The sequence below is a fragment of the Vigna umbellata genome, chromosome 11 (genome assembly GCF_029865625.1).
Source record: "Vigna umbellata cultivar VRB3 chromosome 11, Vumbellata_1.0, whole genome shotgun sequence".
Taxonomy (NCBI): Eukaryota; Viridiplantae; Streptophyta; class Magnoliopsida; order Fabales; family Fabaceae; genus Vigna; species Vigna umbellata.
In genome coordinates this window covers 24,231,714-24,338,384 of record NC_142175.1, presented here as the reverse complement: position 1 = coordinate 24,338,384, position 106,671 = coordinate 24,231,714, and the positions used below count along the sequence as shown (strand labels likewise).

General features: G+C 38.8%; 6 protein-coding genes, 6 long non-coding RNA genes and 2 pseudogenes across 20 annotated transcripts; 9 read left to right on the top strand and 5 right to left on the bottom strand.

Moving 5' to 3' along the window:
- Positions 1-1,371: 1,371 nt before the first annotated feature.
- On the top strand, positions 1,372-7,007 carry LOC148191261 (ribosome biogenesis protein BOP1 homolog; annotated as a pseudogene). Its single transcript, XR_015782998.1, has 14 exons — positions 1,372-1,680; positions 1,774-1,908; positions 2,008-2,091; positions 2,192-2,346; positions 2,812-2,929; positions 3,045-3,146; positions 3,244-3,393; positions 3,497-3,605; positions 3,680-3,782; positions 3,896-4,046; positions 4,129-4,261; positions 4,377-4,483; positions 4,728-4,798; positions 4,894-7,007. The product of XR_015782998.1 is annotated as a ribosome biogenesis protein BOP1 homolog (transcript).
- Positions 7,008-7,286: 279 nt separating this feature from the next.
- On the bottom strand, positions 7,287-10,983 carry LOC148191260 (uncharacterized). The gene is made up of 2 exons (XR_015782999.1): positions 10,565-10,983; positions 7,287-8,256 (listed from the first exon to the last, which is right to left on the bottom strand). It is a non-coding gene; the product is annotated as an uncharacterized LOC148191260 (long non-coding RNA).
- A 6-nt stretch (positions 10,984-10,989) lies between these two features.
- Positions 10,990-22,818, top strand: LOC148191258 (uncharacterized). Of its 3 annotated transcripts, none has more exons than XR_015783001.1 (5): positions 10,990-11,899; positions 19,765-20,009; positions 20,103-20,238; positions 20,338-20,421; positions 20,522-20,827. It is a non-coding gene; the product is annotated as an uncharacterized LOC148191258 (long non-coding RNA). The 3 variants fall into 3 exon arrangements; XR_015783002.1 differs by lacking the exon at positions 10,990-11,899 and adding an exon at positions 22,461-22,818 and having other exon boundaries at positions 19,691-20,009; positions 20,522-20,664; XR_015783000.1 differs by lacking the exon at positions 10,990-11,899 and having other exon boundaries at positions 19,691-20,009.
- Positions 13,436-16,143, bottom strand: LOC148191259 (multiple organellar RNA editing factor 1, mitochondrial-like). Its single transcript, XM_088102183.1, has 4 exons — positions 15,665-16,143; positions 15,272-15,369; positions 15,121-15,186; positions 13,436-14,960 (listed from the first exon to the last, which is right to left on the bottom strand). Exons 1-4 carry the CDS (start codon positions 16,027-16,029, stop codon positions 14,650-14,652), a joined length of 840 nt encoding a protein of 279 aa, XP_087958309.1. The 5' UTR covers positions 16,030-16,143; the 3' UTR covers positions 13,436-14,649.
- Positions 22,819-25,274: 2,456 nt separating the features above from the next.
- On the top strand, positions 25,275-31,873 carry LOC148191257 (ribosome biogenesis protein BOP1 homolog). Of its 3 annotated transcripts, XR_015782953.1 has the most exons (19): positions 25,276-25,531; positions 25,625-25,759; positions 25,859-25,942; positions 26,043-26,197; positions 26,962-27,079; positions 27,195-27,296; positions 27,394-27,550; positions 27,654-27,762; positions 27,837-27,939; positions 28,053-28,203; positions 28,286-28,418; positions 28,534-28,640; positions 28,886-28,956; positions 29,052-29,112; positions 29,646-29,873; positions 29,980-30,064; positions 30,512-30,690; positions 31,270-31,491; positions 31,575-31,873. XR_015782953.1 is itself a non-coding variant. In XM_088101908.1 (18 exons), exons 1-18 carry the CDS (start codon positions 25,418-25,420, stop codon positions 31,353-31,355), a joined length of 2,148 nt encoding a protein of 715 aa, XP_087958034.1. In that variant the 5' UTR covers positions 25,275-25,417; the 3' UTR covers positions 31,356-31,873. The 3 variants fall into 3 exon arrangements, 2 of the variants coding, with proteins under 2 accessions (XP_087958034.1, XP_087958033.1); XM_088101908.1 differs by having other exon boundaries at positions 25,275-25,531; positions 26,962-27,049; positions 31,270-31,873; XM_088101907.1 differs by having other exon boundaries at positions 31,270-31,873.
- Positions 31,874-34,171: 2,298 nt separating this feature from the next.
- Positions 34,172-36,477, top strand: LOC148191256 (uncharacterized). Its single transcript, XR_015782907.1, has 3 exons — positions 34,172-34,241; positions 34,347-34,438; positions 36,220-36,477. It is a non-coding gene; the product is annotated as an uncharacterized LOC148191256 (long non-coding RNA).
- Positions 36,478-38,763: 2,286 nt separating this feature from the next.
- On the bottom strand, positions 38,764-41,436 carry LOC148191255 (uncharacterized). Its single transcript, XM_088102614.1, has 7 exons — positions 40,983-41,436; positions 40,590-40,687; positions 40,439-40,504; positions 39,871-40,278; positions 39,550-39,832; positions 39,199-39,511; positions 38,764-38,969 (listed from the first exon to the last, which is right to left on the bottom strand). The coding sequence occupies exons 1-7, from the start codon at positions 41,345-41,347 to the stop codon at positions 38,958-38,960; spliced, it is 1,545 nt and encodes a 514-aa protein (XP_087958740.1). The 5' UTR covers positions 41,348-41,436; the 3' UTR covers positions 38,764-38,957.
- Positions 41,437-52,873: 11,437 nt separating this feature from the next.
- LOC148191254 (uncharacterized) lies at positions 52,874-55,523 on the bottom strand. Its single transcript, XR_015782818.1, has 3 exons — positions 54,821-55,523; positions 54,614-54,696; positions 52,874-52,907 (listed from the first exon to the last, which is right to left on the bottom strand). It is a non-coding gene; the product is annotated as an uncharacterized LOC148191254 (long non-coding RNA).
- Positions 55,524-55,765: 242 nt separating this feature from the next.
- LOC148191253 (uncharacterized) lies at positions 55,766-58,303 on the top strand. Its single transcript, XR_015783129.1, has 3 exons — positions 55,766-56,032; positions 56,136-56,229; positions 57,994-58,303. It is a non-coding gene; the product is annotated as an uncharacterized LOC148191253 (long non-coding RNA).
- A 970-nt stretch (positions 58,304-59,273) lies between these two features.
- LOC148191252 (uncharacterized) lies at positions 59,274-64,696 on the top strand. The gene is made up of 3 exons (XR_015783053.1): positions 59,274-62,425; positions 62,529-62,622; positions 64,387-64,696. It is a non-coding gene; the product is annotated as an uncharacterized LOC148191252 (long non-coding RNA).
- A 2,320-nt stretch (positions 64,697-67,016) lies between these two features.
- On the top strand, positions 67,017-72,440 carry LOC148191251 (uncharacterized). The gene is made up of 6 exons (XM_088101350.1): positions 67,017-67,039; positions 68,114-68,509; positions 68,615-69,659; positions 70,236-70,609; positions 70,796-71,933; positions 72,120-72,440. The coding sequence occupies exons 1-6, from the start codon at positions 67,017-67,019 to the stop codon at positions 72,438-72,440; spliced, it is 3,297 nt and encodes a 1,098-aa protein (XP_087957476.1).
- A 4,487-nt stretch (positions 72,441-76,927) lies between these two features.
- Positions 76,928-78,497, bottom strand: LOC148191250 (transcription initiation factor TFIID subunit 7-like). Its single transcript, XM_088101349.1, has 5 exons — positions 78,357-78,497; positions 78,164-78,227; positions 77,413-77,666; positions 77,187-77,306; positions 76,928-77,074 (listed from the first exon to the last, which is right to left on the bottom strand). The coding sequence occupies exons 3-5, from the start codon at positions 77,662-77,664 to the stop codon at positions 76,928-76,930; spliced, it is 519 nt and encodes a 172-aa protein (XP_087957475.1). The 5' UTR covers positions 77,665-77,666; positions 78,164-78,227; positions 78,357-78,497.
- Positions 78,498-78,708: 211 nt separating this feature from the next.
- Positions 78,709-81,672, top strand: LOC148191249 (sucrose transport protein SUC4 pseudogene; annotated as a pseudogene). Of its 3 annotated transcripts, none has more exons than XR_015782916.1 (2): positions 78,709-80,024; positions 80,776-81,672. The product of XR_015782916.1 is annotated as a sucrose transport protein SUC4 pseudogene, transcript variant X3 (transcript). The 3 variants fall into 3 exon arrangements; XR_015782915.1 differs by lacking the exon at positions 78,709-80,024 and adding an exon at positions 80,031-80,444; XR_015782914.1 differs by lacking the exon at positions 78,709-80,024 and having other exon boundaries at positions 80,031-81,672.
- Positions 81,673-86,039: 4,367 nt separating this feature from the next.
- On the top strand, positions 86,040-91,463 carry LOC148191248 (uncharacterized). The gene is made up of 6 exons (XM_088101348.1): positions 86,040-86,062; positions 87,137-87,532; positions 87,638-88,682; positions 89,259-89,632; positions 89,819-90,788; positions 91,143-91,463. The coding sequence occupies exons 1-6, from the start codon at positions 86,040-86,042 to the stop codon at positions 91,461-91,463; spliced, it is 3,129 nt and encodes a 1,042-aa protein (XP_087957474.1).
- Positions 91,464-106,671: the final 15,208 nt, after the last annotated feature.

The following is a 106,671-nucleotide window of genomic DNA, read 5'->3' as shown; positions in this document are numbered from 1 at the left end:
GTTTCATCATATTCATCTAACTATTGGATAAAAAGCACAGTGTATTTTTTTATGTTTACTATAATTTGTTTAATCAATACATTAACAAACAAACAATATATATGGTTAGACTTATTTAATTAAAATATTTACACACTTATACAAAATTATTTATATATATATATATATATATATATATGATTTATGTTAATTTTTTGTATTATACAACATTATTTTAATTTTTACATAATAAAAATATGAGAAATATTCAACAATAAAAATATTTATATAATAATTAAATATAAAAATGATAAATACAACTTTTTTATTGACATTGTTTTTGCAAAAAAAAATTATTACATGACAGTTCTCTATATGATAGTATAAATAATTTATATTCCCAATATATCTATAATGTTTTTTTTAAATACTATTTTTAAGACATAAAACTAAAATATATTTTTTTCTAAACTTAATTTTATTATGGATAAAGTAATTAAAAACCATAAAAGGTTAAAATTAAAAATGAAATCTTAGTATTAAAAATAATTAATACTTTAAATTAAGTTGATCATTAATAATTTATTAAATAAAAAAATTATAAAAATGAAATAATAAAATAAAAAACGAAATAAATAAATAAATACGAGATAACTAAGTCTGTCTTTGTTTTTCTTATTTCTATCTCAATATATATATGAAAATAAATTAATAATTGTAGTTACATTATTAAAAAAGGTAACCACTTTTTACTATTTAGATATATATTTTTTATTTTAAATTGTAATTAGAAGTTTAACAAAAATATTAAACACGTATGTCTTTTATAGATTAGAAATACATGTGTACGTGTCTATTTTTTATAATAAAAGAATTATTATTATAATAATGATTCAAATACAAATATTATTGAATTATAAATATTTTTGATAAAAAAGAGTGAGTTGTTTTTTTGTTTTTTTGTGGTGTAAATAATTTTTTTATCACGAGTATTTATTTAATTTAAAAATCAATTACTTCAAAAATAAAAGTAAACAGAATTGCATAAAAAAAAGGAAGTAAAAGGCACCCTTCATCAATGTTAAAAATTATCTACTGTTTTATTTAAAACATAATTAAAGGTAAGATAAGAATATAAGATAAAACTATTTATATATTTCATTATAAATTTAAAACATAATTTAAAAATAAAATAAGAATATTAAATATATACATTAAAAATGTAAAAAAAAAGGAAAAAAATGAAGAATTATATAATTTCATAAAACTTAACGTTATTAAGATGTTAACATTAAACCTTACAACAAATAATTAAAACTAAATCAACAAAATTATGTAATTTAAGATTTATATATATATTTTTACATTTTAAAGTGCAGATATATAATTTGATTTGCTTAAAAAAAATCATACTATGATTCCTATATTGCTTAGGGTACAATTTTATTTTCTAAAGGCAGAGTTTTATGAAGATTGGGCCTAACAAAAAAGCAAAGGCGTAGGAAATCAAATTGCGGCTGACTGAGTAAGGACTCGTAAAACCCTTTCCCTCCTCAAACAAAACCCTAACGTGCCCTAACTTTGAAAATGAAGGGGAAGAAGAAGACGATGCCGAAAAACGACGTCCACGAAGAAGAAGCTCCATTGCCTTCTGATAAGGTTCCTTTGCCATCAGTATCCGATTCTGACTGTGACTACGAGGTGCTATTCTCAAGGAATTCTGACTTCATATAACTTTTTGTAACTGTGACTATATACTAATGCTAGAAGTGTACTTGTGTATTCTGTTTGTAGGACTCTTCTGCAGATGATGACGAATCTTCTGTCTCCCTGGATTCGCAAGCTGAATCAGAGTTCGAAGAAGGTTCCCCTGAGAATGGTAGGTCCGACGATTTAGAAGCTGAAGGAACTGAATCTTCTGTAGACGAGGTAAACTGCCTTCTGTTCTTAATAACATGGCATCTTTAGCGAGAAGGCCGCGTTGTTGCTTTTGTTACCATAAGTAACGAGTTGAAGAAATCGTTGCAGGACATTGTCAATGGTGAAGGCAGTGGAAATGAGAGCTCTGACCTCCATCAGCCAGGAGCTGAGAGTGACTCCTCCGAGGATGAGGTGATCACTGTCATTGTCTTCTGAAACAGGCTCACGTATTGGATTTTGCCTCATTCTAAGAAGTTGTGTTATGCTTACGCCATTTGTGTTCCTTTTATAGGTGGCTCCTCGAAACACTATCGGAGATGTACCTTTGAAGTGGTATGAGGATGAACCTCATATTGGATACGACATAAAGGGCAAGAAGATCAAGAAAAAGGAAAAGCAAGACAAGTTAGATTCATTTCTTGCAAACGTTGACGATTCTAAGAGTTGGTTAGTTTCATTCCTCCTGTGCTACTTATTTCCTTCATTTCAATTTCCATTATTGTATTCTTTTCTTCTCATAATGCTTGTAAACACCAACACTCAACTTTACATCCATCTACTCAGTACACACAGAGAGTATGTTCCTCGATGTATATAATATTTTCTTTGAGACGTTACATTTGGTATCCTTTCTATTATGTTGAGGCCTAAATTTTGAATTAGCATTGTTATTTTTTAAACCCTATGCCCCTAAGCAGAACAGATTACAATACATTAAAGAAGGTAAATTGGGTAATTTTCAATAAATAAACAGTGAAGAACTATTATAAGAAGCTGGGGAAAATAGTCAATCATTTTCTCTTGTTATAAGTATAGCACATACATCTGTGGGGGAATATTATTTTATAGTTTGTTAATGTTACTGTCCTTCTAGAAACATATTTAATCTGTCTACATTCTTAAACATTGAAGGCGGAAAATCTATGATGAGTACAATGATGAGGTAGTTGAGCTGACAAAAGATGAAATCAAACTTGTCCGTAGACTGCTCAAGAACCAGGCACCACATTCTGACTTTGATCCTTATCCGGTATGTGTTTAGTTTCCATCTTATTTTAATTTTTAGGGATTTTGAGTACAATTTTAAATATAATTAGTGTGCACAGTTTTCTTCCTAAATTTCATCTCTCCTATGTAATATTCAGGATTATGTTGACTGGTATAAATGGGAAGATGCCAAGCATCCATTGTCTAATGCTCCTGAACCAAAAAGAAGGTTTATTCCTTCAAAGTGGGAAGCTAAAAAGGTAACCATTCCTTTGTTTACTAATGTGGAGATGTTCAGGAGGACATTGGAAACAAATTGATTTTTCTTATCACTTTTAAACTTCCGTGATTCTACAGGTTGTACAATATGTTAGAGCAAGGGAACAATTACTTTTGACAAACCAAAAGAGGAAGATGGTCCATATCTCTTGTGGGGAGATGATTTTGGTTCGACAGAAAAATCAAATCATTTGGCTTACATTCCTGCCCCTAAGCAGAAATTACCTGGTATTAACCTTTTGGAGAGCCAAAATCTACTAATAGATAATATTTGTTTTTGCTTCTGATTTTGGTGTACCTTGGTGATTGATAACATAATTTCATTTTGTAGGCCATGATGAATCTTATAATCCTCCTTTAGAGTACATTCCAACTCAAGAGGAGATAAATTCTTATCAATTGATGTTTGAGGAAGACCGTCCTAAGTTTATTCCAAAAAGGTACTTTGTTTCAGGGCAAACGTTTTTACTCCCTTCTTTATGTAGTGTCGGGCTAATAAATGTTACTTGGTCAGGTTTACGTCTATGAGGAGCATCCCTTCATATGAGAATGCTATGAAGGAATCCTTTGAACGTTGTTTGGATCTGTACTTGTGCCCTCGAGTTCAGAAAAAGCGCGTGAGTGAAATATCTGTCAGAGAACTAGTTTACTGATTTGATTTTTGGTGCGAATGTGTGTATACTATAATTGGTATAATTTGTTCACTTTTTCTTTTCTTTCCGTGTTCTAGCTTAATATTGATCCTGAATCTTTAAAGCCAAAGCTTCCGAGTCGAAAGGAGCTTAAGCCTTATCCCATAACATGCTATATTGAGTATAAAGGCCATGAAGATGCTGTTACATCAATTTCCATTGAAGCTTCAGGGCAATGGATGGCTTCAGGTATGAATATTGATGACATATATTGCTGTTTCAATTTAGGAAGGATGGAGATGGGTCTCTAACTTTTCTGCTATCTGCTCAGGTTCAAGTGATGGAACTGTCCGTGTCTGGGAGGTTGAAACTGGCAGATGTCTTAGGCGGTTGGAAGTTGGTGAAGCTGTCAGCTGTATTTCCTGGAATCCTCTGCCTGATATGCATATTCTAGCTGTTTCTGCGTAAGTCTGATTTTATTGGCTATTAAGAGTCATATACCTTTTGTTCTATAAAATTCTTAATGTTTATCTATGGTTTGATTGTGAAAATAAATCAATGGTAAATCTTTGGTTTTAGGGGACAAGATGTACTTCTACTGAACACTGGTTTGGGGGATGAAGAATTGCAGAACCAGATTAAGGAGCTTCTCTGGATTGACTCTTCAACAGCATCAGATGACTCTGGTCAGTGCTTTTGTCACTTTGGTTTTGATCTAAACATTCAATAGAAGGCTCCAAGAGATCCAAACTCTCAAGTTGGCCTATGAACCCCAACTGAGCTTTTTATTGGAAGGGGGATCGGCTTAAAGTTTAAACCTAACTGGTCACTTGGGTGAATGTTGATTTGTTATTTATATCAATGCTTATGAGATTTTATGTCCCAGAATCGTGGTTTTGTTTTTTTTTCTAATCATGTCCGAGTTTGCAGGTGATAAAGCACCTAGTGTAAGCTGGCTTAAAGATGACAAACATATGGGTTTAAGGTTAAGGCACTTCAAGGTGTTTTCACATTTGTTTCCATTTCCATCTTGGTTCACTTGTTGATTGAATTTCTGTAGTTGTTCAATTAAACATTTGTAGATTTGTTTTTGCAGACAGTTACTGATGGACAAACGCCGAGAAGAGATCGATTGAAGATGCGCGAACACGAACCGAACCTCCTCGAAGCTTCTCCGACGATGAACGATGCAGCGGAATGATGAAAACGAAGCTCTAAAATAGCTGACTCGAAGGATATGGAAAATGAACAATTTGAAACCCTAGAAAAGAGGGGAAACTGGATTTGGACCGATTAAACGGTAGAAATCGAAAATCAATCGGTGGAAAACAGTTTAAACAGTAGAACAATGGTTTTGATCGTTTGAATTTGAAGGAAAGTGGAAAATGAGGAGGAAACTCTAGGTTTGAGGAAGATGATCGGTGGAAAAGATGAACTGATGAGAAGGAATGAAGATCTGAGACTATAATGGTAAATCAGTGAGAAATATAACCTGATTTTGACGGTGGAGACGTGAGAAAAAGCTTGAGCGAAGGAGTATTCTTCTGCAGATCTGTGTGGGAAAGTAAGCACTGACGCGTGCTCAAGGAGCCGAATATGTGGCGACTGATCTGTGGTGCAGCGTGGAAGAGAGAGAAATATGGAGCACCATGGAAATGGAAAATGAAAAATAGAAAGGGTGCTTGGAAGGTGGCTAGAGAAAGTCTTTGGACTCTCTAGCCTGACTTTCAAGAGAGAATAGTTTCTATTTCAGAAATCCTAATTCTCATTAATCTCAAAAGTCCTTTTACAAGAGAGGAGTTGGGTATTTATAATAACCCATACTCCTTAAGAGCTAAGCTAGGAAAGGTAAAAATACAAAAGAAAGACTAAGTCAAGTAGGATTCCATCATGCCCTCCCTCTTAAGAAAAGATTTGTCCTCAAATCTGGCAATCGCCTTATGAATAAGCTCCACACAATCTTTGGGAGCATGACCATCTTGCAGTGGCCTTATTCTTTTAGATCTAGTTTTCTTCCTCCTGGATCAAACAGGAATCTGCAATACACATCAAATATATCTTCGGTTAATATCAATCCAAGAAAGAATTTTTCTTTAAAAACAAGAGAATGAGAACTTCTAATACTTTGATTAGTAATCTTTGAAAATTTTAGAAGTCCAAATTCAATTTTATCTTGAGTTAATTGTTTTCTTAAAGATAAAAATAACACAAGATTTGAATTGTCATATTCTGAAAATGTTTTCATGACAATTGGTTTGAAAGAAAAGTCAAAAATTGAAAAGTAATCAATTATTGGAAAAGAAGTAAAGATTTGGAAACCTTCCCTTTTAGGTTCCACCGTCTTTGAAAGAATAGGATTTGTCATCAGTAACAATTTCTCCTTTTCTTTCTTCTCTTTTTCTTGCCTTTCTTTCTTTTCTTCTTCTTTTCTCTCTTCTCTTCTTAATTCCTCTCTTCTTCTCTCTTCTCTTTTCTCTATTTCTTCTCTCTCTCTCTCTTCTCTTCTTCTTTCCTTTCTTCCTTTTCTTTTCTCTCAATCTCTCTTTCTCTTTTCTTATCCTTGATCTCCTTTAGTCTTGCCCAAAATTCTAATTCTCTACGAAGAAACCCATGATCCTTTAAACTCTCAAGAAATAGTTTTCCATCATCAATGCAATCCCTAATTAATTCTAGGTTTCTTTTAATGCTTGAAGGCACAAACTTTCTTCTCATGTAAACTTTTAAATCATGCCGATCACGTATGGAAGACTTCCTACCTTTCCTAACATGATATTGTCTTTCATCCCACCACTCACTTGCATTTTCTTCTAACTTAGAGAGATATATGCTAAGGACATAATATTCACTCTCTTCATAAAACCAAGGATTTATTTTATCAATTTCTTTTTCCCAAGCTAGGTATGTTAATGCACCTATGTCTTTACCAAATGATGGAAGATTCCTAGCTTGTTTAAACATTTCATCAGCTTTATCTAACCTAGAAGACCTATATGAACCATAAGAAGACATCTTTGTTTTTAAAAGTTTTCTTAATCTAAAGGGTTCAAAACTTTCACTTAGACAAGTTCCAGGTAAGAGAGGTGAGCTAAAGAGCTGCTTAAGTACCAAGTCTTGCCTTGCCAGAAATGTCTTAGGCTATTAACTAATTACCCCTTAAATTAAAATCACCTTTAGAAACAAAGTACACAACTCAAACAATTAAGCACAAATAAAAGACTAGACTCTCGGACTCTAATGTGAAAAGGCTTAGAGTTTAATCCCTTTTAGCCTAATCATCCCTAAACGTGAACATAAAAATCAAAGAAACAAAAACACTAAAGAAACCAGCGGACTCTAATGACCCCTACGAGAAACACAAATCAAATCAATATTAAAGTCTACTCCTATGGTGAAGCTTGTAGCTTTGGCTAACAAGACACATTCACCTGTCTAGCTATGTTAAAGAAAATCAAAATAGTCAAGAAAAGAGTTTGAAAGAGCACCAAGGACTCTTCCAAAGACTTGGACTTTATAAAAGGCCCTTTTACACACAAAACTGAAACTAAAAGAAAGCTAGCCTATCAGCCTATTACACATCAAATGGGACAAAAAATTACAAAACATGTACACTGCCACGGTCAGGTACTGGTTCAGCTACAGTCCACCTTTGATGCCAAGTCCTTGTGCCAAAAAGATGTACACTCCTCCTGTTGCTGGTTCGGCCAGCTTTGTCCCCTTTTCTAGCTTCTGGTTTATCCTATAATCACAAATGCACAAAACTGTTGTGAGTATACACTTAGTTAAAACAAATTGCAAAAGAGGATATAGGGCAGTAAGAACTTCCCTTTCTCTTGGCTGTACAAGCTTTCCACTGAGATTTTGTTGTTGCTCAAATAATGGTGTCAACTTATAGGATTCAGTGCACAATTTACAGTCTGCTACAGTACAATCAGTATGGCTTTTCCCAAACTACACAGAAAATTCACAACTAGTTCAGCAGAGAACACAATGCAAATCAATGTCAAATATGTAATTCCAACTAAACTACCAAACAGATCAGCTCTGCACACTAAAATTTCACACCAAATTTCAGCAAGGCACAAATGGAAATGGATATTAAACCAGATGCAAATAGGTGTAAATCAAAGCTGATTAAACAACCATCCAGACTAATCAAAACCTGACCAATCCAATGCAATGCAGAATCAATTCCAATTCAGAGTCAGATTCAGATTGGCTAATCCTAGTGTACAAAAATTACCATACCAGATCAACTTCCAAATAATGCTAAGCAATACAGGCTATAACAGGAACAGTTCAACCACAACAGAAGTAATTTAAGATGAAAGAAACTCCCTTCAGTTTAACACTCCCACGTGAATTGCTTCTGCTTCTGGTTGCTTAAGCTAAACTCTGTTGAGGTGCTATCAGTGAAGGTTCTGGTCTGCACTCCCAAATCCCACTCAATGCTGCAGTTTATCTATACACCAAGATCCCAGAGAAACAAAAGAATTAGTATTTATAACAGCACAGTTCATATTGGATTATTATCAACACAGAAAACAAATCCCATCCCTAATTTAACTTTCTCCCTGCATTGGTGTTTTTGAACCCTTAAAGGATTATTGCAGCTTCCAAACAACAATTACAACATCCAATTTATGAGCCAGAATTGAATCAAAGAAATAGTTTGCCTACGTTAAATCTGCTAAGCCAACAATAATACTAGACCAGCACTATCACTTAATGTATGAATGTCCAAACTTGCTAAACCAAATTCAATTTTCAGGAACAGTTAAACCATATGATATCCAAGCAGAATATTCAATCCAATATGGTTAACTATTTCTAATCAGGCACCAATATAGCACGAAACTACACAACAGAATAAAAAAAAACTCCCTATTCAACTTGGTGTAGTTTATGAAGGTAGCAAAGCTCCTTTTTCTCCACTGTAGGTATTCTTGTGTTAGACTTCCCACATGTGCAAACTGCTTTTGAACAGTGTTAATCAGAACAAAATCTGCACAACTAAATGGTCAGCACATTGCAAGTTCAGAAGTTATTTCAGCACTTAAACAAGAACACACTCTCAACAAGAAATTTGGCTCTTAGATGCAGCCACACAAAACTCACAAAAATCAGTCTCTCTTAAAGCTTAAAGCACTCAAAATGGAAAGGTTTGGAAGGGAAATTCTCCCTTGGCAGTACACAACTGGAGAGTATTCCAGACCACCACCACCTAAAATGCTACCAAGCACACAAACCTTCTTTCAAATTCCAGAAACCAGAGTGTAACAAGCTTCTCAATCAAGAATGGCTAGGCTAAGGTCAAAATCAGAAACCAGAACAGAACAGCCACAAATAAGGACAACACAGCAGAGAAACTGACTCAAGATCAGATTATGAAAGCAAACAAAAGCTCAATTACAGAACAGCAGATCAGAGTTTACACGTGCACTGAGACAAAACCAGAGTTATCAACCAAGACAAGCAAGAAACAAAGCTTTTGATCAAAGTAAGCACAACAAATAGAACCTATGGAATAGAACTAGAACAGATTTTAAAAACAATAAAAAGGACTTAAGTTGAACCAGTTATGACTAAAGAAAGTTATATCTGATTTGATTTTGGCAGAAATAGTTTACTGAAACCAATTCTCTTTGCTATTTTTTTTTTCAATTTGATAGCCAAATCTGAGTTGGATAACACTTTAGCACTTGCTATTTTTAGTCACAATTCACAACAGATCACCTAATCAGTTTTGCAACTTAATCAGACTTTTGCCAAAGGAAAGTGAACATGGTTCTACTCAAAAAAAAATCTAAAGGAAAAACAAGAGGTTAATCACTCTCAGCCACAATTATAATTTCAATATCACTGGTTTAGGCTTCCTTGAGTGACCAAAAATTTATTCTCAATTGCAGAATTGATAACAAAGTGAAAACAGTGAATGCACATTATGGATCACAAACTCAGAAGTTCAAACTAAGTTCAATCACTGTTGTAAACAGTTTTAATGCAATTCTGCAGATTCATATACCTCAATAGATGCCAATGAAACGAAGACAATACTGGAAAAAATATTTGAATCAGAACTTGGCAAAGAATTTAAAACCAAGTATGAATGACTCACAGACTCTTCAAAGAAAAACCAGTTCGGTGTAGCTGGCCAAATCACAAATCTGTTGATTAATCAATGTGCAACCGAGCTAGGCTGAGCCTTTCATTGCTCACTTGGTATGCACTTGTTATTGATTAGGCAGAAACCAAGCAAAAGCTATCATTAAACAGATTCAAAAACATGAGATTCATTATCTCTACCACTGAAATCTGCCACCAAGCTCATTTATCTAATTGTCATAGCTTATATATGGTGAACAGAACTTACTCAGTGCAGGCAACTCAAATGAATCACAAAACACAAACATCAGCTAGTTAAACTCGAATTTAATTGACAACTAAAACAATGTAACATGACATAGACAAAACAGAAATGGATTTAGAAATTAAAAGACTCAAACAAAGAAGATTCACCGAATTAAAATGAACTAAGACTCAAAGTAATGACTCCAGGCACAGAACAAATCAGAACACTCAAGACAATGAAGGCAAATAATGAACACCTCAGAAATGAAAAGAAACAACACAAAATACTCAGAGTCAAAATCAAACAGATACATAACTAGAAACAAAAACAGAGACGCGAATCAAACGCAAGAACTGAAGAATCGAAACAACTCAATAATGGAAGAAAACTCAGAACAGAGACGAACCGAGATACTTACCTCTGAAGCGTGCTCGAACCTGAGCTCTGATACCACTTGATGGACAAACGCCGAGAAGAGATCGATTGAAGATGCGCGAACACGAACCGGACCTCCTCGAAGCTTCTCCGACGATGAACGATGCAGCGGAATGATGAAAACGAAGCTCTAAAATAGCTGACTCGAAGGATATGGAAAATGAACACAATGAAACCCTAGAAAAGAGGGGAAACTGGATTTGGACCGATTAAACGGTAGAAATCGAAAATCAATCGGTGGAAAACAGTTTAAACAGTAGAACAATGGTTTTGATCGTTTGAATTTGAAGGAAAGTGGAAAATGAGGAGGAAACTCTAGGTTTGGGGAAGATGATCGGTGGAAAAGATGAACTGATGAGAAGGAATGAAGATCTGAGACTATAATGGTAAATCAGTGAGAAATATAACCTGATTTTGACGGTGGAGACGTGAGAAAAGGCTTGAGCGAAGGAGTATTCTTCTGATGATGCACATCTGTGTGGGAAAGTAAGCACTGACGCGTGCTCAAGGAGCCGAATATGTGGCGACTGATATGTGGTGCAGCGTGGAAGAGAGAGAAATATGGAGCACCATGGAAATGGAAAATGAAAAATAGAAAGGGTGCTTGGAAGGTGGCTAGAGGAAGTCTTTGGACTCTCTAGCCTGACTTGCAAGAGAGAATAGTTTCTATTTCAGAAATCCTAATTCTCATTAATCTCAAAAGTCCTTTTACAAGAGAGGAGTTGGATATTTATAATAACCCATGCTCCTTAAGAGTTAAGCTAGGAAAGGTAAAAATACAAAAGAAAGACTAAGTCAAGTAAGATTCCATCAGTTACTGCTGTAGAATGGCACCGGAAAGGTGACTACTTTTCAACAGTGATGCCAACAGATATCCTTTTCAACACCGGAAAAGTGTCACCCCTGACATCTGAAGTACCATGCCTAGGCACAGGATCTCTTCTTTCTCCTTGTCCCGGTCGTCCAATGTTCTGCTGTGGCATATAACTCCTTTCCCCTTGTCCTCCTGGAGGTCCAAAGCCCTGCTGCTGAGCATATTGTGGATAATTCTGCGGTGCTTGATCAAAGGTCAGTTGGGGGTATAATTTTCCGATGCCAGATCATAGTTCTGTTGGGGTGGATAATTTTGCAACCCCTGACTATAGTTCTGTTGGGGTTGAAGCTACAGGGAGCATGTGGTTCGTGTCCAAGCTCTGTTACAACAATGAAATTGGGCATTGAGCGTCGATTGATGGAGAAGATCCCTGAAATAGTGGCGGTTGGACCTATAGCTGATGAAGAAACTGGTCTTGAACTAAATGAAGAAAACATAGAGAAGGTTAGTTCTGTGTTCATCATTTACTGTTCATCATGTACTATTCATTAATACATAATCATTTTCACCATTCATAAGAAAACCACCAAGACCGAACGTTCTGTCATCAAAGACCGAGGACGAACGCTGTAAATGAGACACAAAAGACGCTCGTTCGTATCAGAGTACGAACGACAGAGAAACAGTTACATTCCGGAATGGTCGAGTAAGGTACTGTTAATTGGACGGACGCTACTTTGCAGGAGAAGAGTACGAGCGCACAAAATAATACCGAGCGTCATTCAGGACGAACGCTCAGCATAAGACCGAGCCTCATTTGAGCGAGCGTTCAGAATAAGGCCGAACACCATTTAGAGCGAACGCTCGGTATGAGACCGAGTCTCATTTAGGACGAACGCTCAGTTCAAAACAGAGCACCATTAGGACGAGCGTTCAGTATAAGCCGAACACCCTTTTGGACGAGCGTTGGTGTGAGACCGAACGCTCCAGATTTGGCGATGTTTCGCCTTCCATCAATGGGGACATGCCACGTGTTTTCCCGCCTAAAATCAAAATGCAAAAGCCCACTAGATCCAGCCCAATCCCGGGAACGGCACAGCCCAACGCCAGCCACACTCAAAACACTACGTCCACTACGTGGACTAGGGCTTGGGGGGCTTATGTACCAGGTAGCGCCGGGTAGGGCCGGACGCCGTACGGAAGGACGCCCAGGTAGATGCCAGGTAGTGGACGTGGGGCGGGCGCCGTACGGAAGGACGCCCACTGGGTGGAACCTCTGTCTGTGAGAAGAACTTTGAAGAACTCACATGGAGTTCTATCACTACAAGGTAACCCCGCACTCTCTACACTCATAGTGTTCTTCAAGAAAATGGCGAGAGACGCGTCTGATTTGTACCAGAGAGTGCCGGGCGGGGCGCCCAGGTAGATGGACGTCCGCCCGTATCCATGCACATACCACGCAGGGGACTAAACAAACGACCGTCCGCCATTCCCGATGTTAGACGCTTGGGAGATTATCTCTTAGGCAAATGTGAAGGATCGAATAGGGTAAGGAGGGCGCCCATATCACGTGGGCAGACGCCCGTATCTCATGGACCGACCCAGTCGCTAATCACTATGGTGTGGGTAAATCGATCTGGTTTGGGGGTAAGTAGAAATTAGAAGCTATTGGGCTATTTTGGGCCGTGATTAACCTTTCACTAATCCCAAGCTCATAGCGAAAACTATAAATACAGGTCCATGGTGAGTGGTAGACAGGTTACATTGAATGCACATTTATTGCTGTCCTTAAGAGGAGCCATAGCTCTGAAACTGACTTTGGCATCGGAGAGTCTTTTGCAGGTCTCCGCCCCCAGGATTGAAAGGAGAGCCAAGACTTGGAGGGAGTATCAGCCACCGAGACAAGAGCGCAGAGGAATTGGGAGGTCTGGAATAGCACAGCCCTACACATCCGAAACAGAAACTGACCAATTTGCCACATGAAACAGCAAATTCACAATTATTTTTTGTTCCATTCGTCACAACGAGAACGGAAAGAGGAGTAAGAGAGCAAAGCACCACGTGAAATTCACAGTTCAACCATGTTCAAAAAAACAAGGTAGCCAATACTAACTTACATACCACATTCAACTTTGTCACAACAGTGCATGAACTAAATTAATCGATACACACCCACAGCTCAATGAATCAATATTCCACCAAAGGGAAAGGACATGCAAATCAACTTAGAATGTGATTAGTACTTTAATACAAGCCGCCCACATGCCTCAGACTACTCTCAATATCTTCCCTGCAGAAAAGAAAAAAGAAAAATACAAAAACAAGTCACCTTTAGTATTGATCGAGACAAAGTTGATAATTTTTCCAACAGAAAAGAATACGTAAGATCTAGCCTCAATGAATACAGTTTCCCGCAAGAAAATTTTTTGAACTAAATATTAGCATCAATTTTTATCTCTATTCTGACTAATTTGACCAATAAACAAAAACTTGAATATACTCAATTTTGGGTCAGTAGAATACATGTCCGGTAAAATTGTCTGGGCCAGAAGGTGGATGTTGAGACCCTGTCCGTTCTTTGGCAAGATGAGTTTCCTGCTTAGCCTGTTCAAATTCCTCCATGTATGTTGGCTTGAAATTCATCGTATATGACGGTACAAAAGTGTCACCCCTGACATCTGAAGTACCATGCCTAGGCACAGGATCTCTTCTTTCTCCTTGTCCCGATCGTCCAATGTTCTGCTATGGCATATAACTCCTTTCCCCTTGTCCTCCTGGAGGTCCAAAGCCCTCCTGCTGAGCATATTGTGGATAATTCTGCGGTGCTTGATCAAAGGTCAGTTGGGGGTATAATTTTGCGATGCCAAATCATAGTTCTGTTGGGGTGGATAATTTTGCAACCCCTGACTATAGTTCTGTTGGGATGGAAAATCAGGTGATGACTGACCATAGTTCTGTTGTGGGGGTAAATTGGGTGATGCTTGGCCATGATTTTGTTAGGGAGGATAGTTTTGTGATGTCTGGCCATATTTCTGTTGTGGTGGATAATTCTGAGATGCTTGGTCATAACTTTGTTGGGGAGGATAGTTCTGTGATGTCTGACCATATTTCTGTTCTGGTGAATAATTCTGAGATGCTTGGCCATAATTCTGTTAGGGTGGATAACTTTGTGATGTTGGGCCAAAGTTCTGTTGGGATGGATAGTTTTGTGATGCTTGGCCAAAGTTCTGTTGGGGTGGATAGTTTTGTGATGCTTAGCCAAAGTTCTGTTGGGGTGGATAGTTTTGTGATGCTTGGCCATAGTTCTGTCGAGGCGGATACTGCTGTGGTGATGCTTGACCATAGTTCTGTGGGGGTGGATAATTTTGTGGAGGCGCATAGTTTCTTCCATCCCTTGGCATGGACTCCTGAGCACCGTAAGAGGGATTCCCTTGGGAGCTTGTCACTGGATTCTCTTGTCGGTTGTACTGACCAGGACTCCTATTCCGGTCTCGTCTTCCCTGATTTCTCCCATACTGTACTGGTGGAGGTCGGGGGATAATGGTTCCATTAATGTACTGATCTCCTATTTATCAACCACGAAAACATGCGTTGCAATCAAAAAGGGTAGCAAACTATTGAAGTCACATGATACAACTAATACTGAAATTGAACAAGAAATGAAGACATCCAATCAACTTCTTAAGCATGGAGAGATCTTCTGAAAAGAAAAAAAAGAATCATACCCCCGTACTGCTTGTTCACTGGATCAATATAGGAATCGGGTAGCACAAAGATGACTCCAGGAAGACCTGTTCAGATGCAACAAATCAAACATAAAATTCTATCTTCTCGACAGTAAGATGGAATTCGAGAGTGGGAAACGGGAACAAATACCTTCAAATTTTTTAGACTCTTCTTCGGTCATGACTGCCTGAAAGCCTGTGTAAGTTGTTGTGCTGCACGCATATATCTTCTGCTTCGCTTCTTCCACACTAAAAAAACACATATTTAAGTAAAGACCACTACGAACAGATCCACACAGTATCCAACACGCTCTCAACTAAAAATGAATTAAAAACCACAGCATGTCATGGGGCTTCTAATTTTTAATCAACGAACTTCACTCATGATTTCGTGGTTATCAATAAATTTAGGTTAATAATAGAGTGTGTTACTGGCCCTCCTCGATATTTTTTCACAATATAACCTGTTTCAGGACTATGAGGACGAGGACAATAATCAAAACATTGTGATAGGAAGAGTGGTACAAGACATGACGGGAGAAACCTGATGTTGAGGCCTTTGGCACAAGTTTCCTCGTAAACACGAACCATTTCTTCGGGAGGGGGTTTGTTGTCCCTGGGGAAGTCCATGACGAAGAGCCAGTGGTTGTAGTCGCAGCCCTCGAAGAGAATGGTATCGGGACCTATCTCTTCGGGGATGTTGCTCTGCGAGGATCTAACAGAGAGGAGAGAAGTTGAAGATGATCTGAAAGAACGGGACTGAACCACCCCCTTCAGAGAGTGGCAATTCCATGAAACGGCGCACCTGATAGGGGCGGAAAACGATGGCGCATGCGTGGCGGAAACGGACTGGGTGACGCCGGATAGTGCTCTGAGGGTTCGGCGGAGGCGAATTAACGACGACGCCATGAGAGATGGTAGGGTTTTGGAAGATTAGGGTTTTAGGAATCTCTTTCTTGAAATCTTTGAGACTGAACCTCCTTCAATGGGTTAGGAAGGGATATGTAAGTCACTTGATAGTGTCACGCAATGCACCTGCTTTGATTAAGTATGGCTTTTGCACCAAAGTAGGCAAATATGCCTTCTTTATTACCAAAATAGGCAAAATTTGACCGAAAGTGAAGTCGTGGGGGGCCAAAACGACTTCAAAAGAAGAAGTCGTGCCCCCCTGCACGACTTCACACTGTTCATAGGTACATTGTTGAAGTCGTGCATCCCAAAAACGACTTCTGGATCCTGTAATCGATTACATTGATTTTGTAATCCATTACAGAGTGTTGAAACTTTCTGAAAAAATCGCGCGCCCTGCGCCCCTTTGTTGCGTCCGAGCGCGGACGATCTGTATGTGGACGAGCGTTCACTGAAAATGGACGAGCGTCCACTTCTCCTGCCGAGCGTCCACTTAGCGCATCTCGACGAGCGTCCTCTTAGCTAGATGGACGAACGTCCTCTTAGCTTTCTGGACGAGCGTTCTCTCTGCCTGGCTGGACGAGCGTCCTCTTCTGCCTGGGTGGACGAGCGTCCTCTTCTGCCTGGACGAGCGTCCGCTTCTGCCTTGCACCAAAACAACCTGGTAATCGATTACACATGTTTTGTAATCGATTACCAGTGCTTTTGGTGGCATACAAATTTGAAGTCGTGTAGGGTGGTCATGATTTCAACATTCTGTAATCGATTACCATTACATTGTAATCGATTACAAAGTCTTGAAGTCGTTTTTGGGGTGCACGACTTCAACACTGTTGCTATGAACAGTGTGAAGTCGTGCAGGAGGGGCACGACTTCTTCATTTGAAGTCGTTTGAGCCCCCCACGACTTCCCCATTTTCGTAAATTTGGTTGAATTTGCCCATTTTGGTAATATTATAGGCAAATATGCCTAGTTTGGTGCAAAACCCGATTAAGTATTCTATATAGAATTAAATAAAATAATATTTTTCTTTGATTAATTAATTAAAACTTTAAGCAACGTACGTATGAAATATATAATCCAGGTTTTGTTACTTCTTTAGTAATTTTAATTCAGCCCATTTATTTTTAATTGTTTTTATACAAATTTATATTAATTTAAAACTATTTGATATTTTATATATATATATATATATATATATATATATATATATATATATATATTATAGTTGGGTTGACAAAATTTTCTTTTATAAATATACTTGAAGGGACTAAATACATTAAAGTTAAAAAAAAGGATTATTTTATTATATAGAATTAAATAAAATAATATTTTTCTTTGATTAATTAATTAAAACTTTAAGCAATAACGTACGTATGAAATATATAATCCAGGTTTTGTTACTTCTTTAGTAATTTTAATTCAGCCCATTTATTTTTAATTGTTTTTATACAAATTTATATTAATTTAAAACTATTTGATATTATATATATATATATATATATATGTGTGTATTATAGTTGGGTTGACAAAATTTTCTTTTATAAATATACTTGAAGGGACTAAATACATTAAAGTTAAAAAAAAGGATTATTTTATTTATATATTAATTTTTTAAAAATAAAAGATAATTGGGCGAAGGCCGCCTAAAGCTTAAAAAAACTCCATACATATATAAATTAATATACTAATATAAATAATATAAAATAACGTAACTAAATTAATATTATACAATATTATAAGTTTAACCTTAGATCAAATATATTTACAAACTTTTATTTTGAGCGATGATAACAAACCATAAACACTTATGAAATAACTTTTATAAATTACACAAATGAAATGAAAAACAAAAGGAAATAGTTAATGAACTGAATAAATTAATATACTTATTCAGACAAAAAATAATATATTTTAAATATTATTATGATAGGCTCTCCAAACTATTTTAAATACTTGAATTCTTAATATTTAATATTGATAATAAATGTTGTTAAAATATTATTTAATATAATAATAAACTTGCTTATGGATGATTTATAATTTTAAATCCTTGTTTTATTTTAATTTGTAAGTTTTTATATTGTTTGTCTATGTAATATATTTGTTTAATTTGTGTGTCAAAATATTTTTTTAATATATATGATTAAAGTTGTCCTAAATGTGTAAAAGACTTATTTATATAAAATGTATTGCTAAACTTACTTTGTTCGTTTAATCAATTATGTTTTCAAATTTATATAATAATTTTGTTATAATAGTTTAACGAATGCATGAAATGAGTTTTTTAATGTGTTTCATCATATTCATCTAACTATTGGATAAAAAGCACAGTGTATTTTTTTATGTTTACTATAATTTGTTTAATCAATACATTAACAAACAAACAATATATATGGTTAGACTTATTTAATTAAAATATTTACACACTTATACAAAATTATTTGTATATATATATATATATATATATATATATATGATTTATGTTAATTTTTTGTATTATACAACATTATTTTAATTTTTACATAATAAAAATATGAGAAATATTCAACAATAAAAATATTTATATAATAATTAAATATAAAAATGATAAATACAACTTTTTTATTGACATTGTTTTTGCAAAAAAAAATTATTACATGACAGTTCTCTATATGATAGTATAAATAATTTATATTCCCAATATATCTATAATGTTTTTTTTAAATACTATTTTTAAGACATAAAACTAAAATATATTTTTTTCTAAATTTAATTTTATTATGGATAAAGTAATTAAAAACCATAAAAGGTTAAAATTAAAAATGAAATCTTAGTATTAAAAATAATTAATACTTTAAATTAAGTTGATCATTAATAATTTATTAAATAAAAAATAATTATAAAAATGAAATAATAAAATAAAAAACGAAATAAATAAATAAATACGAGATAACTAAGTCTGTCTTTGTTTTTCTTATTTCTATCTCAATATATATATGAAAATAAATTAATAATTGTAGTTACATTATTAAAAAAGGTAACCACTTTTTACTATTTAGATATATATTTTTTATTTTAAATTGTAATTAGAAGTTTAACAAAAATATTAAACATGTATGTCTTTTATAGATTAGAAATACATGTGTACGTGTCTATTTTTTATAATAAAAGAATTATTATTATAATAATGATTCAAATACAAATATTATTGAATTATAAATATTTTTGATAAAAAAGAGTGAGTTGTTTTTTGTTTTTTTGTGGTGTAAATAATTTTTTTATCACGAGTATTTATTTAATTTAAAAATCAATTACTTCAAAAATAAAAGTAAACAGAATTACATAAAAAAAAGGAAGTAAAAGGCACCCTTCATCAATGTTAAAAATTATCTACTGTTTTATTTAAAACATAATTAAAGGTAAAATAAGAATATAAGATAAAACTATTTATATATTTCATTATAAATTTAAAACATAATTTAAAAATAAAATAAGAATATTAAATATATACATTAAAAATGTAAAAAAAAAGGAAAAAATGAAGAATTATATAATTTCATAAAACTTAACGTTATTAAGATGTTAACATTAAACCTTACAACAAATAATTAAAACTAAATCAACAAAATTATGTAATTTAAGATTTATATATATTTTTTTACATTTTAAAGTGCAGATATATAATTTGATTTGCTTAAAAAAAATCATACTATGATTCCTATATTGCTTAGGGTACAATTTTATTTTCTAAAGGCAGAGTTTTATGAAGATTGGGCCTAACAAAAAAGCAAAGGCGTGGGAAATCAAATTGCGGCTGACTGAGTAACGACTCGTAAAACCCTTTCCCTCCTCAAACAAAACCCTAACGCGCCCTAACTTTGAAAATGAAGGGGAAGAAGAAGACGATGCCGAAAAACGACGTCCACGAAGAAGAAGCTCCATTGCCTTCTGATAAGGTTCCTTCGCCATCAGTATCCGATTCTGACTCTGACTACGAGGTGCTATTCTCAAGGAATTATGACTTCATATAACTTTTTGTAACTGTGACTATATACTAATGCTAGAAGTGTACTTGTGTATTCTGTTTGTAGGACTCTTCTGCAGATGATGACGAATCTTCTGTCTCCCCTGGATTCGCAAGCTGAATCAGAGTTCGAAGAAGGTTCCCCTGAGAATGGTAGGTCCGGCGATTTAGAAGCCGAAGGAACTGAATCTTCTGTAGACGAGGTAAACTGCCTTCTATTCTTAATAACATGGCATCTTTAGCGAGAAGGCCGCGTTGTTGCTTTTGTTACCATAAGTAACGAGTTGAAGAAATCGTTGCAGGACATTATCAATGGTGAAGGCAGTGGAAATGAGAGCTCTGACCTCCATTAGCCAGGAGCTGAGAGTGACTCCTCCGAGGATGAGGTGATCACTGTCATTGTCTTCTGAAACAGGCTCACGTATTGGATTTTGCCTCATTCTAAGAAGCTGTGTTATGCTTACGCCATTTGTGTTCCTTTTATAGGTGGCTCCTCGAAACACTATCGGAGATGTACCTTTGAAGTGGAATCATATTGGATACGACATAAAGGGCAAGAAGATCAAGAAAAAGGAAAAGCAAGACAAGTTAGATTCATTTTTTGCAAACGTTGACGATTCTAAGAGTTGGTTAGTTTCATTCCTCCTGTGCTACTTATTTCCTTCATTTCAATTTCCATTATTGTATTCTTTTCTTCTCATAATGCTTATAAACACCAACACTCAACTTTACATCCAAGTACACACAGAGAGTATGTTCCTCGATGTATATAATATTTTCTTTGAGACGTTACATTTGGTATCCTTTCTATTATGTTGAGGCCTAAATTTTGAATTAGCATTGTTATTTTTTAAACCCTATGCCCCTAAGCAGAACAGATTACAATACATTAAAGAAGGTAAATTGGGTAATTTTCAATAAATAAACAGTGAAGAACTATTATAGGAAGCTGGGGAAAATAGTCAATCATTTATTCAAAATGGGTTCAACCAAATGCACACTAAATATGTCTACCAAAGTCTAATAGTGGAAAAATTGGTAGAATCCTACATGTTCTGATGGAAATACCAGGACATATAGTCTAAGAACTTGAAATTTATGGGTTTAATTTTTTCATCTTTTATATATTAGCCACTTGGTTTTGAACTTTTCCATCAGCCATGGATTACAAGATAAGTATGACCATGGTATTTTGTGGTTGGGTTACAAGGGCAAAATAGCTTGTTTTTGCACGAGTCCTATTATGAAATTATTTCTTATTGGTTTCCTTTTCTCTTGTTATAAGTATAGCACGTACATCTGTGGGGAAATATTATCTTATACTGAGCGTTCGCTATAACTGAGGTTCAGTCTTATACTGAACGTTCGTCCTAATGATGTTCGGTTTTGAACTGAGCGTTCGCTCTAATTGTTGTTCGGTCTCACACTGAGCGTTCGTCCTAATAGTGCTTCGTTTTGAAATGAGCGTTCGTCCTAAAATGGGGCTCGGCCTTATACTGAGCGCTCGCTCCAAAAGGTATTCGGTTTTATTGAAATAGCGTACGTCCGAACTTCAGATTTGCCACGTTCGGTCTTTTATTTAAAATTCACGAGCGTCAGTTAATCTAACTGATTCTCAAGGTAATAACGTTCGTACAATGAACAGTATAATATGTGTTCCCGTACGTCATTGAAATCCTACCGTTCATACTGCGCTTCGAACGTGCGTCTTTTGGTCTTGCTCACAGCGTTCGTCCTTGTTGACAGAACGTTCGTTTTCTGGTGTCTCCCTCTTAATGATAAAAAGGGTATATGAATGATGAAAATGATTATGGAATGATATATGGTGAATGATGAACAGTATATGAGATGAAATAAAAATATGAATGTATGATGAATAGTGATTGATGAACAGTATCTGAGTTGATATGAAAGTTATGAATATGAAAGAGCGTTTCAGGTAGGAACGACTCATGGATGAATTATGAGAATTTGTAAAGTATGACCGTGGCCAGACTTAGCAGGCGATTCGATCCTGATATTCCGTGACTACTCATCTTCACATAGAAGGGGTATGTCATGCGTGGGAATGGGAGGAGGTCCTCGTCACATAACTGTAATTTGGGCGAAACCGTCACATAACTGTAATTTGGACGGAATGGACTAACCTCGGGTGGCAACTGATGAGAATGCCAGTTACCACACCACCCGGGTGCGCGAACGTCGTAGCTACACGGGAAATCATACAGTCCGGACAATCAGTCGTGTATTGAGTTTTCTGTTATGCGTGCGTTGAAATGTACATGTATGATGAATTGTTTAATTGAAATTGTATGTTGATGCATGAGTTAAATTCCATAAGCTTACCCTTACGTTTTTCCTTGTGTTGTCTCGTTTTGTACGTCCGTCTTGTCATTGCAATGATCATCCATGTGGATGTGAGCAGAAGGAGACAAGCGTTTGGAAGAAGAGGCGATGAACGAAGAGAACTTGGTTGAAGTCGAAGTGAAGACTGAGCAGTGAGACGCTCGGCCAGTTGTATTGGTGCTTATTAGAGTGGTCGTTCGACCACCTTATGTTTGCATTTTAAGATTTCGACCGTTCGGTTTTCCCTTTGTAAACCGTTCGGTCAAGATTTCTTGTACGTTCGTTTTAAATTTATAACCCCTGTGTATGGACGTTCGTCTTTGCGCGTTCGTCCTTATTGTTGTAAAACTGTACTCAAGGACGCTCGTCCTCGAGCGTTCGTTCGTTTGGTTTTTATTTTTAGTTGGAAAACTGTACTGTTTTATTATTAAATGTGATTTTTCAATTATATGGTTTATTACTGTATTTTTGGGATGTCACAACTACCCTCCTCTACATGAAGATGAGTATCACGGAATATCAGGATGAACAGCGAGTTCTAACTTATCCACAGTCATACTTTACCAAATTTAATATTTAACATATCTGAGACGTTCTCCCTGGAACGCTCGTTCAAAATCCATCATCATAAAATCACTCAATATAGTGTTCGCTCTGTAATTTATTATCATTTATCATCATTCTCATCTTTAACTTTAAGAGCATAAAAGGACGAACGTTCAGTCCTTTGAAGGATTAGGACGAACGTTCAAATAAGGCACTGGATGGACGAACGTGACTATCTGTTTGGTCAGTTAAATGAAACGACTCAATTTGAAGGAGTACTGATACTTAGAAAATTTCATAATAAAGATCTTGAACCAGATTCAATATAAGAAGGATGGTTAATAATACTTAGAAATTTTCTTTGAAGAAATTTGCACATGGAAGACCGATACTAGTATTAGAACGAACGTAAGAATGTGAATATTCAAATACTTGAACGAACGCTATTTTATCCAAGTGGTTATTCAATAATACGAGCGCTTAGTATGTGACCGAGCACTGACTATGACGAACGCTAGATAGATGACCGAGCATCAATTGAGACGAACGCTTGGTAGAAGACCGAGCGCTACTCAGGACGAACGTTCGATATAAGACCGAACGCTATTAAGGACGAACGTTCGGTATCAGACCGAACGCTATTAAGGACGAACGTTCGGTATCAGACCGAACGCTATTAAGGACGAACGTTCGGTATCAGACCGAACGCTATTTAGGACGAGCGTTCGATATAAGACCGAACGTTACTTATTTTAGTATTGTTTAATTTAAGGCGTGCGATAACTTTATGCTGAGCCGAACGCTCAAACATAGTAATTGAAATAAGGACGCTCGTTCTCAAACCGAATTCTTCCCAAATTTAAGAATTCTACTCTAAGTCTTTTTCAGGGAAAAACCGAACGGTATAAGACCGTACGATTGACGAACGTAATTTATCATAGGGAGAGTTTATCATATCCAGATTTTCCAACTTTCTTAACTTTAACATTTTTCATACGATTCATACTTTATAAATTCATATCCACATTAATTTACATACTATACAGATTTCATTACATTAATAAATCCAACTATACTATAGTCATACACCTTTCATACGAATCCAATTCAACATGCATTTCAACCAACAGAAGACATATTCAAACAGCACAACAGGGTTCGTTCATGCAGATCCAGAATAGCACATATACATATATTTCATACAGACAACCCATATCATGCCTTCATATAATCATACAAGTATAAATTAAATATATAAGCTTCCCTTACCTGGACAGCAGTGTTCGTTCTAATGCAAATGTTGAGTTCGTCTCTTACGGCGTTCTACCCTCAGTTTCACTAAACCCTTTCACTTGATCTAAACACCAAAATCAGAGATTACTCAGATACAGTCCATGCATGAACCGAGAACATGGTTTCGCATGAAACCCTAATGGACGAACTACTAGAGAAGGGAACTTACCAGCTTAGATTCTAATTCTGTTCGGTTCAAACTAACGTCCGCGTCTCCAGAAAATGAGGAGTTACAGTAGAGAGAAGGTGACTGGTTCTAGAGAGAAGTTGGAGAAGATGAAGGGTTTGGGTTCTGAGGAAGAAGATGAGTGGTGCAGGTGAGAGAGGGAGTTTTCAAAAACTCAGTTTTGTTAAACCCACGTTCTCTCGGACGAACGTCTCCCAGGTTGACACCTGCACTCCCATTTCTGAATTGGAAGCTTCTCGCGTGACACGTGGCGTGCGTGCATGTGCGTGCATGTGGTGCAAAGTGCGTTTTTAATGATACAGAGGAATGATGTGGTGCGGTTTTCCGTGTCCGGCAGAGTAATGAATCAGTTTAAGCTAATGGGTTTTTAATGGAATAAGCATTGATTGTGGTGTGCATTAATTTGATGTGACAGGGAATTATTACTGCTAATTATTTAGGGTCTCACAAAAAGTAAACAGAATTGCATAAAAAAAAAGGAAGTAAAAGGCACCCTTCATCAATGTTACAAATTATCTACTGTTTTATTTAAAACATAATTAAAGGTAAAATAAGAATATAAGATAAAACTATTTATATATTTCATTATAAATTTAAAACATAATTTAAAAATAAAATAAGAATATTAAATATATACATTAAAAATGTAAAAAAAAGGAAAAAAATGAAGAATTATATAATTTCATAAAACTTAACGTTATTAAGATGTTAACATTAAACCTTACAACAAATAATTAAAACTAAATCAACAAAATTATGTAATTTAAGATTTATATATATATTTTTACATTTTAAAGTGCAGATATATAATTTGATTTGCTTAAAAAAAATCATACTATGATTCCTATATTGCTTAGGGTACAATTTTATTTTCTAAAGGCAGAGTTTTATGAAGATTGGGCCTAACAAAAAAGCAAAGGCGTGGGAAATCAAATTGCGGCTGACTGAGTAACGACTCGTAAAACCCTTTCCCTCCTCAAACAAAACCCTAACGCGCCCTAACTTTGAAAATGAAGGGGAAGAAGAAGACGATGCCGAAAAACGACGTCCACGAAGAAGAAGCTCCATTGCCTTCTGATAAGGTTCCTTCGCCATCAGTATCCGATTCTGACTCTGACTACGAGGTGCTATTCTCAAGGAATTCTGACTTCATATAACTTTTTGTAACTGTGACTATATACTAATGCTAGAAGTGTACTTGTGTATTCTGTTTGTAGGACTCTTCTGCAGATGATGACGAATCTTCTGTCTCCCTGGATTCGCAAGCTGAATCAGAGTTCGAAGAAGGTTCCCCTGAGAATGGTAGGTCCGGCGATTTAGAAGCCGAAGGAACTGAATCTTCTGTAGACGAGGTAAACTGCCTTCTGTTCTTAATAACATGGCATCTTTAGCGAGAAGGCCGCGTTGTTGCTTTTGTTACCATAAGTAACGAGTTGAAGAAATCGTTGCAGGACATTGTCAATGGTGAAGGCAGTGGAAATGAGAGCTCTGACCTCCATCAGCCAGGAGCTGAGAGTGACTCCTCCGAGGATGAGGTGATCACTGTCATTGTCTTCTGAAACAGGCTCACGTATTGGATTTTGCCTCATTCTAAGAAGCTGTGTTATGCTTACGCCATTTGTGTTCCTTTTATAGGTGACTCCTCGAAACACTATCGGAGATGTACCTTTGAAGTGGTATGAGGATGAACCTCATATTGGATACGACATAAAGGGCGAGAAGATCAAGAAAAAGGAAAAGCAAGACAAGTTAGATTCATTTCTTGCAAAAGTTGACGATTCTAAGAGTTGGTTAGTTTCCTTCCTCCTGTGCTACTTATTTCCTGCATTTCAATTTCCATTATTGTATTCTTTTCTTCTCATAATGCTTGTAAACACCAACACTCAACTTTACATCCATCTACTCAGTACACACAGAGAGTATGTTCCTCGATGTATATAATATTTTCTTTGAGACGTTACATTTGGTATCCTTTCTATTATGTTGAGGCCTAAATTTTGAATTAGTATTGTTATTTTTTAAACCCTATGCCCCTAAGCAGAACAGATTACAATACATTAAAGAAGGTAAATTGGGTAATTTTCAATAAATAAACAGTGAAGAACTATTATAGGAAGCTGGGGAAAATAGTCAATCATTTATTCAAAATGGGTTCAACCAAATGCACACTAAATATGTCTACCAAAGTCTAATAGTGGAAAAATTGGTAGAATCCTACATGTTCTGATGGAAATACCAGGACATATAGTCTAAGAACTTGAAATTTATGGGTTTAATTTTTTCATCTTTTATATATTAGCCACTTGGTTTTGAACTTTTCCATCAGCCATGGATTACAAGATAAGTATGACCATGGTATTTTGTGGTTGGGTTACAAGGGCAAAATAGCTTGTTTTTGCACGAGTCCTATTATGAAATTATTTCTTATTGGTTTCCTTTTCTCTTGTTATAAGTATAGCACGTACATCTGTGGGGGAATATTATTTTATAGTTTGTTAATGTTACTGTCCTTCTAGAAACATATTTGATCTGTCTACATTCTTAAACATTGAAGGCGGAAAATCTATGATGAGTACAATGATGAGGTAGTTGAGCTGACAAAAGATGAAATCAAACTTGTCCGTAGACTGCTCAAGAACCAGGCACCACATTCTGACTTTGATCCTTATCCGGTATGTGTTTAGTTTCCATCTTATTTTAATTTTTAGGGATTTTGAGTACAATTTTAAATATAATTAGTGTGCACAGTTTTCTTCCTAAATTTCATCTCTCCTACATAATATTCAGGATTATGTTGACTGGTATAAATGGGAAGATGCCAAGCATCCATTGTCTAATGCTCCTGAACCAAAAAGGAGGTTTATTCCTTCAAAGTGGGAAGCTAAAAAGGTAACCATTCCTTTGTTTACTAATGTGGAGATGTTCAGGAGGACATTGGAAACAAATTGATTTTTCTTATCACTTTTAAACTTCCGTGATTCTACAGGTTGTACAATATGTTAGAGCAATTCGCAAGGGAACAATTACTTTTGACAAACCAAAAGAGGAAGATGGTCCATATCTTTTGTGGGGAGATGATTCTGGTTCGACAGAAAAATCAAATCATTTGGCTTACATTCCTGCCCCTAAGCAGAAATTACCTGGTATTAACCTTTTGGAGAGCCAAAATCTACTAATAGATAATATTTGTTTTTGCTTCTGATTTTGGTGTACCTTGGTGATTGATAACATAATTTCATTTTGTAGGCCATGATGAATCTTATAATCCTCCTTTAGAGTACATTCCAACTCAAGAGGAGATAAATTCTTATCAATTGATGTTTGAGGAAGACCGTCCTAAGTTTATTCCAAAAAGGTACTTTGTTTCAGGGCAAACGTTTTTACTCCCTTCTTTCTGTAGTGTCGGGCTAATAAATGTTACTTGGTCAGGTTTACGTCTATGAGGAGCATCCCTTCATATGAGAATGCTATGAAGGAATCCTTTGAACGTTGTTTGGATCTGTACTTGTGCCCTCGAGTTCTGAAAAAGCGCGTGAGTGAAATATCTGTCAGAGAACTAGTTTACTGATTTGATTTTTGGTGCGAATGTGTGTATACTATAATTGGTATAATTTGTTCACTTTTTCTTTTCTTTCCGTGTTCTAGCTTAATATTGATCCTGAATCTTTAAAGCCAAAGCTTCCAAGTCGAAAGGAGCTTAAGCCTTATCCCATAACATGCTATATTGAGTATAAAGGCCATGAAGATGCTGTTACATCAATTTCCATTGAAGCTTCAGGGCAATGGATGGCTTCAGGTATGAATATTGATGACATATATTGCTGTTTCAATTTAGGAAGGATGGAGATGGGTCTCTAACTTTTCTGCTATCTGCTCAGGTTCAAGTGATGGAACTGTCCGTGTCTGGGAGGTTGAAACTGGCAGATGTCTTAGGTGGTGGGAAGTTGGTGAAGCTGTCAGCTGTGTTTCCTGGAATCCTCTGCCTGATATGCATATTCTAGCTGTTTCTGCGTAAGTCTGATTTTATCGGCTATTAAGAGTCATATACCTTTTGTTCTATAAAATTCTTAATGATTATATATGGTTTGATTGTGAAAATAAATCAATGGTAAATCTTTGGTTTTAGGGGACAAGATGTACTTCTACTGAACACTGGTTTGGGGGATGAAGAATTGCAGAACCAGATTAAGGAGCTTCTCTGGATTGACTCTTCAACAGCATCAGATGACTCTGGTCAGTGCTTTTGTCACTTTGGTTTTGATCTAAACATTCAATAGAAGGCTCCAAGAGATCCAAACTCTCAAGTTGGCCTATGAACCCCAACTGAGCTTTTTATTGGAAGGGGGATCGGCTTAAAGTTTAAACCTAACTGGTCACTTGGGTGAATGTTGATTTGTTATTTATATCAATGCTTATGAGATTTTATGTCCCAGAATCGTGGTTTTGTTTTTTTTTTCTAATCATGCCCGAGTTTGCAGGTGATAAAGCACCTAGTGTAAGCTGGCTTAAAGATGACAAACATATGGGTTTAAGGTTAAGGCACTTCAAGGTGTTTTCACATTTGTTTCCATTTCCATCTTGGTTCACTTGTTGATTGAATTTCTGTAGTTGTTCAATTAAACATTTGTAGATTTGTTTTTGCAGACAGTTACTGCTGTAGAATGGCACAGGAAAGGTGACTACTTTTCAACAGTGATGCCAACAGATATCCTTTTTAAGTGTTTCTTCTGATCAATTTATGCATACCTAATTATTCATTGGTTTATTGCTCAACACTACATGTCTCTGGTGATGATTGTTTATGATTTTTTTCCTTTATATTTTTTGGTATATTATTGACTTTTGTTATTGTTGGGTGTATGCAAATAAACGTGCACGTGCTTTCATTGCACAAATATTAGTGCAACATATCTTGATGGCAAGGGAATCTTATTTTGTTCAACACAGCACTAGGCATGGCTGGCTTTTAACTTCAATTAGAATAAACATAACCTTTTGGCCTTGAGCTGCTATTTGTCGTGTTATTCCTCCTGTTGCATGCCATGCATCATTAATGGCTGTGTTTAGAATGTGGTTTCTTTACCTATGGAATTTACTGAAAACAAATCGTATTAAACTAGTTCTTGATTACCAAATTTTTAGCTGAATTGTTTTCTGACTGAATTATATGAAATTTAGAGGGATATAAATATATTAAACTAAGGGGTTGGTTGGTTTTTTCCTTGACAATTTCTTTACGTGAGTCCAAAGCAGTTTTGATACACCAGTTATCCAAGAAGCTTACGCAAAAACTTCCTTTCAAATTACATGGACTTGCTGTTAGGTCAACCTTCCATCCATCCCGTTCCATCTTCTTTGTTTGTACGAAAAAGAACGTTCGTGTGTATGATTTATTAAAAACTAAGGTCATAAAAAAGCTTGATACTGGGCTTCGTGAAGCCTCGTCTATTGCAGTTCATCCTGGAGGTATGATTATTGTTGTCATAGAATTATATTGTAATCACTTCCTCTTCTACTCATAAAATGCAGAATGTTACTCATCATAATTGTTTGTCGTATGTATTCCATGCAGGTGATAATTTAATTGTGGGTAGCAAAGAGGGCAAGATGTGTTGGTTTGACATGGACCTTTCATCTAAACCATATAAAATTCTTAAGTAAGTATTTTTTTGTCTGCTAATTGAAGGAATGCAAACTCGTTACTTTTTTTTGTGCCAGAGTAGTTCTCTGCTTGTCAACGCACAACTTATTATATAGTATTGGGCTATAAAGCCTTCCATGTCCTTTACCAATTTCTGTGGTAGCTGATTAGAAAATTAGCTATGCCAGTGAATGTGTCAAATTATGTTGATGTTATATTATGATAACAGCTCCCCCATTCATTATGTTTAAATTACAATTTCCTGTTTAATTGGGATATCGTTTGAAATTTTAATTTATTATAACATGATGAGTTCCCTTTGTGTTAGCATGGCCACTTCATATATATATAGCTACAAAATTTCATTATTTGAAAAAACTAAACTAACAGGGCGTAGAGGACATAAAATAACTATGGTTTATTTTTTGTATTGGTCAATGGTTTAATAATTTTATTGTTGCAGGTGTCACCCAAAAGATATCAACAATGTCATCTTTCACCGCACATATCCATTATTTGCTTCATGTTCAGATGACTGCACTGCATATGTTTTTCATGGAATGGTTTATTCTGATCTCAATCAAAATCCCCTTATTGTTCCTTTGGAAATTCTTCGTGGTCATACCAGTTCAAATGGCAGAGGTGAGTCTTTATGTTAATAAATTTGGGATCCAATTTTTTTTGAAAGATCAGACCAACTTAAAAAATAAACGAGTCCAGTGTTTTAACTATCAAATCAGTTCAGGATAGAAGGATCAGAGGAGCCTAGATGTTATAGCCTTGTCTAGAAAGGGAAAAAAACAAGTCAAGCATTTGAAAACTATAAAATCAGTTTAGGATAGTACTTGGTAGGAGGATAAAAATATCCAAACTATAGTACTTTTTATGTTATAATAATGGCACAGTCTTGTTTACAGATAAATGGATATTCGTTATACTGGCTGCTTTGGTTCTAGATGATTGATTCATTAGCGTAGGAAAAATAAACAGTCTCTGAATGATCAGTCCAACCTTCCAAGCATTTTGTTGGCCTTTGTTTTCATCTTTATGCAATATGTAGATGTAATCTGTTCTCACGATTGCCGTTATTTGATAAACCAACCCTGAGTATGTGGTTGGTTGATGATTGCCCATTACATTCTTATCTGACAATGCATTCGAGAACAATTACTTATATGCTAAATACTTCTTGATCTTACTTGGAAGTTGTCTGCATTGCAGGGATACTAGACTGTAAATTTCACCCTAGACAGCCATGGTTATTTACAGCTGGTGCTGATAAACTGATCAAACTTTACTGTCATTAGTATAAATACGGATATACAGGCGTGTGATTGGTCGACAAAATCTAGGAGGGTAGCCTGCAACTTTTCAACAATTTTGTTCCTCATTTCTTAAATAGAAAACACTGCAAGGCAAAATGAAGGGCACCCAAAATAGCAGGTTCTTGCTCTGGTTTTTTGAATTGTTTTTGTTTTTCACACATATTTGTCGTTCTAAAATCTTTAACCGAAGTATCATTCCAGGAATTCATATCTACAAAACCTCGCTTGCGGTTAGAATAGAACTGCATTTTTTATGTAACATGTCAGGTATGAGAAACCAAATTATTCGAAGACACCCAGCGCATGCTATTTGAGGGAGATTGAATGTGGCATTCTGTTTGGTTGTATTATAGTTAAAAACATCGAGTAATACTGTTTACAGTTTGTGTACCTTTTTAAAAGACGTCAATTACTGAGTTTGCAGTTTCGACGGTGTAGTGAGGCTTGCCACAAGAAATGAGCGCAATTATTCCGTGTTATGAAACACAAGATTTATTTTAGAGACTACTGGTAAATTTATATTATTGCTTTAAATCTGCGCAATTGTGTTTAAAATTGCGTTGTAGTAATTGGGTATCTCGAGTAAATTATGTTTGTACATTGCCAAATTAGGCTTCTTACCGTTCTTTGAGGAAAATGTTCGCATTAACCAAGTATCAAGACAGCGATGCAAAAGATTGTTCTGAATGATAAAAACCCACAGTTGTACTTATGAAATAGGCGTATTAGTGTGCGTAGATGGGGATTAATTTTAGAATCGAGTAATAGGAAGGAAAAAGGTGTAACTTAATTACGATGCAGTATAACATTTCTCAGTAGTAGTCTGATCAAAACGCGATTAAAATAGAAGTAATGTGTTAGGATATAAAGAATTCATTAACATGATTAGAATATCATTGGTTAGTTAGTTGATTAGATGGGTTGATTAAATACTAATAGGGGATGAATGAAGTAAAGGGGAGATAAAAAATTGTTACTATAATGCATTGACTCCTTTTAGAGGGGAAACCATTTTTCCTTTTTATTCAATACAAAACTGTTTCAACTTTCAGTTTCCCTAAAGTTGGCCAGACCTGCGAAATCTCTAATAATCAAGGAGAATTAGGTTGGAGCATTGGAAAACATGATATGCAACTGATAAAATAGCTTTCATTTCTAACAAAATAGGAAAAATCAACCATCTCCGTACCTTTACTAAGGCGTTCATGATGCGTTAATGGTGATACCATATTCGGGATTTTGTGCATGCTTATTAGTTTGATCGAAAACCTAGTTAATGGAAAACAGGAGTCCAGACAAAAAATACGATTTAATACTTAGTGATAACCATAACAAATAAATTAATCTATAGTTTGATTACAATAGCAGAACCCTCATCCATTGTAAAAGCGTGTGACTGACGATTTTCATAAAAAATAAAAAGAATCATTTGACAGCATATATTATAACTATTCATAACATGTAACACTTTATTTCAATTACTGTTGTACATGAAAAATTACAAGAATGCCATGATAGTTCTATTCTTTCGAAATAAAGTATCATAAAAGCTGAACTGCTGCTATGGCAGGTATTTTTTCTCACAACTTCTGTGTAACAGCTACACGCACAGTCATGACACTAGCAGCGGGGCCTGTGATTCTGATCTTTACTATTGGCTCATCAATAGCCACCAGCTCAAGAGTTCCATCAGCAGCCCCGACCAAGTAGGGCCTTATTTCCTCAAGAACCTGAACCAGTTTATATAACATTAAGATTTTCACTTCATACTAATGTTACAGAAATTATATTAGTCATTTATACAATAACTGAACAGGTCTTGCTTGATATAGAAACTTAAAAAGATAGAATAAAGTCCAGTGTTTGAACCATTTCTTACCATCTATTGACAAATATACTATGATCTTAGACCAGTCTCAATAAACACAATCCTATGCATATAACATATGAAAAACAACATATACAGTTTAACAGCCTAGCAGGATAAAGCATCTTTCTTATACTGAAATGCAGAGCTTGATATTGAGGCCTAAACCTCATTATAACAGCTAGTAGTTAAACAGAAGTCTCTTTCCATCAAATAAACAGTGTACAGAACTGAGCAACATATGAGGTAAAGACTTCAATGTGCAACAGATTTTGTATCATATTAATGGGAATCACGGGAGGGTCTTAATGTGTGTAAATTATTACTAAACTTACCCACAAATAAAAAAAGCATTCTTCACGAAAAATGTTTAGCCTTTTCCCAAATTGTTTGAATTCCACAGATGACTTCCATCAACTAACTTGATTACAATGTAATATACAAAAGTTACCAATATTTATCATTCAATTATTTTTTGTCAGATATATTCGTATATCCGCTAGATTGTTTCAAAGAAATCCCAAGAAACATAAAAAAAATATACATTTAAGTCCCACTCAATCACTATTTATATATTCATATCCTCTAGATATACTGTGAAACCCTGATAAATTAATATATACAAATCCTGATCACACTTTTAAATGCACTGTGCCACGTCAAATTCCACTCTTTTCCTCTCTGCATGCACTAATGCCATCTGTCACGTTGGAAGCTTCCAAAAGCTGTAGTGGAAATCAGGTGGCAGTACGTGAGTGCACCATCGTTTGACGAGGGAGAGAAAAACAATTTCTCTGAAAACACTTCTCTTCCTTCCATGCAATCTTCTTCTTCCTCAAGAAATTCTGGCCTTCCATCTTTTCTGCATTTTCTCTGAACTCTTTCATATTCTCTCTAAGATAACTCACCTTCATCTCCTCCAATCTCATTTCAGACACCGTAGGAAACCTCTCTGCACCGTGAGCATTCTTCTGAACCAAACAGAACTGAGAACTGAACTGGTAAGTTCTCGTCTCTGCACTTTCATCTATTTAGTTCATGCGAACCAATTTCTGGTTGCATGCATGAGTTATAGGTCTGAACCTTATGTCATTTTGGTTTATTAGATTTAGTGAGAATCTTGGAGTGACTCGTTGGGTAGAAAGCCGTGAGAGCACTAGAGAAACCATAAGCATTTGGGAGTTCACTGCTAGACCAGGTAAGGGAAGCTTGAGTAATTTAATTTAACACTTGTTTGATGTTTATGACAGCAATGAAGTGTACTGAATGTTTGAATTGTATGAAATCTATGAATTTTGGAATATGCAAGCACGAGTCTATTGTACTGATTGTATATGACTGATAAACTTGGGAATTATATGTTGATGATGTTATTGGTTGAGCTGTATGCAGAGAATGAGTTGTATATTCTGGAATGTGATTGAAATTCTGTATGGTGTGGAATGATATTGTTTTGAACTGTATGTAAATGATGGGATGTTTGAACTGAGAAACTGGAAAATACTGTATTGATGAGATTCTAATATGAATTCTGTAATGTATGAGATTTATGGTGAAGGTGAAATTATTAAAGTTCAAATCATATGAAATCTGTGAAATTATCGTGTTTGAAAAATCTGGAAATTTTGATCTTCTCTGATTGATCATGTACGCTCGTTATCGAACGGTCTTATACCGTTCGGTTTCTCTGCAATTTCCTTTAGAATAAGGGTTCTTTCATTTGGAAAGGACTCTGATTAAGAACGAGCGTATTGGTGTCAAGAGTTAAGTGTGAGCGTTCGGCTTGGCCTAGCTTGTACCACGATTGAAAATAAATTGAAGCATAGTTAGGACGCTCGGTTTTGTTTACCAGCGTGCGTCATAAGCAGCGCTTAGTATTAGACTGAGCGTTCGTCCAAAGGAACTCTCGGTTTTAGATTGAGCGTTCGTCCTAGTTAGCGTTCGGTCTGATACCGAACGTCCGTTCAGATGAGCGTTCGTTCTATTTGGTGCTCGGTCATTGACCTAGCGTTCGTCCTAAGGAGGGTTCAGTTTCTACTGAACGCTCGTCCTTATCATTGCTCGTGAGCGAACTTCACAGCGTTCGTTCAATTTATTAATTAACGTTCGGTCTTTGACTGGCAGTGTTCGTTTCCGAATTTACTAATGCTCTGATTAATTATCTGAAATCATTTAAACTGTAATGGTCCTTTTCATTTAACCTCAAGTCTTTATACTTAGAATTTTCCTAAGTATTATTTGGATCTTTTAGACTCAATTTCAATTAAATTAGTCAATTGTCTCAACGTCTGTGAATGAATAATGGTGCGTTTCTTTTGTTCAGAAACGTGATAGCAGTGTACTGTAATACAATCATCTGAATCTATTAAATGATAAACTTTGTTTAAATTAAGAGAGTGGAACATAGAATGAAAATGTGAATAAGAGAACTGGTTAATAAGGTGTGAATGATAGTGTGAATGAATTTTATGGGATTGGATTGTGAATGAGCGTTCCAAGGAGGAACGTCTCCATGATGTGAATAAGAGAAGTAGTGTAGTATGACCATGGAAAAGCTGCTGATGGCTGTTTATCCTGATATTCCGTGAGTGCTCATCCTCATGTAGAGGGGAGTAGGTCATGCGTGGGAATGGCAGGAGGCCCTAGTCCTACTGAGTACTTTGGACTGATAGGGTTAACCTCGGGTGGCAGCTGTTGAGTGTATCCCAGTTACCACACCACCCGGGTGCAAGAACGCCTGTAGATACATGGCTTCATACAGTCCAGACAGTCTTTAATTATGAGAATTTGGATAAGTTACTGTATGCGAGAAAATATATCTAATGTTGTATGAAATGTATGATTGATTTACTATGTTAAAATATGTTGATTGTATAAATTAAATTACCTAAGCTTACCCTTGCGTTTTCCTTGTGTTGTCTACTGTTTCTGTATGTCCGTCTTGTCAATGCAATGATCATCCGTTGTGGATGTGAGCAGATGGTGAGGCACCCCTGGAAACAATGCTGGAAGAAGAAAATTTGGAGGATGCCAACTTGGTAGAAGTTGAAGTTAAAGCTGAGCAGTAGAGTGCTCGTTCCGTAGTAACTGTTAGATTTTCTGTACTGTATTTTGGAAGTTCTGTATATAGTTTTGCAGTACTGTTCATCCAGAATTTGATATTGTATTTTTGATAGATCCTGAACGCTGTAATTGTAGTACGTTCAGTTTTAAATTTTGAGCAGCTGTTGTAAATATTAAGACTGCACTGTAATTTCAGTAAATGTGATTAATTCTGATTAATGGTAATTACTATTTATTGGGATGTTACATATATTGTTTCCCTCTCAAGTCCCTTGGTGCATGTGAACATCTGTACTTGTGCGATACCATTTGAGAGAGAAAAAAACATTCTACCAGTTTTCTCAACAAAACTACAAAAAGACGAACGTTCTGTCCCCAAAGACCGAAGACGAACGCTGTAATTGAGACCAAAAAGACGCTCGTTCGTATCAGAGTACGAACGGCAGAGAAACAGTTACGTTCAGGAATGGTCGAGTAAGGTACTGTTAATTGGACGGACGCTATTTTACAGGAGAAGAGTACGAGCGCTCAAAATAATAACGAGCGTCATTTAGGACGAACGCTCAGTATAAGACCGAGTGTCATTTTGATCGAGCGTTCAAAATAAGGCCGAACACCATTTAGAGCGAGCGCTCGGTATGAGACCGAGTCTCATTTAGGACGAACGCTCAGTTCAAAACAGAGCACCATTAGGACGAGCGTTCAGTATAAGCCGAACACCCTTTTGGACGAGCGCTGGTGTGAGACCGAACGCTATTCTGGGCAAACGTTAGATTGGAGACCTATCGTCAAAAGTACGAACGTTAGATGTGTATCAAAAGTACCAGATGCACAGTTCTTGGCCGAACGCTCAAGCGAAGTATTTTAACAGGAGGACGCTCGTCCTCGACTAGGATTCCATCCGGATGATAGAATCCCATTTCCATTTTGTTCACCAAGAAAACCGAACGGTCAGTGACCGATTCAGTAACGAGCGTCAAATATTATGGGATTTAAAGAATAGAAATTTATCAATGAATACTCAGATACAAACAGTGCTTGGCCGAACGCTCAAGCATAGCATTTTAATGATGAGGACTCTCGTCCGCATCAAGGGATCTAACCAAATGAAGGAATCCCACTTCAACTATTTTCATCAAGAAAACCGAACGGTCAAGGACCGTTCAGTAACGAACGCACAGGCAAAGTAGTTTAGCCGAGGACGCTCGTCCTCAACCAGAGTTTTATTTTTATTTATTGTTTATGTTTTTGTTTTTATTTATTGTTTATGTTTTTATTTTTATGTTTTTATTTTTATTTATTTTTATGTTTTTATTTTTATTTATTTTTATGTTTTTATTTTTATTTATTTTTATGTTTTTATTTTTATTTATTTTGCTGTTTATATTTTTATTTATTTTTACGTTTTTATTAAATATCTATACTTATGTTACATACTTTTGTTTTTGTATTTTATTTCGTTTATGTTTTCATTAAATATCTATACTTATGTTACATATTTTCGATCTCTGTGCTGGAGGATAATCGTTCTGACATTATTGATTTTTTGAAAGAAATAACTTTTGATGAAATTATATTTATCTTTTGGACTGAAACTATATTACTTTGTTTCATGTGTTTGGATATATCTTTTACACTGTCTAATATACGATTATGTATAAGTTTCATCAAGTTTCTCAGCCGAACAATCACTCAAGACCTTTGTGATACCAATGGCTTTAATCTTCAGAAGGATTTTTGTTTATATTTGGTGTGATATAACTAGTACCTTGTAAATAAAATTCCTTTGCCGATTAAGAAAATATACTACTACCCCTACCTTTTCATAATGTTGCAGCCAAATTTTTATGTTTTGGTAAAACCATATCGAGTGTGTTACCAACAGTCTCAATACTTTTTTGTCAATTAATCGATTTTCTTAATCTTCAATAAAACATTTATTATTCATTGAAAGAGTGATTTGTGTTACTAAAATTGATTTAAAATATAATATTTATTGTTCTTCGTGTAAAGAAGTTTTAGGCTACAGGATTGTACGTGGTGAGAGTTCATATATCCATGTCATTTCAACTTATAATAAAAGACTGATTTTCCATGGGAACCTCAACATTTACGGTTAACATAAGCCATGGACATTTCGAAAATGTTGTTATGCCTACGAAATTCTCGGTCACTAGCACAAGAACCCTTTTACCTGATCCTTTTCTTATTGACTTCAACAGCACTTCTCACTAACTACTATCATTTGAAGAAGTAGATCTTCCAAAACTTAATATATGCCAAAAGAGTAAGAGACATGGCTGCTGGCTGTGAGCTATGCACTAGGCTGGCCATGGAAACTGACCAATTTGCCACATGAAACAGCAAATTCACAATTATTTTTTGTTCCATTCGTTACAACGAGAACGGAAAGAGGAGTAAGAGAGCAAAGCACCACGTGAAATTCACAGTACAACCATGTTCAAAAAAACAAGGTAGCCAGTACTAACTTACATACCACATTCAACTTTGTCACAACAGTGCATGAACTAAATTAATCGATACACACCCACAGCTCAATGAATCAATATTCCACCAAAGGGAAAGGACATGCAAATCAGCTTAGAATGTGATTAGTACTTTAATACAAGCCGCCCACATGCCTCAGACTACTCTCAATATCTTCCCTGCAGAAAAGAAAAAAGAAAAATACAAAAACTACCTTTAGTATTGATCGAGACAAAGTTGATAATTTTTCCAACAGAAAAGAATACGTAAGATCTAGCCTCAATGAATACAGTTTCCCGCAAGAAAATTTTTTGAACTAAATATTAGCATCAATTTTTATCTCTATTCTGACTAATTTGACCAATAAACAGAAACTTGAATATACTCAATTTTGGGTCAGTAGAATACCTGTCCGGTAAAATTGTCTGGGCCAGAAGGTGGATGTTGAGACCCTGTCCGTTCTTTGGCAGGATGAGTTTCCTGCTTAGCCTGTTCAAATTCCTCCATGTATGTTGGCTTGAAATTCATCGTATATGACGGTACAAAAGTGTCACCCCTGACATCTGAAGTACCATGCCTAGGCACAGGATCTCTTCTTTCTCCTTGTCCCGGTCGTCCAATGTTCTGCTGTGGCATATAACTCCTTTCCCCTTGTCCTCCTGGAGGTCCAAAGCCCTGCTGCTGAGCATATTGTGGATAATTCTGCGGTGCTTGATCAAAGGTAAGTTGGGGGTATAATTTTGCGATGCCAGATCATAGTTCTGTTGGGGTGGATAATTTTGCAACCCCTGACTATAGTTCTGTTGGGGTGGAAAATCAGGTGATGCCTGACCATAGTTCTGTTGTGGGGGTAAATTGGGTGATGCTTGGCCATGATTTTGTTGGGGAGGATAGTTTTGTGATGTCTGGCCATATTTCTGTTGTGGTGGATAATTCTGAGATGCTTGGCCATAACTTTGTTGGGGAGGATAGTTCTGTGATGTCTGACCATATTTCTGTTCTGGTGAATAATTCTGAGATGCTTGGCCATAATTCTGTTGGGTGGATAACTTTGTGATGCTGGGCCAAAGTTCTGTTGGGATGGATAGTTTTGTGATGCTTGGCCAAAGTTCTGTTGGGATGGATAGTTTTGTGATGCTTGGCCAAAGTTCTGTTGGGGTGGATAGTTTTGTGATGCTTCGCCAAAGTTCTGTTGGGGTGGATAGTTTTGTGATGCTTGGCCATAGTTCTGTCGAGGCGGATACTGCTGTGGTGATGCTTGACCATAGTTCTGTGGGGGTGGATAATTTTGTGGAGGCGCATAGTTTCTTCCATCCCTTGGCATGGACTCCTGAGCACCGTAAGACGGATTCCCTTGGGAGCTTGTCACTGGATTCTCTTGTCGGTTGTACTGACCAGGACTCCTATTCCGGTCTCGTCTTCCCTGATTTCTCCCATACTGTACTGGTGGAGGTCGGGGGATAATGGTTCCATTAATGTACTGATCTCCTATTTATCAACCACGAAAACATGCGTTGCAATCAAAAAGGGTAGCAAACTATTGAAGTCACATGATACAACTAATACTGAAATTGAACAAGAAATGAAGACATCCAATCAACTTCTTAAGCATGGAGAGATCTTCTGAAAAGAAAAAAAAGAATCATACCCCCGTACTGCTTGTTCACTGGATCAATATAGGAATCGGGTAGCACAAAGATGACTCCAGGAAGACCTGTTCAGATGCAACAAATCAAACATAAAATTCTATCTTCTCGACAGTAAGATGGAATTCGAGAGTGGGAAACGGGAACAAATACCTTCAAATTTTTTAGACTCTTCTTCGGTCATGACTGCCTGAAAGCCTGTGTAAGTTGTTGTGCTGCACGCATATATCTTCTGCTTCGCTTCTTCCACACTAAAAAAACACATATTTAAGTAAAGACCACTACGAACAGATCCACACAGTATCCAACACGCTCTCAACTAAAAATGAATTAAAAACCACAGCATGTCATGGGGCTTCTAATTTTTAATCAACGAACTTCACTCATGATTTCGTGGTTATCAATAAATTTAGGTTAATAATAGAGTGTGTTACTGGCCCTCCTCGATATTTTTTCACAATATAACCTGTTTCAGGACTATGAGGACGAGGACAATAATCAAAACATTGTGATAGGAATAGTGGTACAAGACATGACGGGAGAAACCTGATGTTGAGGCCTTTGGCACAAGTTTCCTCGTAAACACGAACCATTTCTTCGGGAGGGGATTTGTTGTCCCTGGGGAAGTCCATGACGAAGAGCCAGTGGTTGTAGTCGCAGCCCTCGAAGAGAATGGTATCGGGACCTATCTCTTCGGGGATGTTGCTCTGCGAGGATCTAACAGAGAGGAGAGAAGTTGAAGATGATCTGAAAGAACGGGACTGAACCACCCCCTTCAGAGAGTGGCAATTCCATGAAACGGCGCACCTGATAGGGGCGGAAAACGATGGCGCATGCGTGGCGGAAACGGACTGGGTGACGCCGGATAGTGCTCTGAGGGTTCGGCGGAGGCGAATTAACGACGACGCCATGAGAGATGGTAGGGTTTTGGAAGATTAGGGTTTTAGGAATCTCTTTCTTGAAATCTTTGAGACTGAACCTCCTTCAATGGGTTAGGAAGGGATATGTAAGTCACTTGATAGTGTCACGCAATGCACCCGCTTTGATTAAGTATTCTATATAGAATTAAATAAAATAATATTTTTCTTTGATTAATTAATTAAAACTTTAAGCAATAACGTACGTATGAAATATATAATCCAGGTTTTGTTACTTCTTTAGTAATTTTAATTCAGCCCATTTATTTTTAATTGTTTTTATACAAATTTATATTAATTTAAAACTATTTGATATATATATATATATATATATATATATATATATATATATATATATATGTGTGTATTATAGTTGGGTTGACAAAATTTTCTTTTATAAATATACTTGAAGGGACTAAATACATTAAAGTTAAAAAAAAGGATTATTTTATTTATATATTAATTTTTTAAAAATAAAAGATAATTGGGCTGGAGAAACCTGATAAAATTAACACACTTAAATCCATTCTCTGATCACTGTTTTAAATTACCTGCCACGTCAAAATTCCACTAAATCCTCTCTACATGCACTGAATGCCATATGTCAATTTGGAAGCTTCTAAAATCAGTATTGGAAACCAGGTGGCAGTGAATAACTGCTCAACCGTTTGACGAGGGAGAGAAAGTGATTTCTCTGAAAAACACTTCTCTTCATTCCATGCAATCACCTTCTTCCTCTCCAATTTCTGATCTTCCATATTCTCTGCATTTCTCTGCACTCTTTCATCTCCTCTCTGAAGTAACTCACCATAATCTACTCCAATCCCATTTCAGAACCAGTAGAAAAGTTCCCTGCACCGTGAGTATCAAGTTGATCCGAACAGAATTGAGAACTGAACTGGTAAGTTCTCATTCTGCATAATTGTTCATTTAGTTTATGCGAACCAAAATTCTGGTTGCATGCAGAATTAGAAATCTGATCTGTGATGATTTTGGTGTATTAGATTTAGTGGAAGTGGTTGAGTGATTTACTGGATAGAAAGCCGTGAGTGCTAGAGTGAAATTTTAAGCAATTTGGAGAATACTGCAGTAACAGGTAAGGGAAGCTTTAGTAATTTCATTTAATATATGTTTGATCTGTATGACAGTAATGAATAATGTTGAATGTCTGAAATGTATGAAATACGTGATGTGTAATTATGTGTGAAAAGAACTTGTTGTACTGGTTGCATATGAAAGATGAATACTGTGGAAGTGTGCTGGTTGTCTGAAATGTATGCCATAGATGAATTTTGAGTGTGTGCATGAATCAGCAGAGTTGAACTGGATGTATATCAGAAATGTTGTTTGAAATTATGCAGAAAATGAAATGTATGGACTGTATTATGATTTGAATTCTGGATGATTTGGAATGATACGTTTGAATTGGGAAATTCTGTAAGGTATGAAATAATGTTGGAAATAAAATTCTAAGTTTATGAATCATATGAAAATCTGTGAAGTTATCGAGTTGAAAAATCTGGAAATTTCATCTTCTCTGATTGATCATGTGCGCTCGTTATCGAACGGTCTTATACCGTTCGGTTTCCCTGGAACATCACTTAAAATGAGGATCCTTTCATTTGGAAAGGACTCTGATTTAGAACGAGCGTTATTGGTGTTAAGAGTTAGGCGTGAGCGTTCGGCTTAGCCTAGCGTGTCCAACCATTGAAAAATAGTTAAGTATAGTTGGGACGCTCGGTTTTGTTTACCAGCGTTCGTCATAAGGGGCGCTTAGTATTTTACTGAGCGTTCGTCCAAAGTAACTCTCGATCTTAGATTGAGCGTTCGTCCTAGTTAGCGTTCGGTCTGATAACGGACGTTCGTTCAAGTGCACGTGCGTTCAAATGCGCGTTCGTTCAAAGTACACGTTCGTTCTACTTGGTGCTCGATCATTGATCTGGCGTTCGTTCTGAGCAGCGTTCGGTTTTGTAATTGAACGCTCGTCTTTCATGGCTTCGTGAGCGAACGTATCTGGCGTTCGTCCAAATTATTAATTAACGTTCGGTCTTAGACTGGCAGTGTTGTTTTCTGAATTCAATTATATTTGGTTGTTTATCTAAATAATTCTTACTGGTTTAATTCTTTGGATTCTGCCTGGAGTCTTTATACTTAAAATTTTTCTAAGTATTATCCATAAATTCTAAGATCAAGCTTTTTTAAAGTATTAAGTGTCATCAAGTATCAAGGGATAAATGGCTCGTTTCTATCGTTCAGAAACGTGGATGTATGAGTACTGCAATATGTTCCTTCCTATCTATTGAGTGATGGTTGTTCCTTAAAAGTAAGAGAGTGAATACAGAATGAAAATTTGATTAAGAGAAATTGTGAATATGTGCGAATTATGGATTGAATGGATTTATTGGAATGGATTGTGAAAGAGCGTTCCAAGGAGGAACGTCTCCATGATGTGAATATGAGAAGTAGTGTAGTATGACCATGGATAAGCTACTGATGGCTGTTCATCCTGATATTCCGTGATTGCTCATCCTCATGTAGAGGAGAGTAGTTCATGCGTGGGAATGGCAGGAGGCCCTAGTCCTTATAGTACTTGGGCTGATAAGGGTTAACCTCGGGTGGCAGCTGTTGAGGGTATCCCAGTTACTACATCACCCGGGTGCAAAGAACGCCTGTAGATACATGGATCATACAGTCCGGACAGTCTATAATTATGAGAATTTGAATGAGTTCCTTTATGCGTGGATTTATGTTTAATGTTGTATGAACTGTATGATTGATTTTATTATGTTAAATCATGTTGATTGTATTGAATTAAATTACCTAAGCTTACCCTTGCAATTTTCCTTGTGTTGTCTACTGTTTCTGTATGTCCGTCTTGTCAATGCAATGATCATCCGTTGTGGATGTGAGCAGACGGTGAGGCTCCCCTTGAATCTATGCTGGAAGAAGAAAATTTGGAGGATGCCAACCTTGTGGAAGTTGAAGTTAAAGCTGAGCAGTAGAGGCTCGTTCTATAGCAGCTTTTAGAATTTTGGGTGCTGTATTTTGATATTCTGTATGTAGTTTTACAGCACTGTTTATACAGTATTAGCAATAGTTAGTCTTCCTGTATAGCATTTTGGGACGTTGACTGTATAGTGTTGCAGAACGTTGGTCCAGTAACTGGTTCTGTTTTTTTTTATTTCTGAGTACTGTTATGTGCTGTATGTTCAGTTTTAGATTTCTGAACAGCTTCTGTAAATTACTGTACGTGCTGTTTTATTTTGGAACAGCTGTTATTTATATTAAGACTGTATTGTGTTTACTGTAAATGTGATTAGTTCTGATTAATGGTAATTATCATTTATTGGGATGTTACATTTATTGGTATCAGAGCAGTTTTGTTCTTTTAAGGACATATAGGGTATGAGTGCACTGTGCTTTTCGTTGTGTGCTTGATATGTGTTTGATGAGTTAGTAATTTTTAACTCTTGAACATAGCTAACGTACGTTTTCTCTGATCCAGAAAACGAATGGCTCCTAGACTTCCTCCCCCACCTCAGCCGAACGAATCTGATGCAACAGTTAGTGCCCGTGTGTTGGAGGCAGTCATAGACAGGCTTCAACAACAGAACGCAACTTTGGTGGAGCAGAACGCTGCCTTGATGAGGCAAAACCAGGAAGCAATGCAAAGTATGGAGGCTTCTCGTGTTCATTCAGAAGCAACGCAGAGACAACTAATGGATATTTTGGCAGCTGGCCGAGGCACACCAGGAGCCTCTTCTTCTAACGCTGCACCTCATGCAGAATGGAGTTTAGAGAGTTTATTGCAGCACCATCCAGCCAAATTCAATGGCAAAGGGCTTCCGGATGAAGCTGATCAATGGTTGAGGGATATGGAGCGTATCTATGATGCCAAAAGATGTCCAAATGAAAATCGTTTGGCATTTACAGAGTACTTATTGACTGGTGAAGCTAGTCATTGGTGGGCGAGCATGAAGGCCATCCTAACAGATGCGCAGAATCCAATTTCCTGGGAGGTTTTTAGAACCAAATTTTATGAAGAGTATTTTCCTGATAGTGTGCGGTTTGCTAAGGAAGTGGAGTTCCTTCAACTGGTGCAAGGTGGTATGTCCGTCTCGGAATACACCAACAAATTTAAGCATCTGGTCCGTTTTAACACCATGGCTACAAACGAAGAATGGCAGTGCAGGAAGTTTGAGAATGGACTTAGAAGTGATTTGAAAGTGTTGATATCCTGCCTGTGCATTCGGTCTTTCCCTGCCATGGTTGAAAGAGCAAAGGTACTGGAGAAGAACGTTGCTGAGGCTGAACAACTGAAGAAGCAGCAGATGAATAGGGGGCAGGTGGTATCCAGAAACACAACGAACGTAAGAAGGTCCCCATACGTTCGTCCAACTCAATCATCAGGTGGATCACAAGCCTTGGTCACTGTTGGCCAAACTGGGCAGCAGAGGAGTCTGACGTGTTATCAGTGTGGAGGACCGCATTTGAGATGGGCGTGTCCTCAACTTGCTGGAGGGAAACATTGCAACAAATGTGGGAGGAACGGACACTCGGATCAGGAGTGTAATATGGGAGGCCGTGCAGTGATGAGACCTCCAAATGCTGGAAGAACTCAACAGGGAAGAGGTGGACGTGCACAAGCAACAGGAAGGGTGTATGCCATTACTGGTGCTGAAGCTGCTCGTTCAGGTACACTAATCACCAGTACTTGCTTACTGTTTGGGAAGCCGTGTGATGTGTTGTATGATTCGGGGGCAACTCATTCCTTCATCTCGAAGGCGTGTGTTGAGAAGCTGGGATTAGTGGAGAGCGAATTACAGTTTGATCTGGTGGTGTCAACCCCAGCAGCTGGTGGGATTAAGACATCTACAGTTTGTGTGAGATGTCCTATAGAAGTTGAGGGACGTAAATATAAAGTTAATCTCATTTGCCTACCCCTTCAAGACTTAGAAATAATTTTGGGGATGGATTGGTTGAATGTCAATCGGATCCTCATTGATTGTGGGAAGAAGGAGTTGATCTTCCCAAATGAAGAAGAAGAAGAACTGTCTATTACTCTTGGACAGTTTAAGGAGGACATTATGGAGGGAGCAAGCTGCTTTCTGATTATGACGTATGGAGATGATGAGATAGAGCGTTCATCCACTATTGATAACAGTGGAGGACGAACTGTAATAGATGAATTTTCGGATGTTTTTCCGGATGAAGTCCCTGGTCTACCTCCCATCCGTGAGGTAGAATTCACCATTGAGTTGGTAACTACTGCTGCACCCATCTCGGTTCAACCTTACAGAATGGCACCAGCTGAGTTGGTAGAGCTTAAGAAGCAAATTGAAGATTTAATGGATAAGAAGTTCATCAGGCCGAGTGCTTCTCCTTGGGGAGCGCCTGTATTGTTGGTAAAGAAGAAGGATGGCAGCTCACGGCTATGCATTGACTATAGACAACTCAATAAGCTGACCATCAAGAACAAGTATCCTCTTCCAAGGATTGATGACCTGCTGGACCAGTTGCATGGTGCGTGTGTATTTTCTAAGATTGATCTACGTTCGGGCTATCATCAAATCAGAGTTAAAGAGGAGGACATTCAGAAGACTGCATTTCGGTCACGCTATGGCCATTATGAGTATGTGGTGATGCCCTTTGGAGTGACAAACGCACCTGCAATCTTCATGGATTACATGAACAGAATTTTTAGACCGTACCTGGATAAATTTGTTGTGGTGTTTATTGATGATATCCTCATTTATTCCAAGAGCTTTGAAGAGCATGAAGACCATTTGAGGACTGTCTTGAGTGTATTGAGGGAGAAAGAACTGTATGCCAAGCGTTCAAAGTGTGAATTCTGGATGAAGGAGATCCAATTTTTGGGACACGTTGTGTCTGCTGGTGGTATTGCAGTGGATCCAGCCAAGGTGAAGGCAGTGCTGGATTGGGAGAGTCCACGTTCTGTAACAGAAGTTAGGAGCTTTGTGGGGCTTGCGGGCTACTATAGGCGATTTATTGAGGGATTTTCTAAGATAGTAGCCCCTCTAACTTACCTCACCAGGAAGGACCAGCCGTTTGCTTGGACTGATAGATGTGAGGAGAGCTTTCAGGAATTGAAGAAGAAATTAACAAGCGCTCCTGTGTTGGTCATTCCAGACACGGCCAAACCTTTTGAGGTATATTGTGATGCATCGTATCAAGGTTTGGGCTGTGTACTGATGCAGGAACGAAGGGCAGTGGCATACGCTTCTAGGCAGTTAAAAATTCATGAGAAGAATTACCCCACACACGACTTGGAGCTGGCAGCAGTCGTGTTTGCTTTAAAAATCTGGAGGCATTATCTGTATGGTGCAACGTTTCAAGTATTTAGTGATCACAAGAGTCTCAAGTACCTCTTTGATCAAAAGGAGTTGAATATGAGGCAAAGGAGGTGGCTTGAATTCTTGAAGGATTACGAATTTGAATTACTGTATCATCCTGGAAAAGCAAACGTGGTGGCTGATGCATTGAGTAGGAAAGCAGTAAGGGTTTCGGCAATGATGATAAAGGAGTGGAATTTGGTGGAGAGTTTTAGAGATCTAAGATTGCAGTTTGATGTAGGAACGGACGTTATCAGATGCTGTAATCTTAGAATTTCCAGTGATGTGTTTGACAGAATTTGGATGAAGCAACGTGAAGATGAAGAATTGGTGAAAATCTTTAACGTGCTCGGTAAAGATCAGGCTAAGGGATTCAATGCTGGAACGGATGGCATGTTACGTTACATGGGTAGAACGTGCATTCCAAACGATGGAGAGTTGAAAAGAATTATATTGGAGGAGGGACATCGCAGCCGTCTTAGCATGCATCCTGGCATGACTAAGATGTATCAAGACCTTCGTTTATCCTTCTGGTGGCCGGGTATGAAGAGTGACATTGCACGTTTTGTGTCAACTTGCTTAACCTGTCAAAGAGCTAAGGCTGAACACCAAAGACCTGGAGGATTGCTGCAGCCATTGGAAATTCCAGAATGGAAGTGGGATGGCATCTCTATGGATTTCGTGACTCATCTGCCACGCACAGTCCGAAACCACGATTCAATTTGGGTGATTGTAGACAGATTGACTAAGAGCGCTCATTTCCTTGCTGTTAATTTGAAGATGTCTATGACCAACTTGGCAAAGCTGTACGTTAAGGAGATTGTTAGACTGCATGGAGTTCCTTCAAGCATTATATCAGATAGAGACACGAGATTCACATCTCGTTTTTGGCAGTCACTGCAAGGAGAATTGGGAAGCAAACTGCAAATGAGTTCTGCTTATCACCCTCAAACGGATGGCCAATCTGAACGAACCATCCAGACTCTTGAAGACTTGTTGAGAACATGTGTGATAGATCATATGGGGGTTTGGGATGAAGTTCTGCCACTGGTTGAATTTACCTATAACAACAGTTATCAAGCAAGCATAGGAATGGCACCGTTTGAAGCTCTTTATGGAAGAAAATGTAGAACTCCTTTGTGTTGGTTCCAAGAAGGTGAAACTGCAGTAACTGGACCAGAATTAATCCAGCAAACAACAGAGAAAGTGAAATTGATTCAAGAACGTTTGAAGACTTCTCAAAGTAGGCAGAAATCGTATGCAGATAAGAGAAGAAGACCCTTAGAGTTTGCTGCTGGAGATCACGTGTTCCTGAGGTTGAATCCAGTCACTGGTGTGGGAAGAGTCCTGCGTCCAAAGAAGCTTTCTCCCAAGTACGTTGGACCTTATCAAATTCTGAAGAAGATTGGAGCAGTGGCGTATGAACTGGCTTTGCCACCTCAACTGTCCAACCTGCATCCAGTCTTTCATGTTTCACAACTCCGGAAGTATATAGCAGATCCATCACACGTATTGGAGTTAGAAGATATCCAACTTAGGCCAGATCGAACACTGGAGATGCAACCTGTTTGTGTGGAAGACAGCCGCACCAGACTCTACAAAGGGAAGGATGTTCGTCTTGTGAAAGTGGTGTGGAATGCAAAGACTGGTGACTCAACATGGGAGGTTGAAGAGGCAGTGAAGGAGTTGTATCCACATCTATTCCCTGGTAAGCCTTAGAATTTTCGAGGACGAAAATTTTTGTAGTTAGGGGGAATGTGAGAACCTGATAAAATTAACACACTTAAATCCATTCTCTGATCACTGTTTTAAATTACCTGCCACGTCAAAATTCCACTAAATCCTCTCTACATGCACTGAATGCCATATGTCAATTGGGAAGCTTCTAAAATCAGTATTGGAAACCAGGTGGCAGTGAATAACTGCTCAACCGTTTGACGAGGGAGAGAAAGTGATTTCTCTGAAAAACACTTCTCTTCATTCCATGCAATCACCTTCTTCCTCTCCAATTTCTGATCTTCCATATTCTCTGCATTTCTCTGCACTCTTTCATCTCCTCTCTGAAGTAACTCACCATAATCTACTCCAATCCCATTTCAGAACCAGTAGAAAAGTTCCCTGCACCGTGAGTATCAAGTTGATCCGAACAGAATTGAGAACTGAACTGGTAAGTTCTCATTCTGCATAATTGTTCATTTAGTTTATGCGAACCAAAATTCTGGTTGCATGCAGAATTAGAAATCTGATCTGTGATGATTTTGGTGTATTAGATTTAGTGGAAGTGGTTGAGTGATTTACTGGATAGAAAGCCGTGAGTGCTAGAGTGAAATTTTAAGCAATTTGGAGAATACTGCAGTAACAGGTAAGGGAAGCTTTAGTAATTTCATTTAATATATGTTTGATCTGTATGACAGTAATGAATAATGTTGAATGTCTGAAATGTATGAAATACGTGATGTGTAATTATGTGTGAAAAGAACTTGTTGTACTGGTTGCATATGAAAGATGAATACTGTGGAAGTGTGCTGGTTGTCTGAAATGTATGCCATAGATGAATTTTGAGTGTGTGCATGAATCAGCAGAGTTGAACTGGATGTATATCAGAAATGTTGTTTGAAATTATGCAGAAAATGAAATGTATGGACTGTATTATGATTTGAATTCTGGATGATTTGGAATGATACGTTTGAATTGGGAAATTCTGTAAGGTATGAAATAATGTTGGAAATAAAATTCTAAGTTTATGAATCATATGAAAATCTGTGAAGTTATCGAGTTGAAAAATCTGGAAATTTCATCTTCTCTGATTGATCATGTGCGCTCGTTATCGAACGGTCTTATACCGTTCGGTTTCCCTGGAACATCACTTAAAATGAGGATCCTTTCATTTGGAAAGGACTCTGATTTAGAACGAGCGTTATTGGTGTTAAGAGTTAGGCGTGAGCGTTCGGCTTAGCCTAGCGTGTCCAACCATTGAAAAATAGTTAAGTATAGTTGGGACGCTCGGTTTTGTTTACCAGCGTTCGTCATAAGGGGCGCTTAGTATTTTACTGAGCGTTCGTCCAAAGTAACTCTCGATCTTAGATTGAGCGTTCGTCCTAGTTAGCGTTCGGTCTGATAACGGACGTTCGTTCAAGTGCACGTGCGTTCAAATGCGCGTTCGTTCAAAGTACACGTTCGTTCTACTTGGTGCTCGATCATTGATCTGGCGTTCGTTCTGAGCAGCGTTCGGTTTTGTAATTGAACGCTCGTCTTTCATGGCTTCGTGAGCGAACGTATCTGGCGTTCGTCCAAATTATTAATTAACGTTCGGTCTTAGACTGGCAGTGTTGTTTTCTGAATTCAATTATATTTGGTTGTTTATCTAAATAATTCTTACTGGTTTAATTCTTTGGATTCTGCCTGGAGTCTTTATACTTAAAATTTTTCTAAGTATTATCCATAAATTCTAAGATCAAGCTTTTTTAAAGTATTAAGTGTCATCAAGTATCAAGGGATAAATGGCTCGTTTCTATCGTTCAGAAACGTGGATGTATGAGTACTGCAATATGTTCCTTCCTATCTATTGAGTGATGGTTGTTCCTTAAAAGTAAGAGAGTGAATACAGAATGAAAATTTGATTAAGAGAAATTGTGAATATGTGCGAATTATGGATTGAATGGATTTATTGGAATGGATTGTGAAAGAGCGTTCCAAGGAGGAACGTCTCCATGATGTGAATATGAGAAGTAGTGTAGTATGACCATGGATAAGCTACTGATGGCTGTTCATCCTGATATTCCGTGATTGCTCATCCTCATGTAGAGGAGAGTAGTTCATGCGTGGGAATGGCAGGAGGCCCTAGTCCTTATAGTACTTGGGCTGATAAGGGTTAACCTCGGGTGGCAGCTGTTGAGGGTATCCCAGTTACTACATCACCCGGGTGCAAAGAACGCCTGTAGATACATGGATCATACAGTCCGGACAGTCTATAATTATGAGAATTTGAATGAGTTCCTTTATGCGTGGATTTATGTTTAATGTTGTATGAACTGTATGATTGATTTTATTATGTTAAATCATGTTGATTGTATTGAATTAAATTACCTAAGCTTACCCTTGCAATTTTCCTTGTGTTGTCTACTGTTTCTGTATGTCCGTCTTGTCAATGCAATGATCATCCGTTGTGGATGTGAGCAGACGGTGAGGCTCCCCTTGAATCTATGCTGGAAGAAGAAAATTTGGAGGATGCCAACCTTGTGGAAGTTGAAGTTAAAGCTGAGCAGTAGAGGCTCGTTCTATAGCAGCTTTTAGAATTTTGGGTGCTGTATTTTGATATTCTGTATGTAGTTTTTACAGCACTGTTTATACAGTTTAGCAATAGTTAGTTCCTGTATGCATTTTGGGACGTTGACTGTATAGTGTGCGAACGTTGGTCCAGTAACTGGTTCTGTTTTTTTTTTTTATTTCTGAGTACTGTTATGTGCTGTATGTTCAGTTTTAGATTTCTGAACAGCTTCTGTAAATTACTGTACGTGCTGTTTTATTTTGGAACAGCTGTTATTTATATTAGACTGTATTGTGTTTACTGTAAATGTGATTAGTTCTGATTAATGGTAATTATCATTTATTGGGATGTTACATGGGCGAAGGCCGCCTAAGCTTAAAAAAAACTCCATACATATATAAATTAATATACTAATATAAATATAAAATAACGTAACTAAATTAATATTATACAATATTATAAGTTTAACCTTAGATCAAATATATTTACAAACCTTTATTTTGAGCGATGATAACAACCTACAATGTCCTTAAAAGAATAAAACTGCTCTGATACCACTATTGTGACATCCCAAAAATACAGTAATAAAACCATATAATTGAAAAATCACTTAAATAATAATTCAGCACAGTTTTTACTAAATGAGCGAACGTTCAAGGACGAACGTCCTTGAATACAGTTTACAATAATAAGGACGAACGCACAAAACCGTACGTCCACAATTACAAACTAAAAACCGAACGTACATGAAACCAGACCGAACGGTTTACAAAGGAAATACCGAACGATCGTAACTTAAAAATAAAAACAAGAGTTGGTCGAACGACCACTCAATCAACACCACACCATCATCCGAGCGTCTCACTATTCAGTCTTCACTTCAACGTCCACCAGATTCTTTCGTTCAGTGCCTCTTCCAAACGCTCGTCTCCTTCTGCTCACATCCACATGGATGATCATTGCAATGACAAGACGGACGTACAAAACGGGACAACACAAGGAAAAACGAAGGGTAAGCTTACGTAATTTAATTCATGCATTCACATACAATTTCATACAAACAATTCATCATACAAGCATAATTCAACGTACGTAACATAACATGCCTATTACTAGACCGACCGTCCGGACTGTATGAATTGTGTAGCTACGACGTTCGTGCACCCGGGTGGTGTGGTAACTGGCATTCTCATCAGCTGCCACCCGAGGCTAGTCCGTTCCGTCCTAAGTACAGTCTAGGACTGGGACCTCCTGCCATTCCCACGCATGACGTGTCCTCTCTATGTGAGAACGAACACTCACGGAATATCAGGATGAACCGCCTGCTATGTTGTCCACATTCATACTTTACCATTCTCATAAACATTCAAGAGTCGTTCCTCCCTGGAACGCTCGTTCAAAATTCACAAATTCCATTTCCTTTCATATATTCATCAACATTCACTATTCATCATTTTGTAGTCATTTTCATCATTTAGAGGGAGACCATAAAAAACGAACGCGAGACCAAAAGACGAACGCTGTGTGCGAGACTAAAAGACGAACGCTATGAGCGAGACCAAAAGACGCTCGTTCGAATTAAAGTACGAACGGCATAATTTCAATGACGTACGGGAATACATAATTTACTGTTCATTGGACGAACGTTATTTCCTTGAGAATCAGTTAAATGAACTGACGCTCGTGAATTTTAAATAAATGACCTAAAATGGCAAATCCGAAGTTGGACGTACGCTATTTGCATAAAACCGAACACCGAACAGAACGAGCGCTCAGTATAAGACCGAGCCCCATTTTAGAACGAACGCCAATTTCAAAACTGAGCACCATTTGGACGAACGCTCAGTTCAAAACCGAGCATCATTTGGACGAACGCTCAGTGTGAGACCGAGCCCCAATTTGAGCGAGCGTTCGGTATAAGACCGAACACCATTTTGAGCGAGCACTCATTATGAAACGAACACCAAACAGAACGAACGTTCAGTATAAGATTAGGACGAACGCTCAGTGGTAGACCGAGCACCAGGACGAACGCTCAGCGTGAAACCGAACGCTAGTAGCCTTAAAATAATAGACTTTGATTTCGAAGAAGTGTTTACGAACGGTAAAATACACTATTACATATGTGCATACAACAGAAGGGATTTTATCAAAGAATACCAAACACAGTACTTGACCGAACGCTCAAACAAAGCATTTTAACATGAGGACGCTCGTCCTCGACCAGGGATCGATCCAAATGAACGAATCCCATTCTTGACTATTAAAAAGGGAGACCGAACGGTCAAAGACCTTTCAGCACGAACGTTCAATATGAAGGGAAACTCTTTTTCAATTTATTTACATTCCAGTTCAATCTCAACATGCAATTCTCATAGTTCCATACGTTCATATCAACATCAACTTCCACATTTTATACAATCCATATCATGTAAACTCATATATCTCATTTCACCAAAAAAACGAACGTTCATACAATTCATACATATCATACATCATGCATTAATTTCATGCAGTAAATTAACGAACGTTCATACAGTTCAGTAAATCAAATATCATGCATTTTACTCATACCATAAAAAAAAACGAACGTTCATACAAAGCACACCACATGAATTAAATTAAATAAGCTCCCCTTACCTGGAAAATGACCTAACGTTCACAGACGTAGAGACGCAACTCTTTAACCACAGATTCTCCTACCGTACGCTCGTTAGACCGAACTACACAAAAAGACCCCAGACACCATCAGATCCACCCATTTTTAAGAATGGTGATCAACGTATGAACGCACAACTGGTTTTGCATACCAGTAAGACGAACGACAGAGGGGAAGGACGAACTTACCAGTTCAGTTTCTCCAAACGATCGTTTCCCCTGGAAGCCCTTGACGTCGTGCGTCCTTCTACGGTGCTGGAATACTGGTCGGAGGAGATGAAAAGGGGGTGGTTTTCCTTAGAGAGAAGGCGCAGAGAGTGAAGAGAGAAGGAAGAGAAAATTCTTGGAAATTTGGCAGGGGAGGTGCGCGCAGAGGGAGTGGGGGAATGAGTTCAAATCTCAGATTTGTTTCCACTCCCGTCCAGCGCACGTCCAGTTTGGCATCCACTTTCCCAGGACGGCGCACGTCCCCACTCTGCGGCGCACTAAGCGCTCCTGTCGGCCATTCCGGACGGTCGTCCACTCTGAGCTGGACACGTGTAATCCACTACCGCCGGACGCACGTTCACAGCCTGGCATCTGACAGGCGCTGCTGTCTCCGCGTACGCAGCTGATGTGGCTCGTTCTGCAGTTGCCACGTGAACTCCACTAGCGCACGTTTTTTTTTTTTTTTTTACAGACCTGACAATACTTGAAGGGACTAAATACATTAAAGTTAAAAAAAAGGATTATTTTATTTATATATTAATTTTTTAAAAATAAAAGATAATTGGGCGAAGGCCGCCTAAAACTTAAAAAAACTCCATACATATATAAATTAATATACTAATATAAATATAAAATAACGTAACTAAATTAATATTATACAATATTATAAGTTTAACCTTAGATCAAATATATTTACTGTGAAACCCTAAATAATTAGTAGTAGTAATTCCCTGTCATCATAATTAATCCACACCACAATCAACGCTTATTCTCATTAAAAACCCACTTTCAAAAGCTGATAAATCCCTCTGCAGTGCACTGAAACCGCTCCACGTCACACGCACTCAGTGCATTAAAAACGCACCAATCCTTGCATGCAAGCACGCCACGTGTTGCGGAAGAAGCTTCCTGATCAGAGGTTGGTGTGCAGGTGTCGGCTTGAGACACGTTCGTTCAAACGAACAAGAAATTAACAAAACTCTAAATTTTAGAAAAAAACCCTTTCACCTGCACTCACTCATCTTCTTCCTCCGAATTCACCCTTTCATCTCCTCCAACTTCTCTCTAGGAACTCCCAAGCTTCTCTCTTCTGTAACTTACCAAAGCTTACTCCTAATCCATTTCAGATACTGCAGAAACGTTCCCTGCACCGTGAGCAGCGTTCTGAACCGAACAGAACCAAGATCTGGACTGGTAAGCTCTCGAACCCTAGAAACCCTTTTCTAAGTTGCATGCAGACCTTAATACAGCTGCATGTTAGAATATACTCTAAGTTTCCTACGTCCTTTCTGGATAGAGTTAGTGAAACGCTTGAGAAAGCACGTTGCGGGTAGGAAATTTTATTTGGACAAGTTAACAAGTGGTTGCATAGGGAGTACACTGCTATCCAGGTAAGGGAAGCTATGTGTTTAATTTATACTGCATGTTGTGGAATCTGAGTTGTATGAATGAAAAATGTAATGTTTGAGTTGTATGATTGACCACTGTTATGGAATCTGGCTTTCTGATTTTGATTTATCTGTCATGAACGATCACTGTTTGCGTGGATTGTATATATTGTTGGTGGTTTGAAATGCATGATGATTTGATTACGTATGAATGGAGTATGATTATGGTAGAGTTGGAATGATTAAAATGTTGAAATCTGTATGAGAATGATGTTAGTAATGAATTAAATCTGGAATGAAAGTTATAAAGTTATAAATTTGAAATCTGGAAAGTTCTGTTAAACTTGAGAAATCTGGAATTTTAATCTCCCCTCTGATAAATGACGCTCGTCCCGGTACGGTCATAGACCGTTCGGGGTTCAGCAAAATAACTTAGATTTGGAATTCCTTCATTTGGAAGGAATTCTGCTCGAGAACGAGCGTCCCCAATTTTGTGAATGAGCGTTCGGTTCAGCTCAGTATAGATAAATATTTGAAACTTTATAAATACGTGACGTTCGGCCTTAAGTCGAGCGTTCGTCCTCAATGACGTTCGGCCTTAAGTCGAGCGTTCGTCCTTGATGTCATTCGACTTTGTGTCGAACGTTCATTTTACAGAGCGTTCGTCATTTTATTAAACGTTAGTCCCAAATGGGCGCTCGGTCTTATACCGAAGCGTTCGTCCTAGATAGCGCTCGGTTTATACCAAGCGTTCGTTCGGATTTATGCTCGGTCATTGACCCAGCGTTCGTTAAAGGAGGGTTCGGTTTTATAACTGAACGCTCGTCCTTATTATTGAATTCTGAATGCGAACGTAACTGGCGTTCGTCCAAATTGTTATTTAACGTTCGTTCTTTGACTGGCAGTGTTGTCTTCTGAATTTAATCATATTTGGTTGTTTATCTAAATATTTTCTTACTGGTTGTATCCTTTGGATTCTACCTGGAGTCTATATACTTAAAATCTTTCTAAGTATCATCCATATCTTCTAAGATCAGTACCTTCAAAATTTTTAGTGTTGAAACGTATTAAGTGGATAAATGGTTCGTTTCTTTTGATCAGAAACGAGGATGTAGGAGTACTGTAACGATAGTCTCTATTGATTAAGTGATGAACGTTAATGAATTTAAGAGAGTGGAACACAGAATGAAAATGTGAATATGAGAACCGTTTAATATGGGCGAATGATATTGTGAACGAATTATTGGAAATGGATTTTAACGAGCGTTCCAAGGAGGAACGTCTCAGATATGATTGATTATTGAGTTTTGTAAAGTATGACTGTGGGCATGCTAATGCTGGCTTGGTCCATCCTGATATTCCGTGATGCTCATCTTCACGTAGAAGGGAGTAGTCATGTGTGGGAATGGCAGGAGATCTTTCGTATCCCTCACTTAGCAGGGGCGAAGGATTAACCTCGAGTGGCAGCTGTTGAGGGTATCCCAGTTACTACATCACTCGGGTGCAAGGACGCCTGTAGCTACACGGTTCATACAGTCCGGACGGTCTGTCTTATATTACATTTTTCTATGATTATTATTTGATGAACCACATGCTGTATGTGTGTTTTGAAATGTAAATGTATGTGTGTTTTGAAATGTAAATGTATGTGTTGATTGTATAAATTAAATATTATAAGCTTACCCTTGCAATTTTCTTTGTGTTGTCTACTGTCCATGTATCTCCGTCTTGTCAAATGCAATGATCATCCGTTGTGGATGTGAGCAGATGGTGGTACGTCCCTTGGAGAAATGCTGGAAGAAGGAAATTTGGAAGATGCAAATCTTGTGGAAGTGGAAGTAAAGACCGAGCCTGAACACGCTCGTTAAATTAGGACTGAAGTTGTTAGCTTCGATTGAACGTTCGGCCAAGTGTTTTGTATAGCCGTTCGTCCTAGTTATTGTTTTGCTTCTGTTTAGCGTACGTTAGTATATATTTGAAGCTTTCGTTTTAGTTTCCCTTGTAAGCGTTTATGCGCGCTTCCCTTGTACTGATGCCGTTCGGCTTTTAAATCTGAGTTAATGCAAAGACTGCACTGTTTATATTATTAATTGTAATTAATTCTCAATTATGGTAATTACTATATTTTGGGATGTTACAATTAGTGGTATCAGAGCAGTTTTGTTCTTTTAAGGAACACTGTAGGTTATGAGTGCACTACGTTTTTGCTGTGTGCTTATTATGTGTTAATGAGTTATTGTTTTAACTCTCGAACTTTACTAACGCTCGTTTTTCTCTGATCCAGAGAACTAATGGCGCCTAGACTTCCTCCTCCTCCCCAACCGAATGAGTCCGATACGTCCAGCAACACTAGGTTGTTGGAAACTGTAGTTGAACGACTGCATCAACAGAACACCACGTTGCTGGAACAAAACGCTACCCTGATGCAGCAAAACCAAGCTGCTATGCAAGGTTTGGAGGCCTCGCGTGTCAATTCTGAAAACACGCAAAGGCAGTTGATGGAGATCCTGGCTGCAACTAGAGGTGCGCCTGGAGCATCCTCTTCAAACGCTGCCCAACCTGCAGCTGAGTGGAGTTTGGAGAGCTTCCTGCAACATCACCCAGCTAAGTTCAGTGGAAAGTGCCTTCCTGATGAGGCTGATCAATGGCTGGGAGATATGGAGAGAATTTTTAACGCCAAACGCTGCCCAGATGTGAACAGGTTGGCGTACGCTGAGTATTTGTTGACTGGTGAAGCGAACTACTGGTGGACGAGCGTGAAAGCTCTCTTGACAGACGCTCAAACTCCTATTACTTGGGAAGTGTTTAGGAGTAAATTCTATGAAGAATATTTTCCTGATAGCGTCCGGTTTGCAAAAGAGGTGGAGTTTCTTCAATTGGTCCAAGGAGGGATGTCTATTTCTGAGTATACGAACAAGTTCAAACACTTGGTTCGTTTCAACACAATGGCCACAAATGAAGAATGGCAGTGCCGTAAGTTTGAAAACGGACTGCGGAGTGATTTGAAGGTTTTGATCTCCAGCTTATGTATAAGAACGTTCCCTGCCATGGTTGAGAGGGCCAAGGTTTTAGAGAAGAACATGGCAGAAGTAGAAAGGCACAAGAAACAACAGCAAGTAAATAGAGGACCTATCGTTTCCAGAGGCAATGTTACTCCAAGGAGGACCCCCTACGTTCGTCCAAATCAATCATCTAATACGAGCGGCTCTCGAGCTCTAGTTCCTACTGGACAATCTGGTCAGGTCGGGAACGTTACGTGTTTCCAGTGTGGAGGGCCACACTACCGTTCGTCCTGTCCTCAACTGGTGGGAGTGAAGCACTGTAATCTTTGTGGGCGAAACGGACACTTAGATAATGAGTGTAACATGGGTGGAAGAGCAGTGATGAGACCACCAAACGCTGGCAGGAATCAGTCTAGAGGAGGACGAGCCCAAGCAGCTGGACGTGTGTATGCTATTATTGGTGCAGAGGCAGCTAACTCAGGTACGTTTATCACCTGCACTTTCTTGCGGTATGAAACGCCATGATGTACGTTGTTTAGTTATTGTGATAAGGGAGCAGTTTGGTCTGATAGTGTATACACCAACAATTGGATTAATTTTAATATCCGACCGTGAGATAGACGCTTATTATGATACTAGGGAGGATGTAATTTTCTAGAGTTGACTAATTTAGGAGAATACTTCCCGAGAACGGGGTGTTGGCATTCGTTTCTTTTAAGATTAGACCATTCGGTAGAACAAATCGAAAGAGAGTAACGAGCAGACTTTGAATTACGAATGGACGGTGTGTTGAAAATTCAGCTAAAAGATCTTTGTCCTTTATAGTGAAGTGGGAGATGGATTTTTACAAGGTCATCACGATCAACTTAGTAGATGGGTTTATGAGCAGGAGTAGCTAGGTTTACGTGTTGTAAGGTAACATGTCAAAATGTAAAGGTGGAACTTTGGAGATCACACGACAACAGGATAGGGTTACTTAGAACTTAAGTCAATTACCTTTATAGATCGGTCATAAGGTAGAGGTACTATTAGAATTACTGAGGATAGACTGACCAAGAAATTTTGCTTTATGATCATCGGTTTGAGAACTAACCATAATGATGGGTTTAACTCCACATGTAAGTAGGAAGATTGATTTCTTAGAATCCAAACTGGTAGCAATTCTGATAGACATTTTCAATTCATCTCTAGGTTCCGTGCAATCGTTGAAGAGTAAATTTAGCATCCGGTTGAAGACTTACTCAGTTATCATTCTGAAGGAATGGCTCGACGAGTAGATCGATTCTGACGTTCGCATACTTGTATGAACGTCTGTTTTGAATCAATTAGGGGTCAGATGAAGTCTCGTTCTCCAAATGATCAAGAAAATCAGTTCTCTGCCTAACTCTGATACATTTGATACTCTCTTTCAATCACTCGACCTATACTCCATTCTTCAAACAGTAACTGTCAGTTGGAATAAAACTTTTAAATTATTTTTCATTTTGTTTCTGGTGATTAATCATTTGATCTTTTGTGGCCAAACATTTTTAGCGTTTGGCTATGAACGTCCTTTGACTGCTCGGTTTCGTTCGTTCTTTAACGTTCGGCACTTATGCCCTTTACTTGAATTTGCTATTTATATATATATACTGTCTTAGTTTTCGATAATCAATTTATCCTGGGATATTCAGATTAATCTTTTATGTTTCCTCTCATCTGTTGCTTCTGTGTATCCCTTTCACACTCTAATCCAATAGTAAAATACTTCAATATTAATTCTTTTTCTATACTTGTTTCTCATTTCAGAGATTCCTTGTAATTTATTACCTTCCCATAAACATTTAGTCCTTACCCAAACATAACCGATCGTTATAGTTGAAACCAGTCAACATTTAAGAATTGCTAAAGACATGAGTGTGGGACGAAGTCGCTTGTCCCAGGAAGCTGCTGCCGAAGGTACTTGGATTGTAGACGCATTGGAACGATAGCTTATGAAGATACCATTGCCTTCTCAATTAATTAATCATCGTTTAGTTTTCACGCATCACTACGCTAGAAGTATATTGGAGACTCGTCTGATGTACTAGAGCTAGAAGATGTTCTTATTTAGGGATACCAAATTACTTCCAGTCCAGCATTGGAATGACTCCCTTCGAAACTCTGTACGGGCGTAAGTGCCGCACACCACTTTGTTGGTTCCAGGAAGGAGAGAATGTGCTAACTGGATGAGCTCAAGAGATCATGTATTTTCTTAGACTCAACCTGATCACTGAAGTAGGCCAAACCGTTCGTCCAAAGAAGCTGTCTCCCAAGTTCATAGGGCCGTATCAAATTCTGAAGAAGAATGGACCAGTAGCTTATGAACTTGCCTTGCCTCCTCAACTCTCAAACCTCCATCCTGTTTTCCACGTTTCCCAACTCAGAAAGTACGTAGCTAATCCTTCTCACGTGTTGGAGTTGGAGGACATCCAATTGCGCCCAGACCGAGCATTAGAATTGCAACCAGTACGTATTGAAGACGTTCGCACCAGGCTGCACAAAGGAAAGGACATTCGTTTGGTGAAGGTAGTGTGGGACGCTAGAACTGGTGATTCAACGTGGGAAGTTGAGGGTGCAATGAAGGACTTGTATCCACACTGGTTCACGGGTAAGTTCTAAATTTTCGAGGACGAAAATTTTTGTAGTTAGGGGGAATGTGAAACCCTAAATAATTAGTAGTAGTAATTCCCTGTCATCATAATTAATCCACACCACAATCAACGCTTATTCTCATTAAAAACCCACTTTCAAAAGCTGATAAATCCCTCTGCAGTGCACTGAAACCAAGCCCCCATAATTCTCTGAAACCGCTCCACGTCACACGCACTCAGTGCATTAAAAACGCACCAATCCTTGCATGCAAGCACGCCACGTGTTGCGGAAGAAGCTTCCTGATCAGAGGTTGGTGTGCAGGTGTCGGCTTGAGACACGTTCGTTCAAACGAACAAGAAATTAACAAAACTCTAAATTTTAGAAAAAAACCCTTTCACCTGCACTCACTCATCTTCTTCCTCCGAATTCACCCTTTCATCTCCTCCAACTTCTCTCTAGGAACTCCCAAGCTTCTCTCTTCTGTAACTTACCAAAGCTTACTCCTAATCCATTTCAGATACTGCAGAAACGTTCCCTGCACCGTGAGCAGCGTTCTGAACCGAACAGAACCAAGATCTGGACTGGTAAGCTCTCGAACCCTAGAAACCCTTTTCTAAGTTGCATGCAGACCTTAATACAGCTGCATGTTAGAATATACTCTAAGTTTCCTACGTCCTTTCTGGATAGAGTTAGTGAAACGCTTGAGAAAGCACGTTGCGGGTAGGAAATTTTATTTGGACAAGTTAACAAGTGGTTGCATAGGGAGTACACTGCTATCCAGGTAAGGGAAGCTATGTGTTTAATTTATACTGCATGTTGTGGAATCTGAGTTGTATGAATGAAAAATGTAATGTTTGAGTTGTATGATTGACCACTGTTATGGAATCTGGCTTTCTGATTTTGATTTATCTGTCATGAACGATCACTGTTTGCGTGGATTGTATATATTGTTGGTGGTTTGAAATGCATGATGATTTGATTACGTATGAATGGAGTATGATTATGGTAGAGTTGGAATGATTAAAATGTTGAAATCTGTATGAGAATGATGTTAGTAATGAATTAAATCTGGAATGAAAGTTATAAAGTTATAAATTTGAAATCTGGAAAGTTCTGTTAAACTTGAGAAATCTGGAATTTTAATCTCCCCTCTGATAAATGACGCTCGTCCCGGTACGGTCATAGACCGTTCGGGGTTCAGCAAAATAACTTAGATTTGGAATTCCTTCATTTGGAAGGAATTCTGCTCGAGAACGAGCGTCCCCAATTTTGTGAATGAGCGTTCGGTTCAGCTCAGTATAGATAAATATTTGAAACTTTATAAATACGTGACGTTCGGCCTTAAGTCGAGCGTTCGTCCTCAATGACGTTCGGCCTTAAGTCGAGCGTTCGTCCTTGATGTCATTCGACTTTGTGTCGAACGTTCATTTTACAGAGCGTTCGTCATTTTATTAAACGTTAGTCCCAAATGGGCGCTCGGTCTTATACCGAAGCGTTCGTCCTAGATAGCGCTCGGTTTATACCAAGCGTTCGTTCGGATTTATGCTCGGTCATTGACCCAGCGTTCGTTAAAGGAGGGTTCGGTTTTATAACTGAACGCTCGTCCTTATTATTGAATTCTGAATGCGAACGTAACTGGCGTTCGTCCAAATTGTTATTTAACGTTCGTTCTTTGACTGGCAGTGTTGTCTTCTGAATTTAATCATATTTGGTTGTTTATCTAAATATTTTCTTACTGGTTGTATCCTTTGGATTCTACCTGGAGTCTATATACTTAAAATCTTTCTAAGTATCATCCATATCTTCTAAGATCAGTACCTTCAAAATTTTTAGTGTTGAAACGTATTAAGTGGATAAATGGTTCGTTTCTTTTGATCAGAAACGAGGATGTAGGAGTACTGTAACGATAGTCTCTATTGATTAAGTGATGAACGTTAATGAATTTAAGAGAGTGGAACACAGAATGAAAATGTGAATATGAGAACCGTTTAATATGGGCGAATGATATTGTGAACGAATTATTGGAAATGGATTTTAACGAGCGTTCCAAGGAGGAACGTCTCAGATATGATTGATTATTGAGTTTTGTAAAGTATGACTGTGGGCATGCTAATGCTGGCTTGGTCCATCCTGATATTCCGTGATGCTCATCTTCACGTAGAAGGGAGTAGTCATGTGTGGGAATGGCAGGAGATCTTTCGTATCCCTCACTTAGCAGGGGCGAAGGATTAACCTCGAGTGGCAGCTGTTGAGGGTATCCCAGTTACTACATCACTCGGGTGCAAGGACGCCTGTAGCTACACGGTTCATACAGTCCGGACGGTCTGTCTTATATTACATTTTTCTATGATTATTATTTGATGAACCACATGCTGTATGTGTGTTTTGAAATGTAAATGTATGTGTGTTTTGAAATGTAAATGTATGTGTTGATTGTATAAATTAAATATTATAAGCTTACCCTTGCAATTTTCTTTGTGTTGTCTACTGTCCATGTATCTCCGTCTTGTCAAATGCAATGATCATCCGTTGTGGATGTGAGCAGATGGTGGTACGTCCCTTGGAGAAATGCTGGAAGAAGGAAATTTGGAAGATGCAAATCTTGTGGAAGTGGAAGTAAAGACCGAGCCTGAACACGCTCGTTAAATTAGGACTGAAGTTGTTAGCTTCGATTGAACGTTCGGCCAAGTGTTTTGTATAGCCGTTCGTCCTAGTTATTGTTTTGCTTCTGTTTAGCGTACGTTAGTATATATTTGAAGCTTTCGTTTTAGTTTCCCTTGTAAGCGTTTATGCGCGCTTCCCTTGTACTGATGCCGTTCGGCTTTTAAATCTGAGTTAATGCAAAGACTGCACTGTTTATATTATTAATTGTAATTAATTCTCAATTATGGTAATTACTATATTTTGGGATGTTACATTTACAAACCTTTATTTTGAGCGATGATAACAAACCATAAACACTTATGAAATAACTTTTATAAATTACACAAATGAAATGAAAAACAAAAGGAAATAGTTAATGAACTGAATAAATTAATATACTTATTTAGACAAAAAATAATATATTTTAAATATTATTATGATAGGCTCTCCAAACTATTTTAAATACTTGAATTCTTAATATTTAATATTGATAAAAAATGTTGTTAAAATATTATTTAATATAATAATAAACTTGCTTATGGATGATTTATAATTTTAAATCCTTGTTTTATTTTAATTTGTAAGTTTTTATATTGTTTGTCTATGTAATATATTTGTTTAATTTGTGTGTCAAAATATTTTTTTAATATATATGATTAATGTGAAGCCCTAAATAATTAACGCACCAAAATCCACTCTTTAATCACCATTAAACACGTTTTGACACGTCAAAACCAATCTGCATGCGCCTGCCATGTGTCACTGAGGGAGCGTTCCGGAAAGCTTGGTGGGAAACAAGTGGCATGCAGTGGATTGGACGTTGGTTCTGCGTAGAGGAAGGAAATTTTTACCCTCTGCATGCGCTGTCACTCTACTGTCACGACAGAAGCTTCTAAAACGTTAGTGGAAAACCATGTGGCAGTGCGTGAATGCATGGCTGGCTGGCGAGGAAGAGAAAATAATTTCTCTGATACGCTTCACTTCAATTCAAGCTTTCATCTTCTTCCTCACGAAACCCTAACCATTTTTTTCTCCAACTTCTCTCTAAACCCTTTCCATCTTCTCTCTACGATCACTCACCACCAGCACCTCTGTTTCCATTTCAGAAACCGTAGGATCATTCTCGGAGCTGTAAGCTTTCAGTTGAACCGATCAAGTTTGCATTCTGTGACTGGTGAGTTCTCTTCCCTGGAACGTTCTTCTCTTCTGTTCCTGCAAACCAAAATTCTGGTTGCATGCGTGGGTTAGGGGTCTGATCTGTCTATGGTTTCGTGATATTAGGTTAAGTGGATTTGGTTGTGTAAGTTGCTGGATAGAAATCTGTGAGAGCAAGAGCGAAACCTTAGCATTTGGAAGTCACTGCTGAACCAGGTAAGGGAAGCTTGAGTAATTTGATTTAATACTTGGTTGATGTTTATGACAGTAAGGAAGTGTGTTGGATGTGAATTGTATGAAATATATGAATTTTGAAGTATGCATGTACGTGTATGTTGTACTGGTTGTATATGATGGTAAATGCTTTGAACTGTATGTTTATGATGTTATTGGTTGAACTGTACGCAGAGAAGTAGAAGCATGATTTAGGATATGATTAAATTTTCTGTATGATTTGGAATGTTAATGTTTTGAACTGGATGTTGATGATGATATGTTAGAACTGGAAAATTTTATATTGATGAGATGATAATATGAATTCTGGAATGTATGAGAATTATGGTGGAGAGAAATCGTAAGTTATGAAAATCTGTAAAGTCATTGTAAAACGAGAAGTCTGGAAAAATATTCTGTCTCTGATTGATCAATTACGCTCGTCCTTGTGCGGTCATTTACCGTTCGTCTTCTCTAAATTTGAATTAGAGTTAAATTCTTTCGTTTTGGAAAGGATGCTGTCTTAGAACGAGCGTCCCCATTTGAAATCCTAAATTTAGTGTCAGTACTAAGTGGCGTTCGGTCTTAGACCGAACGTTCGTTCACAAGAATAAATGATTTGCTAGCGTTCGACCTTATGTCGAGCGTGCGTCTTTGCTAGCGTTCGACCTTATGTCGAGCGTACGTCTTTGCTAGCGTTCGACCTTTTGTCGAGCGTTCGTTGTTGATAGCGTTCGACTTTATAATGAGCGTACGTTCTAAATCACGCAAGGTCTCCTATTCAGCACGCGTATAAATAGCGTTCGTCCTGCTTTCTAAATAGCTTTCGTCCTGCTTTCTAAATAGCGTTCGTCCTGCTTTCTAAATAGCTTTCATCCTGCTTTCTAAATAGCGTTCGTCCTGCTTTCTAAATAGCTTTCGTCCTACTTTCGAAATAGCGTTCGTCCTGTTATCCAAATAGCGTCCGTCTATACAGTGAATTAACGTTCGTATTTTAAAGAAGTGTAACTAAGAATGAAAGTATGATGTTGAGGGAATTGTGAAGTATGCGAACCATATTTGAGATGAAGTTGTGAAATTGGAATTTGAACGAGCGTTCCAAGGAGGAACGTCTCTATGAATGATTATGTTGAATGGTAAAGTGTGACCAAGGAAAAATCGCTGATGGCTGATCATCCTGATATTCCGTGAGTGCTCTCCTCATGTAGAGGGAGTAGGTCATGCGTGGGAATGGCAGGAGGCCATTAGGGTTAACCTCGGTTGGCAGCTGATGGGAATGCCAGTTACTACACCAACCGGGTGCATGAACGCCTGCGGTTACTTGGATTCACACAGTCCGGACGGTCTGTCTTAGGGTAGTTGGATGATTTATATTTTGCTTATACGTATTGGTGCATGTCTTGTGTGTTAAATGCTTGTGTTAAAAATTGTATGTGATATGTATGAATTAAATTACCTAAGCTTACCCTTGCACTCTCCTTGTGTTGTCTACTGTTGATGTATGTCCGTCTTGTCAATGCAATGATCATCCGTTGTGGATGTGAGCAGATGGGGAGGCGCCACTTGATGCTATGTTGGAAGAAGAAAATTTGGAGGACGCCAACCTGGTCGAAGTGGAAGTTAAAGCCGAGCAGTAGCTCGCTCGTTCTTAGTAGCTGTTAGTAGTTTTATTAGCGTTTTGGACGTTCGGTTATTGTATTGTAAAACCGTTCGTTTTTAGCTTTCGTTGTTTACTTTGGGGCTCGACTTTGTAATCGCTGGAACTTATAGCCGTTCGGTTTCTGTCTCTTGTTTAGTTGTAAAGACTGATGACTGATTACTGTTAATTGTAATTAATTCTAATTAATGGTAGTTACTATTTATTGGGATGTTACATTTATTGGTATCAGAGCAGTTTTGTTCTATCAAAGGACATGTAGGGTTATGAGCATACTTTGCTTTCGTTGTGTGCTTGTTATGTACTGGATGAGTTATTGCTCATTTAACTTTTGAACAATTCTGACGCTAGTTTTCTGATGAATCAGAGGACGAATGGCGCCTAGACTCCCTCCACCTCCCCAACCGAGTGAGTCCGATACGTCCAGCAGCACTAGGTTGTTGGAAACCGTAGTTGAACGGCTGCATCAACAGAACACCACGTTGCTGGAACAGAACGCCACCCTGATGCAGCAAAACCAAGCTGCTATGCAAGGTTTGGAGGCCTCGCGTGTCAACTCTGAAAACACGCAAAGGCAGTTGATGGAGATCTTGGCTGCAACTAGAGGTGCGCCTGGAGCATCCTCTTCAAACGTTGCCCAACCGAATGCTGAATGGAGTTTGGAGAGTTTCCTTCAGCATCACCCTGCCAAGTTTAGTGGAAAGTGTCTTCCGGACGAAGCTGACCAGTGGCTGAGGGATATGGAAAGGATATTCAATGCCAAGAGGTGTCCAGATGAGAACCGCTTGGCCTACACTGAATACTTGTTAACTGGAGAGGCGAGCCATTGGTGGGCGAGTGCCAGAGCCATTCTGATGGACGCTCAACAGCAGATTACTTGGGAAGTATTTAGAAACAAGTTCTATGAGGAATATTTCCCTGACAGTGTCCGTTTTGCCAAGGAGGTTGAGTTTCTACAGCTCGTCCAAGGAGGAATGTCAGTTTCGGAATATACGAACAAGTTTAAACACTTGATTCGCTTCAATACAATGGCCACTAGTGAGGAGTGGCAGTGCAGAAAATTTGAGAACGGTCTACGCAGTGACCTGAAGGTGGTAATTTCCAGTTTGTGTATCCGAACATTCCCTGCCATGGTTGAGAGGGCTAAGGTGTTGGAGAAGAATTTGGCAGAGGCGGAACGTTTGAAGAAACAACAAACAGTAAGGGGGCCGATTGTCTCGAAGGGGAATGTAAATCAGAGAGGATCCCCTTACGCTCGTCCAGCAGGCAACGCGAGTGGATCCCAAGCCTTGACTACTGTCGGACAGTCTGGACAGTCAAGGAATGTAGCATGTTTTCAGTGTGGAGGACCACATCTTCGGTGGGCTTGTCCTCAACTGAATGGGGGAAAATACTGTACTAAGTGCAGAAGGAATGGGCACTTGGAGAACGAGTGCAGTGTGGGAGGACGTGCGGCAATGAGACCGCCGAACGCTGGGAGAGCTCAACAAGGCAGAGGTGGACGTGCACAAGCTACGGGGAGAGTGTATGCGATTACTGGTGCTGAGGCCGCTCGTTCAGGTACGCTCATCACCAGCACTTGCTTGTTGTTTGGAAAGCCTTGTGGTGTGTTGTATGATTCGGGTGCAACTCATTCCTTCATCTCGAAGGCATGTGTTGAGAAGCTTGGGTTAGTGGAGAGTGAATTACAGTTCGACCTGGTGGTGTCAACCCCAGCGGCTGGTGGGATTAAGACGTCCACAGTTTGTGTGAGATGTCCAATAGAAGTTGAGGGGCGTAGATATAAGGTCAACCTCATTTGCTTACCCCTTCAAGACTTAGAAGTAATTCTGGGGATGGATTGGTTGGCCACCAATCGGATCATCATTGATTGTGGAAATAAGGAGTTGGTCTTTCCAGGAGAGGAGGAGGAAGAATTATCTGTTGATCGTGGTCAGTTGAAGGAGGACATCATGGAAGGAGCGAGCTGTTTTCTGATCCTGACGTATGAAGACAGCGAAATTGAGCGTTCGTCCAATAACGAGAGCAGTGGAGGACGAACGGTAGTAGATGAATTCCCGGATGTCTTTCCGGATGAAGTTCCTGGTCTACCTCCTATCCGTGAGGTCGAGTTCACGATCGACTTGGTGACCACTGCTGCACCCATCTCGGTTCAACCTTATAGGATGGCACCAGCAAAATTGGCTGAGTTAAAAATGCAGATTGAAGAATTGATGGATAAGAAGTTCATCAGGCCAAGTGCTTCACCATGGGGAGCGCCTGTGTTGTTAGTTAAGAAGAAGGATGGCAGCTCTCGACTCTGCATTGATTATAGGCAACTGAATAAGCTGACCATCAAGAACAAGTATCCCCTTCCAAGGATAGACGACCTGCTGGATCAGTTGCAAGGTGCGTGCATATTATCGAAGATTGATCTACGTTCGGGCTACCACCAGATTAGAGTGAAGGAGGGAGATATTCATAAGACAGCGTTTCGGTCTCGTTATGGTCATTATGAATATGTGGTGATGCCCTTTGGAGTGACGAACGCACCTGCAATCTTCATGGACTACATGAACAGGATTTTCAGACCGTATCTGGACAAATTTGTAGTGGTGTTTATTGATGACATCCTGATCTATTCTAAGAACGTTGAGGAGCATGAAGACCACTTGAGAATTGTCTTGGGCGTGTTGAGGGAGAAAGAATTGTATGCCAAGCGTTCAAAGTGTGAATTCTGGATGAAGGAAATCCAGTTCTTGGGGCACGTCGTTTCTGCAGGAGGGATTGCAGTGGATCCAGCCAAGGTGAAAGCAGTGCTGGATTGGGAGCGCCCACGTTCGGTCACAGAGGTTAGAAGCTTCGTGGGGCTCGCGGGCTACTATAGACGGTTCATTGAGGGATTTTCTAAGATAGCAGCCCCTCTGACTTATCTCACCAGGAAAGATCAGCCGTTTGCATGGACTGATCGTTGTGAGGAGAGTTTCCAGGAATTGAAGAGGAGATTAACGAGCGCCCCAGTGTTGGTCATTCCAGACACGACCAAACCTTTTGAAGTATATTGTGATGCGTCGTTTCAAGGTTTGGGCTGTGTACTGATGCAGGAAAGGAAGGTAGTAGCGTACGCTTCTAGGCAGTTGAAGATCCACGAGAAGAATTACCCCACCCACGACTTGGAGCTGGCAGCAGTCGTGTTTGCATTGAAAATATGGAGACATCATCTGTATGGAGCAACGTTTCAAGTATTTAGTGATCACAAGAGTCTCAAGTATCTCTTTGATCAAAAGGAATTGAATATGAGGCAAAGGAGGTGGCTGGAGTTCTTGAAAGATTATGAGTTCGAGCTGTTATATCATCCTGGAAAAGCAAACGTGGTGGCTGATGCCTTGAGTAGGAAGGCTGTGAGAGTCTCGGCAATGATGGTGAAGGAGCTGAGTTTGGTAGAAAGTTTTAGAGATCTAAGGTTACGGTTCGATTTGGGAGCGAACGTGATTAGATGCTGTAACCTGGTACTTTCCAGTGATGTGTTTGAGCAGATCAGAGTGAAGCAGCGTGAAGATGAGGAATTGACTAAGATATTGAGTGCGCTCGGCACAGATCAGGCTAAAGAATTCAATATTGGTACGGATGGCTTACTGCGCTATATGGATAGAACTTGCGTTCCAAACGATGGTGAGCTGAAGAGGATTATAATGGAGGAAGGACATCATAGCCGTCTTAGCATGCATCCAGGCATGACTAAGATGTATCAGGATCTCCGTTCATCATTCTGGTGGCCTGGAATGAAAAGTGACATTGCACGTTTTGTAGCTTCTTGTTTAACCTGTCAACGTGCAAAGGCGGAACACCAAAGACCAGGTGGATTGCTGCAGCCATTGGAGATTCCAGAATGGAAGTGGGACAGTATTTCTATGGATTTTGTGACCCATCTACCGCGCACAGTCAGAAACCATGACTCGATTTGGGTGATCATAGATAGGTTAACTAAGAGCGCTCACTTCCTAGCAGTTAACTTGAAAATGTCAATGACGAATCTGGCAAAGTTGTACGTGAAGGAGATCGTTCGCTTGCATGGAGTTCCTTCGAGTATCATTTCAGACCGAGACACGAGATTCACGTCTCGTTTTTGGCAATCGTTGCAAGGCGAGTTGGGAAGTCAACTACGAATGAGTTCTGCATATCACCCACAGACGGATGGCCAATCTGAGCGAACCATCCAGACACTTGAGGATTTATTGAGGACGTGCGTCCTAGATCATGTGGGAGTTTGGGATGAAGTTCTGTCGCTCGTTGAATTCACGTACAACAACAGCTTTCAAGCAAGCATAGGGATGGCTCCGTTTGAAGCTCTTTATGGAAGGAAGTGTCGAACACCTTTGTGTTGGTTCCAAGAAGGCGAGAACGTTTTCACTGGACCAGAGTTAATTCAGCAAACAACCGAGAAGGTGAAACTAATTCAAGAACGACTGAAGACGTCTCAAAGCAGGCAGAAATCCTATGCTGATAAGAGGAGAAGACCCTTGGAGTTCGCTGCTGGAGATCACGTGTTTCTCAGATTAAATCCAATCACTGGAGTGGGAAGAGTTCTCCGTCCAAAGAAGCTTTCACCCAAGTTCGTAGGGCCTTATCAGATTCTGAAGAAGATTGGATCAGTTGCGTATGAACTAGCCCTACCACCTCAACTGTCCAACCTGCATCCAGTCTTTCACGTTTCTCAGCTCCGCAGATACATATCTGATCCATCACACGTACTGGAGTTGGAAGACGTTCAGCTTCGTCCAAACCGAACCCTGGAAATGCAACCAGTCCGAGTGGAAGATAGTCGTATCCAGCTCTACAAGGGAAAACAAGTTAATCTGGTGAAGGTGGTGTGGGATGCGAGGACTGGAGACTCAACATGGGAGGTTGAAGAGGCCATGAAGGAGCTGTACCCTCAATTGTTTAACTGGTAAGTTTTAGAATTTTCGAGGACGAAAATTTTTGTAGTTAGGGAGATTGTGAAGCCCTAAATAATTAACGCACCAAAATCCACTCTTTAATCACCATTAAACACGTTTTGACACGTCAAAACCAATCTGCATGCGCCTGCCATGTGTCACTGAGGGAGCGTTCCGGAAAGCTTGGTGGGAAACAAGTGGCATGCAGTGGATTGGACGTTGGTTCTGCGTAGAGGAAGGAAATTTTTACCCTCTGCATGCGCTGTCACTCTACTGTCACGACAGAAGCTTCTAAAACGTTAGTGGAAAACCATGTGGCAGTGCGTGAATGCATGGCTGGCTGGCGAGGAAGAGAAAATAATTTCTCTGATACGCTTCACTTCAATTCAAGCTTTCATCTTCTTCCTCACGAAACCCTAACCATTTTTTTCTCCAACTTCTCTCTAAACCCTTTCCATCTTCTCTCTACGATCACTCACCACCAGCACCTCTGTTTCCATTTCAGAAACCGTAGGATCATTCTCGGAGCTGTAAGCTTTCAGTTGAACCGATCAAGTTTGCATTCTGTGACTGGTGAGTTCTCTTCCCTGGAACGTTCTTCTCTTCTGTTCCTGCAAACCAAAATTCTGGTTGCATGCGTGGGTTAGGGGTCTGATCTGTCTATGGTTTCGTGATATTAGGTTAAGTGGATTTGGTTGTGTAAGTTGCTGGATAGAAATCTGTGAGAGCAAGAGCGAAACCTTAGCATTTGGAAGTCACTGCTGAACCAGGTAAGGGAAGCTTGAGTAATTTGATTTAATACTTGGTTGATGTTTATGACAGTAAGGAAGTGTGTTGGATGTGAATTGTATGAAATATATGAATTTTGAAGTATGCATGTACGTGTATGTTGTACTGGTTGTATATGATGGTAAATGCTTTGAACTGTATGTTTATGATGTTATTGGTTGAACTGTACGCAGAGAAGTAGAAGCATGATTTAGGATATGATTAAATTTTCTGTATGATTTGGAATGTTAATGTTTTGAACTGGATGTTGATGATGATATGTTAGAACTGGAAAATTTTATATTGATGAGATGATAATATGAATTCTGGAATGTATGAGAATTATGGTGGAGAGAAATCGTAAGTTATGAAAATCTGTAAAGTCATTGTAAAACGAGAAGTCTGGAAAAATATTCTGTCTCTGATTGATCAATTACGCTCGTCCTTGTGCGGTCATTTACCGTTCGTCTTCTCTAAATTTGAATTAGAGTTAAATTCTTTCGTTTTGGAAAGGATGCTGTCTTAGAACGAGCGTCCCCATTTGAAATCCTAAATTTAGTGTCAGTACTAAGTGGCGTTCGGTCTTAGACCGAACGTTCGTTCACAAGAATAAATGATTTGCTAGCGTTCGACCTTATGTCGAGCGTGCGTCTTTGCTAGCGTTCGACCTTATGTCGAGCGTACGTCTTTGCTAGCGTTCGACCTTTTGTCGAGCGTTCGTTGTTGATAGCGTTCGACTTTATAATGAGCGTACGTTCTAAATCACGCAAGGTCTCCTATTCAGCACGCGTATAAATAGCGTTCGTCCTGCTTTCTAAATAGCTTTCATCCTGCTTTCTAAATAGCGTTCGTCCTGCTTTCTAAATAGCTTTCGTCCTGCTTTCTAAATAGCGTTCGTCCTGCTTTCGAAATAGCGTTCGTCCTGTTTTCCAAATAGCGTCCGTCTATACAGTGAATTAACGTTCGTATTTTAAAGAAGTGTAACTAAGAATGAAAGTATGATGTTGAGGGAATTGTGAAGTATGCGAACCATATTTGAGATGAAGTTGTGAAATTGGAATTTGAACGAGCGTTCCAAGGAGGAACGTCTCTATGAATGATTATGTTGAATGGTAAAGTGTGACCAAGGAAAAATCGCTGATGGCTGATCATCCTGATATTCCGTGAGTGCTCTCCTCATGTAGAGGGAGTAGGTCATGCGTGGGAATGGCAGGAGGCCATTAGGGTTAACCTCGGTTGGCAGCTGATGGGAATGCCAGTTACTACACCAACCGGGTGCATGAACGCCTGCGGTTACTTGGATTCACACAGTCCGGACGGTCTGTCTTAGGGTAGTTGGATGATTTATATTTTGCTTATACGTATTGGTGCATGTCTTGTGTGTTAAATGCTTGTGTTAAAAAAATTGTATGTGATATGTATGAATTAAATTACCTAAGCTTACCCTTGCACTCTCCTTGTGTTGTCTACTGTTGATGTATGTCCGTCTTGTCAATGCAATGATCATCCGTTGTGGATGTGAGCAGATGGGGAGGCGCCACTTGATGCTATGTTGGAAGAAGAAAATTTGGAGGACGCCAACCTGGTCGAAGTGGAAGTTAAAGCCGAGCAGTAGCTCGCTCGTTCTTAGTAGCTGTTAGTAGTTTTATTAGCGTTTTGGACGTTCGGTTATTGTATTGTAACACCGTTCGTTTTTAGCTTTCGTTGTTTACTTTGGGGCTCGACTTTGTAATCGCTGGAACTTATAGCCGTTCGGTTTCTGTCTCTTGTTTAGTTGTAAAGACTGATGACTGATTACTGTTAATTGTAATTAATTCTAATTAATGGTAGTTACTATTTATTGGGATGTTACAATGAATTTGATTTAAATGCATGATTGAGTTGATTATGGATAAATGTAGAATGGTTATTGTGTGGTTGGAATGATTTAAATGTTGAAATTTGCATGATGATGGTGTCTGAAGGGAATTAAATCTGGAAATGAAAGTATAAAGTTGAAAAATGGAAATCTGGAAAAATTTCTACTAAGTGTGAAAACTCTGAATTTCTGATCATTCTCTGTTGCTAAATGACGCTCGTCACTGTACGGTCTTAGACCGTTCGGTTTTTGGTTAACATGACTTAGATTGGAATTCATTCATTTGGAATGAATTCTGCTCGAGAACGAGCGTCCCCCAATTGAGTGAATGAGCGTTCGTTTCTGCTCAGTATAGATAAATATTTAAAACTTTATAAATAAGTGACGTTCGGCCTTAAGTCGAGCGTACGTTCTCATTGACGTTCGGCCTCATGTTGAGCGTTCGTCCTTATTGTCGTTCGTCCTTATTGTCGTTCGACCTTATATTGAACGTTCGTTCTACAGAGTGTTCGGTCTTATACTGAAGTGCTCGTTCTAAGTTGAGCTCGGTTTATACCAAGCGTTCGTTCTGATTGTGCTCGGTCATTGACCCAGCGTTCGTTCAAGGAGGGTTCGGTTACTTTTTATATAACTGAACGCTCGTCCTTACCATTGAATTCTGAGAGAACGTAATTGGCGTTCGTCCAAATTGTTAATGAACGTTCGTTCTTTGACTGGCAGTGTTGTTTTTTTTGAAATCAATTATATTGATTGTTTATCTAAACATTTTCTTACGGGTTTTATCCTTTGGATTCTACCTGGATTCTTTACCTTCAAAATATTTCTAAGTATCATCCATATCTTTTAAAGATCAGTATTTTCAAATTATGAAGTGTTGAAACGTGTTAAGTGAATAAATGGTTCGTTTCTTTTGTTCAGAAACGAGGATGTAGGAGTACTGTAACATGTTAAGTCCTGTTGATTAAGTGATGAACGTTCGTGGAATTAAGAGAGTGGAACACGGAATGAAAATGTGAATCAGTGAACTGTTTAATATGGTGAATGATATGTTGAACGAATTATTGGAACTGGATTTTATTAGCGTTCCAAGGAGGAACGTTTTTGATATGATTGATTATTGAGTTTTGTAAAGTATGACTGTGGGCATGCTAATGCTGGCTTGGTCCATCCTGATATTCCGTGATACTCATCTTCACGTAGAAGGGAGTAGTCATGCGTGGGAATGGCAGGAGACTCTATTCCTTAGAGGTACTTTGGATAGGGTTAACCTCGAGTGGCAGCTGTCGAGTGTAATACAGTTACCACACCACTCGGGTGCAAGGACGCCTGTAGCTACACGGTTCATACAGTCCGGACGGTCTGTCTTTTATATATGTATCTATATGATTGTTAACTGATGAGCTTGTATGTTGTATGCGTGGATTGAAATGTAAATGTATGTGATGATGGTATAAATTAAATATCATAAGCTTACCCTTGCATTTTCCATTGTGTTGTCTACTGTCCATGTATAATCCGTCTTGTAAAAATGCAATGATCATCCGTTGTGGATGTGAGCAGATGGTGGTGCATCCCTTGAGCAAATACTGGAAGAAGAAAATTTGGAGGATGTCAACCTTGTGGACGTTGAAGTAAAATCGGAGCAGTAGGGATTAGTTCTGTAGTAGCAGCATTAGTTAATTTTTTTTTTGTGCTGTATTTGGCAGTCTGTATATAATTCTGCAGATTTGTTCCTGTAGATCTGTTTTGTATTTTGCTGAAATTCTGAACACTGTAAACTCTGCTGTAATTTACTGTACTGTACTGTTTATTTATATACGTGCTGTTTTCTTTTGGGAGCAGCTGTTATTTATGAAAAGACTGTTTACTGTTACTGTTAATTGTGATAAAATTCTGAATTACAGTGATTACTGTATTTTGGGATGTTACAACAACAAAGACGTTTAAGGATATCAAGATTTTCAGATGTTCCTCGAGCCATGATTTTGAGGAGATCTTTCTCAACACGGGACACAAGCTCAGGCTGGAAAATGAAATATTAACAAAAATGTTAATATGAGATCATATACACATACATATACATATATGGAGGAAGAGAGGTATGTCAATGTTTGTCATGTGAGTGAATATAATACATTAAGATCGGGCTCCCTGCGAAATCTACGCTTGCGAGCATCTCTCATCGGCGGGGTGAGACCATGCCTGTACTCAATTACATCTGGAGCAGCATCACCAGATTCCCGAACCATAATCATCTGTTAGTTGGAGTCATAAAAAATCAGACACACAGTCATTAAGTTACATGAATCAAAGATGTGATTAGGAATGAACGAACTATTTGATTAATGATGCACAACTGACCTGACCAATGTCAGCAGTCTTAATCAAAGAGTTATCATCATATGTCTTGTAGGATTCAACAACACAAGGAAGGTCCAATAGAGAAGCTGGGAAGTGTTCATTCCCAATCATAAACGTACCACTCCTTCCATCCTCACTAAATGATAAATCTAATGACTTGTCTTCAGATGAAGAAGGATCAGTTTCATTCAAAAGCCGCTCTATTCTCTCTGCCACATTCGGTGGAACTCTAAGTATGAATTGCTCCTCCATAACTAAAAACATTAGGACATGTCTCAAAACACTAAAATGTAAAATGACTTGATTTAAAAAACACATAATGGACACTTTGGTGGAGAACGATCCATGTTCTGTACATAAATCGATTACAAAACAATTAGCCAATGCTTAATATACGTCTCTATATTATGACACGTACCCTATCAAATGGCTTCCTAAAGAATAACCTAAATTAATTTAGGTCCTCTTCTCTCTATCTTAGAATGTTTTTCAACATGTCTCTATCTTAATACTTGTTTTGTACATGTAAATCACTATGTACAATATTATTGTTTTATATTAATCACTATGTACAATATTGTTTTAAGGTTTCGATATAGAAGGATATTGGCCAACCTACATTACGTTGAGCTAAATAATTTTAATTAAAAAATCAACATTTAAAGAACTAAATAACCCTCCTAATATGTTACATACAGTTGCATAAGCATACATTTGCAATTGGACGACTATTTGAAGGTTTAGGTCTTACTACGAGCTTTGGTTGATGGTCAAAATAAGCTTGTTCTATAGTGGATTGCAGGTACCGAGTGCAACTACAAAAGAAACAACATCACATATCAATTTATAATAAGTAATAAACCTACCTAATATAACGCACTTGATATAATATCATTCATAAATAATAAAATATATATAAAAACTAATTATTCACATATACTTACCACTAGCAATGAACTTGAGAACTGGATTTCTTGGCCTGTACATATGTGAAGAAGTTTTAATACACTAAAATATGAAAAATGAAAGCTCAGAACAGTATACTAAACACCAATTCAAAATTTCAATGTGCATATTAGAATTTTAAATTAAGAACACCAAGGTAGTAATGTATATCTTTGCAAATTTGGGTCTAAAAGTTTAGTAATGCCTAAATACACGAGACTAATCAAAGTTTAAAACAAACAGTATATAAAAAAAATTAATACAGAAAAAGTATTCCCGCTGAAGAAAAACTACTTTATCACTTAAAATCTGAAATCAAATTATCAGCATCTGACAATGGTGAATACATGGAAACACAAATATTGTACCAGATATTTTGCAGGAAATTTGTTTTCTTCTATCTCTACCAAATTTGATAAGTTTGATACAGTTTACAAAAGAAGGAAAAAAGAAGGTAGTTAGTACAGTTGTAATTACATAACTGTAACAGACTATTATAAATAGTCTTATCAGGAGGTGAGCAGGAAGTTTTTTGGGGGCTTTTGGAGAAGGGGAACTAGGAGAGTTAGGGTCCTCTCAAAAGACCTTTGTTTTCTGCTATACTTTGTTGTTGTGTTCCTACTACGTTGGTAGGACCGTTCTGTTCCGAATAAAACATTCAAGAATCTGTCTTGGTATTTTCTTTCTGGGTGTTCTATCAAATGGTATTCAGAGCTTCTTTCTTGGTCCTGTGGTATCTGTGTGGGGGCATGGTGAATACAAGAATGGAAACAAGATTGGATGGGCTGGAAAAGATAGTGCAACAATTGGTTCAAGATCATGACAGAGCAGAAAAGGAACATCATGAGAGGTTCCAGCGGCTGTAAAATTTTGTTAGCGGACTTACGGTGGTGGTGAAGATGTCGAGTGAGTCAACGTGTGGGTCAAATCAGAATATGGGTACTCCTCTAAAGTCTGTTGAACAAAAATAAGACTGACAACTGAATGCTGGATCACGTGGCGCAAATTAGATATTCCTATCTTTGTGGGAGATGATGTGTTTGGCTGGACCAACCGGTTGGAAAGATACTTTCATCTCCAAGAAGTATCTGAAATGGAAAGAATGCAGACTGTGATGATAGCTTTGGAGGGGAAGGCCTTGCAATCCCACTTGGGAATCATTCAAATTGGCAGTGGTTCGTCGCATCCAGTCCAACATGTTCAAGAATCCTTTCGAGGTGGTTATTGCCTTAACTCAGACTGGTTCGGTTGAGGATTATGTTGAAAATTTTGAATAGTATGCAGGGCTGCTAAAGGGGATTGATCAAGATTATCTTATTGGGATATTCTTGAATGGATTAAGGGATGGTATTAAGGCAAAAGTGATGCTGTATGATCCCTCAACTCTGGCATAATTAATGATGAAGGCTCAAATGATGGAGGAAAAAATCCAAATTATGTCTATAAAGGGAAGGGACCAGTGGAGAATAAAGTTGGGTCGGGTTTCAAAATCAACTGGATAACTAGAAGTTTCTCCAATGACGTGGGAAATTCTATTGTCTCAAGTAATCATAGTAGAGGGAAAGGGGGGACCCAGACATAACAAGTAGCATCATTAGTCACCAGGGAGGGTAGCCAACCACATTTACCTAACCCTTGTCTCTTCCACTTACCGAAGACTATATTCTGTAAGTATATCCAGAACAACTGCTAGATACTAGAAAGACCACTCAAGGTGGCTTAGAAGTTCTTGTCAAATGGAAACATCTTCTAGATATTGAGAATGGTTGGGAATTTAGATATTGAGAATAGTTGGGTATCTATTGCCTGCATTCATAAAGAATTTCACCTTGAGAACAAGGTGAATCTTCATGGAGGGGTATTGATAAGTTTGATACAGTTTACAAAAGAAGGAAAAAAGAAAGTAGTTAGTACAGTTGTAATTACGAAACTGTAACAGACTATTATAAATAGTCTTATTAGGAGGTGAACAGGAAGTTCTTTTGGGGCTTTTGGAGGAAAAGGGGAACTAGGAGAGTTAGGGTCCTCTCGAAAGACCTTTGTTTTCTGCTATACTTTGTTAATCAAACATTCAAGAATCTGTCTTGGTATTTTCTGTAACTCTGGGTGTTCTATCAAAATTGCTAATGTTTATCTGCTTGATATGTACTTCTGAATATAGTTCTCACTTAAATTAAAAGGACATGTTTTTATCTTTTTATTTTGATTACATCTTGCCTGAATGGTTTCTGCAAATGTGGCCTTCAATGTCTGAATAAAACCCCTTCACCTCCACCTCAAAAAAGAACGAAAAAAATAATGCAAGAATATATCTTGTCTATATTGTAATTTATTTTAAATTAAAAATATTAGTGATAAAACAAGAAAACAATACGTTGACTGCTTCTATATTTTGTTTATGTATCTTTGAAATGTTAGGCAAGGATCACCGAAGGACACGTGTTGCAAATGCTTATTTCTCCCTGTTTATGGCTATTGGTAATATTCTTGGATATGCAGCTGGATCATACAGTGGTTGGTACAAGGTCTTTGCTTTCACCATGACCCCTGCATGCAATATTAGTTGTGCAAATCTCAAGTCCGCTTTCTATCTTGACATTGGTTTCATCGCTGTCACCACTTATATAAGCATCATGGCAGCTCATGAAGTACCTCTGAGTTCTAGTGGGGCACAACCTGTTGAAGCAGCAGCAGGGGAATCGGGTGCTGCTGGAGAAGCTTTTCTGTGGGAGCTATTCGGGACAGTCAGATATTTTTCAACCCCAGTATGGACAATACTGTCCGCTACTGCCTTAACTTGGATTGGGTGGTTTCCATTTCTCCTTTTTGATACTGATTGGATGGGCCGAGAGATTTATGGTGGTGAACCAAATGAAGGCCCTAATTATGATACTGGAGTTAGAATGGGGGCAATAGGCTTATTGCTTAATTCAGTTGTTCTTGGAATAACGTCTGTACTCATGGAGAGGTTATGCAGGAAGCGGGGAGCTGGGTTTGTGTGGGGAATCTCAAATATCTTGATGGCTGTCTGCTTTATTGCAATGCTTATTGTAACCTATCTGGCAAAAAGAATTGGCTATATAGGCAAAGAACTACCACCAACTGGCATTGTGATTGCTGTATTGACAATCTTTACCGTTCTTGGGTTTCCACTTGCAGTAAGTTGCTCTATTTCCTGCTAAAAGCATTTTGTTTGTTCTTTTTCTGCCAATATTGAAGGCACCCTTTCTGTCTCCCATGTTCCTTAAAACAAAAACTCAAATTCTGTCTTTTTGCATGGTTTCAGTGACTCATCATATAAAGTATCTTAGTTCATTTGATTTTGTCTGCATGATCTCTTTAGCTCAAACTGCCTTCTGTTCTCCTATGTACCTTAACATAAACAGTACTATTATGTCTCCTATAGTGTCTTGACTCAAGCTTGGCAGCAGTTTTTAACACAAACTGGCTTTTTCTATCTCGAGAATCAAGACATGTCAAAATTTAAAATTTGGACATTACCCCATTAATTGTGCATGATTTTGCCAATATATTATTTGAGATATAGTGTTTTGTCATAACTTTTAGCAAAATGTAGCTTGTACGATGTGTTAGAGCAAAAGTCTTCAAGGGAAACATTCCAAAAATGTTCTTCGTATCTCTCAACGTCTTTTTCTTGGATGTAGTGATTTTGATGAAGTTTTTGTACTTTTGTGATCTGCACAAATATCAAGAATAAGGTTTATAAACATCAAAACACTTTATCGTACATGCTTTTAATATTTTGAGCGTTGATAAACATTAAGATGTATAACATGTTCAAAACATTTTATAATATGTCAATTTATTAATAAATGCATCATTTAGTTAAAGCGTTCAACATATATGATCATCAAATGATGAAAAACATTAGATGCTTTATCAAAAGTTGTTTGAGATATGTAGCGTTGAGCAAGCTTTTGTTAAACGATAAATTTTGTAAACCACTTGCTTGAATAACACTATTTGAGTAAAACATATTTGAAGCTTCAGTGTTAACATTAAGATGGATGCTTTTGTCCATAAAACGCTTGCTTGTAAGACGATGTCCATTTAGATGTTTAGACGTTGTTTGTAAAACTTGTTACACATATCGTCTATTAGATGATTATTTAATAAAGACTCTTTCTATCTCTAGACGATGTTTATAAAACTCTGTTCATCAAACACTATGGTCTAGAAAATGTTATTATAAGCTAGAACAGATGCTACGAAGGATGGTCTTTTTGGTGATAATGGTGCGGAAATGGTGGACAAAGGGGTGTGAAATGTGAAAGCAATGGTTGAAAAGGGAAGAAGACTCACGACCTAGGGTGGTGTTATGGTGGTAGTGTGGTGTTTGAAGGCTAGAAGAGATGTTTGGCCAACTCTAAGAGGAAGGTGACTAAAAAGGTCTCAGGGTTGCTCTAGTCTTGATCTTAAAATGAGTAGTATGGCAAAAAATGGGCAGCATAGCATTACTAAACATCAAAGATGATTACAAGGGAGGAGACACCTATATATATAAGAAAGAGTGTCTCCTAAAAATCCTAAAAGCATGATTTCTCACCCTTGCACTCATTGGCAAAAAATGAGGCCTTCTAAGGAGTGGACAAGTGTCCACAAATCCTCTCCAATGAGGGGAGGACATGTGGCCACTCACAAAGCACAATCTTAATCATTCCTAGAGTGTCATGTGGCTACGTACTAAACTTAAATCCTCTCCAATGAAAGCATGACACATGACATATACTTTTCACAAGCCTTAAACAATCCTACCTACTTGACTGAAATACATGGCCTAAAGAAACCTATACTACTTGACCGAATACATGGCCTAAATAAACCTAAACTACTTTTTAACCTCCATGGTGGCCTATGAGAAAGAGCTTGCTTCACCTTGCATAGATGACTCTAGCTTCTTCTTCAAAGTGCTTGGGTCATGGCTAGGGATATTCCATCATATAAGGTTTTGCTTTCTATAAGTCATTTATAGTTATAGTAGGTAGAAATAAACCATTTAACATTGCATCTCAAACACCTCTATCAACAAACTCTAAAAAAATTTCATCCTAACTTTTCAGAAAGGATAATTTGTTCATAATAAGACTTATTAACATACTAAACTACAAGTCTTTCAATATCCTTTTACATTTTTGAGTTCTTAAACTTTCTTTTATCATCATCAAAATATCCTAATCTTTCAGTATCTTCTCTTTTGCCAACAATCTTCCTTTTTTTTTTATGATGATCAAAATATGTTTTAAAACTTTTTGTAATATCCTGCAAATACACAACTAAACAATAGAAAAACATAAAATGGTCCTAAAGATATTTCATAGAAAAATTACATGCTTTAATCTTTTTCTCCCTATTTTTTATCATAATTAAAAAAATTCTTTTTGCCAACACCAAGTAGACTCCAGGAGGGAAAAGTGAGTCAAAACGGACAAACATAAAAACATTGTCTTTCCTAAACAAAGTTTTCCTTATATCACTTTCACACATCTTATTTCTAACTAAGATAATGAAACTCGTTCCAAAAATTCACAGTTTTTAACAAAATAAAAACTTTTAGAATTTAAAAATCAAATTCATAGAACAAATATTGTACACAATCATCACTCTTCCGAGCAGCCTCCTCGACAAAGTGAAACACATCGCTCTTCTAAGCAACCTCACTACAAATATGTGGAGGTTTTTATTCGAATTTGTAGGGGATTTTACCCTTTGCAAATTAATTTGTGAGGATTTTTTAAACCTCTGCAGTTAGAGTCGTCACAACCTTTTTGAAGAGGTTTATGATGACCTCTTGTGAAGCCCTAAATAATTAACGCACCAAAATCCACTCTTTAATCACCATTAAACACGTTTTGACACGTCAAAACCAATCTGCATGCGCCTGCCATGTGTCACTGAGGGAGCGTTCCGGAAAGCTTGGTGGGAAACAAGTGGCATGCAGTGGATTGGACGTTGGTTCTGCGTAGAGGAAGGAAATTTTTACCCTCTGCATGCGCTGTCACTCTACTGTCACGACAGAAGCTTCTAAAACGTTAGTGGAAAACCATGTGGCAGTGCGTGAATGCATGGCTGGCTGGCGAGGAAGAGAAAATAATTTCTCTGATACGCTTCACTTCAATTCAAGCTTTCATCTTCTTCCTCACGAAACCCTAACCATTTTTTTCTCCAACTTCTCTCTAAACCCTTTCCATCTTCTCTCTACGATCACTCACCACCAGCACCTCTGTTTCCATTTCAGAAACCGTAGGATCATTCTCGGAGCTGTAAGCTTTCAGTTGAACCGATCAAGTTTGCATTCTGTGACTGGTGAGTTCTCTTCCCTGGAACGTTCTTCTCTTCTGTTCCTGCAAACCAAAATTCTGGTTGCATGCGTGGGTTAGGGGTCTGATCTGTCTATGGTTTCGTGATATTAGGTTAAGTGGATTTGGTTGTGTAAGTTGCTGGATAGAAATCTGTGAGAGCAAGAGCGAAACCTTAGCATTTGGAAGTCACTGCTGAACCAGGTAAGGGAAGCTTGAGTAATTTGATTTAATACTTGGTTGATGTTTATGACAGTAAGGAAGTGTGTTGGATGTGAATTGTATGAAATATATGAATTTTGAAGTATGCATGTACGTGTATGTTGTACTGGTTGTATATGATGGTAAATGCTTTGAACTGTATGTTTATGATGTTATTGGTTGAACTGTACGCAGAGAAGTAGAAGCATGATTTAGGATATGATTAAATTTTCTGTATGATTTGGAATGTTAATGTTTTGAACTGGATGTTGATGATGATATGTTAGAACTGGAAAATTTTATATTGATGAGATGATAATATGAATTCTGGAATGTATGAGAATTATGGTGGAGAGAAATCGTAAGTTATGAAAATCTGTAAAGTCATTGTAAAACGAGAAGTCTGGAAAAATATTCTGTCTCTGATTGATCAATTACGCTCGTCCTTGTGCGGTCATTTACCGTTCGTCTTCTCTAAATTTGAATTAGAGTTAAATTCTTTCGTTTTGGAAAGGATGCTGTCTTAGAACGAGCGTCCCCATTTGAAATCCTAAATTTAGTGTCAGTACTAAGTGGCGTTCGGTCTTAGACCGAACGTTCGTTCACAAGAATAAATGATTTGCTAGCGTTCGACCTTATGTCGAGCGTGCGTCTTTGCTAGCGTTCGACCTTATGTCGAGCGTACGTCTTTGCTAGCGTTCGACCTTTTGTCGAGCGTTCGTTGTTGATAGCGTTCGACTTTATAATGAGCGTACGTTCTAAATCACGCAAGGTCTCCTATTCAGCACGCGTATAAATAGCGTTCGTCCTGCTTTCTAAATAGCTTTCGTCCTGCTTTCTAAATAGCGTTCGTCCTGCTTTCTAAATAGCTTTCATCCTGCTTTCTAAATAGCGTTCGTCCTGCTTTCTAAATAGCTTTCGTCCTACTTTCGAAATAGCGTTCGTCCTGTTATCCAAATAGCGTCCGTCTATACAGTGAATTAACGTTCGTATTTTAAAGAAGTGTAACTAAGAATGAAAGTATGATGTTGAGGGAATTGTGAAGTATGCGAACCATATTTGAGATGAAGTTGTGAAATTGGAATTTGAACGAGCGTTCCAAGGAGGAACGTCTCTATGAATGATTATGTTGAATGGTAAAGTGTGACCAAGGAAAAATCGCTGATGGCTGATCATCCTGATATTCCGTGAGTGCTCTCCTCATGTAGAGGGAGTAGGTCATGCGTGGGAATGGCAGGAGGCCATTAGGGTTAACCTCGGTTGGCAGCTGATGGGAATGCCAGTTACTACACCAACCGGGTGCATGAACGCCTGCGGTTACTTGGATTCACACAGTCCGGACGGTCTGTCTTAGGGTAGTTGGATGATTTATATTTTGCTTATACGTATTGGTGCATGTCTTGTGTGTTAAATGCTTGTGTTAAAAATTGTATGTGATATGTATGAATTAAATTACCTAAGCTTACCCTTGCACTCTCCTTGTGTTGTCTACTGTTGATGTATGTCCGTCTTGTCAATGCAATGATCATCCGTTGTGGATGTGAGCAGATGGGGAGGCGCCACTTGATGCTATGTTGGAAGAAGAAAATTTGGAGGACGCCAACCTGGTCGAAGTGGAAGTTAAAGCCGAGCAGTAGCTCGCTCGTTCTTAGTAGCTGTTAGTAGTTTTATTAGCGTTTTGGACGTTCGGTTATTGTATTGTAAAACCGTTCGTTTTTAGCTTTCGATGTTTACTTTGGGGCTCGACTTTGTAATCGCTGGAACTTATAGCCGTTCGGTTTCTGTCTCTTGTTTAGTTGTAAAGACTGATGACTGATTACTGTTAATTGTAATTAATTCTAATTAATGGTAGTTACTATTTATTGGGATGTTACATTTATTGGTATCAGAGCAGTTTTGTTCTATCAAAGGACATGTAGGGTTATGAGCATACTTTGCTTTCGTTGTGTGCTTGTTATGTACTGGATGAGTTATTGCTCATTTAACTTTTGAACAATTCTGACGCTAGTTTTCTGATGAATCAGAGGACGAATGGCGCCTAGACTCCCTCCACCTCCCCAACCGAGTGAGTCCGATACGTCCAGCAGCACTAGGTTGTTGGAAACCGTAGTTGAACGGCTGCATCAACAGAACACCACGTTGCTGGAACAGAACGCCACCCTGATGCAGCAAAACCAAGCTGCTATGCAAGGTTTGGAGGCCTCGCGTGTCAACTCTGAAAACACGCAAAGGCAGTTGATGGAGATCTTGGCTGCAACTAGAGGTGCGCCTGGAGCATCCTCTTCAAACGTTGCCCAACCGAATGCTGAATGGAGTTTGGAGAGTTTCCTTCAGCATCACCCTGCCAAGTTTAGTGGAAAGTGTCTTCCGGACGAAGCTGACCAGTGGCTGAGGGATATGGAAAGGATATTCAATGCCAAGAGGTGTCCAGATGAGAACCGCTTGGCCTACACTGAATACTTGTTAACTGGAGAGGCGAGCCATTGGTGGGCGAGTGCCAGAGCCATTCTGATGGACGCTCAACAGCAGATTACTTGGGAAGTATTTAGAAACAAGTTCTATGAGGAATATTTCCCTGACAGTGTCCGTTTTGCCAAGGAGGTTGAGTTTCTACAGCTCGTCCAAGGAGGAATGTCAGTTTCGGAATATACGAACAAGTTTAAACACTTGATTCGCTTCAATACAATGGCCACTAGTGAGGAGTGGCAGTGCAGAAAATTTGAGAACGGTCTACGCAGTGACCTGAAGGTGGTAATTTCCAGTTTGTGTATCCGAACATTCCCTGCCATGGTTGAGAGGGCTAAGGTGTTGGAGAAGAATTTGGCAGAGGCGGAACGTTTGAAGAAACAACAAACAGTAAGGGGGCCGATTGTCTCGAAGGGGAATGTAAATCAGAGAGGATCCCCTTACGCTCGTCCAGCAGGCAACGCGAGTGGATCCCAAGCCTTGACTACTGTCGGACAGTCTGGACAGTCAAGGAATGTAGCATGTTTTCAGTGTGGAGGACCACATCTTCGGTGGGCTTGTCCTCAACTGAATGGGGGAAAATACTGTACTAAGTGCAGAAGGAATGGGCACTTGGAGAACGAGTGCAGTGTGGGAGGACGTGCGGCAATGAGACCGCCGAACGCTGGGAGAGCTCAACAAGGCAGAGGTGGACGTGCACAAGCTACGGGGAGAGTGTATGCGATTACTGGTGCTGAGGCCGCTCGTTCAGGTACGCTCATCACCAGCACTTGCTTGTTGTTTGGAAAGCCTTGTGGTGTGTTGTATGATTCGGGTGCAACTCATTCCTTCATCTCGAAGGCATGTGTTGAGAAGCTTGGGTTAGTGGAGAGTGAATTACAGTTCGACCTGGTGGTGTCAACCCCAGCGGCTGGTGGGATTAAGACGTCCACAGTTTGTGTGAGATGTCCAATAGAAGTTGAGGGGCGTAGATATAAGGTCAACCTCATTTGCTTACCCCTTCAAGACTTAGAAGTAATTCTGGGGATGGATTGGTTGGCCACCAATCGGATCATCATTGATTGTGGAAATAAGGAGTTGGTCTTTCCAGGAGAGGAGGAGGAAGAATTATCTGTTGATCGTGGTCAGTTGAAGGAGGACATCATGGAAGGAGCGAGCTGTTTTCTGATCCTGACGTATGAAGACAGCGAAATTGAGCGTTCGTCCAATAACGAGAGCAGTGGAGGACGAACGGTAGTAGATGAATTCCCGGATGTCTTTCCGGATGAAGTTCCTGGTCTACCTCCTATCCGTGAGGTCGAGTTCACGATCGACTTGGTGACCACTGCTGCACCCATCTCGGTTCAACCTTATAGGATGGCACCAGCAGAATTGGCTGAGTTAAAAATGCAGATTGAAGAATTGATGGATAAGAAGTTCATCAGGCCAAGTGCTTCACCATGGGGAGCGCCTGTGTTGTTAGTTAAGAAGAAGGATGGCAGCTCTCGACTCTGCATTGATTATAGGCAACTGAATAAGCTGACCATCAAGAACAAGTATCCCCTTCCAAGGATAGACGACCTGCTGGATCAGTTGCAAGGTGCGTGCATATTTTCGAAGATTGATCTACGTTCGGGCTACCACCAGATTAGAGTGAAGGAGGGAGATATTCATAAGACAGCGTTTCGGTCTCGTTATGGTCATTATGAATATGTGGTGATGCCCTTTGGAGTGACGAACGCACCTGCAATCTTCATGGACTACATGAACAGGATTTTCAGACCGTATCTGGACAAATTTGTAGTGGTGTTTATTGATGACATCCTGATCTATTCTAAGAACGTTGAGGAGCATGAAGACCACTTGAGAATTGTCTTGGGCGTGTTGAGGGAGAAAGAATTGTATGCCAAGCGTTCAAAGTGTGAATTCTGGATGAAGGAAATCCAGTTCTTGGGGCACGTCGTTTCTGCAGGAGGGATTGCAGTGGATCCAGCCAAGGTGAAAGCAGTGCTGGATTGGGAGCGCCCACGTTCGGTCACAGAGGTTAGAAGCTTCGTGGGGCTCGCGGGCTACTATAGACGGTTCATTGAGGGATTTTCTAAGATAGCAGCCCCTCTGACTTATCTCACCAGGAAAGATCAGCCGTTTGCATGGACTGATCGTTGTGAGGAGAGTTTCCAGGAATTGAAGAGGAGATTAACGAGCGCCCCAGTGTTGGTCATTCCAGACACGACCAAACCTTTTGAAGTATATTGTGATGCGTCGTTTCAAGGTTTGGGCTGTGTACTGATGCAGGAAAGGAAGGTAGTAGCGTACGCTTCTAGGCAGTTGAAGATCCACGAGAAGAATTACCCCACCCACGACTTGGAGCTGGCAGCAGTCGTGTTTGCATTGAAAATATGGAGACATCATCTGTATGGAGCAACGTTTCAAGTATTTAGTGATCACAAGAGTCTCAAGTATCTCTTTGATCAAAAGGAATTGAATATGAGGCAAAGGAGGTGGCTGGAGTTCTTGAAAGATTATGAGTTCGAGCTGTTATATCATCCTGGAAAAGCAAACGTGGTGGCTGATGCCTTGAGTAGGAAGGCTGTGAGAGTCTCGGCAATGATGGTGAAGGAGCTGAGTTTGGTAGAAAGTTTTAGAGATCTAAGGTTACGGTTCGATTTGGGAGCGAACGTGATTAGATGCTGTAACCTGGTACTTTCCAGTGATGTGTTTGAGCAGATCAGAGTGAAGCAGCGTGAAGATGAGGAATTGACTAAGATATTGAGTGCGCTCGGCACAGATCAGGCTAAAGAATTCAATATTGGTACGGATGGCTTACTGCGCTATATGGATAGAACTTGCGTTCCAAACGATGGTGAGCTGAAGAGGATTATAATGGAGGAAGGACATCATAGCCGTCTTAGCATGCATCCAGGCATGACTAAGATGTATCAGGATCTCCGTTCATCATTCTGGTGGCCTGGAATGAAAAGTGACATTGCACGTTTTGTAGCTTCTTGTTTAACCTGTCAACGTGCAAAGGCGGAACACCAAAGACCAGGTGGATTGCTGCAGCCATTGGAGATTCCAGAATGGAAGTGGGACAGTATTTCTATGGATTTTGTGACCCATCTACCGCGCACAGTCAGAAACCATGACTCGATTTGGGTGATCATAGATAGGTTAACTAAGAGCGCTCACTTCCTAGCAGTTAACTTGAAAATGTCAATGACGAATCTGGCAAAGTTGTACGTGAAGGAGATCGTTCGCTTGCATGGAGTTCCTTCGAGTATCATTTCAGACCGAGACACGAGATTCACGTCTCGTTTTTGGCAATCGTTGCAAGGCGAGTTGGGAAGTCAACTACGAATGAGTTCTGCATATCACCCACAGACGGATGGCCAATCTGAGCGAACCATCCAGACACTTGAGGATTTATTGAGGACGTGCGTCCTAGATCATGTGGGAGTTTGGGATGAAGTTCTGCCGCTCGTTGAATTCACGTACAACAACAGCTTTCAAGCAAGCATAGGGATGGCTCCGTTTGAAGCTCTTTATGGAAGGAAGTGTCGAACACCTTTGTGTTGGTTCCAAGAAGGCGAGAACGTTTTCACTGGACCAGAGTTAATTCAGCAAACAACCGAGAAGGTGAAACTAATTCAAGAACGACTGAAGACGTCTCAAAGCAGGCAGAAATCCTATGCTGATAAGAGGAGAAGACCCTTGGAGTTCGCTGCTGGAGATCACGTGTTTCTCAGATTAAATCCAATCACTGGAGTGGGAAGAGTTCTCCGTCCAAAGAAGCTTTCACCCAAGTTCGTAGGGCCTTATCAGATTCTGAAGAAGATTGGATCAGTTGCGTATGAACTAGCCCTACCACCTCAACTGTCCAACCTGCATCCAGTCTTTCACGTTTCTCAGCTCCGCAGATACATATCTGATCCATCACACGTACTGGAGTTGGAAGACGTTCAGCTTCGTCCAAACCGAACCCTGGAAATGCAACCAGTCCGAGTGGAAGATAGTCGTATCCAGCTCTACAAGGGAAAACAAGTTAATCTGGTGAAGGTGGTGTGGGATGCGAGGACTGGAGACTCAACATGGGAGGTTGAAGAGGCCATGAAGGAGCTGTACCCTCAATTGTTTAACTGGTAAGTTTTAGAATTTTCGAGGACGAAAATTTTTGTAGTTAGGGAGATTGTGAAGCCCTAAATAATTAACGCACCAAAATCCACTCTTTAATCACCATTAAACACGTTTTGACACGTCAAAACCAATCTGCATGCGCCTGCCATGTGTCACTGAGGGAGCGTTCCGGAAAGCTTGGTGGGAAACAAGTGGCATGCAGTGGATTGGACGTTGGTTCTGCGTAGAGGAAGGAAATTTTTACCCTCTGCATGCGCTGTCACTCTACTGTCACGACAGAAGCTTCTAAAACGTTAGTGGAAAACCATGTGGCAGTGCGTGAATGCATGGCTGGCTGGCGAGGAAGAGAAAATAATTTCTCTGATACGCTTCACTTCAATTCAAGCTTTCATCTTCTTCCTCACGAAACCCTAACCATTTTTTTCTCCAACTTCTCTCTAAACCCTTTCCATCTTCTCTCTACGATCACTCACCACCAGCACCTCTGTTTCCATTTCAGAAACCGTAGGATCATTCTCGGAGCTGTAAGCTTTCAGTTGAACCGATCAAGTTTGCATTCTGTGACTGGTGAGTTCTCTTCCCTGGAACGTTCTTCTCTTCTGTTCCTGCAAACCAAAATTCTGGTTGCATGCGTGGGTTAGGGGTCTGATCTGTCTATGGTTTCGTGATATTAGGTTAAGTGGATTTGGTTGTGTAAGTTGCTGGATAGAAATCTGTGAGAGCAAGAGCGAAACCTTAGCATTTGGAAGTCACTGCTGAACCAGGTAAGGGAAGCTTGAGTAATTTGATTTAATACTTGGTTGATGTTTATGACAGTAAGGAAGTGTGTTGGATGTGAATTGTATGAAATATATGAATTTTGAAGTATGCATGTACGTGTATGTTGTACTGGTTGTATATGATGGTAAATGCTTTGAACTGTATGTTTATGATGTTATTGGTTGAACTGTACGCAGAGAAGTAGAAGCATGATTTAGGATATGATTAAATTTTCTGTATGATTTGGAATGTTAATGTTTTGAACTGGATGTTGATGATGATATGTTAGAACTGGAAAATTTTATATTGATGAGATGATAATATGAATTCTGGAATGTATGAGAATTATGGTGGAGAGAAATCGTAAGTTATGAAAATCTGTAAAGTCATTGTAAAACGAGAAGTCTGGAAAAATATTCTGTCTCTGATTGATCAATTACGCTCGTCCTTGTGCGGTCATTTACCGTTCGTCTTCTCTAAATTTGAATTAGAGTTAAATTCTTTCGTTTTGGAAAGGATGCTGTCTTAGAACGAGCGTCCCCATTTGAAATCCTAAATTTAGTGTCAGTACTAAGTGGCGTTCGGTCTTAGACCGAACGTTCGTTCACAAGAATAAATGATTTGCTAGCGTTCGACCTTATGTCGAGCGTGCGTCTTTGCTAGCGTTCGACCTTATGTCGAGCGTACGTCTTTGCTAGCGTTCGACCTTTTGTCGAGCGTTCGTTGTTGATAGCGTTCGACTTTATAATGAGCGTACGTTCTAAATCACGCAAGGTCTCCTATTCAGCACGCGTATAAATAGCGTTCGTCCTGCTTTCTAAATAGCTTTCGTCCTGCTTTCTAAATAGCGTTCGTCCTGCTTTCTAAATAGCTTTCATCCTGCTTTCTAAATAGCGTTCGTCCTGCTTTCTAAATAGCTTTCGTCCTACTTTCGAAATAGCGTTCGTCCTGTTATCCAAATAGCGTCCGTCTATACAGTGAATTAACGTTCGTATTTTAAAGAAGTGTAACTAAGAATGAAAGTATGATGTTGAGGGAATTGTGAAGTATGCGAACCATATTTGAGATGAAGTTGTGAAATTGGAATTTGAACGAGCGTTCCAAGGAGGAACGTCTCTATGAATGATTATGTTGAATGGTAAAGTGTGACCAAGGAAAAATCGCTGATGGCTGATCATCCTGATATTCCGTGAGTGCTCTCCTCATGTAGAGGGAGTAGGTCATGCGTGGGAATGGCAGGAGGCCATTAGGGTTAACCTCGGTTGGCAGCTGATGGGAATGCCAGTTACTACACCAACCGGGTGCATGAACGCCTGCGGTTACTTGGATTCACACAGTCCGGACGGTCTGTCTTAGGGTAGTTGGATGATTTATATTTTGCTTATACGTATTGGTGCATGTCTTGTGTGTTAAATGCTTGTGTTAAAAATTGTATGTGATATGTATGAATTAAATTACCTAAGCTTACCCTTGCACTCTCCTTGTGTTGTCTACTGTTGATGTATGTCCGTCTTGTCAATGCAATGATCATCCGTTGTGGATGTGAGCAGATGGGGAGGCGCCACTTGATGCTATGTTGGAAGAAGAAAATTTGGAGGACGCCAACCTGGTCGAAGTGGAAGTTAAAGCCGAGCAGTAGCTCGCTCGTTCTTAGTAGCTGTTAGTAGTTTTATTAGCGTTTTGGACGTTCGGTTATTGTATTGTAAAACCGTTCGTTTTTAGCTTTCGATGTTTACTTTGGGGCTCGACTTTGTAATCGCTGGAACTTATAGCCGTTCGGTTTCTGTCTCTTGTTTAGTTGTAAAGACTGATGACTGATTACTGTTAATTGTAATTAATTCTAATTAATGGTAGTTACTATTTATTGGGATGTTACACCTCTGGTATCAAATTTATATTTATGAAGTTTTTTTTAAGGCTTTTAATTTCTTTTATTAGTGACTATTATTTTATGGAGGTTTGAAGCTTCCTTTATTTATAATTATCCACGTACATTCATAATTTCTTAATTTAATGAATTATGCTTTTTATAATAAGAAATAAATAAAATATATAAAATTGTAAAATACAAAAAAATTAATCAGAATTAATTTTATTGATGATTTGAGATAAATTACATCCATTGATGTAAGACCCTATAAAATTAGCAATGATAATTCTTTGTTAAACCAGATTTATGAAGTATAATCAAATGCTTATCCTATTAAATCCCATTTCAAATCTGCTGAAATATATACTGTTATGGTGTGCACTAATACAGTGCCACATCGCGCTCTGAAACACGCACCACTGCACACATTCAGTGCATTAAAAACGCACCAATCTGTGCATGCACACACGCCAAGTGTCACGGGAGAGAATTCCAAATCAGAGTTTGATGTGCAGGTGGCAGACTGGGAGACGCTCTCCTGTTTGACGTGGAATCCACCCAAAATTCTGAGTTTTGAGAAAATCTCTCACTCATACGCACACTTCGTCTTCCTCAGAAAACCACACCTTTCATCTTCTCCAAACTTCTCTCTACGAACCTTCATCTTCCTTCTACCATTACTCACTTCATTCAACTCCAATCAGTTTTCTGAAACCATAGAAACGTTCACGGGGCAGTAAGCTTCGAATTGATCCGAACCTCTTTAGATCCTGTAACTGGTAAGTTCCAAACCATAATCTAATTCTAGAAGTTCTAGGAACACTGTTTCAGTTGCATGCAAAGAATAAAATCTGAGTTTCTGAGTCTCTTTGGTTAAATCTAGTTGAGGAGCGTAAGAAAGAGCTGATTGGGTAGAAATTCATAGTTGGACAGAATCAAGTTACACTGTTAAAAGTTCACTGCTAGACCAGGTAAGGGAAGCTTATATGTTTAATTTATACTGTTTGATTTATGATCTGAGATTCATATAAGAAAAACATGATGTTTGAGTATTTAGAACGTTTACTGATATCTGATATGTATTCTGGTTTGGATGGATCTGTCATGAACTGATACGGCTTATATGAATTTTATTTGATGATGAATTTGATTTAAATGCATGATTGAGTTGATTATGGATAAATGGAGAATGGTTATTGTGTGGTTGGAATGATTTAAATGTTGAAATTTGCATGATGATGGTGTCTGAAGGGAATTAAATCTGGAAATGAAAGTATAAAGTTGAAAAATGGAAATCTGGAAAAATTTCTACTAAGTGTGAAAACTCTGAATTTCTGATCATTCTCTGTTGCTAAATGACGCTCGTCACTGTACGGTCTTAGACCGTTCGGTTTTTGGTTAACATGACTTAGATTGGAATTCATTCATTTGGAATGAATTCTGCTCGAGAACGAGCGTCCCCCAATTGAGTGAATGAGCGTTCGTTTCTGCTCAGTATAGATAAATATTTAAAACTTTATAAATAAGTGACGTTCGGCCTTAAGTCGAGCGTACGTTCTCATTGACGTTCGGCCTCATGTTGAGCGTTCGTCCTTATTGTCGTTCGTCCTTATTGTCGTTCGACCTTATATTGAACGTTCGTTCTACAGAGTGTTCGGTCTTATACTGAAGTGCTCGTTCTAAGTTGAGCTCGGTTTATACCAAGCGTTCGTTCTGATTGTGCTCGGTCATTGACCCAGCGTTCGTTCAAGGAGGGTTCGGTTACTTTTTATATAACTGAACGCTCGTCCTTACCATTGAATTCTGAGAGAACGTAATTGGCGTTCGTCCAAATTGTTAATGAACGTTCGTTCTTTGACTGGCAGTGTTGTTTTTTTTGAAATCAATTATATTGATTGTTTATCTAAACATTTTCTTACGGGTTTTATCCTTTGGATTCTACCTGGATTCTTTACCTTCAAAATATTTCTAAGTATCATCCATATCTTTTAAAGATCAGTATTTTCAAATTATGAAGTGTTGAAACGTGTTAAGTGAATAAATGGTTCGTTTCTTTTGTTCAGAAACGAGGATGTAGGAGTACTGTAACATGTTAAGTCCTGTTGATTAAGTGATGAACGTTCGTGGAATTAAGAGAGTGGAACACGGAATGAAAATGTGAATCAGTGAACTGTTTAATATGGTGAATGATATGTTGAACGAATTATTGGAACTGGATTTTATTAGCGTTCCAAGGAGGAACGTTTTTGATATGATTGATTATTGACTTTTGTAAAGTATGACTGTGGGCATGCTAATGCTGGCTTGGTCCATCCTGATATTCCGTGATACTCATCTTCACGTAGAAGGGAGTAGTCATGCGTGGGAATGGCAGGAGACTCTATTCCTTAGAGGTACTTTGGATAGGGTTAACCTCGAGTGGCAGCTGTCGAGTGTAATACAGTTACCACACCACTCGGGTGCAAGGACGCCTGTAGCTACACGGTTCATACAGTCCGGACGGTCTGTCTTTTATATATGTATCTATATGATTGTTAACTGATGAGCTTGTATGTTGTATGCGTGGATTGAAATGTAAATGTATGTGATGATGGTATAAATTAAATATCATAAGCTTACCCTTGCATTTTCCATTGTGTTGTCTACTGTCCATGTATAATCCGTCTTGTAAAAATGCAATGATCATCCGTTGTGGATGTGAGCAGATGGTGGTGCATCCCTTGAGCAAATACTGGAAGAAGAAAATTTGGAGGATGTCAACCTTGTGGACGTTGAAGTAAAATCGGAGCAGTAGGGATTAGTTCTGTAGTAGCAGCATTAGTTAATTTTTTTTTTGTGCTGTATTTGGCAGTCTGTATATAATTCTGCAGATTTGTTCCTGTAGATCTGTTTTGTATTTTGCTGAAATTCTGAACACTGTAAACTCTGCTGTAATTTACTGTACTGTACTGTTTATTTATATACGTGCTGTTTTCTTTTGGGAGCAGCTGTTATTTATGAAAAGACTGTTTACTGTTACTGTTAATTGTGATAAAATTCTGAATTACAGTGATTACTGTATTTTGGGATGTTACATTAGTGGTATCAGAGCAGTTTTGTTCTTTTAAGGAACACTGTAGGTATGAGTGCACTACGTTTTTGCTGTGTGCTTATTATATGTTAATGAGTTATTGTTTTAACTCTCGAACTTTACTAACGCTCGTTTTTCTCTGATCCAGAGAACTAATGGCGCCTAGACTTCCTCCTCCTCCCCAACCGAATGAGTCCGATACGTCCAGCAACACTAGGTTGTTGGAAACCGTAGTTGAACGACTGCATCAACAGAATACTACACTGATGGAGCAAAACGCCACTCTGATGCAGCAAAACCAAGCTGCTATGCAAGGATTGGAGGCATCGCGTGTCAATTCTGAAAACACGCAAAGGCAATTGATGGAGATCCTGGCTGCAACTAGAGGTGCGCCTGGAGCATCTTCTTCAAACGCTGCTCAACCAAATGCTGAATGGAGTTTGGAAAGTTTCCTTCAGCATCACCCTGCCAAGTTCAGTGGCAAATGTCTTCCTGATGAGGCAGATCATTGGCTGAGGGACATTGAGAAGATTTATAATGCAAAGAGGTGTCCTGACGACAACAGATTGGCGTTTACTGAGTACTTGTTGACTGGTGAGGCCAACCACTGGTGGACGAGTGTGAGGGCTATCCTGGCCGACACTCATGCTCCTATCACCTGGGAGGTTTTTAGAAACAAATTTTATGAAGAATATTTCCCAGACAGCGTTCGCTATGCCAAGGAAGTAGAATTTCTTCAGCTGGTGCAAGGGGGAAAATCTGTATCCGAGTACACAAATTCTTTCAAACAGTTGTTGAGGTTTAATACGATGGCCACTAGTGAAGAGTGGCAGTGTAGGAAATTTGAGAATGGATTAAGAAGCGACCTGAAGGTGTTGATATCAAGTTTATGCATTCGGTCATTTCCTGCAATGGTGGAAAGAGCCAAAGTATTGGAGAAGAATATGGCAGAAGTGGAACGACAAAAGAAGCAGACACAGGTGACTAGAGGGTCGATTGTATCCAGGGGTACTGCCAACACGAGAAGTACTCCTTACGCTCGCCCAGGTCAGTCAAATGCAAGTGGATCACGAGCATTAATCACTGCCGGACAGCCAGGAAACGTCACTTGTTTCCAGTGTGGAGGGCCACACTATCGTTCATCTTGCCCTCAACTCACGGGAGGAAAATTCTGCACGAAATGTAGAAGAAGTGGGCACTTGGAGAATGAGTGCAACATGGGTGGACGAGCTGTGTTGAGGCCACCGAATGCTGGCAGAAATCAGGCTAGAGGAGGACGAGCCCAAGCAGCTGGACGCGTATATGCGATTACTGGTGCAGAGGCAGCTAATTCAGGTACACTCATCATCAGCACCTGCCTTGTGTTTGGTACCTCTTGTTGTGTGCTGTTTGATTCGGGGGCAACACACTCCTTCATATCGAAGGCGTGCGTTGATAAGTTGGGAATAGCTGTGAGCGAGATGAATTTTGATTTGGTGGTGTCAACACCGGCTGCGGGTGAAGTTAGGACGTCTACCATGTGTGTTAGATGCCCTATTGAGGTAGAAGGACGTAGGTACAAGGTGAATCTTATCTGTTTGCCTCTCAAAGATTTAGAAATAATTTTGGGAATGGATTGGCTCAATACCAATCGCATTCTCATAGATTGTGGCAAGAAGGAGTTAGTATTTTCTGAAGAAGATGAGGAATGCTTGGGAGTGACACTCGGTCAGTTAAAGGAAGACATTATGGAAGGCGCGGCTTGTTTTCTCATCATGACACATGAGGACCAAGAGCTGGGAAATTTGAAACAAAAACGAACGTCTGTTGTGGAGGAGTTTCTGGACGTTTTTCCAGATGAGATACCAGGGTTGCCTCCTGTTAGAGAAGTTGAATTCACCATAGACTTGGTGACCACGGCAGCCCCTATATCAGTCCAACCATACCGTATGGCGCCTGCAGAGTTGGTTGAACTCAAGAAGCAAATTGAAGAACTCATGGAGAAGCAGTTTATCAGACCGAGTGTGTCACCATGGGGAGCGCCTGTGCTCTTGGTGAAAAAGAAGGATGGTAGCTCTCGTCTGTGTATAGATTATAGACAATTGAACAAGCTGACCATCAAGAACAAGTACCCCTTGCCAAGGATTGATGATTTGTTGGATCAACTGCATGGGGCAACAGTGTTTTCTAAGATTGATTTGCGTTCAGGATATCACCAGATCAGGGTGAAGGAGGACGACATCCAGAAGACAGCGTTCCGATCACGTTATGGGCATTATGAGTACGTGGTAATGCCATTTGGAGTGACGAACGCTCCAGCCATCTTCATGGATTACATGAACCGGATATTCAGACCCTATTTGGATAAATTTGTAGTTGTGTTCATAGATGATATTCTCATCTACTCCAAAACCAATGCCGAACATGAAGAACACTTGAGAACAGTACTAACCGTGTTGAGGGAGAAAGAGTTGTACGCAAAGCTGTCCAAGTGTGAATTTTGGTTAAAGGAGGTGCAGTTTTTGGGGCATGTGATATCGTCTGAAGGTATTTCAGTGGATCCCTCTAAAGTGAGAGCAGTGCTAGATTGGAAGAGCCCGCGTTCAGTCACGGAAGTGAGGAGTTTTGTGGGACTGGCAGGTTATTACAGACGTTTCATAGAGGGGTTTGCCAAGATAGTGGCTCCTCTTACTAGATTGACTAGAAAGGACCAACCATTCGCTTGGACTGATCTATGTGAGGAACGTTTCCAGGAGCTGAAGGTGAAACTAACGAGCGCGCCAGTTTTGATTATTCCAGACACGTCCAAGCCATATGAAGTGTACTGTGACGCTTCTCACCAGGGTCTGGGCTGTGTGCTCATGCAGGAGAGACGTCCAGTAGCGTACGCGTCTCGCCAATTAAAGATTCATGAGCAAAATTACCCCACACACGACCTAGAGTTGGCAGCGGTCGTGTTTGCATTGAAGATTTGGAGGCACTACCTATACGGATCCACGTTCCAAGTCTTCAGTGATCACAAGAGCCTCAAATATTTATTTGATCAGAAGGAGTTGAACATGAGGCAGAGGCGTTGGCTAGAATTTTTGAAAGACTATGAGTTTGAGCTGCTCTATCATCCTGGGAAGGCAAATGTGGTGGCAGACGCTCTAAGCAGGAAGGCGATACATGTCTCATTGATGATGGTGAAGGAGCTGGATTTGGTGGAGAGCTTCAGAGATCTAAGGTTGCAGTTCGAATTAGAACCGAACAGCATCAAGTGCTGCAACCTTAGAATATCAAGCAATGTGTTTGATCGTATATGGATGAAGCAACGTGAGGATGAGGAGCTGGGGAAGATCTTTGGCGCACTCGGTACAGAAAAAGCCAAAGAGTTTAATGCTGGAACGGATGGTATGTTACGTTACATGGGCAGAACGTGCATTCCTAATGATGGTGAACTGAAACGGATTATATTGGAGGAAGCACACCATAGTCGTCTTAGCATACACCCCGGTATGACTAAGATGTATCAAGATCTTAGGAAATCGTTTTGGTGGCCTGGAATGAAAAGTGATATAGCACGTTTTGTAGCTTCCTGCCTGACATGTCAACGTGCTAAGGCCGAACACCAACGACCAGGTGGTTTGCTTCAGCCACTGGAAATTCCTGAATGGAAGTGGGATAGCATTTCCATGGACTTCGTGACTCATCTACCACGAACGGTTAGGAATCATGACTCAATATGGGTGATCGTGGATAGATTGACGAAGAGCGCACACTTCTTGGCCGTGAATCTGAAGATGTCAATGTCTAATTTGGCCAAATTGTATATAAATGAGATCGTTCGTCTGCATGGAGTGCCCTCAAGCATCATTTCTGACCGAGACACGAGATTCACATCTCGGTTTTGGCAATCCCTGCAAGGCGAGTTGGGGAGCAAATTGCAGATGAGTTCAGCATATCATCCGCAAACGGACGGCCAGTCCGAACGCACCATCCAGACGCTAGAAGATTTATTGAGGACGTGTGTCCTAGACCATTTGGGCGCATGGGATGAGATTTTGCCTCTGGTGGAGTTCACGTACAACAATAGTTTCCAGTCTAGCATTGGAATGGCACCGTTTGAAGCTCTCTATGGGAGGAAGTGCAGAACGCCACTTTGCTGGTTTCAAGAGGGAGAGAACGTGCTAACTGGACCTGAACTCATCCAGCAAACAACCGAGAAGGTTAAGTTGATTCAAGACAGGTTGAAAACGTCTTTGAGCAGACAGAAATCCTATGCTGATAGGAGGAGAAGACCACTGGAATTCGCTGCAGGTGATCATGTATTTCTGAGACTAAATCCAATCACTGGAGTAGGAAGAGTTGTGCGTCCAAAGAAGCTGTCTCCCAAGTTCATAGGGCCGTATCAAATATTGAAGAAGGTTGGACCAGTAGCCTATGAACTCGCATTGCCTCCTCAACTATCAAATCTGCATCCAGTCTTCCATGTGTCTCAGCTTAGGAGGTATATAGCTAATCCTTCCCATGTCTTGGAACTGGAAAACATTCAACTGCATCCAGACCGAACGTTGGAGCTACAACCAATCCGCATTGAAGATGAACGCACCAAGCTGCATAAAGGAAAGGATATTCGTTTGGTGAAGGTAGTGTGGGATGCTAACACTGGAGATTCAACGTGGGAAGTGGAGAGTGCAATGAAGGATTTATATCCGCACTTATTTGCTTATAATTTCTGAATTTTCGAGGACGAAAATTTTTGTAGTTAGGGAGAATGTAAGACCCTATAAAATTAGCAATGATAATTCTTTGTTAAACCAGATTTATGAAGTATAATCAAATGCTTATCCTATTAAATCCCATTTCAAATCTGCTGAAATATATACTGTTATGGTGTGCACTAATACAGTGCCACATCGCGCTCTGAAACACGCACCACTGCACACATTCAGTGCATTAAAAACGCACCAATCTGTGCATGCACACACGCCAAGTGTCACGGGAGAGAATTCCAAATCAGAGTTTGATGTGCAGGTGGCAGACTGGGAGACGCTCTCCTGTTTGACGTGGAATCCACCCAAAATTCTGAGTTTTGAGAAAATCTCTCACTCATACGCACACTTCGTCTTCCTCAGAAAACCACACCTTTCATCTTCTCCAAACTTCTCTCTACGAACCTTCATCTTCCTTCTACCATTACTCACTTCATTCAACTCCAATCAGTTTTCTGAAACCATAGAAACGTTCACGGGGCAGTAAGCTTCGAATTGATCCGAACCTCTTTAGATCCTGTAACTGGTAAGTTCCAAACCATAATCTAATTCTAGAAGTTCTAGGAACACTGTTTCAGTTGCATGCAAAGAATAAAATCTGAGTTTCTGAGTCTCTTTGGTTAAATCTAGTTGAGGAGCGTAAGAAAGAGCTGATTGGGTAGAAATTCATAGTTGGACAGAATCAAGTTACACTGTTAAAAGTTCACTGCTAGACCAGGTAAGGGAAGCTTATATGTTTAATTTATACTGTTTGATTTATGATCTGAGATTCATATAAGAAAAACATGATGTTTGAGTATTTAGAACGTTTACTGATATCTGATATGTATTCTGGTTTGGATGGATCTGTCATGAACTGATACGGCTTATATGAATTTTATTTGATGATGAATTTGATTTAAATGCATGATTGAGTTGATTATGGATAAATGGAGAATGGTTATTGTGTGGTTGGAATGATTTAAATGTTGAAATTTGCATGATGATGGTGTCTGAAGGGAATTAAATCTGGAAATGAAAGTATAAAGTTGAAAAATGGAAATCTGGAAAAATTTCTACTAAGTGTGAAAACTCTGAATTTCTGATCATTCTCTGTTGCTAAATGACGCTCGTCACTGTACGGTCTTAGACCGTTCGGTTTTTGGTTAACATGACTTAGATTGGAATTCATTCATTTGGAATGAATTCTGCTCGAGAACGAGCGTCCCCCAATTGAGTGAATGAGCGTTCGTTTCTGCTCAGTATAGATAAATATTTAAAACTTTATAAATAAGTGACGTTCGGCCTTAAGTCGAGCGTACGTTCTCATTGACGTTCGGCCTCATGTTGAGCGTTCGTCCTTATTGTCGTTCGTCCTTATTGTCGTTCGACCTTATATTGAACGTTCGTTCTACAGAGTGTTCGGTCTTATACTGAAGTGCTCGTTCTAAGTTGAGCTCGGTTTATACCAAGCGTTCGTTCTGATTGTGCTCGGTCATTGACCCAGCGTTCGTTCAAGGAGGGTTCGGTTACTTTTTATATAACTGAACGCTCGTCCTTACCATTGAATTCTGAGAGAACGTAATTGGCGTTCGTCCAAATTGTTAATGAACGTTCGTTCTTTGACTGGCAGTGTTGTTTTTTTTGAAATCAATTATATTGATTGTTTATCTAAACATTTTCTTACGGGTTTTATCCTTTGGATTCTACCTGGATTCTTTACCTTCAAAATATTTCTAAGTATCATCCATATCTTTTAAAGATCAGTATTTTCAAATTATGAAGTGTTGAAACGTGTTAAGTGAATAAATGGTTCGTTTCTTTTGTTCAGAAACGAGGATGTAGGAGTACTGTAACATGTTAAGTCCTGTTGATTAAGTGATGAACGTTCGTGGAATTAAGAGAGTGGAACACGGAATGAAAATGTGAATCAGTGAACTGTTTAATATGGTGAATGATATGTTGAACGAATTATTGGAACTGGATTTTATTAGCGTTCCAAGGAGGAACGTTTTTGATATGATTGATTATTGACTTTTGTAAAGTATGACTGTGGGCATGCTAATGCTGGCTTGGTCCATCCTGATATTCCGTGATACTCATCTTCACGTAGAAGGGAGTAGTCATGCGTGGGAATGGCAGGAGACTCTATTCCTTAGAGGTACTTTGGATAGGGTTAACCTCGAGTGGCAGCTGTCGAGTGTAATACAGTTACCACACCACTCGGGTGCAAGGACGCCTGTAGCTACACGGTTCATACAGTCCGGACGGTCTGTCTTTTATATATGTATCTATATGATTGTTAACTGATGAGCTTGTATGTTGTATGCGTGGATTGAAATGTAAATGTATGTGATGATGGTATAAATTAAATATCATAAGCTTACCCTTGCATTTTCCATTGTGTTGTCTACTGTCCATGTATAATCCGTCTTGTAAAAATGCAATGATCATCCGTTGTGGATGTGAGCAGATGGTGGTGCATCCCTTGAGCAAATACTGGAAGAAGAAAATTTGGAGGATGTCAACCTTGTGGACGTTGAAGTAAAATCGGAGCAGTAGGGATTAGTTCTGTAGTAGCAGCATTAGTTAATTTTTTTTTTTGTGCTGTATTTGGCAGTCTGTATATAATTCTGCAGATTTGTTCCTGTAGATCTGTTTTGTATTTTGCTGAAATTCTGAACACTGTAAACTCTGCTGTAATTTACTGTACTGTACTGTTTATTTATATACGTGCTGTTTTCTTTTGGGAGCAGCTGTTATTTATGAAAAGACTGTTTACTGTTACTGTTAATTGTGATAAAATTCTGAATTACAGTGATTACTGTATTTTGGGATGTTACAATTGACAATTACACTGTAAGCATAAAAAAAAATACATAATGTTAAATTGAAAACATGGACTAATGTTGTTGATCTAAACAAAGTTACTAGAAAGTTGATGATGATATCGAATTTCCTCCATGTTGTTTCCCTCTTTCAAAACATGGATTCAAATTATTTTAATGAGGGAGCTGTCGGTCAAACCTTCACATGTAGATCAAAGAGATGTGTATAATCTGATTCCAACATTTTCACTTCTCTATTTAGATAATGTAGCAAATATTGTTTTCTAACTCCACCATTGATGAACATAATGTCTCAAACTAATCTTATCATGTTATCACTCAGTACATGTGTTATAAGAAGACAAAGAACTTTGGTAGGAAATTTATTTTGAAACCAGAAAGAAATTGAAGGTTCCTTCCTTTTTTTATGGAACCACTCTAGAAGACTTTTTCCTGGTATGAAACTATTATTAATTATAATTTATCAAGAATTCATTAAATGAGCTACATATATTATCAAATCAAATTCAGTAAAGACATGACAAAAACTTATTTAACAGCATGCTTGAACCCGTAGAAGTCAAGGATGTATAGTTTATTGTCGTGAAATATTTCAAGTTTGGAGAACCTCTCTAATTTCCTTAAGATGCTTGCAATCATTCACAGCGAGAGAAAATAGGCTGTGAAATTCTTTGATGCGTTCAGGAAGAAATGTGACATTACTTTCCCTTAGCCTTAAATGACTCACTTGAGCTAATTGCTTAAAACTTGCTGGGAAAAAAAATCATCATTCAAGTTGCAAGATAAAACCTAAAACTCATCTATCTTCAGAGATACTATTGAACCCACTTTTTCTTCACCTCTTTTGATGTTACCCATTGCCACCCCTTGTCTTTATAAACTCTAAAATCAGACAGTTGAGCTATCAAGATATTGCTACTTAATTGAATAAAATCATAGTTCATCTCTAATTGTAACATCCCAATAAATAGTAATTACCATTGATTAGAACTAATCACATTTACAGAATTAACAGTGCAGTCTTAATTACAACAGCTCTAAAAGCCGAACGTACCAACATTCACAGGGTTCGGAATCTATCTACAAAACATCAAGTTCTGGACGAACGATTTTACAAAACTAAACAACCGAACGTCCCAAAAATACAATCCAAACCATTAACTACTACTAAGAAGCGAGCGCTCTACTGCTCGGCTTTAACCTCTACCTCGACCAGATTGGCGTCCTCCAAATTTTCTTCTTCTAGCGTTTCTTCAAGTGGCGCCTCTTCGTCTGCTCACATCCACACGGATGATCATTGCATTGACAAGACGAACGTACATAAACAGTAGACAACACAAGGAATTGCAAGGGTAAGCTTAGGTAATTTAATTTATACAACTCACATACAATTTAACATAAGAAATTAACATACAAGTCATACAACAATGAATCACTATAGAATAAATTATCCAACTCTCATAAATAACGACCGTTCGGACTGTATGAATCCATGTAACCACAGGCGTTCGTGCACCCGGGTGATGTAGTAACTGGAACCATCCATCAGCTGCCACCCGAGGTTAACCCTATCAGTCCAAAGTACTCAATAGGACTAGAGTCTCCTGCCATTCCCACGCATGACCTACTCCCCTCTACATGAGGACGAGCACTCACGGAATATCAGGATGAACAGCCATCAGCGATTTTACCATGGTCATACTATACAACTTATCACATTCAGATCATAGAGACGTTCCTCCTTGGAACGTTCGTTCAAAATCCACTTTCAATATTTCACTTAAAATACCATTCGCACACATTAACCAGTTCTCTTATTCACATTTTCATTCTGTGTTCCACTTTCATAAATTAACGAGCGTTCATCCTTTAATAAATAAGGACGAACGTATTACAGTACGCTGACTACACGTTTCTGAACAAAAGAAACGAACCCTTGTCCTCTAACGGACGTTAT

Coding starts and splice junctions, on each gene's coding strand:
- LOC148191259 (XM_088102183.1), bottom strand. CDS start 16,029: ATGGCGTCGTCGTTAATTCGCCTCCGCCGAACCCTCAGAGCACTATCC. Junction 15,187..15,271: donor AGAGTCTAAAAAATTTGAAG/GTATTTGTTCCC, acceptor GCATCTGAACAG/GTCTTCCTGGAGTCATCTTT. Junction 14,961..15,120: donor AGTGAACAAGCAGTACGGGG/GTATGATTCTTT, acceptor GTTGATAAATAG/GAGATCAGTACATTAATGGA.
- LOC148191257 (XM_088101907.1), top strand. CDS start 25,418: ATGAAGGGGAAGAAGAAGACGATGCCGAAAAACGACGTCCACGAAGAA. Junction 25,532..25,624: donor ATTCTGACTCTGACTACGAG/GTGCTATTCTCA, acceptor TTCTGTTTGTAG/GACTCTTCTGCAGATGATGA. Junction 28,641..28,885: donor AACAGCATCAGATGACTCTG/GTCAGTGCTTTT, acceptor CCGAGTTTGCAG/GTGATAAAGCACCTAGTGTA.
- LOC148191255 (XM_088102614.1), bottom strand. CDS start 41,347: ATGGCGTCGTCGTTAATTCGCCTCCGCCGAACCCTCAGAGCACTATCC. Junction 40,688..40,982: donor GCCAAAGGCCTCAACATCAG/GTTTCTCCCGTC, acceptor GTGTTTTTTTAG/TGTGGAAGAAGCGAAGCAGA. Junction 40,505..40,589: donor AGAGTCTAAAAAATTTGAAG/GTATTTGTTCCC, acceptor GCATCTGAACAG/GTCTTCCTGGAGTCATCTTT.
- LOC148191251 (XM_088101350.1), top strand. CDS start 67,017: ATGGCTGATCATCCTGATATTCC. Junction 67,040..68,113: donor GCTGATCATCCTGATATTCC/GTGAGTGCTCTC, acceptor GGCTGCAACTAG/AGGTGCGCCTGGAGCATCCT. Junction 69,660..70,235: donor CCACTGCTGCACCCATCTCG/GTTCAACCTTAT, acceptor TTCTGGATGAAG/GAAATCCAGTTCTTGGGGCA.
- LOC148191250 (XM_088101349.1), bottom strand. CDS start 77,664: ATGGAGGAGCAATTCATACTTAGAGTTCCACCGAATGTGGCAGAGAGA. Junction 77,307..77,412: donor AGACTGCTGACATTGGTCAG/GTCAGTTGTGCA, acceptor TCCAACTAACAG/ATGATTATGGTTCGGGAATC. Junction 77,075..77,186: donor GCAGGGAGCCCGATCTTAAT/GTATTATATTCA, acceptor TTCATTTTCCAG/CCTGAGCTTGTGTCCCGTGT.
- LOC148191248 (XM_088101348.1), top strand. CDS start 86,040: ATGGCTGATCATCCTGATATTCC. Junction 86,063..87,136: donor GCTGATCATCCTGATATTCC/GTGAGTGCTCTC, acceptor GGCTGCAACTAG/AGGTGCGCCTGGAGCATCCT. Junction 89,633..89,818: donor CAGGAAAGGAAGGTAGTAGC/GTACGCTTCTAG, acceptor TATGAGGCAAAG/GAGGTGGCTGGAGTTCTTGA.